Genomic DNA, 144,179 nt, shown 5'->3' with positions numbered 1-144,179 from the left:
CTCGAAATCAGCTACAGGAAGAAAAATTCTGGAAAACGTCCAAAAACATGGAGGTTATAGAACACCCTTCTAAAGAACGAATGGGGCAATCAGGCAATTAGAGAAGAAATTTTAAAATATATGGAAACAAATGAAAATGAAATACAAAAATTCAAACTCTATGGGATGCGGCAAAGGCAGTCCTAAGAGGGAACTACATTGCACTCCAGGCCTATTTCAAGAAATTAGAAAAAGCACAAGAACAAAATCTAACAGCGTACCTAAAGGAACTAGAGGGAGAGCAGCAGGAGCACCCCAAACCCAGCAGGAGAAGAGAAATAATAAAAATCAGGGCAGAAATAAACAATATAGAATAAAAAAAAAAAACGGTTGAACAGATCAATGAAACCAAGAGTTAGGTTTTGGAAAAAATAAACAAAATTGACAAACCTCTAGCCACACTTCTCAAAAAGAAAAGGCAGAGCACCCATGTAGACAAAATCATGAATGAAAACGGACTGATTACAACTAACCCCTCAGAAAGACAAGCAATTATCAGGGATACTATGAAAAATTATATGCCAACAAACTTAGAAGAAATGGACAAATTCCTAAACACACACTCACTACCAAAATTCACACGGGAAGAGACAGAAAATCTGAACAGACCCATAACTAGTGAAGAAATCGAATCAGTGATCAAAAATCTCCCAACAAATAAGAGCCCTGGGCCAGATGGCTTTCTTGGGGATTCTACCAGACATTTAAAGCAGAGTTAATATCCATTCTTCTCAAGCTATTCCAAAAAATAAAAATTGAAGAAAACTTCTGGACTCATTCTATGAAGCCAGCATCACTCTGATTCCTAAGCCAGACAGAGACCCAGCAAAAATAGAGAACTACAGGCCAATATCCTTGATGAATATGGATGTAAAAATCCTCAACAAGATACTTGCAAATTGAATCCAACAGCAGATAAAAAGAATCATCCACCATGATCAATTGGGATTCATCCCTAGGTTACAGGGCTGGCTCAATATTCACACATTAATTAATGTGATACATCACACCAACAAAAGAAAAGATAAAAACCACATGATCCTGTCGATAGATGCAGAAAAAGCATTTGACAAAATACAGCATCCCTTCTTAATAAAGACTGTCGAGAAAGTCGGGATAGAAGGAACTTACTTAAACGTCATAAAAGCCATCTATGAATAGCCCTCAGCTAACATCATCCTCAAGGGGAAAAACTGAGAGCTTTCCCCCTGAGATCAGGCATACGACATGTCCACTCTCACCACTGTTGTTTAACGTAGTGCTGGAAGTCCTGGCATCAGCAATCAGACAACAAAAGGAAATAAAGGGATCAGATTTGGCAAAGAAGAAGTCAAACTTTCACTTTTCACAGACGACATGATACTCTACATAGAAAACCCGACAGACTCCACCAGAGGCCTACTAGAACTGATCCAAGAATTCAGCCAAGTTGCAGTCTACAAAATCAACGTACAGAAATTGGTTGCATTCTTATACACCAACAATGAAGCAACAGAAAGAGAAATCAAGAAACTGATCCCATTCACAATTGCACAAAAAAACATAAAATATGTAGGAATAAACCAAAGACATAGGAGATCTGTATGATGAAAACTCTAAGAAACTTATGAAGGAAATAGAAGAAAACACAAAGAAAGGGAAAAACATTCCATGCTCATGGGTCGGAAGAANGGCAGAAGATATGAACAGACACTTCTCCAAAGAGGACATCCAGATGGCCAACAGACACATGAAATGATGCTCAGTGTCCCTCATCATCAGGGAAATACAAATCAAAACCACACTGAGATACCACCTCACGCCTGTCAGAGTGGCTAAAATGAGCAAATTAGGAGACTCTAGATGCTGGTGAATATGAGGAGTAATGGGCACCCTCCTACACTTTTGGTGGGAACGTAAACTGGTGNATTAGGCTTAACGGAGGACCATGGGGTAGAAGAAGGGGAAAAATAGTTGTGGAGAGGGAGGGAAGCAAACCATTGTCTTGAATGCTGAGAACAAACTGAGGGTTGCTGGGGGTGGGGGAGAGAGGAAGGGTGGTGATGGGCATGAAGGAGAGCACTTGTTGGGATGAGCACTGGGTGTTGTATGGAAACCAACTTGACAATAAACTATTTAAGAAAAAAATACTGACTGAAAGAATTCTTTTGAGAACAGACTTAATGAATACATAAGAGTGATTTACCTTAGTGTATTTACAAGTAAATGGGTGTGAGTAAATGACTACTTTAGAAGTATTTGGATTCCTTATAATGATTGTTTCGAGTAATTTAAATGTTCTCTTTTGTAATCTTGAGTCTTGAATACACCAGTAGTTTTCTTAATTTCATGCCGAATTAAGCCTCCACCATCTTTGTCAGTAGTCTCACAGAATACAAAGTGTTGCTCTGAATTAATGAGGTTTTAAGGTCTATTGGTATATAATTGAGCCTCATTTTTTAAATTAAATTAAATTAAATTAAATTAAAATATTTTTTCAGGAATAGAATTTGTGATTCATCGCTTATATATAACACCCAGTGCTCATCCCAACAAGTGTCCTCCTTATTCTTGCCCGTCGCCCATTTAGCCCATCCCCCACCTAACACCCTGCCATCAACTCTCAGTTTGTTCTCTGTATTTAAGAGTCTTTTGGGGCGCCCGGGTGGCTCAGTCAGTTAAGCGTCTGACTTTGGCTCAGGTCATGATCTCACAGCTTGTGGGTTCAAGCCCCACATCAGGCTCTTCACTGACAGCGTAGAGCCTGCTTGGGATTCTCTCTCTCTCTCTCTCTCTCTCTCTCCCTACCCCACTTGATTACACACACATACACTCTCTCTCTCTCTCTCTCGCTCTCAAAAATATATGAATAAATTTTTTTAAAAGTTCTAAGGGTCTCTTATGGAATCTCCTGGGTGGTTCAGTCAGTTACACATCCAACTTCAGCTCAGGTCATGATCTCACGGTTGGTAGGTTCGAGCCCTGTGTTGGGCTCTGGGCTGACAGCTCAGAGCCTGGAGCCTGCCTCACATTCTGTGTCTCTTTCTCTCTCTGTCCCTCCTCCACTTATGCTTTGTGTGTGTGTCTCTCTCTCACTCAAAAATAAACATTAAAAAAATTATTTTAAAAAGTCTCTTATGGTTTGTCTCCCTCTCTGTTTTTATATTATTTTTGCTTCCCTTCCCCTACATTCATCTGTTTTATATCTTAAATTCCATGTGTGAGTGAAATCATATGATATTTGTCTTTCTTTGATTTATTTCACTTAGCATAATACACTCTTGTTCCATCCACATTGTTGCAAATGGCCAGATTGCATGCCTTCTGATCACCAAGTAATATTCCACTGTCTATATATATATATGTCAGACATATACTTTGTATATATATACACACCATATATATATAGACCTATATATGTCAATATATATATATTGACATATATATATATGTCTATATATATATCTGAAATATATAGGTCTATATATATATATATATATATACCATATCTTCTTTATCCATTAATCAGTTGATGGATGAATGTTTGGGCTCTTTCCATACTTTGCCTATTGTCAATAGTACTGCCGTAAACATTGGGGTGCATGTGTCCCCTTCAAGTTAGTACTCCTGTATCCTTTGGATAAATACCTAGTAGTGGAATCGCTGGGTCATAAGGTATTTCTATTTTTAATTTTTTGAGAAACCTCCATACTGCTTTCCAGAGTGTGATTTAGCCTCATTTTGTCTAAAACAAGGAACTAACTAAACTAAGTATATGACCAATTGTTAACTCCTAATGAGGTTGTCAATTTGTGCATGATGAAATTAAGAATAAGGAAAGTAGGGATTTAACATGACAGAGATGAAAGGGATGGGGTTCTTTTATTCCTTTCCTTTCCGAACTTCTATTATAGATTATTTTTCTGTTGATTTGAAAGTTGTACATTCTATATGCCTAACTTACTAAGACCTATACTTAACATTTGTATTTCTTTTCTTTGATTAAGACAAGGACTCTAGAACACTCTCAGCTCCCTCTTTTTTTTTTTTTTTTTTTTNATTCTCTGATCCAAATCCCACACACATGATTTGTTGCTGTTACTCGGAATTTTCACTCTGGATTGTCACACATGTGTGCACGTATACACGTGCATAGACACACAACTTCTTATAGATTATTTGGTAAAGTATTTATTCACTCATTATTCCCATATATCTCATGAAGACTGGTTAGATTCATTTTTTCTTAGAATATTTCCTCCAATAGTCTTTTCAAAGCTGGCCTTTGAAAACAGTCTGAGACTTGAATGCCTGACACTGTCATTCTTGCTCCATCATATGTAGATAACAGTTTTGTTGAATATAAAATTTTACTTTCTCAGTTCTCTTACTCAACACCTTGGAATAGTAATTCATTTTCTTTTCGAATCCAATGTTATTGTGAAGAAGTCTGATGTCGATTAATCCTGTCCTTTTGAAGGTATACTATTCTCTCTTTGTGGAAGCATTTATAATTTGCTTCTTTGACCTTAAATTTTATCATAATGGGTATACGTGTGGATTTTTTTCTCATCCATTTTGTTCAGCTCTCTATGAGCTCCTTCATTCAGTGACATTTCATCTTCCTTTCATTCTGGAATAGTCTCATTAGTGTAACTTCATCCACTACAGCTTGTTCAGTGTACTTCAGTGTTACAATGTTCCTTATAAAACTCTTCATCACATTGACACTCTTCATTAGCAATGTGACCTAAGGCCAAGTCCCTGTATTGTACCCTTGGTGGTGAGTATAAGGAGTTGGCGTGCGGCAGAGGCCAGAGAGTCTTCTTCTGTCTTGGTTATAAATTCCTAGTGCTTACAGAGCAAAGGAGGAAGGAGGGATAACTCCAGAACCAGCTTTGTTGCCAGCTACTCTGCACCACAGCCGGTACCACCCTGATTGATAGAGTCCTCCCACTAGGTGCCCTGGCTGGTGCTGCTGTTTTTCTACAACACAACGTCAGAGTAGAAGGTTCTATTCCTCCTAGTAGAATTTGAATGAATGAAATGATATAATACTAACTCTTCCCAAGTTTTTCCAATGTTTTCTCCGGAACATAGGCAATATTAGGTTGCCATTCTATTATTAATTTTGGAAATGTTAGACCCAGGTTCTGGAATGGCTACATTTGAGGAAAGTGGTTTTGTTTTTCCCTTTTATTAAAAACTTCAGAGAATAAGTTTCAGAGAATGTCTTTAATAAAGCTTTGCAGACATTTTATCATCTAGTCAGAAATACACGATGAAGCTGAATCATTTAAAAGAAGGAAAATTTACCAATTACAGCTAACATTTATTGAGCACTTGCTTTTTTTTGGCACTGTGCTCAGGACTTTAAATGTGTTATCTTACTTATCCTTCACTGCAATTTGATGAAAAAACATTATTTTTATCTCTATTTTACAGGGAAGAACACCAAAGCTTATAAAGTTTAGTTATTTTTTTAAATTAACTTCAGTGTTCCTGATATGTATAGATAAGAATTTAGCAGCCATTTTGTCTTCAAGCATTGCCCAATGATAATAATTATGGAATCTCTGGAACTAGTTCTTGGTAACATATTCTAGTACTCACAGAGCCAAAAGAAAAGACAATAACCTGGGTAAGCTGATAGACTCAGTGTTATAGGAATATGGAAATAAAAACAAAGAGCTGAATTTTTCACACTCTTTTGGAAATATTGGATAAATGATGTCTTGAAGCATGAGGTGGATTACTTCCAAAATTCTTATTAAGGTCATTAACATGCATCATCATTGACTTCTGAGAGCCACAGTTCAAAACAAAAGACATAACTTTTTATTCAAATAACCAGCATTTTCTCTAGTGTGATTATCACAGTTATTAATTAGCATAATACTAGAGGACATATAATGCCAAGAACTTAGAAGTTTACTTCGTTCATAAAATGATGTGTGTGTCCTCATAAAGATATAGATCATGAAAGCAATATGGTAAGCACTTAACTGCTTTGTGTTTCGAAGTGGATTTATTGTCTCTGAGGCTAGCATAACTGAAGGACTGAGTAGGGCCAGGGAGCTCATGCCATCCTTCTAGCAAACCTGGAGAGGACTCCAGAGGCAGAACAGCCACCACGCTGAGAAACTTGTCCCTGCAAAGCTGCTGCTCACTGTGTTGCAGTAGAGAAGTATACTTAGGACTTTCACAACAGAAGAACAAGGTTTACCTTCCAAGTGTTTCTTTTTTTTTTTTAATTTTTTTTAATGTTTTATTTATTGGGAGAGAGAGAGAGAGAGACAGCGTGAGCAGGGGAGGGTCAGAGAGAGAGGGAGTCACAGACTGAAACAGGCTCCAGGCTCTGAGCTGGCAGTCAGCACAGAGCCCGACGCGGGGCTCGAACCCACGAACCGCGAGATCATGACCTAAGCGAAAGTCGGACGCTTAACCAACTAAGCCACCCAGGCGCCCCTGCCTTCCAAGTGTTTCTTAAGACTGTCCACAGTAAAGAAATATTTTTTCTGGTAGCTAAAGGAAAAAATTGTTCACTCTGTAGACTTTGATGGCCCATCTCCATGTTTGTTTGTCAGAGTACCAGACCCTGAACAATCAAAGCAGAGGCATAATGTACATCATCCCTGTCTCTGGCTGGTTCAAGATATAATCATAAAACTATCATGACAGTGGTTCCTAAATTTGATTGTGTTTAAGAATTGTTTTGGGGGGTTATAAATGCAGGTTTTCGAGATCTCTGTAGAGATGTTTAAATCAGCGAATTTAGCAATTGAAATTAGGTCAGCTGCATACAATAGAACATTCTAAACTAAATCCAGCTGCCTGAAAAAATTAACAGCATATTTTCTCTGGAGGAACACGTTACATATCTGATATGATGTCACCACAGGGACTCAAAGTTCTTTCTTCTTGCTTCACCAGTTTAGGTGCCTAGCTTCCATCCACAGAGCCGCCTCATGACCCAGACGGGATCCTGCACTCTAACCATTGTGTTCACTTCCAGGCTGGCAGCAAGAGAAACGGGGAAAGAAAAAGAGCACTCCTTCCCTTTCAAGGTGCCTTCCTGGTATTCCTGCACAACACATCTGTCTTCATTAGATTAGTCAGAACATTGTCACATGGAAAAGGCAGCCAAGCAATGTAGTATTTTAATAGGTGTCTTGCTAGCCCCAACTGAGTAAGGGTTATGTTACTAAAAAGGAAAGAAACAATGCTGTTGTGATCGCCAACGAGTAATCCCTGCTCTAACTATATGCGGAATGTTGTCCAGGAATCTGCAATTTTAACAGGTTTCCCCGAGTGATCCTGATGCAAGTGGCCCAGGGAGTATGCAATAGGGAACTGCACTATAGGAAACCGGAATAAGGGAAAGAGTAGAATTGGATCATACTAAGGTTTAAAAAAAGAAGAAGCAGTCCATTTAATGGAGGCAATCAGGTCTAATGAAATGTACACCTTGAAAAGAGAACTGGCATTTATTAAGAATGTTGGAGAATGGAGTGTGACTGTTAACAAAAAAAATTTTAGGAGGCTAAGTATTGTCATATTATAATATATGGATTATTATTTCCAAGTATTTAGAGCAACATGCTGAATATACATACACACACCCCAGAGACTTATCATAATTGAATCCTTCTCTCAGGTGGCATCTTGAAGGCTATAAAATCCCAGAGTTGGGGCGCCTGGGTGGCTCAGTCGGTTAAGCATTGGACTTCGGTTCAGGTCATGATCTCACAGTTCATAGGTTTGAGCTCCGCATCAGGCTCTGTGCTGACAGCTAATTCAGAGCCTGGAGTCTGTCTTTGGACTCTGTATCTCCCTCTCTCTGACCCTGCCCTGCTCACTGGTCAAAAATAAATAAAAAAACATTTAAAAATGTTTTAATAAATAAATAAATAAAATCCCAGAGTTATTAGTCTGATTGCTAATTACAACTGAATAGTTATGTTCACTTTCATAAGTTCTAATTTTAGAATAAGAGGTATTCATTTACGATACAAGCTGTGGTTCACAGTCATGGCCTCTGTGTTAAGGCTACACTTTCATTTTCCCTCCCTCCTTCCCTCCCTTCCCTGGCTGCTTCCAAACTTTTTGTATTACCCAGATTCTACATAAAAAGCTTTTCACTGGCAGTAGCCCTTTCTTTTCATAAAGTCTTTGCTCTAAAAGGGCCAGCACATCCAGTTGCCTGAAGTCAGGCCAGCCTGGCCACTGCTGGGATTTCCAAAAGGTCATTGGAACAGGCAGACCCACTGAACCTTGGGCTTGAAGCTCTGTCAGCATAGAAACCTCATGCAGCACCCCAGAACCCCACTGGCCGGGCTTTGGAGAGCCAAACAGCTGTTCTGCTTCTCAGAGACAAGTAGCTGTGCAGGAGCTGAGGCAAGAGAATCCTTTTGTTAAACATTAACAGAAAGAGTCGGTGTGTAGGTCCCAGAAGGAACTGTAAGCCTAGAAATACTGCTTAGAGTGTGGAAGAGGCAATACTAACTATAGCCTCTTGGTTTCCATTTATTAAGCACATCTCTGTGCCAAGCCCACTGAAAGGCTCAACATACATTAACCTTCACAATAATCTTGAGACGTAAGAAGTTTCATCTGCCATTTATACTTGAGAAACTTAAGAATGAGAATGAGTCTCCAAAGACTCTCAACTGGTCAGGAGCAAGACTCAAAGCCTGACCTTTCCATTTACCACAGAGGCTCCCTGATAAAGACTGAGCAGAATTGGGGGTGGGGGGGGTGGGGGAAGTGACGTTATGGTGGGGAACCACGAATAAATGTGATAATGTTCATGAAACAACAGAAAAATTAAAGGATTAAACAAAACCAGCGTTTCCGATATAAATACATTTTGTTCCTATTAAATCTAGAAATACAATTATTTTGACAATCTCACATAAATTAGAGGGTGGACAAACAGGAAAGCTTGCAAAACAAAACAGGTCGTTTCACAAATAATAAGAGTATTTATGGGAATGTGTCCATAACCGATGTGCAAGCCCACGCACAGCACGAACAGGTGTGCCTGCTGTGGCAGCGAGGCAGGCAACAGACCCGTACTCTGGGAACACCTCAGACTGGTGCGTGGCCAAAATTGTGTGTGTGTGTGTGTGTGTGTGTGTGTGTGTGTGTGTTTTAATACAGTAGTTAGCTGTCTGGGCAACAGAAGAAAATTAGCAAGATGGAGAAAAGAAAGACCGTTTGTACCTTAAACCCAGAACCAACTCCTAAGAATGAAGATTTTAAACAACGACAGGATGGTTGCCTGGGTGGCTCAGTCGGTTAAGCATCTGACTTCAGCTCAGGTCATGATCTCACAGTTCATGACTTTGAGCCCCGTGTCAGGCTCTGAGCTGTCAGCACCTGGAGCCTGTCTTTGGATTCTGTGTCTCCCTCTCTCTCTGCCCCTCCCCTGTTCACTCTGTCTCTCTCTCTCTCAAAAATAAACAAGCATTAAACAAAAATTTAAACTATGACATGGGATGGACTGTAGAGATAAGCAAAGGATTAAACGAGAAATTTGCAATGCTTACCGCTCCATGCCATGCCATGTTTATGCCCACAAGACACAGCCTGAATATCACCATTAACACTGTCAGGCACAAGATTATGAGAGGCATCACCGAGCTACCCTTGGCCTTCTAGTAGTAAAGAAGACCCTGAGCCTTGTTCCCATCCATAGCACATAAAAGCACCTTGCACTCAAGAACTCAACATACACATTCAAAAGAATGTTTGAACGGAAATCTGCTGGGGATCTAAAAACGTGAGGGGGCTGACTGTCCACAGGGGAAAAAAACACCCTGGGAGACAGTGCAATTGGACTCATTTTTTACGATTTGTTAAACATTATACCAGACACTTAGAAATACTTTAAAAGAGCTGATAGTTTAATTCAAGAGCTGGATAGACCAGCTATCAAGAAGGCAAAGTCACTGATTTCAAACCTGCAGTATGTGGTGTCTTGGGACATCTTAGCCTCTTGAGGTTGGCCATAGCCCACATTTTAGAATCAAAAATAAAGGGGCCACCTGGGTGGCTCAGTCGGTTAAGCATCAGACTTTGGCTCAGGTCATGATCTTGGGGTCTGTGAGTTCGAGCCTGGAACCTGCTTCGGATTCTGGGTCTCCCTCTCTCTCTGCCCCTCTCATGCTCATACTCTGTTTCTGCCTTTCAATAATAAATAAACATTAAAAAAAAGAATCACAAATGAAGGCAGCTGCTGGGCCTGCATCCCCCAGTTCAGCCCCCTTCCAGGTGTAGTTTCTCTCTTTATTCTCTCACACAGCTGCAGATATTTGGTCTGGGACTTAACAGGTACCCAGCGGGACCACATGAAGCTGGGAGGCCTGTACTTATGCAACTAGGCCGGTTGTGTGGCCTTCTGACTGGTGCCTTCCTGAGCCATTGCCCCACTTGTCTCCCACTTTTGCCTCCTGACACATGTCCAGCTCCTAGCCTAATTTCCTCTGTAGAGCCTCACCCTTCAGACCTGTCACTCCTGTCTTGCTTTCTCAATGGCGCCATCAGCAGGGATACTAGGCCCTAGTTCACAAGAACAGAGGCCAGAGGAAAAATGTTGAGAAGTATAGGAGGATATGCAATCCTGCCTGTTCTCGGAAGATGGCCAAGAGAGATTTCTGCTGAGTCGACAATATTACATATACCACACATATAGCTAATGCCTTTCAATCTGGAACCCAGGTCTGCCATTGTGATACTACCACTCACGATAAACCTGGAAGTTTTATTAGAGAAGTACTTTCACTGTTCCCCATTGGTGGAAACCCAGCATGGTTCATTTGCCTCCCCTGTTTCTTAGCTTTTCAGTATTTACCAGTGGAGTTCCAGGGCTATACTTTGGAATGTGAGTTGCATTATCCAAATAATAAGTCCCAAATAACAAGATGTGCAGTTTAGGGAACTGTGTGTGCATCTGTTTGTTTACCAACAAACGGATGGGTGAGGGGCACACCTGTTATTATTATCATAGGCTTTTGTTTTATCTTAGTGTCTTGGCATTGCTTCACAAACAGAATCTGTCTTATAAACAGCTCACTGTGGAATACAGAGTGTTCACTGTGTTATCAGCTTATAAATTCCATATTGTCCACATCAGAGGACTCCTGAGCATAAACAGTATCTGATGTCACTGAGTATTTTACACACCTTAACAGAACTAAAACCACTCATCAGCTGTGTAGGATGAACTTTCTTATTCCAGGGACAGGGACCTTACCTTTCTTGTGAGTATTTAAGATCGTACGAACTGTCACATCAAACGAGGCAAGTAAATGTGTCCCCTTCTCATGATAAGACCACCAGCTAGATGTAGCAATATGATCTTGGAAGGAAATTGATCACCTCATTTACTTGGTTGCCCACAATTAGGGCAACGTGATATAATACAGAATTTAGAGTAAAAATATCAAGGCTTGAGTCCTGATACTACACTGCTGACTTTAAGATCATGTTACATTACATTACATCTGCTTACTGTCAATTTCCTTGACTATAAAATGAGAATAACACCTTCGGAGTTAAAAATTAAGTCGTTTAATATTTATATGCCCAGTTTCTTCCTTATGGGGTAATAACTTTTTTTTTAATATTTTAAAGATTACTTATTTTGAGAGAGAGAGAGAACATGGAAGGGGCACAGAGAAAGGGAGAAGGAGAGAATCCCAAGCAGGCTCCGCTCCATCAATGTGCTGGGCTGGAACGCATGAGAACCATAAGATCGTGACCTGAGCTGAAGTCGGACACTTCACTAACTGAGTTACCCAGGTACTCATAAGGAGTAATGATTGTTAAATAAGCAAATGTATGTGAAAAGCACTTTATAAAATAATGAGAAAATGTTAGATATTCTCTTTAAAAAGTTTTGTTTAATGTTTATTTGTTTCTGAGAGACAGAGACAGACAGAGTGCAAGTGGGGGAAGGACAGAGAGAGAGGGAGATGCAAAATCCAAAGGCTCCAGGCTCTGAGCTGTCCACACAGAGCCAGATGCGGGGCTCAAACTCACAAACCGTGAGATCATGACCTGAGCCCAAGTCAGAAGCTTAACCAACTGAACCACCCAGGCAACTTAAATGTTAGATATTTTCGAAAGCTACTTTCAACTCAGATAGTTCTAACTCTGTGGTCATAGCATGTCTTCTCGTTGAGAGTGAAAAGTTATCTTTCACCTCTGTAGCTCCTTTACCACAGTCAGTGACTCCTATGTAGTGGACACTCAGGATAAGTGAGCTAGATGAGACGAATGCGGCAGAATCTGAATTCTGCGCTGTGGGAACGAGTTGGCCACTTTGCTCAGCCAAAAAGCGGTCAGTATCCTAAGCCTGTAAGTACAAATGTGGAGTGGTTGCTGAGTGAGCCCCACAGATACTGGGTACCTAAGAGAGACCTACCTGACTGCCACCACGTCTCCCTCATACCAGGAAAAGTTTGTAGTCAGGAGCACATCCTGACATGCCGACTCAGGAGCACGTTGTGAATGATGTTCAGTATTAGTCACTGTACCCACAAGTCAACTGCCACTTGGAGGCAGTTTGACTTATAAATCAGCTTGGCACAGACTGATTTTCCGTCCCATAGTTTCTATATTACTTCAATAAATCTTAAAACTTTCATATTCTCCTAAGCCAGGCTCTTAGTCACTTAACCCCTGTTGGGACTTCTAGCCTTGCATTTTCTGAGAGTAAAGGGAAAGCAGTGAAAATTGATTAAAAATTTTAGAAAAAGCTGTGACAGTACCAACATTTTCAGTGACATGGGCAACCATGAGGGGCAGTGCAGTTGGCATTAGCTGTTTGAGAGAATATTTCTGCCCTCTTGAGCTTGCTGTGGGATGAGAAAGCCAGGTTCCCCTCAGCCTCAAGGTGGCTAAAAATATAATCTCTGATGTATGCCCTGATGTGAAAAGTATTCTATTCTATTCTCACTTGAGGTAGTTTGATGGCATTTTCTAAAAGCAAATGAGGCTGAGTTGTGTTCAGATAGCTGTTCAACTCAGTGTGGCATATTTTGAAACATCAGGACTGTCTGATTCCTGCATACTATGAAATCAGCGCTAAGTAAACAACACAGGAGTTAAAACAATAGCAAACTTTCATGTTCTCTTCTCTTGGTGAGTGTCCATTCTGCATGTTGCATCAGTTCATCTTGCGCTGAAAATTCCCTATAAACAGGCGAAGCCACCAGCAGCTGTAGCACCTGAGTCTGGACACAGTGGACCTAGCTGCCTTTTTCATGGGGAAAAAGAGAGATGAAGTTCCAAGAATGAAAATGGGCTCATCTTTGCCTAAGTAAAAAAATAAAAATAAAATAATAATAAAAGATAAAAAGGAAACCAGCAAATTTACAAATTATATTTAATTATACTATTTATTTTATTTTATTTGAGAGAGAGAGAGAGAGAGCACTCAAGTAGGGGAGAGGCAATGATAGAAGGAGACAGAGAATCTCAAGTAGGCTCCTCCCTGTCAGTTCAGAGCCTGACTCAGAGATCGATCTCCTGAACCATGACCAGAGCCGAAATCAAGAGCTGGATGTTTCACTGACTGAGCCACCCAAGATTCCCTATTTAATTATACTTAATTGTATTGCAAGGGGGTAAACTTCCAAGTGCTCACGCGAAGTCTTAATCATAACTCTTTCAGGTAATGCTCTCATACCCACTCAAACCACATGGTCTTCTCACCTACTGACTTAAACTTTTATTTCCGTCTTGTTAAAAGAAGGCAAGGACCTTTGTTCATCCATCCCATCCCTTCCCGCTTTCTAGTACAAACCAAGTACCAGAGGCCTGGCAGGAAAATCAAGGAAAGGGCCATACTCAGAGAATCACTGCTCTAAATGAAAGTCTTCTTGGGGCGCCTGGGTGGCTCTGTTGGTTAAGGGTCCAACTTTGGCTCAGGTCATGATCTCACAGTCTGTGGGTTCCAGCCCTGCGACAGGCTCTGTGCTGACAGCTCAGAGCCTGGAGCTTGCTTTGGTTTCTGCATCTCCCTCTCTCTCTGCTCCTCCCCCATTCATGCTCTTTCTCACTCTGTCTCTCAAAAATAAATAAACATTAAAAAAAAAAAAGGAAAACCAGTCTTCTTGTTGGCTTCTCCACCTATTGCTGAAGCGTGCAGAGAATAAATGCCAAGCACATATTTTCTCAAAAACTCGTTTGAGAAAAGATATCTGTAGCACTTGGTTTCAGAGTGGTCCGGAGGATGAGCACCAGCAAAGCGGAGAGATCTGAACTGCGGAAGGAGGGGTACCATTCCTCACAGCAGCGGCAGAGAGAGGCACAGAAGGAGTGAGCTGCTCGCCTCCTGAGGAACTAGTCCCTCAGACTGTTGTGGCGCTCTAAAGCCATTTCCTTTATTCTCTTTATTTTTACATTTTTCTCCCATCTTGTCTTATGTCTTAAATTCCTTCATAGCTTTCAAGACCACTGTCACATATGGTATGATCACTTGAAGTCCTCCTTATCCAAGAAAATGAAAGGAATTGGCTACTGTTAAATTCTCTAGAAGTTATGTGTCTGTGACTCGCCAGAAATGAAGTGGAGAGACATGTGGGTGCAGCGGTGGAGGGTGGAGCTGAGTTAGGGAGTCCCGAAGAGGAAGTAAATCTTGATGTAGCTCAAGCATGTAGGGATTGCTACATTTTGGTTTCCACCCAGCAGTGAGGCACCTGGTCAGGTCAGACGTCTGGACCGACACGGAGCTTAAAGCCCTGGTTCTTCGGGTTGAGCAGATGCTTAGGAGATGGCTGTAGGGTGAGCCAGGTCTAGCAGACAAGAGCGGTTTATCTGATGAATTTTAGAGTTTCAGCTTATTGTTTGACTCAGTATAAACAAGAAGATTTACTTAGGAATACTAACACATTCTTCCTCAAAGAATGGGTGATTCAGCAAGTAGCAGATAAATGATCTCAAAATTCTACAAGCACTGAGGTCAATACAGAACTATTGGATAAGAAGCCATTATTCTGCGTGATGTCCATTGAACATGTTAGCCACTTGGATTTGTTTAACCTTCCATTACGATTTGTATGACCATTTTAATTGTAGAGTATCTGAAGTATGAGGCTCTGATGCCCCCTAAAATCCCAATAGCATTTGAATCTGAGTCTTGCACTGTGTCTTGATCTCTCCATCATTCTGTGAAAGGGAAGTAATGGTGACAGACTCCCCTCAACAGATTGTTTGAACTAGAGCCCAAGACTCTAGAGTGGTTTTTGTTTCTATTCCCTCCCACTTCTCCTGACCCTATCAGAATTTCCATCTGAACATGGGTTATTTTCAAAGAAGACAATAGAAATGGGAATGCTCGTTGATTTGACTTAACCCTCTGATAGTAATTACTGCTCTGAAAGAAAAGCACAGCTCTGATATTATCACAAAAAGAGCATTTGTCCCTTAGAAAGTAATTATGAAAAATTAACTTGACTTACATTTTTCAAATCAGGCATAAAGCATTTCATAGTGTATTCACAGTATGTTCCCTTCCAACGAATGCTCAAGGGAAACCAGAGATGTCATATATTATACTGCTTTCTGAGTCNGAGACCACTACAAAAGTAAGCCCACACTCATTTTCCACTTACATTCCAACCCACAATCTGCCTTTTACCCTGACCTCTTGACATCCCCAGACCTGACATTAATGAGATGCTTATTCATCAAGGCCACTTGGTCTCCTTTTTTGTCAAATCTACTGGGAACAGCATTCAGTCTCCATCTCTCTTCTATACCTCGATGCTCTTCAGACTCGGCTTCTAAAACTCACTCCTTCCCGGCTTCTTTCTAACCTTTGTGCTTTTATTCCTCAGTCCTCCAGTCCTCTTCAGCAGCTCTTCTTGATCTTTCTTNGTCTTATGATCCTACCACTTTTTAAAGTTCTTTATAGACTCCCTCAGGATGGTCTAATTCATATCCTTGGCTTCAACCACCACTGTTATGACTCCTAAATATATCCCCATCCCTGAGCTCTGTCTAGAGCCTGAGATGCCAATTTCCAATTATCTACTCTATGTTATAGCTAGCTATGGCTACCCAAGGCTACTTGAGACCCAAGGCTGCTCAAGCTTATATATTCCAAACCAAGCTTTTCTTGCTTCTCCCAAGACCAATTCCTCCACAGTAGCCAGCATGTCACATACAACCAGTTACACCGATCCCAGTGTCCAATCTTAGCATGTTACATTCCAGATTCATTTCTTGCCTTTCCTGGAAGGCTCTTCTGCCATTTGGTTTCTGGCTTAGTTGGGCAATGTGAGGTCCTCATGGGAGATTGGAGGGAGCGAGGAAAAGGAGAAACTAGGGCATTACACCATACACGTACACATCCTGCCAGAGAATACTCAGAATGGTTTCTGTTTTCTTTGCTGGACCTATATGAACCCCCCTCCTTCTACCTCTCAAATCAATGTGTTCACTCTTGTCCATCCTCATTGCCATTGAATTAGTGCTAGTCTTCATCTCTCACCTACATTTTGGTGATAGAAGTTGTCCTTTAAGTGACATCTCCTCATCTAATCCATTCTCTATGTTGTTGTAGAATGAGCTAAGATGATAAGGAGATGTTACTCTCTCTTTTATTTATTTTTTTTTTAAATTTTTTAACGTTTATTTATTTTTGAGAGAGAGAGAGAGAGAGAGACAGAGACAGAGACAGAGTCAGAGTGTGAGTCGAGGAGGATCAGAGAAAGAGGAAGGCCCAGAATCTGAAGCAGGCTCCCGGCTCTGAGCTGTTAGCACCAAGTCTGACACAGGGCTCAAACTCACAAACTGTGAGATCATAACCTGAGCCGAAGTTGGATGCCCAACTGATTGAGCCACCCAGGCACTCCTGCTTCTCTCTCCTTTAAACTAAAACTGATAGCTATCTTCAAAGGAAAATCAGTTACAAGTAGCTCCAGTAGAATAGATCACCATACCTTGGACCGTGTCCTTGTGCAACTTGGCAACAACTGATTGGCCCAAAGATGTCACCTGATCTGAAAGTACCAGATTTACAGAGTATGAGAAGGACCAATGGCCACAAGGTCTTCTAGCTAGAGAACTGTGTTCATGACCACCAATATTGCACCATGACTGATCAGCTTAATTTGATCCTTTGGAAATTTTAGTTTTTAAATGTTTATTTATTTTCGAGAGAGAGAGCTTGAGGGGGCAGGTACAGAGAGAGAGGAAGACAGAGAATCCGAAGCAGGCTCCATGCTGATAGCAATGAACCTGATGTAGGGCTCAGACTCATGAAGCGTGAGATCATGACCTGAGCCAAAGTCAGATATTCAACAGGATGAGCCACCCAGGTGCCCCAGATCCTTTGAAAATTGTAAATGAGAAACCGAAGGCCAGCAGAGTGGAGAAGTAGAAGAAACATAAAACAAAGGTGTAAGGGGCGGGCGCCTGGGTGGCTTAGTCGGTTAAGCGTCCGGCTTTCGCTTAGGTCATGATCTCGCGGTTCGTGGGTTCGAGCCCCGCGTCGGGCTCTGTGCTGACTGCCAGCTCGGAGCCTGGAGCCTGTTTCGGAGTCTGTGACTCCCTCTCTCTCTGACCCTCCCCTGCTCACGCTGTCTCTCTCTCTCTAGAAATAAATAAAACATTTAAAAAAAAAAGGTATAAGGAAAACCATGGGGCAGAAGAAGCAATGATACACTGAAGGTTAGAAACAGTAGTCGGGCAGCAAAGTGAGTAGCAGTTAGAAGCTTAGCATAATGAAATGTCCGGAGTAGGATCTAGACTCAAGAGGAGGATGGCACTAGGGTAGTTGTTGGGACACCGGAGAAGTTGGGAGCTGCATGGTGAGCTGCGATTCATGGAGTTCCCACTTCTCCATGTACTCTTAAATAAACCTCCATCCATAAAACTCATGTTTCTTTTCCAAACAAGACAATCTCACCCCTTTTCCTCATGTGTTTCACAAAATGGCATGCTCACAAGTCTCACGTGAGGTCCTTGGAAAGTTTAGGAATACTTCCTTTCCACTACAAACTTTTATAAAGTCCTCCATGATCTTGCCTCTCGTCTCTAACATCACCTGAGTCAAGAGCTGTCTTCCTCAAAGAAACGCTGGAATAGTATGGCGCCTTTCTCTTAAAGCAACATCAACACAGGTCATTGTTCTTAGTGACTGGCAGCAATCCCAACTGTAATGTGGATTCTTAGGACTCTGTGCCTGTGTATTTACTGCTCCCGGTGCCTGTAATGGCCTGGAAAAGGGATGTCCCTTTCACTTCAAATGTTTATACACTTTACAACTCAATTAAGGTATCACTGAAAACTTCTTTCACATCTCTCTCCTTTACTGGCCCCCAGCAGGCTGTTACAGGTTTTGTCCCTGCCCTTCTGACACTTGTACAAGCTTATCATTGTTTTGAAATCTATTTACTTGCCATTCTTTCTCATGAGACTGAGCAACTGCAGTACTAAAATTCTAACTAGTTCATTCATCTGTGGCCCTGCTTGGAATACACAAAAGGTCTGCAAGAAATTAATACATTCATTGGAGGAAAGCTTGTCCAATTTATGGGAGACCTTAGGAAGCCAATGTCATATAGAGGAAAGAAAGCTGGAGTCAAATTTTAGGTCTGTCTCTGATTATTTGTGTAATTACAAAGTACCTCAACCTCTGTGCCTGATTTTCCACGTCTAAAATGTTAGTTGATTATGGGTTTAGCCCAGTAACCTCTGTGGTTCTTTGCAAAGCTGTGAATACATCTCAGGATTGGCCCTGAGATTCGCTCCTACTCATACTTCATCCACACTCAGCCCATAGCCAGAGTAAAACGGCAGTGCCCTGGAAGTGTAAACACCTGCTGATGGAGTTCATGCTCATGGCTCTATGTGTTGTTGCTGCTTGGTTTTGTGGAATGGAGAATTTTTATTTAATATTATGCAGAACCTTTTTCTACATAATCAAGGTAGGCTTCAAGATGTAGATTACATAGATCATATCAGTCTGAAGGCAGATCCATATAGTCTTAATTTCAAATATGTAATCTAGCTCTGCTTCGTAAAGGAAGCTTTGAGAGACAACACTTTTCAGGCTGCCGTGCTTAGGAAAATATTTATGGATATCAAATTCAAAGACAAGAGAGGACAGTATGTGTGTAAAATTGATTTTATTTCATACACAGATGTACCAGATATAAAACTAGTTGAGCGAATAGATCTAGGTTAGATAAAATTCTTTAAACAGATCATACGAAACACAATATTAGCAATCATTTGTTTTTTTAATTTTTTACATGTTTTATTTATTTTTGAGAGAGAGAGAGAGACAGTGTGAGCAGGGGAGGGTCAGAGAGAGTGGGAGACACAATCTGAAACAGGCTCCAGGCTCTGAGCTAACTGTCAGCACAGAGCCTGATGCAGGGCTTGAACCCACGAACGATGAGATCATGACCTGAGCTCAAGTTGGATGCTTAACCAACTGAGCCACCCAGGCGCCTCAGCAATGATCATTTCTTATATGCTTCTCATCTATAAAAGACCTTGCCATTGACATACCTGTGATATTACTGGAAAACATTTTTTAATGATTCTTTATCAATGTTGAGGGAGAGAGAGAGAGGCAGAGAGAGCAGGAGAGAGAGAATCCCAAGGAGGCTCCGTACTTAGCAGAGTCCGACTCAGAGCTTGACCCCATAACTCTGGGACCATGACCTGAGCTAAAATCAAGAGTCGGAAGCCTAACCAACTGAGTCACTCAGGTGCCCCTTGAAAAATAGGTTTTTTAAAAATATTTGACAGTCATACTATGAAAATGGAAAAGACATGTATCTCCATTCTGAAAAAAAAAAAATTAAACAACAAATCTATACTTATTTGCTTGTCCTTGCCAAGAAATAAAACTAGCAGAACAAAGATCTGGAATATTCAATATGCATACAGTCACCACATTGTTGTATTTCAGGAATCAATTTTTTTGGCAGGAAAGGATGCATGTCTCCTCCCTGACACTCTACCAACAGTTACTCATGAGTCCAATGTAAAGATGTGGCTAGTGTGCAGACACTTCCTTAACATGTTTGCTCCCCACCCCCACAATTACAGTTTGAGAGATTAAGGACCATACTAGTCTCCTAATAGAGCCCCTTGTCCTGTCTTGGCCCATGCCCCATCCTTCCTTGATACTTTTGAAAGTTAACCTTTCTGAACTCAAACCTCCATTGCCTGTTCATAAAGTCAAAACTTTTTGGTCTACACAGGACTAGCACCACCTGATCATTGCTCTGATTTTCCAGCACCCCTCCTCAGCACCCGTGCTCCACTCTAGCCTCTGATCCACTTGCGTCTGCCTGAATGCCCCATGCAGTTTCATGCTTTAGTCAACGACCACTTATGTGCTAGGCATGTCGTGAACAGTGTTCCTGCATTTGCCTACACTGTTCAGAATGTGTACAATACCCTGCCCAGATCTGTCCCCCTGGAAAACATCCCATTTTTCCAAGTCTCAGTACACAGTCCCTATAATTTTGGCCTTATCAGTTAAAACCGACCATGTCTCTTTCTGTGCCTTCAATCAGCTCTAGTGCAGTCTTAATGCTCTTATGTCATAAGGTCATAAACTTTGAGGTCCATGTCTCAGTCTTCTCTTCATCCCTAATACCCGCATAGGACCCAACACTTGCATTATTTCATTTTAGACCAAGTTAGTTCTTTGGCCTCCATCTACACATGGCAAAAAATAAGGGACAAAAAGCTGTATTAGACACTATGTATCATTCCACATGTTAGAAGGGAAATTTACAAGCCCAAGGACTTACATAGTCATAAGCATGCATCTTAACTAATGAAGCCCAGAGACATTCAGTGGAGATACAGGAATGGCTTAGTTTCTTCCACAGCCACAATCAGGGATATTATAGTTCTTCTGTCTTGTGAAGGAACTAATCAAATGGAGCACAACAAAACAAAATTTTCCTTTGTCCTAAGCTCAACAAATTCTAGAGTTACGGAATACTAAATAAATAAAATCTTCCTTCCAGTACCCTCTTCCAGTAAGTAGTAGAACACATCTGTGATAAAATCACCTCCTGTTACTTCTCGGCCTAATGCTAGTATTGCCTACTTCAGAAAGAGGTCTATGAGCTTCAGGAAGATTTCATTGTTTCTTCCTGTTTTACCATAGCACTGTATACTCTAATATAGGTAGTTTAAAAATAATAGTATTAATTCTAGACCATGAAATTACAACAGGTCAGTGCCTGGCATGTAATGAACACTCAGATGAATGAGGAACTGGATCTTACTTTAAGGATACGAAGTAAGACTAATTATGTTAATTCCAACCTTAAGTACTTCCCTTAGCATTTAATAAGGGATCATTATCTTTGAACACAGATTTAACATCAGACAGTGGCTTTCGCTACCTGAAATACTGAAACTGGCACCAAAAAAGAGGCAGTTATTTAGAAGGACGTTGTATTTTTAAAAGATCAATTTATTTAAACACTTGCTCTGAGGGTAATAACAGTAAGTGAAAAACCACTAATACAATGGAGTTCTCATAGTGTATACATACTTAAAATAATTTTAAGTGGTTGGAATAGTTCCGGAGAAACTTTATTCTGTGGTGTTACCATTTCATGTTTTAACTATTTAAACTACTTAATTTAAATGATTAAACAAAGTTTAATTATTATTAAACTCCAACAGAATGTGAAATCTGCTCTTAAATGTGTTCTGATTGGATCACTGAGTGACTGATCCTCCCCTCCCCCAACCACTCACTATGTACCTCATTATTTTGTAATTCTTAAAAGGTTAAAAAACATTATTAATACCTGAAACACAAGTCTAGCTTGTGGCTTAGTAATTCTGCAAAAGTACTTGAATGCTTGCTTTAACAGGACTATACCTCAACTCTGATACTAAAACAGCCTCAGTGTATTGTAGCCAATTTTATACTCAAAACTAAAACACTCAAAAACTACCTTTCGTAGTTACTTCTTTGTGGTATCCTTCTAAGAAGGATGTAAACTATACTTTGCAATGAAATGAAGAAACCTGTTAGAAGACAAATCTGAGGGCTTTTAAAAATTATACAGTACGTTAGTAAGTGCTTAAAAAGGTAAACCGTCAAATGACATATTTGCAAGTTATACCAGAGGCATGAGGAAACAGACTGGAGTTACTTTTACACTCACTTCAGCAGATTCTTTCTGGTAATTACACTGGTGGAGAATAAACTTATTTTGTCTCTCATCAGTCTGTGTATATGTGGACATCTGCATATTTAATTGGCACATAAACACTACAGATACCCAAATTACTTCAATCCTATATCTGCTTACTTCTTAGAGTGGTTTAACGTAACCCCAGTGACACATAAAAGGAAAATAAAAAAATAAATGCCAGGCTTCCTAGTGAGTAAAGCCAAATCAAATTGTTCAGTTGATGCTATGGTAGCTTTCTCTGCAGGAAAATACAAATTTCTATAGTTCTAGTCCATTACTTTATCATTAAACTCTAACTTTGCCAGCATGGTTTCAAGTAATGAAACTATTCTTGACTTACTTGGAAGTACATACATTAAAAAAAAAAAGAGTATCAATTTTTTTCCCAATCATCAAACATGTTTTCAACCAAATGAGGAAAATTCTCAGTTTAATATAGTTTTTTCAATGAAACAGAATACATTTACAATAAAGTTAGTGATCTCAATCAAGAAGTCTTGTAACCTTCAAATTCAGGCCTACCAGAGAAGAGCAAGGATTACAGGAGGAAAAAAAAAACAAAAACCACAAATAATCTCCTATGGCCATCATCTTAGGATCACCTTAGGGGCTGGTTTCCTTATAATGATGAATTCCATTATAAGTGATCATGTTTCCAAGATCTGCCCAGTGCTTTAAAATGTAACTGCCTGAGAAGACTGAGAAAGCCTTTGTTCTTGGGCTTACACGGTAAGCACTTTGCGTGATTCTTAATCACATTTTTATCCAGAACACAGTGTTACAGGTCACATTTTTCTCAATGGTGCTTATACTGATTTGTGCTCTATAAATATAAACATATTTACACACAGAATACACACACTGACACGGGGATGTGAAGTTAGCCAGCCATCCATAAGAAGAATGGAATAAAAATTGCAGGAAGGGTAGTATATGATGCCAATCCCAGACAGACTATAGACGCCAATCCCAAGATTGCGGAAGCAAGAACACTTCTCTGATCACGAATGACTGTCTTCACATTCTCACAGAACTGAAAGATAAAATTTAACAATATTAGAAAAGGTGGTTAAGTCTAAGAAGAATCACATATACCAAATAGGAAAGCATAATTTTCTCACCTATTTTCTGTCTAACAAAAGAACTTCCGAAAGAATTTAAGATGTGAATAGTTGAGTTTCTGGATTTCACATCCCATAGTAGCTGAAATGATACTTCAGACAACTGAGTTCATAATGGCAGTTGCCTTTGTAAATACAGCATTTTTATAGAAAACTACAAAGTAGGGGCGCCTGGGTGGCTTAGTCGGTAAAGCGTCCGACTTTCGCTTAGGTCATGATCTCGCGGTTCGTGGGTTCAAGCCCCGCGTCGGGCTCTGTGCTGACTGCCAGCTCAGAGCCTGGAGCCTGTTTCAGTCTGTGACTCCCTCTCTCTGACCCTCCCCTGTTCACGCTGTCTCTCTCTCTCTCCTAGAAAAAAAAAAAAAAAAAAGAAAACTACAAAGTATGTAATCACATAAAAGTTATTCAGGATTAAAGGTTAAAATTTTATATTGCTTGTCAATAACAATAACATATTCTAAAATTATATAAGCAAAGGAATCTCTAATCTTGAATAACAATAGCCTATTATTGGTGAATTCCTATAACTCATCATTTGAAAATTTGATGATATCAACATAACTTTCTTTATAGGACTCAAAATCTAAAGGCATAGAAAGTCTAATTTTTTTGTCAGATCCTGTTACCTGAAAAAATTCAGTCACTTGTGGACATAAAATTGGTGGCTGGAGATAAAAATAAATATGATCCATAGCCCTGAAGAAGGCATTCTTCTAATATATAAATATAAAAACTAATTTTACTCAGAAGTGATGGTTTATGTTTCAGTCCTGGCTCACCTCTTATTAGCTTGAGGAAATCTCATGTAAATCATTGAACTTGTCCAGACTACCCTCTTCTCCTCCATGGGAATACTGAGGTTGTTGTGAGGATCAAAGGAGATCTTTAATGCAAAAGTACTCTGTATTCTTCTACATGCTGCATAAATGTGTGGCATTACAATGATTACTACTTACTGCTACATGTGTTGACAATTCTCTCTACTTCATCACTGTCAGGGCAAAATTTAGCAATGAATTATTCAATTTTTATATATGACTTTTGTTACTCATACTAGTTTTAAGCTCCTTTTCTAGACATGACATTGTATATGCTTTGAGGGTCTCCTACAGTGGCCTATTCAGTCCTGGATATGGAGGTTTTAAATTCTTTTTTTGTTTTGTTTTGTTTTTTTAAGAGAGGGGGGAGGGGCAGCACAGAAGGAGAAAGCTAATCTTAAGCAGGGTCTATGATCAGCACCAAGCCAGACCTGGAGCTCAATCCCATGACCCTGTGATCATGACTTGAACCAAAATCAAGAGTCAGAGGCTCAACCTGCTCAACCAACTGAGCCACCACCCAGACACCCAATGTCTTTTTATTTTAATGCTAGGTTTCTAAATTCTCTCTTTTTAAAAAAAAAATTTTAGTGTTTATTTATTTTTAAAGGACAGATGGAGCGTGAAGGGCAGACAGAGAGGGAGACACAGAATCCAAAGCAGGCCCTAGGCTCTGAGCTGTCAGCACAAAGCCGGATGTGAGGCTCGAACCTACAAACCGTGAAATCATGACGTAAGCCAAAGGTGGACGTTTAACCGACTGAGCCACTCAGGGGCATGTAGGTTTCTCAATTTTTAATGGACAGAGTATACACACCCAATATATTTTAACACGCTGTCTTGACTATCAGGTTGTCTCTATCCATACTTTTATACAACTGCTAGACAAATACAGAACTTCCTGTCAATGTTGTCAATATTGATTTCCTTACATGTCAAACAGATGCTTTGTCTTCTCTTATGAACAAAATATTGAGACCAAATACACAATCACAAAGTGAGGATTGAATGAAATGAAGTTTTCAGGACAATGAGAAAAGAGCTTGACAAATGAGGGGAGGATATACTTTTGGGTGAAAGACTACGCTGCCTTCAGTTAAGCTCCTTTCTATCTTTTTCCCCCAATAATTTTTAATGACGGAAAACAGAGAATCATTGTGGACTCCTTTCCGCAAAAGCAGATTTTCTCAAGGAGCATCTTATTTCTAATGACCTGGTCTTGTTCACTTGACCATGAGCCTAGGAGGCATCCATCTCTGGTGGTGCTCAGCAGGAAGGAATGTCCTGCATTGCTAGAAGGTGTTAAGAAGCTGGTAGCGGCACTTTTTGAGCAGTGAATCCCCCGAAATTAAAAGGGGCATTTGCATTCATTTTTTGGCAATGAAAAGCAGTACCAGCAACATTAAAAAAAAGGTTGAAAAAGTATAAGGCATAGAAATAGTATTTAAAGGGCTTTATAGTATACAAAACACTGAAATTGTTAACAGTAATATAAAACTCCCTTTAGTTTTAGGATTTCTAAACTTGTCAAAAAGAACTTCACTACAAAAAAGTAAAATATTTTCTTCCAATTTATTTTCAAATTAGTTGCAGTGCTTTTCATGAGGAAAAGTGCTATTCAGAGTGTTTATAAACTCAAATTCAAGAGACAACTTGCAACTCTCAGTGGTAGACTTATAATAGTGTATATAGATGAATAACTCAAAAAGAAGACCCAAAATCAAGTAATTCCTTACATTTTTGAAAAGTAGAAATTAGCCCTCCTTCAGTAGTAATGACCTTCTTCTGTCAAGCAAGGCATGTTCAAAAAACAGTTCTTAGAATTGCAAAATTTGGGATGGGGATTTTATTTCCCAGGAAATCTACTCTGGCCAAATTGTTTGTTACGCCATTCAAAGTGAAGACAAAAACTCAGTTTCACAAGAGGTGCTATGCGGCAACAGTAATTAAGACACTTCTCCACTTCTGTAAAACCTTACACAGTTTCCAAAGATGAAAAACTACTTCAACTAGTTATTTATGCAGATTAAATATTTTACTACCTTAAAAAGGAACTTGTACTGTTTTTTTGTAGAAATATACAATACCGTGCTATATGTGTTCCATGAAAGGGTAACTCCTAATTACTAGATAGAAGTAATGTTTTTCTTTAGAGAAATAACTTGCTTGGTTCCTAAGTAAATCTGATGTGTTTCCTTTTGTACACTTTTGGAGCCAGTGTTTGTAAATGTTCATTTCTAATCAGGCCTGGACTGGAGTTGTGATTCTTAAATCATTGCACAGTGCTCTATCTACATTTTTATCTTACTTAAAAAACAATTCCTAGATTGAGTCTGTGGCAGCTCTATAATCTACTAGGGGGTTCATATTCCGGTGTATAAAAAACATGATACTTTAATGCTCTGCCACAGAGGAGAGAAAGGTTTTCCCATAGAGGTCAAAAAATTAATCAAGATGTGGAGCAGAACAAAACTGGTTGCATGGACTCATTCTTTTGGTCTGAAAAATATCAAGGCATGAAGACTAAAACATGAAGCTCATTCAGTGATAACCCAGGTTTCCATTAAGAGTGAACATGAACAATAACCTCTTTAACAACGACAGTGAGGGCTGAGAAATCGTCTAATTGTGAACAAAGTTACAAGCTTAAAATGTTAACTATCTTTAAGTTAAGAGGTTTCAAAACGAAATTCAAAAAAATCCATTACCCTCANCCTGTGACTGATTTAATCATCTTAAGTGCTAATACTGTTCTTTAAAAAAAAAGTTACAACAGTTAATGAATCTTCCTGAAAACCAATTGTTTTGCTCTCTGGGGAACCCATAAACAATCTAACCCACCTTCGGAGCTAATCCTTAAAGGATGCTTGACAATGAGGAAGTCTACAGGGGGATTAAAGCCTTCAAGGAAAGAATTCAGAATACCAAGCAAACGACTTCTCTGAAGCCAGACCCAGGAGTAAGGGATCTACCAGGGAGGTCTTCTTACTGGGAATTTTGATAGTTTATATAAAGCAAAGGGAATTCACTCCCTGCAGCTTACAGATGGAGAAAGCTCCACAGCTTCCTTAATTTTAAAGGCACAACAATTTGTACACGGGGTTACAGATTAATTGCAAACTCTGAATGCCTTTTGCAAGCACACAGCAACAGTTTTTCTGTTGACCCTCACCCCTACTGTCCCTTCTTCTGTCATTTCGACTTACACTGGGTGGACACCCTGGTGACCTCTGCAGCAATAACTGGGTAGATGTCTTGGAATCGCTGGCAGTGGTACTGTACTGCCACACTTTTTAACCGGGCTTTTCCAGGTTATCTTGCAAGGGACAGCACTATTTATTTATTTGGCCTCCCGGAGGGACACCAGAGAGGTCGTTACTCATTCTAGAACTCAATCCCTGATCTCAGGGTATAGACAAAAGTTAGGGTTGGGAAAGGGAGCTCACACTGAGCCCACGGGCGAGTCACACGTGTACCTTGTCAGCCTGGGGGCTGATTGGGGCGCCATATCTACAGTACGTCACGAAGTGCTCACAGTTGTTCCACAGGAGGCTGTAGGAAGTCAAACCCAGAAGCTTCTCCGCCCTTTGTGCCACCTCTTCGTTGAGCAGCGCCTTCCTCTTGAGGGACTCGTCCAGGTGATTGACCAGGATGTTGGCTCCGTAGGCGAAGTCCTCCACTGTGTCCACGCGGACGCTGGCCACCCTGCCGATGACGCCCAGGATGAGACGCTTGTTGGAGACCACCTTCTGCGTGAGTCGCTTGTCGTCGGTCAGGGCCAACAGGATGTCGGGCATCATGTGGGCGACACGGTTGTCGCCCAGGTAGATGCCATAGTGGGTCAGGTGGGTCCGGGGCACCTCCAGCACGTCTCCGCGCAGAAAATCGTTGATCTCATAGAAACTGTTCCTCGCCTTGTTTTCGCTCGGGGCGCCCGAACTGAAGAGCTTGAAGCTGGAGATGAGGAGCAGTTTCTCCAGCAAGAGGGACAGCACCTCCAGCATTGGGTTCTTCATCCTGCAGNGGGCTAGGCGGGCTCGCGGGACAGGGGCGCTGATGCTCACCTGCAGGTCAGCGGCCCAGGGCCACAGAGGTCTGCAGCCGCCGTGGAGGGAGAGGGAGCAAAAAAGAAAGGGGAAAGAGCCTGGAAATTGGCTTGGCCGCCCTCGCACTGGGGACTGAGGGGAATGAGGACCCGACGGCGGCTAACCGCGGGGACTGTGGCACCGGCGCGGCGAGCCGCAAGCTACGAGACGCACCTGGGGGGTCCGCGGCAGAGCACGCGGAAGTGCGCGGAGCTCTAGCCTAGAGCCGCCTCTGAGGCCTTTTATTCCAGGCAAGGGGGCGGGGCCGAACGCCGTCACAGACCCGGCAAGAGCGCTGATTGGCCGCCGCTGCAAGCGCCGCTTGCCTCCAGGGGCGCGCGGGACTCCGGGTTCTTTGGAACGCGTCTGGGGGCCCCCCAGGGGCAGGGTTCTTCTTCGAGAGCCCCTTCCAGAGGCAGGTTCCCTCTGGCACTCTCGACTTCTGAGCGACCGTTTGATGTGGTGACCGAGGCGTGGCCGCACAAAAGTTCCTGCACCTGTCTGGACTGGGGTGCGTTCTGGGCACTTCGGGAACGTTTTCGGTGGAAAAGTCCCCTCCCGCGGGATTTCTGAGCCCAACCACCTGCCTCTAAAGGATTGGATACCCAGAGACGTTGGCTTACTAAAACTCTGCGAAGAGTGCGCGCCACCAACGCCTGCGGAGTCTTTCCTTAATTCCCTAGGGCCGTACTCCCACGCACTGCGGATCGTTCTGCCCTTTAAATGCTTTTTGCGCCAGGCCTTTTGGCTCTCAGCTGGCGCGCGGGTCGGCTAGCGACCCCGCGCGCGCACACGGTCCGGGGAGCCGGCGAAGAGAACACAGAGAGCCTCTGCGTTCGGAGTCACCAGTGACCGTTGGGCACACGACTCCGAACGGTAAGCTGAAAAACGGCGAAGCCCGCAACGACCGCCTGGAAAGACGGAATGGAGTCAAATTTATTTCTCCGGCTTCAGGCTCAGATGGACCTAGCTTGGGTTCGCCCCCCAGACGGTTGCCGCTTTCTTTCAAGGCGCAACCGCCGGGAGTTGGCTGAGGAAGGACGTGGCCCTGGGTTCCTTGCCAGAGCGCCTACAGCGTCACCCTGGCGAGACGGCGAGGGTGACCCCGGGGGCAGCGGGGTGAGGCAGCTGCCCCCTCGCGGTCCGCGCCAGGTCTGGGCACGCGGTGTCCCGACCCTGCGCGGAGTTCCGTGCTAAAGCATCATGTAAATGCTTCAATTCCGCAGACAAAGGCCACTATAGAGAGCCTCGTTTGGCTCAACAAAGCTGCCCAATTCGGGGCTAATAGGTTTCTTCGGGTAGCAGATTCTCCGCTTGCCTGGGGGAGGAGGCTAGGCTGTGGATGATGGATGAGGGGCCATTCATCTTACCTGGAAGATGAAGGGGACCATGGAGACCCGGCGGGGAGGAGGCTGGGCCCAGCCTTTGCTCCCACCGCAGGTCTGCCATCAGCGCTCTGCCGCAGTCGTCCCGTTTGCCGGGGGTGACTTTTGTTCATTTCACAAACGATTCCGAATCACATTTTAGTCCCAGCAAAGAGAAGAAAACTCCCATTTCCCAAAAACGAGTCGAAAGCAGAAGATGGGGTAGGGGAGAAAGGGAGTGAATTGGAAATTTTAAATAATTTATTTCCCCAGTCTGCCCCCAAAACTTAAAGCGCGGAGCTACCGGGTTGCTGAAATTAATCAGACACTTGGGCGTTTGTTACCTTCCAGCCGCACACCAGCTCCGTGGCTGGATTTAAAATCCTGGCAGTCTGGAAATTTTTAAAAAATCTGATCCAGACCTCTGCGCACAAGTTAAACTGCAGGTCGGACATCGGACTCGAAGGCTCGCTAGTCTCGTCTTGTTCTAAGAAAGCGTAGATGCCTGAACCTCCAGAGTCGGCAGCCAAACGGCTGGGGGAGATCAAAGGGGACTCAGTAATTAGCGATTTCCGTCTCTGGTGGTCACTAATATGGTTTTTTAACGCCTACGACCGTCTCCATCTGGGGAATTTGCGGAGACAGAAGTATGGAAGACTGCGTGACGGCTCCACAGAAAATTCTTTTAAGGCAAAAAAAAATAAAATAAAATAAAATAAAAAACCATTAAGGAGAAATCACCCCTAGACCGTCAATTGCTTCATCCCCACAGGAAGTTTTTTGAAAGATTTGCGTGTTTCCCTTGCCCCGCCTGCGGGAATTCGGCCCTGGGTAATCCAGAGGAGACTGTAGAACATTTTCCTTTGTCTTGCTTCTGAAGTCTTCTCAGACCTCTTAAACTGGGAGTGGTTAGAGACCATTAGGCTGCGTCTCAACTGTCCTCATTTGAGCTCTTGTTGGCCCAAGGGATTTGTCCTCCCCATGGTGACCTCACCTTACAAAAAGCAACTCTCACCCTTCTCAGAGTTGTATATATTTTTGTGGCTGAGTGGTCAGTTTTTGATTGTTTCGTAGAAGCACGCTTCATAAATATATGGTTTTACACTAATAGGTACACTCCCAGGAATACTCTCCTGCTTGTATCATTTTTTTTTAGCTAAACTATGGGGGGAACACTACTGTTAGAAGGAAAGGCCCAAGAGAAATCTAACATTAGAAAGTTCTCCCACCTCAACTAGAAACAGTTCATTTAGAGCGAGGAACAGCTCCATGGGTTGCTGGAAAGACCTCTAGGTTTCCAGATTGTAGCAAAGTCCGCTACATTCAACAAGTCTCCATGAAATACCTTAAATGCATTCAAATGTGTCACCAGCTCTAGCCTAGGAATTCTGAAAGAGCTGAGGCTTTCCTGGTCAACAGACTTCACTGAAAGGCCAACGGACTCTCACCTCAGACACTGCTTCCCCAGCCTCCCCCAGAAGGGACAGAGACATCATCCCCACCCACAGGTCTCAGGCCTGGGTCCATTTTGAAATCCCAGCTGCACAGACCAAGACTCTGCTGGTTTTCCGTGCCAAGGAGGCTGACATTGGGCCTCACAGAGCCCACCTAACTTCTGGGCTTCATCTTAGAGCCCTTGATCTCATCGTGTGCCCCAGTAGAAAGAGGTCCCACTCTCAGAGACAAGGTGCAGAGTCCAGCAGAAATCTGGAAGGCTGACACACTGCTTGTCCCTGGAGCCTCTTCGTTCCTCAGAGAAGTCCTTAGAGGATCTGATCACAAAATTGTGTGCTTCCTATGTGCATGGACCTGAACTAAGCATTTTCGCACTTAATCCTCATTACCTTCTGAGGTATCATCTCCATTTTACACAGGAAGAAATTAAGGCTTATAATTTTGCCTCCTTCACTGTGTTGATGTGGATCAGGACTCAACTACAGGTTTCTTTGTCCCCAGGTCCATCACCACTGGTAAAGGACTGACCTTCCATCAGTCCATCCACCTGTCATCCATTCATTTATGAAATGCCTGCTATATGCTGTGCTCAGCCCTGGAAGTTCAATGAAATATGTAACCCTAAACTTAGATCCCACACCTTTTCTTTTGAATTTGAACTTCATTTCCCTGCTTCTCTAGTGCCATCGGGTCTAATTTTTAGCATCAGCTACTTTACTGCAAGAGTGAGAAAGATCTCATTAAGGTTCTGGGTACTCATATTCCCTCACCAGGAGGGCCCCAGCACTTGAGTGGCCATGTAGTCCCACACCTTCCTTAGACTCGGGTGTTTGGTGTCTTGCCCAAGGGCACAGAGTCAGAAGCAAAACCTAGGTCATCCCAGACTTGTTACTTCTTACACCTTCTTTCCCCTGGCCCCTAAGCCCAATAAATTTGGTTTTCTAAACCTTTGTGTTTTTATTTTATTGTGTTTTATTTTATTTTTTCATGTTTATTTTTGAGAGAGAAACAAGAGACACTGTGAGCAGAGGAGGGGCAGAGAGAGAGAGAGAGAGAGACAGACAGACAGACAGAATCCAAAGCAGGCTCCAGGCTCTGAACTGTCAGCACAGAGCCCGACATGGGTTGGAACTCACCGACCACAAGATCATGACCTTAGCGGAAGTTGGACGCCACCCAGGCGCCCCTAAACTTCATGTTTTAAAATTATTGTCCTCCTTTATGATTATTTTGTTGTCGTTCTTACATTTTTAAGGTTATTAAATTTGGGGGCACATAAATAATGATAATTTTAACATTTGTTTTCTCTGCCTTCAGGTCGTTTACATATACTCTGGGCTCATGGACACAGAGGCCGTCCCTGGCTAACTCTAAGGGAGTGGGGAAAATAAAGGCTTTGTACACACACCCCCTGAAGTAGAGGGAAACTACAGACTCCTTTTCATGGAGGCTCCAGACTCAGGGGTACCTAAGGTGTTAGGAATCAATTACCTCCTGGGAGGAAGACTTCCCCAGCTTCCTTCCTGGCTGGCTAGCACCTTATTATGAGGGCCTCAATCTGGCCTATTGTCTTTATAAAGATTAAAGATTAAGTTCCAGCCAGACTGGATTTAGGGATTTTGTTTGTTTGTTTTTATTGTGCTAACCATAAAATAACAATGAGCAAAAACAAAGAATGTGCATTTAATATTCCAAAGAATCAGGACCAAAGTAAATCCAGGCTTCATAGAAATTAACAAGTTGAGGCAGCTGGGACATAGAGCAAGGAGGCAAAAATCCTGAGTTCAAGGTGTCACGGTGCCATTCACAGCTAAATGAACTCAGATGAGTCACTTGGCAGTGCTGAGCCTCAATTTCATCTTTCAAAAATGGGAATAATATTTCAAAAGGATGTTTGGAGGATTAAACACAATCAAGGGCACTGAATGTACTATATCATTGTATGAAGATTCATAACACGAGCATCTATAATATCATGGGTGTTGTTCTTCAGAGAAACAAAGACAGAGGTGCTTTTCCCTTCTGTTTTGATAGCGCTGTCCTCCCAGAATGTAGTGTAGACAAAGGACATGCTTTTACTCACAGACGTCTCGTAATGACTCGGCCCAGAGCCACAATGGGGAGCAGAAAGCAGGAACGTTTAGTGTTTGGGCATCAAGTGCAACCACAGAGGCACAGTCAGTAGGCAGTGGGCATAGAGGGAATCACACTTGGGAGATTCTTGGAAGCTTCGGCAGGGCTCTCCTCCTCCAGCTGCTCACCACCAACAAAGTCGTTTATAATTCGTAAAAACAAAGGTAAAGACTAGTCTTTTATCTTAAGATGCCTCCCAGAACATACAAACCCCCCAAATGTTCTTGTTTGAAATGATAAAATGACATACCAAGGAACAACTAAAAATTTAGAGATGCTCCCACGACAGGTAAGGCATATTGCATTTTAAAATACAAATAATAATTGACAAGTCATGTTACTTCTTAACATCTTCATCTTATTTCCTTTCTCTTCTAACTTATCATTTTGAGTCAATGGTAACTGCACATTTGGTAACCCAGGTTTGTTAACAAAAGCAAATATAACAATAGCCTTTGGCTACATATTTGAAAGGCAAATACACCACCACTATATTCATATACACCATAGAGGGAGAAATGAGGCATTGCTATGCCCCTAGGCAGGATAGCATTGGCAATCACAGGTTATGCTAAGTACTAGTATCAGCGATCAATGCCATGCTATTCATTATATTTCAAAAACCTTTTGTAAATGCATAGACATGCTAAGGATATAATGACAGGTGACTGAATGCAGAACTTTCTTAATATCAGGCTTAGCTTCAGCTACTCCTGTCTGATGGTGTGTGAGATCTCAGAGACTCCTGGGGCCTAGAAGGCCTCATCTGTAAAATGTCGTGAGCTGGATTAGAATGACATGCTTTCTAAGCCCTCCAGGTGTGAATGGTTCTGAGGCCTATGAAAATCAAATTACTCAGGCCCTTCAGAGAGTCTTAACAGTCATTCTTGGTGAATTTTCACAGTAAGCAATTACCAGAAAAAGAAGATAAATCATTGTCTGGTACTTAGAAAATCTTAATAAGATTCACTATTTAGCTGTTGAAACAATGCAATGCCTCATTGAATTTTAAAAAAAAAAAGTGAGAAAGAAATCACTCCTACTTGAGTGAAGCAACAATTATACAAGAAGAATAGGAGAAATGGGGCAAAAGTTTGGTAGCAGTTAGTACTGGCAATCTGTGGCTCCTTTGTTTACATAGGTTCAATAGTACAGATACTTTAAATGGTAGAAACACATTGTTTCAATATTTTGTAGCAATATATATTATTGATATGTTTTTGAAAAGAATCACATCTCTTTAATGTGATTAAATAGCTCAAGCAACCCTAAAAAAAAGGGAAATTTGATTTTAAATGGTTTCAAATTTCTTAACTGGGAAGAAGTCCAAGTGGACGGCTCTCTCTTTCAGCACCGGACTGACTGTGTTCTCTGTAGGTACAAACCTTTATGTTTGAATTAAGTTCCCTTATTTTTATCCTGGTTGCCCTCCACCAGGACTTCCCATTAAGTTGGAATACTTGCATTTTATTTACACCCATACTTTACATGGACAGCACGTGAGTGGGGTCGGGGGTGGGGGCGCTCCTGGCTGGCTCAGTCATTAGAGCATGCGACTCTTGATCTTGGGCTCCTAAGTTCAGGCCCCATATTAGGTGGAGAGAAAACTTAAAACAACAAACATGTGAGTGGAACTGAAGTTGAATCACACAGAATTAATTTTAAAATTTCAATAACTTTTTAAAAAGTTTATTTATTTTGGGAGAGAGAGAAAGCATGAGAGTGGGAGGGGCAGAGAGAGAGAGAGGGAGAGACCCAAGTAGGCTTTATGCAGGGCTCGACCCTTCTGAACTACAAGATCATGACATGAACTGAAATCAAGAATTGGATGATCTAGGGAGCCACCCAGGCACCCCTATAACTTTTTCTTTAAAGACAAGTTAAAAATCTGTGTAACTGGTGTTCCTAAGTGGCTCAGTCAATTGAGAGTCTAGCTTTTGGTTTTGGCTCAGGTCACAGTATAATGTTTTACATTGATGGATTCATTGGTGGTACTCATGGCAACTTGATATTTAGTAGTATGGCCAAGTTCTCAATTATCTGTAATATCATTGAAACTTGAGCTGATCCTGTTTTGTTGGCCATGGAAAATGCTAGAATGTTCCATGATGGAAAAAGGATGGGTAGTGTCACCAGTCAATGCTATCTGCGTATAGTTACTGGAAATTTCGGCCATTTCAAATTGATAAGTTTCTAGGACTGCCAATGTATGGCATGAGTATAAAACTAATTTTTATTAGTCTCATGGTTCATGAGACTGAGCCCTGCTTCAGGCTCTGCGCTGAGGTGCACAGCATGCTTGAGATCCTCTCTCTTTCTCTCTCTGCCCCTCCCATGTGCTCTCTCTCTCTCTCTCACTCTCCAAATAAATAAACTTAAAAAAAATCTAATTGTTTTCATCCACATAGAAGTTTAAAATCAGAAATCACTGTAATTTTAATGTTCAAGGAGTTTAATTTTCAAAAGAATAAACGGAGACTTTGCTCTTTGGTCATAACTCTTTCATGTTCTAACACTTATATATATTATTCTTGCTCTTTTCCTTTCATTCTTTGATCTCTCCTATTTAATTCTGGAAGGTGTTGAGTCTTGAAGGGAGGGTTCTAGTATTTTTCTGTGGTATCTGCACTGGCCCTAATCTTTGTGGATCAGATGGCATCAGAAAATCAGAGTCCTCAAGGCGTTCTGGAAGCTGGGAATGTAGGCTTGAGGTCGGCACAAGGGTGGCCTGTGAGCTCTTGGATCTTGTCTCTTCCCCTAGTGACCTACCTCCCACAGAAGAGGAAGTAACTAAACCAGTCATGCTGTAAACCTCGGGGTGCCAGGCCAGACTCAGCCAGCCCTCCCAATAGGGGAGCCAGTGGAGGGTAACATTGGTGCAGGACCAAAGGTTTAACCAGACTTAGACACCCTCGACATCATGTCCAATATCATATATTCAGTCCTATATTCAGTCCAATATCACCCAAAATATTGTCACAACCTATATTACATTGGTTCAACTCTTCATGGCCTGTCCCTTCATCTACAGAAAGGGTGACAGTATCCATTACCTTCCCTGCTAATGACCCTCATTGTCTCTTCACCTCCTGAACTTTCTGGAATTCAATTCAGCAATAACTAGAGGTAGTCATCCTGTACACCTCACTGTCAAGTCAAATATAAGATGACAGTCTAAACTCTTTTTTGTTTCCTTAAGTTATGGATCACCCAGCCTTTGTGTTTACTTTTAATGAAAGGGACGAAATATTTCTTATACAGCACCCACCCCCCAATCCAAATTTTGTTTCATTTGGTTTTAGTTTTTCACAGTCAACCACAGTCTGGAAGCAGGTGATCCTCCTGACATATCCTCAGATGGTTAATAGTAGCCTAACACTACGTCACGATGTCTACATCTTCCACCTCACTTCATCTCATCATGTAGGCATGTGGGCATTTTATCATCTCACACCATCACAAGACGAAGGATGAGTACAGTACAATAAGGTATTCTGAGAGAGATCACATTCCTATAACTTTTATTATAGTATATTGTTATAATTGTTCTACCACTAGTAATTATTGTTAACCTCTTACTGTGCCTAATTTATAAATGAAACATTATCATAGATATATATGTAAAGGGAAAAAAACATAGTATATATAGGGCTTGGTAGTATCTGTGTTTTCACAGATCTGTGAACCTGGGGACTTAGAACTATCCCCTGAAGATAAGGGAGACTACTGAATATCCTTTATAGCTGTCCCATTTGGTTTTCAAATAACAATTTCTGCTTTTTTAAAAAAAATGAGGCTTAATTATAATTTAACCAAATATTTTGCTGTATAGATTAAGTGGAAGAAATCGTGAAGATTTTTCTCTACGTATTTAATTCTTCAATGTAGAAGAATATCAATTTCTTCTTTTTTCAGAATGCCGAATTCAAGAATAAATAAGAAAGAATAATTATCGTTATTATAAAAAAAACTTTATTGCCAAGATTATTGCCCAAAAATGTGACTTAAAACAACTCAGTTTAGCAATATTATCTAGAAATCCATCCTCCTTGATTAAAAACTTAAGCATTCATAAATGTTCTGAGTTCACAGTGGGCACTCAGCAAAACTCCCACTTAAACTTTATCTAATAATTATATTTATGAAGTTACACGTATTTGAATTAATTAAGAATCTTAAATCCATTTGCTAATATTTCAAAATTAGTTCTGTGTTTAAGATTGTATTACTTTGGGCAATGAGTCATCTTTCTGAATGAACTTCAAAGTCCCCATTTACAGCTTCAGCGCCTCCTATCATGAGCTTCCAACTGAATAGGTTTGAGGTGGAGGCAGGAATCTTCATTCTAACAAACACTCCAGGTGATTTTCAGACAAGTGGCCCTCACATCTTGAGAACCACCTTTACTGAAGCTGGTTTCCTTCTTTACAATTCTGTCAAACCTCTCACTCTCTCTCTCTCAAAAACGAAAAACTGTAAAGAAAGAGGTGCCTGGGCAGCTCAGTCAGCTAGCTGAGTGTCTGACTCTTGATTTTGGCTCAGGTCATGATCCCAGGGTCGTGAGACCAAGCCCCAAGTTGGGCTCCACACTGTGCATGGAGCCTGCTTGAAATTCTCTCTCTCTCTCTCTCTCTCTCTCTCTCTGTCTCTGTCTCATTCCCTCTGCCACTCTCCCCCACATGTACACTTTTTCTAATTAAAAGCAAAACAAAACAAAGCAAAAAAGAAATAAAAAACAGTTCTGCCAAATCTCAGGTTTTTGACAAAAGGTAATGGGGCTGAGTAAGGCTGATATAATGGAGTCCTCACAGTAAGGCAACTCATACATATATATGTATATATATATATGAGAACCTATGAGAAAGTCCCACTAAGCAAGATATTGTAACAATACTTTTACTAAAAATTACAGAGACACCACTAGTTGTCAATTATTAAGAAGATCTAAATACAGCAATGTTTCAAAGTAATGGGCAAATTTTAAGGCTAAGTGATACATTGGACTGAGCTTAAGTTACTGACTTTAGCTCCTTTTTTGGGTGACCCAGGCATATTTCAACACAGTTCCACGGTATGTGGATGGCTTCAGCTTGTTCTCGACAATGATAATAAAATAATACCTCTCTTTACCTCAAATAATGGCTCTCCTTAATCTATGGAATACCAAATACTCTAGCTTCAAGATTAAGTCATATGTGAATTGTTTTCTTAAATCTTGAGATAAAGTATTCTAAGCAACACTCATAATGACGATAGCTGTTTTTCACAAAGTTATCCAAAAAGACTTCACTCCTATTTTCTTCCTCATTCTGCACCGAAAGCCCTGTGGTATTAGTGTAAATGTTATGTTTTACAGAATGTGTTGATACAGACTAATGTCAACAACACATGGAAGAAGGACACAAAAGCGAACACATGCAGTGTTTAGATGCTCACCCGTGGATCACATCTCAATGAGATGTGCTTCTGCCACCAAGAGAATTTCTCAAATTGAAGCTTACTGCATATGTTCCTAGCAATTCATATCTATAGAATTAAGAAAAGATGAGTTATAATACATTTTACCAAATATAAGGACTGCTACTAAAGGAAGTAGCTACCCCCCAAGGAAACCTAATGTCAGTCTTCTAATAGTCATAAAAAATTAAGAAAGGAGATTTAGATGTAAAGATGTATATAATAGATATTTTACCCAGGAATGCAGTTACTAAAACACCAAGGCTGAATTCACCCTTACCCAAGATAACGTTTACTTGGAAAAGAAAGGCAGTGGTAAAAATGGGAAGAGGAAGGCGTTTTTTCCTCTAACTTTTGATATAATTACAAATAGTTGCAAAGTTTATATAAAGAATTCCCATGTATTCTTCATCCGGATTTTCCAAATGTGACTTTATGCTTTCTCTCTCTACACACACACACACACACACACACACGCACACACACACACACAAAGTATACATACACATACATACACTTTTTTCTGAACTATTTGTAGATATGATGCCCCTTTACCCTGAAATTCTTCAATGTGCTTCCTAAAAGTAAGGAGTCTTAAATATCACAGTATCACGATCAACATCAGAAAATTAATGCTGCTACAATCATCTAAACTACAGATTTATTTAGGATTTGCCAATTATCCCAGTAATGTCTGCTATAGTAAAAGAAAATTCCAATTCAGGCACTGCAGTCCGCTGTTATGTTTGGCTCATCTCCATTCTGGAACGATTTCTCAATCTCTTTCATGGCATTGACATTTTTGAGGAATGCAGGCCTGCTCCTTTGTAGCATATCCAGCAGTTTGTGTTGGATATTCCTCTTGATGAGGTTCAGGGTGTGGATTTTGGGCAGGAATGCCACAAGAGTGATGTTGTTTTCCTTTTCATATCAGTAGGCACAGGATGTCAATTTGGTTGATTCTGGTTGAATGGGTTACTAGTGAGAAAAAGAAAAGCAGTCCCTGACTTCTGGCATCTGAGAACGCCACCAGCGGGGCCTTGGTGTTGCTAGGAGACTCACTGGCACTCAGAGCTGGGCTTCGCGGCTCTTGTGTTCAACAGAAACTGTTTCCCAGAAGATCAGTATTAGTCAAGGCCACTCTGGGACCTTGTGACAAGACCCCTCCATTATCATGTCTGAACACAGACAAAACAATGAACACTGTCATCATTGCACCAATGGCCAAACCTCCCTCCAGCCTCGGTAATATGTATCCTGTGGCTGCTTTGCCAATTATGGCTCTAGCTTCAGTCTAGTCATCCTTTAAAATAAGATTTCCTGAAAAATCCAATGATAGATTACCCACACTTCCTGACAGCTTCCAATCCAGAACCGTTTTCTTTAACCTTCTCCAGAGTTACCTAACACCCCCCAAATCCTGTAAGTCCTTCTTAACTCCCTTTCATTGAACCAACCTATGGTTTCCCATGGTGTGCATTCTTCCTTACTGCAACAATTGATGATCCCAGCTTGTTCAACTACAGGTGTGTTCCTGGTGGTCTTAGCCTGATGCGTAGATGCTTAGAACTGACGCTAGTAATGCTAACTTGGCTCAGTTGAGACTACTTACATGTCCTGGTAATGTCTAACTTTCTACCATAGTTTTAGTATCAGCTTCAGTTTCTACCATCAGTTTTATCACTGATGATTCTTGCCTGAATCAGTTATTACTAAGATGCTTGCCTATGATGTTGTGACCTCTAATAAGAAATATATTTGGTCTTCCTCCCATTTCTGACACAAAACTCCTAAACCCTTGGGAATTTCTTAATCTATGAGAGCAATATCGGTATCTTTTGTTATGTTAACGAGGTGACTTTTGCCATGACCCTAGATCACCTAAGGACAGGGGTTGTCACCGAGAAACAAACCACATAATTAGAGGGTTGGAATTTTCAGTCCCATCCCACTGACCTCTGCTGAGGAAGGAGAGTTTAAGATTAAATCAGTTACCAAAGGCCAATGATTTGATCAACCATGCTTATGCCCTGAAGCCTCCATAAGGACAAGGTTCGTAGAGCTTCTAAGTTGGTGAGGGTAGAGATGCAGGGAGACTGCCATGCCTGGAAGGAGCGGAGAAGCTCCATGCCCTTTCCCATATCCCTGTCCTATGCCTCTCTTCTACCTGGCTGTTCATGAGTTGTAGCCTTTCATAATAAATAAGCGAATAAATAGGTGAATAAATGAGGTTTCCTGAGTTCTGTGAGCCGCTTAGCAAATCCATCAAACCCAAGGAAGGAATAATGGGAACTTCTGATTTATAACCAGTCAGTCGGAAGTATAGGTAACAGCCTGTGCTTTGGACTGGCATCTGAAGTGGGGATGGAGGGGACAAGTGCTGTAGAACTGAGCCCATGACCTGCAAGATCTGTTGCTATCTCGAGGTAGATGGTGTCAGAATTGAATGGAATTGTAGGCCATCCCTATGGAGTTGGTGGCCAGAGAACTGCTGGTGTTATGGGAAAACTGCATCTCTGTCCTGTCCCCTTGAAATTGGGCCCAGGAATCCAAAATACTGCCAAATGGTAATTTTTTCAATTTTCATCATTTTTTCTACAGTAAGAAGTTAGATTTCTATCATAAGGAAAAGTTTTCCATTCTCTCCTAATTATTGACATTATTTTGGACTTCATTGTATTCCTATTTTATTCATTCAATTACAATCCTTTAATATTTATTTTGACGATAAAATTATTACAAGTTTGTCTTGTGGAAGCTCCTTCAGACTGGCCCAAGTTTTTTGTTTTTGTTTTTTTTTTATTCGTCTCCATCATTCTTTGAGCATTTCTCTCCTCTTTGCCGCCACAAGATGTTCTAAGCCCATCTTCTTTCCTATCCCAATCCTCAATCAACCATTTATCCACAAAGCCCCTGTTCCTTCTAGTGTAAAATGGCATTTAGAAATAAAAATCTGGATACTTGGTATATTCATTACTACTGCTTCTAGGCCCACTCAGCTGACAGAAATAAAGAGTGGGACGTACACACATACGCATATACATGCCCACATACATTATAATCTATATTTATTCCCATGTCTATCTTTATATACTAAAGATACTAAGTTTCTCCTGATACCCCCTATCTAGCCCCATGGGGGTCTTTGAAGAATTGGAAGGCATTTTACACACACACACACACACACACACACACACACACACACACACCCCTACACATCATGGATGAAAGGTAAAAAGCATGTCCTCTATAACAGAAGAGCATTGTAGAGCATTTTACAGGATAGGTATAGTATGGTCCTTATGCACAAGCATGTCCAGTGCTGTATAGGAGCAATCCCTCTTCCTGACACTCTGATGAGAGTCTAGCCATCGTTTCTTCCAGCATCCTTAAAGTTACTTGTCTGTCTTCCCAAGTGTCAGCAATGATAATGATGTCCTTCATATCAGCAATGGGCTTCCACTAGTCCACAGCTGATTTCCCCCACTGTTTCACTGACAATTAGTTGAAGAAGCCTTCTGCCGTGGTGAAATCTAGATTTTAAAGGACAGAAGCTTCCTTCCAGTTTCTCTGCTACAGCATTAGCACTGGCACTAGCATACTGCTATTGCCTTAAAATTCAAAACTGCTTGCCATGGTGCAAAATTGTTGGAAGAAAGCAGGAAATCGACACATAGCATATATTGTGTTAAACATAAGGATGTCGGGGCACCTGGGTGGCTTAGTCGGTTAAGCGTCCGACTTTCGCTTAGGTCATGATCTCGCGGTTCGTAGGTTCGAGCCCCGCGTCGGGCTCTGTGCTGACTGCCAGCTCAGAGCCTGGAGCCTGTTTCAGAGTCTGTGACTCCCTCTCTCTCTGACCCTCCCCTGCTCATGCTCTCTCTCTCTCTCTCTCTCCTAGAAATAAATAAAACATTAAAAAAATTTCCTTTAAAAAAAAAAAACACATAAGGATGTCATCAGGACATACTTTCCTCCCCAGATTTTTTGCCTTCAAGCAATCTTAGCCTTTGAGCATGGACCAAACCATATACCACAAAGTATACGCTGAAGTCAGAACATCTCAACAGACCGTGAGTGTTTACAGGGAAGATTTACTAATGACCACAAGACAGATACAAAAATTGTATCTTCTGTCCATTGCTCATTGGGGTTAGAGCATGGAAAAAATATAGATATGTATACAAACACATATATAGCATGTACCAATGGATTGTTTTATATATGTTATATATAAAATATTGTATAAACATTATATATATAGTATAAACATTATATATATTATACATATGTATATACATATATACATATATATAATGTTTATGTATACATGCATGGAAGCCATTCAGAGAAGATCAACACTGTAACACTGTCCAGCACAGTGTGAAGCAGGGTATTGTGACCAAGATATGTATCTGTGATAGGAGAAGCAGAAATGGGGAAATTAAATGAAGAGGGAAAGGTAGCTGAACTGCTTGGATGTAGCGTAGATACTGTCATCTAGCAACAAAATATTTTCCTTATGATATTTTAAGCATTTGGCTTTTCCACTGTGTAATTTCAGCTACCAATTTTACATGATATTAAATATATTCATTATTACTCAAAAGCCACGTTTAAGAGCAATTTCTAAATGTGTGATTTTAAGCAAAGATTAATTTTATATAAGGAAAACTTGCCCTAAGTTACTATTTTCCTTGTAAGTTAATGACTGATAATATAAATTTGACCCATTTTTCCTTATACATATAACCAGGTAGAATGTGGGCTTAATGAAGAAATTGAACATTATATAAGAACAGTTATTAATCATACTTTTATAATTACTGTGATTACACTCAAAAAGAAAAGTCTGCTTACAAATTTCAGGAGGATTCAGAATTCTCCCCAGACTTTTTAAATAATCTATTACCTGATTTATTGGACAAACATTTCTGCCCTGCAGGATGTATACCAGTCTTCCATAATAATCCTGGACCGACAAGAAGATAATATGAGGTCTTTTAAGAGCTCAAAGAAGGATGAAATGTTGGTCAAGATTGATTCATATTTTTTAAAGTTGAATCACTTTAAATGTATGAGTATTAGATCAAGGTGAAACCTCAAACCCAAATGTACCACACACACCATTATACCTTAGAAGCAACAATGTCCAACTCTGCCAAAAGAAATAATGCAAGAGAGGGATTTCTTGTTGCAGAGAGGGAGACTATGAAAAGGATCAACAATGTATTTACAAAAATAGATAGCCAAACTTCAGATCATGAAGAGTCAAGATGCTAACCTTAATGTTTAAAAAACTATAAAAATGTTCTACCAGAGACTTGAAAAATATAAGTTCCATCATCCTATTCAAACTAGCATCAAAGTAAGCTCATGATATTCACACTATTGAAATTTGGATCACTTTATTTATGTTTTTTTAATGTTTATTTAATTTATTTTGAGAGACAGGGAGAGAGCAGAGAAAAGGCAGAAGAGAATCCCAGGCAGGCTCCACACTGTCAATGCAGAGCCTGATGTGGGGCTCCATCTCATGAACCATGAGATCACGATCTGAGCCACAGTCAAGAGTTGGACACTTAACTAACCAGCCACACAGGCACTCCTAAAATTTAAAAATATCACTTTAAAAATATCAATGCTAGATCAAAATGAAGCTTCAAACCCACACTTAACAAACATCCCATTACACCTTGGAAGCAATAATGTCCAACTCTGCCAAAAGAAATAATGCAAGGGAGAGTGTCACTTGTTGTTGCAGAGATGAAGACTGTGATGACCACTGCTTTAAGAGGTAAGGTAATATAGTGCAGCCATTGAAAGCACAGACTTGGGAGCTAGACTGCCTGGCTGAATCACGGCTGGACTACTGTGAGCTTAGGTAAATTATTTCTTTATTGTGTGCTGTACCTCAAGCCCAGTATCATTAGGTTGTCAGGAGGAATAAGTAAATTAATAAATGCTAAAAGACCCTGAGTAGGTCAGTTAGACTTTTACGAAATAATTAATACCCACTGAATGAGCTGATGTAGTGAGATCCTTCTACATGCAGGACATTGTGCTTGGGCTTAGATGGTACCTACTAGAAGGATCTTTAATATGGCTGATGTGAAATTACCTAGTAAGCTTTACCACTGATTCAATGACCATTCTATTTGCCACCTAGCTTATGTCCTGTGTCCACCTGCACTTATTTAATCAACAGTAAGTTGCAAACACATACTTATGCTATATTAAGTGCTGGTAATATGAAAAGGTGTGAGACCTCATCTCTTCCTTGGAGGGCTGTCAATGGTAGTTGAAGATAGGACATGTACAGCCAATGATTACAAAAAGGTGGCATATATCAAGTGATGGCATAGACAGAAAATATATTTGTATGGGTATGGATATGCAAGGGAATAATTATTATCAGGGTCATCCTTTGTTCAGTTAAGTGTAATTGAGTCAACCATTTTCCCTTGAATTACTGTTTCAATTTTGCTTTGCTACCCAAAGCTTGATGTTTATTTGGTCCACTCCAATTCTAAAAGTTCTATTTCACTGTGATTTTTGTTTATTGTGTTGTCATATTATTGTTTTGTTTTATACTCAAGAGTTTCAGGGACGTCTGAGTGGCTCAGCTGGTTAAGCATCCGACTTCCGCTCAGGTCATGATCTCGTGGTTTGAGGGTTCGAGCCCGGCATCGGTCTCTGTGCTGACAGCTTGGAGCCTGGAGCCTGCTTCTAATTCTGTATCTCCCTCTATGTCTTTCCCTCTCCTGTCTGTGCTCTGTCTCTCTCTCAGAAATAAATGAACATTAAAAAAAAGTTTATGTTCCTTAAGAGTTTCAAAGCAACTTGAGTGCTTAAAACCATAGATTAAATTTTTTGTATCCCTAGTTCACTTTGCACAGTACATGTTGGTGCCATCTATACACAGGTGCCCTACACACGCCTACATACATGTGTATTAACAAATAAAATACATGGAAACCAGAAGTTAATCCACATACTAAAGTCTAAATTAGAAACGGCTCTTTTCAAGTGAAACACTGTATAGATGATTAAGTTTGTTTTGCCTGTCTGCAACTGGAGGATGATGCAGACAGCTGGTAGGAGAAATGGAAGAGAGCAATTAACAGTGATGACAGATTTACAGCATACATTTTGCAAAAAGCTGAAAAGATTTGTGTTCCTTAGCCATAAGAAAATAACGTCATGACTGAAAGTCATTCCACAGGGATTGTCTGAAAATCATTTCCAAAGGAAGAAGAATACAGGTAACTGGCCTTGAAGTGAGCCTGAATCATCTAAGTTCATGATCAGAAAAATGCAAAGAACTGCGCGGTAGTGCTACTCAACCAGTGACCTGTGGACAGGCAGCACTGGCATAGTCAGCCAGAACTGCTGATGTCCAATTTCCACTGCAGAAAGGGGTGTGCTTAGCAATCTGTTTTAATAAGCCCTCTGGGTGACTGGTGTAAGCTCACATTTCTTAAACACCGCTCTAAAAATCTTTGCTGGGAAGAACTTCTGTGAAATACTCCTCAGAGACGATGGGCTTTTATTTCTCACAAGACTGCTAATCTGAATGACAATGTAACTGACTGAGTGATTATCTCCAGATCTGAACAGGCACTGATCACTGAAATTGCCTACAAGCCCATTAGACTTCTGCCCCCAACAGGGATGGGAACAGTGGGTGGTGCAGGCTTGTGAGTTCTGAGCACTCCCTCTGCATACCTTGAGAGCTCAGGGCTCAGCAAAGACTGCCAGCTAAGGATTTTTAGGATAGGTGAAAAGTGCTGGAAAAAGGGGATAGAAGGAGATGGGGGAAAAATGGCAGAAGATAATGCAGTGACACAAATACGGGAAGAGGGCAGGAAAAGAAAAAGAGTGAAAAGGAAGTATGTACATGAGAATATGAGAAGAGAAGAGATACTATCTAATGCCAGAGTTGAGTTCAGTAAGAATCAAGAGAATAAAAGGAAAAGTCTGGACAAGGGAGGGTTAGAGAAAATCAGTGTGAAAAGAGCAGCAGTGCTTGGCAAACAGTGAGCACTATAAAAAGGCCACTTAGTACTAGGACTGCAGGGTAGAAAAACAGAGTGGAAGAGCAAGAGGTAGGAAAGCATATTAGCCTGCCTGCCTGAGTGGCTCCGTCCTTAAGCATTCGACTTTGGCTCAGGTCATGATCTCGGTTTGTGGGCCGGAGCCTCGCATCAGGTTCTGTGCTGACAGCTCAGAGCCTGGAGCCTGCTAAGAGTTCTGTGTCTCGCTCTTTCTTTCCCTCCCTCACTCATGTTTTGTTTCTCTTAAAAGTAAACTTTAAAAAAAAAATCTTGAAAAAAAAAAAAACCACATTAGCTAACCATGTTCCAGGGGTAATATAGAAGCAGCTCTTTCTAAAATAAGGTGATGAACCAAATGACCTCTATAGTCCTTTACAATTAATGGTTATTACGTGGCTGCTATGTTATATGGCCTGTGTGCACACAATTAACTAGAAAATACTTATGGTATTTATTTATTTTTTGGCAAATTGAACAGGTACTTTTATTGGCATATCTAGGCCATTTGTTGCAAAAAGTCATCTTTACATTACATGAAGAATGATTTTTAAAAAATTTACAGAGTAGTATTGCTACTGAGAAATTCTTTTAAGTTTTTGTTTTAAAATGTAACATACTTTAAATTTGACAAAAGCTCATAAAAATAGAAAAATCCTCTGTTTTGGCTGACCTAGCATATCTAAACACAATGGGGTGCCTTCTTAATTACTTCCTTTAATATGCTGAGCTTAGTTTCAGAATTCATTAGGGATCAGACTTCTAGAATTTCCTGTTTGTTTTGGCTAAATTATTATTGGTGGAGTATAGAGAAAAATAGAACACATCAATTGATTATAGATCGTCCTTGGAAAGTATGAAATGAAAATACAAGAAAGAAAATGCATCTGCCCAGAATCTAGCTATAGAAACTACAGATGACCAGAGTATATCTCAGAATATACTAGTGAAACTCAACCCTCTCATTGGCCAGTTTTAGTAACAACTGGCAGCATATGGGTTTGTTCAAAGCAACTAGAAACATATTTACTCTCCTTTTTAGTGTGGCTACCAGATGGCCGAAAGGAAAGGATATGATTTTTATCCAATTCTATATACCCAGAAAATAAAAATCTTAAATTTAATGTATTACAGCTTTCATGATTTCCTTGTGATTGAGCACACCTAGGACATGATGTTACACAAAGAAAACCCCAACCCTTTAGGAAACAATTTAGGCATGAAGTCATTCAAAGATATTCAAAGACATGCTTTGTGTGGTGTTCCCTGGTACCGATAGGAAACACGAGTTTATGAGGCAGAATAACGAAACATGCTCTTTGTTCTCAGAAAAGTTGCAACACCCTGTGTGTGTGTGTGTGTGTGTGTGTGTGTGTGTATGTGTGTGTGTGTGACTATATTACTGACCAGGAGGTAAGCCATGTGGTGGCCATATGCTTCTCTGGTTAACAGAATCAGATATTGCTTTCCTAGGTCTACACATTTCCTAGGATTTGGTTCTTCAAGTACAGATTCCATTATCCAAATATTGGCAATGTCATACTATTTTAAAATATTGTATTCTGGAGTCATGTTTAGTACATGTGCTGCTGAAGCTGGCACAACTGGAGTAACTTTAAATTCAATGACCCATGCTATTGGTGCTAGTTAGTCCAATTGATTAGAGAAATTTTTTAATGAGAACTAAATTGGAATTACACAAGGTAATTAGTATTTTAGTCCCTAGTGCAAATGGCTTTGATCTCAGGACATCCTACAAATAACAAAGGGGGTAGGGTACCAGGGTAAGTAAGGATGATTTCTATCAGCATCTTTAGAGATCAATGAATATATTACATCTCCTTAAATATCTCCTTAAATATTTAAAGTGTGGGTGGATTTAGGTGGTCCAGGCTTCAAAATAACCATCTCCTGGGGAAAGCCATATGTGACCATAAATCTATAACTGTGCCTGACTTACACACACACAAGATGCAACTTGATTTAATGCCGAATATTTAAGAAACTATTACATTTTTAAGAAATGTACTTTATTACTTTATTCAAATACTGAATATTCACTGAAATGCACTGAAAAGCAATAGAATAGATAAGGCTTGCTTCTGACTAAATATCTCTGTTATGATGCAAATTAATTTCTTTGGGAGCAAAAGTTTTGGTTTTTTTTAATACAAAACAGAAAACATTCAGAAATATGAAAAATGTAACTTATTCTGAAATACTTATATTTAATTACATAACTATTCAAAAGTGACATTCACAATGTATGTGAAAAAACAGCTGACTAAATCTTTCCACTTACATGAAACTAACTTAAAAAGTAAACCTGTAGGGGCACCTGGGTGGCTCAGTCAGTTAAACATCTGACTCTTGATTTCAGCTCAGGTCATGATCTCACAGTTTGTGAGATCTACCCCTACACTGGGTAATACCCCCTCTCTCTGCCCCTCTCCCACTTGCCTCTGTAACTCTCTCTCAAAATAAATAACCATTTAAAAATAAAAAAGGAAACCTTTAGAAACTAAGACATCTTAACATAATCCTTATAATTCTCATAAATTACATAAAAATTTCTAACTTTTCCTCCAGTAGCTTTTACTTTCCATTCTCAAAATTTCATCCTAATACCAATTAAAAAATGGACCCCAAATGATATAACTTAATAATTTAAAGTATTTTAAATGCCACGCCCCCAAATTCTCAAAACAAGAAGCTTTTAATGATTGCTTTCACTAAAGATATTTTCTTATTGAAAGGATATTCTGGAAAAAAAAAAGATGTTGTTTACCACTAAATACTAACTTACAAATTTATACTAAAAATCTTTTAAAAAGTGATCTAAGGGTCACAAATATTTATTGAGCATTTACTGTGCGCTTGGTGCCCAGAACAACAACAAAAAATGTAAGGACAGGATAGAGACAGAACAAAACATACTCCCTATCCTTCAAGGAGTTGATGGTGCCAGAAAGTGGATACAACAAAATTAATACAAGATAGAGAGACACACAGGCCAAAGCAAAGCAGAAGGGGATGAAAAAAGTAAAGGAGATTCTTTCTGCTTGGGAGAATTAAGGATAGTTCATAGGGGAAGAATTATTTGAGCTAAGATTTATAAGGGTAGATATGAGTATTTTGGTTCTGAAAAGATGGATGGGAAGAAGAGTGGGTTGATAGAAAGAAATCGTGAGATCCAAAACATGGAGTTGGGAAAGCATAGGCTACACTTTGGGGATGGTAAAGTCCAAGCTTTACCACTTGGTTCTCAGACTTATCTGTTCCTATTTCCTACTTGCAAATTCTCTCTGTTCCCTGAACTTGGAATGCCCTTCCTCTCCTTTGCTATACTATAGTCTATTAAGTGTGCAGTAGTGTTATGTCTAAAGAAACCAATACCTTAATTTAAAAATACTTTAGTGCTAAAAAATGCTAACCATCATCTGAGCTTTCAATGAGTCATAATCATTTTGCTGGTGGTCTTGCCTTGATGTTGATGGCTACTGACTGATAAAGGTGGTGGCCCTTGAAGGTCAAGGGTGGCTGTAGCCATTTCTTAAATTAAGATAACAATGAAGTTTGCCACACGCTTGGCTCTTCCTTTCACAGACAATTTCTCTGTAGCTTGGGATGATGTTTGATAGCATTTTACCCACAGGAGAACTTTCAAAATTAGAGTCAGTCCTCTCAAATCATGCTGCTGCTTTATTAACTAAGTTTATGTAATAGCCTAAATCCTTTGCTGTCATTTCAACAGTCTTCAAGGCATCTTCACCAGGAGTAGATTCCATGTCAAAAAAAACAAAATAATTTTATTTGCTCATCTATAAGAAGCAATTCATCTGTGAAAGTTTTACTATGAGATCACAGTTCAGTCACATCCTCTGGCTCCACTTCTAATTCCAATTCGCTCCCTATTCCCACCACATCTGCAGTTACTTCCTCCAATGCAGTCTTGAACTTCTCAAAGTCATCCATGAGAATTGGAATCAACTTCTTCCAAACTCCTGTTAATATTGATATTTTGACTTCTTCCCATGAATCACAAATGTACTTAATGGCATCTAGAATGGTGACTCTTTTCCAGAAGGTTTTAGTTTATTTGGCTTAGATTCATCAGAGGAATCACTACCCATGACAGCTATAGCCTTATGAAATGTATTTCTTCAATAATAAGACTTGAAAGTCTAATACTCCTTGATCCATGGGCTGCAGAGTGGATGCTGTGTTAGCAGGCATGAAAACAACATTAATCTCATTGTCCATCTTCATCAGAGCTCTTGGGTGATCAGATGCATTGTTAATGAGCAGTCATATTTTGAAAGGATTTTGTTTCTGAATGGTAGCTCTTAACAGTGGGCTTAAAATATTCAGTAAACCATGTTTTAAACAGCTGTGTTGTCATCCAGGCTTTGTTGTTTCATTGTAGAGCAGATTTAGTGTAATTTATAGGGAACTTCAACTTAAACTCACCAGCTGCATTAGCCCCTAACAAGAGATTCAGCCTATCCTTTGAAGCTTTGAAGCCAGGCACCAACTTCTCCTTTCTAGTTATGAAAGTCCTAGACAGCATATTCTTCCAGTATAAGGCTCTTTAATCTACTTTGAAAATCTGTTGTTTTAGTGTAGCCACCTTCATGAATTCTCTTAGCTGGATCTTCAGGATAAGTTGCTGCAGCTTCTACATCAGCACTTGCTTCACCTTGCACTTGATATTATGAAGATAGCTTCTTTCCTTAAGCCTCACGAACCGGTCTCTGCTAACTTCCAACATTTCTTCTGTAGCTTTCTCATCTCACTCAGCCTTCATAGAACTGGAGAGAGTCAGGGCCTTCCTCTGGATTAGGCTTTGGCTTAAGGGAATGTTGTGGCTGGTTTGATCTTCTATCCAGACCACTCACACTTTCTCCATATCAGCATTAGGACTGTTTCACTTTCTTATCATCCGTGTGTTCACTGGAGTAGCACTTTTAATTTCCTTCAAGAACTCCTCCTCTGCATTCACAACTTGGCTAACTATTTGGCACAGGAGGCTTAACTTTCAGTCTGTCTTGGCTTTCTACATGCCTTCCTCACTGAGCTTAATAATTTCTAATTTTTGACTTAAAGTGAGAGATGTACAACTCTTCATTTCACTTGAACACTTAGAGGCTATTGTAGGATTATTAATTGGCCCAATTTCAACATTGCTGTGTCCCAGGGAAGAGAGAGGCCCAAGGAGAAGAAGAAAGGGTAATGGCTGGTTGATAGAGCAGTCAGAACACACACAACATTTATTGATTAAGCTTGTTGTCTTATATGAGCACAGTTTGTGGTGCCCAAAACAATTACAATAGTAATATCAGAGGTTACTGATCACAGATCTCCCTAACAAGCATAATAATAGTGAAAAAGTTTGAAATATGGAAATAATTACCAAAATATGACACAGAAACACAAATTGAGCAAATCCTGTTGGAAAAATGGCACCAATAGACTTGCTCCATGCTGGGTTGTCACAAATTTTCAATTTGTAAAGAAACACAATATCTGCAACATGCAATAAGGTACAACACAGTAAAACAGGGTATTCCTATAAAAGGATATTTAAAATCTTTGAGGGACACTTACGAGACATGGTGATTCATTGGATTTAGTGACTGTGGAAGGATCAGAGAATATTGAGGTTTGCCACTTGGGTGAATAGGAAAATGCTGGTATCATTGACATTGATAGGAAAGAAAATAGAAGGTGCTAGTTTTGGAAGAAGGGAAGATAGATTCACTCAAGATATTTGCAAGGTACCTACTATGTGCTGAGTATTGGGCCAGGCACTGGACCACAGATTTGAAAGACACATCTCTTTTCTAAGGAACCTCAAGTCTTCACTCACTCATCAATTTCTTTACTATCCAATAAACAGGTTTTTTTTTTTTTTTTGAGGGAGGGGGTGGAGAGCGGATCAGAGGAGGCAACGGAGAGAATCTTAAGCAGTCTCCATGCTCAGCACAGAGCCCGACACTGGGCTCGATCTCATGAGCAACCATGAGATCATGACCATGAGATCAAGACATGAGCCAAAATCAAGAGTCAGATGTTTAACTGGCTGAGTCACCCAGGTACCTCTCAATTCATGTTTTTAAAGCACTATGCTAGGGCAAAAATTAAGTAAGAAGCCATCCTTGTCTTCAAGGAGTTCCCAGGTTGGTAGTGAAGACAGTCACCTATAAAAGTGATCACCAAGCTTCAAGTGCTAAGAAAGAAATACACCAGAATGTGTTAGATTTTGTTATTATTTTAAATTTAGAGGGTGGCAGGGGACCTGCCAGGTGGAATTATCTGTCAGGTAACTTTTGTCTGGAATGAGGAGTAGGGTTATGGCTAGGTGTGCTTGTAGATTTGAGGATCATTCACATAGTTGAGAAGAAGACTATGGACAGTGAGTGGAGGGGTGGCCAAAACTTACCTACATTCAGTGTATGGGAAAGTGAAGAGGAAAGGGAGCTCCCCAAATGGGACAAAGTCTTGGACATAAACAAATAGGGAAAATAGGAGAATACTAAAAGGGAGTGCAGGAAAATGATGAACCTCATATGGTGTGGCTGGCCCTAGTCTTCTTGGTAACAATCATGAGGCAAACTGAAGTGTGAGGAAGAATGATCTTTAATACGTGATTTATCAAGGATCCAATTTTGCAAAGAAATCCAAGGAATCTGAAGAGCCAGTGATCTGGCAACTGGCCACTGAGGTAACCTTCATGAGAGCTGAACTGGGGGAGTGGAAATCATATTTTGAGGGTTTTAGGAACCAGTAGATGGTGAAGGAATAGAACCAGTGAGTGTAAAAGGGTTTATAGACCCTGGGCCCTTCATGGAAGAAATGAAGTGGAATGTTAATGTGAAGGAGTAATTACCAGGTTTAAGAGGTTTTTTGTTTTTGTATTTGTTTTGCTTTTATTTGACATTTGGGATAGAAAAACTCAAGTAGTTTTCTAAGGGGAAGAAAGGGCCTGCAAGGCATTAAAGATGCAAGGGACAAGAGTTGGGGATGGGGTGGGGTGGAGTGGGATGGGAAGGGACCAAAACCTTGGGTGAAGCCGTTGTTATCCTTGGAAAGGAGATGAAAGACTCGTTTTTCTGAGAGGCCAGGAAAGAGAACAGGGTGCGCACAGAGAGAAAATAGTAAGGGAAAGACAAGGAATTTGAGAAAGTCTTTGTTGAATGAAGAGTGAGGAAACAAGAATATGAAGTGAGGGAGGTAGCTGAGTGGCTTTGAGAAAAACAGAGAAGTGATTTGGGACAATTACTAGTGGCGATGCAACTAGGAATCAACTAGAGATCACCACAAGTATTGTCAATCATGAGTGTACTTGGGAATTCTGTGCAGGGCAATTCTTGGTTGTGTAGGACTGTCATGTACATGGTAGGAGGTTCAGCATCCCCGTCACTGGCTCCTATCCCTTCAATGTCAGAATTGCCCCCCTGTCGTTGTGATCACCAAAAAACAGACTTATGAGTTTCTAACTGCCCTGAGTGGAGAATCACTTAGCTGACATTTGACAGCCTGACACTACAGCTGAATCAAATCACACGAGTATATAGCCTTCCCCAGTACCATTTAGGAACCTGAGCTCAGGGTTCAATACTTTTGAAAGGTTTGACAAGGAGACAGTAAAAGAAATGTTCCTAGATTATTTTACCCCTTTGATTGAGAATATTTATATCATCCCCAACCTAACCTCTGTAGAGTTAGTTCCAGTAACAGCAATTGCTAATCACACATAGCATTTTAAAGCCAAATACAGTTGTACAGGAGACTAATTATTGTGATTCAGAGACGTTTTTATAAGCGATGTCTGTCTAAACCCTGATCCGAAGCCTGGTTTTATAAGCCTGGCCCTTGGCCCAGAATGTAGGGGTGGGAGGAACCAGAATAAAAGTCCTATGAAGGAGGCTAAAAGGAAATCAGAGGACTTGGCTTCTAAGAGAACTCCTGCCAAGGTCTCTTAGAAGAGCACTGTTATCCCACACAAACATGGCTCAGGTCTTGGGAGTTTGAAAATACAGCTGCTGATTTGCCCCAATAGTCAGAAATACTGACATAGTAGCAAAGCTATCTATGGAAGACTTGTACCTGTCCAGGCAGAGAAAAGGCAAGTGAAATTACCAAAATATTTTACAGAACTGATACTTAGTCCTGTCTCAGAGCTAGGCCTCAGCTTGTCTGGCTGTTCCTTAAAAAATTCTCCGTACCCTGATCATGACCTCAGGCTTCCCTGGGGAAGGCTAGGCCAATGGGTTTCAACGTGTTAATAGCTTTGCCCTACTGTAACCCCAGTCTCCTGGGTCATGGCCCTCAATTAAGCCTTGCCTGAGTGATTCTTCAGGTGGCAATCCCAGCCCAATTCAAACACTCCCACTCAAAACACTGATGGTGAGCTGTCTGCTTTTCTCCCTGCCTGTCTTCCCCAAACTCTTGCATAAACCTTCCAACTGCAAAGCCCTGCCTTCTAAACTTGTTTATCAAAGTGTGGTGGCCCTGATAACTTTAAAAGCTAATGATCTGACATATCCCAACATGTAAAATAGGCTAAACATTTGATAAAGCCCACGTAGAGTGTGAAGGAATAACAAGTGGCTTTATTTGGGGGTGAAGGACTGCCAAAAGTAATGTATAGCCTCACTGTTGCTTTTAGTCAGGCAGAAAACACCAATGAACCAAAATAAAGAATGTGCTTAAGAAGGAAAATTTTCCAAAATCAAAGACTACAGAAAACATTATTTATACAGTAGTGGGAGCATCTATTATACAACCTTTAACTTTAATTGTTCTGATTGTTGACTTGGGATGGTAAATAAATTATTTATTGCAATCCTCTGGTCTTAGACTGTTAAGGTACGTGAATTTCTAAAAATTAGCTATCAGAAAATGAAAAGAAGTTAAATACTAATAAAACGGTAAACTGATTAAAAAATTGTATAGGGACACCTGGGTAGCTCAATTGGTTAAGCATCCAACTTCAGCACAGGTCACTATCTCAGGGTTTGTGAGTTTGAACCCCATGTCAGGTTCTGTGCTGACAGCTCAAACCTGGAGCCTCCTTCGGTTTCTATGTCTGCCTCTCTCTCTGTCCCTCCCCTACTCTCACTCTCTCTCTTTCAAAGATAAATAAACATTAAAAAATTTTTTTAATTATATAGTTTTTCATTAAAAATGTTAATCATCCTTAAAGAAAACATAACAATCATCTCAAACAATCATATGTAATTTAGAGTTTTAAAACGTACATACTGTGCCATATTTTGAATATATTTCTTATACTCTTTTAAAACTCCTTAATTTTAAGAAAATTAGACTATTTGTAGTTCATTTCGGGTGAACAACCAAAGACACTTGCATTTCATTAATAAACTTTAGCTGGCATATGATTCACTTGAGATTCTGACACTGAGACAATATCTGAAAGCCCAATATACGATTTATATCAAGTTTTTCCCTAACTCATGTCACACACCTCTTCCATCTCCCAGATTTAGTGTTTGGACCATCCAGTTTAACGTGTATCAAAGGGTGTCATATTGACCTGTTAATCTGTCAAGTGTACAAAGAATGTCAATTTAGTAAGACTGTTCATTTTGAAGGATAACAATCATGTATTCTGATTTTCGTATATCCTATAATGTAGGCAAAAGATAAAGTCCTAGAACTAAAATAAAAGCTATTGCCGATTCAAAATTAATATCCTTAACTACTTATGAGTCTCAAATATAAACATGGCAATCCAATCACTTAAGTTGAACCGCACCTTATTACTAAATTCTCTTTCAGTTGTTCCTTGTGCAGATTATGTTGGAAGTCATCTGTGGCTTGAATAGTTAGAAATATTTTTAAGTATGGGTAGGAGAGAGGGTACCATGCTATGATGCCTGTTTGTATATATCACATTAATAAGCACATATGCTAAAGATTGATCAAGATGACTAGTTAATTTGAAGTATCTTAATCTGATTGTGTGAGGAGATTATGTAGTGGGTGGGGATGGATGTGGGGGTAGAGGATGTGGGGGATACAGTGGACAAATTGTTGCCATTGAAGTGAATCACTTGGTGGTGAATATCATTCTCTTTTATTTCCAAGTGTCCAGTGTTTCTCTAATTTAGGGTTGTCATACTTAGGTATGTCAAATTCAGACCATCCCTAATATTGCATAGGACATATTTATACTATAAATTATTCACTGTTTATCTGAAATTCAAGCATTCCTTATTTTATCTGGCAACTCTACCTATCTCAAGGAGTCTTATAAAATCCTAAGAAAATGTATTTCATTCCTCTAATTTTTGAAACTAGGCACATGGCATATATCTGCAATTTGCCAAGAGATGACAGAAGATCGATATAAAATCAAAGGAAGGATATTGGGATATTGTTTATTTAAAAGGCTACATTTCAGAGGTCAAGGACCTTGGCTAACATGCTTGCTGTTCTATTCCTGCCCACAACTAATGTTCTAGGGAATGGAAGCTGCTAAATATTTTTTGAGTAAAAGATGGCAGATGTAAATGTTTCAGTTTATTTTGAGAATGCAAACTCTTCTCTTTTATCATGAGGAATAAAAAGCTGGTTAATCCATTCCTTTTAGTCACCTCAGCTCAAATAGCTCAAATACATACAACAGGTAATGGTGAAGGTGAAGTATATAAACTGGCTGTAGCCATAACCCAGATAGCCTGGCAAGTATATAGACAAAGTGCCAATGGAATCATTGTTTATAAGATTTCAGATACAGGTACCTTTAACAGGAATGTGTACACTTGCATTAGGAAACCACTCGACAATAGAGATTTAGGTTCACTTTGATTTTTACATATGATTTTTATGAAGAAAAAATGATTTTGTAGTCTACATAAAAGGCACTTATTAAAAAATATTCTAATTATTCTTGGTATTTCAATAAAGAGATGAGTCAAAGGCATTCCATGAGGCTAAAAGGAAGAAGAACCAGGAAACTCATTCTAAGGAGAAGGAAAGGAAACAGCAATTTCTAAAGAGGAAAAGAGAAACGAGTTTTAGGAGATGATGAAATATTCTTTAAAAATACATGGGGCACCTGGGTGGCTCAGTTGTTAAGTGTCCAACTCATGATTTTGGCTCATGTCATGATCTCATGGTAATAGGATCAAGTCCCACATGAACCCCCGCGTTGGGCTCTGTGCTGGGCATAAAGTCTGCTGCTTAAGAGTCTCTTCCTCTGCCCCTTCCTCTGTTCCTCCTCCCAGTCTCTCTCTCTTTCTCTCTCAAAGAATAAAAAATTAAATTAAATGAAACTAAAGTAGAAATATGGTGATATAACGAAGTATTATACTAGTTAGGTACATTAGGGAAAAGAAGATTGAAAGGGGGCTCTTGGCAAAGGCCAATTCGTAGCATATGTGTATCAAAATACTATAAAATAGGAGTGGATTTTCTGGCCCCAAGAATGTTTAAAATATGATTATTTTTGGCAAAAATTAATTACTATGCGTGGAGAGCCACAGCTTATTTGAAGCACAGAATTTAATCAATTATGTCAATAAGTAAAAGCTAATATAACTTAACCAACACAGTAAACAAAAACCTTATTTGTTTAAATCCAAATGAAAACACACTAAATGACTGAAATCAAGTTTAGAGATATAAAAAATGTTTTTTAAAGCTAAAACACCTGTTTTGCAGAGTTACCTTTGTCCCACTTGTTACAATAGGCCAGACCTTCTAAGTGATATGTCTGTGAGACACTTGGTAGATCTACCAATGGAAGAAAATTGAACATATATGTAAAATAAATAAAAGATGGTAATATGGAATGTGGTTGTTCTGACATGGAAGTTATATAGAATAGCTTTGTTGATCAAAATTAGATAATCCCCTTTTGGAGGTATTTTAGCACTCTAGGTTGAATACACTGTACGTTTCTTTAGACTTCTAAGAACCCTTAACATTTATGAGGCATAAATATATATACTTGCTATAAAACTTCCAATTTTGTGGAGTACCTGAGTGGCTCAGTTGGTTGAGTGTCCGATTCTTGATCTCAGCTCAGGTCATGATCTCATGGGTTTATGGGATCATGCCCTGTGTCGGTCTCTGCACTGACAGTGCAGAGCCTGCTTGGCTCAGGTCATGATCTCATGTCTGTCTCTGCCTCTCTCCTGCTCAGGGACTCTCTCTCTTTTCTCTCTCAAAATACATAAATAATTTTCAAAGGAAATTCCACTTCTCATGTAAAAACCTATAATAAAAATGAATGAGATTTAGTGACAATATTCATTAAATTGTTAAGAAAATTTCAATTGACTAAATTTGAAGATCTAGTTGGCTTTATTCAATGATTCATAAATTAGGTAGCAACCCATCTGCAGTAAGAAAGGAGCTCTGAGGGTCTGTACAAAATGGAGGATTTTATAAGCAGAAAGAGGGCAAGACAAGGTAGCTAAAAGAATGGATTATTTCAGGTAAGGTTACCTTCCTGTAGGGGAACGCAGGGGCCTTATCAAGGAGATTACCCTCACTAGTAATGATCAGAAACTTCCAGATTGACTGTTTAAAATTCTACTCTTGGGAAAGGCTGAAAGTGCAATTAGATTAAATATTAAGTCTTGGTTGAGCTTAGCAAAAGTGACTCCATTTTGGGCCAATTGTTTCCTTCCCTTTCCTTCCCTCTCCTCCCCATCCTTGCCCTTACCCTTCCCATCCTTTCCCTTTCCTTGTTTCTTTCTGCACCAACATTTTTATAGAAAAAGAAAGAATGTTGGCCCTGGGCAGGGAGGAATCTCTGTGAGGCTCACTCTGGGTTTCTGTACTCCTTCCAGTCTCCACGCTCTGCTGGTGGACTTCTACCTGTGTCCCTACTGCTTTGGTCCCAACCCAATTGCCTTGGAATGATGTTTTTTCATCAGGAGACAAATTTGTGGGGACAAATGCAAAATGCACACTGACTTAAAATGAATTTGAGTCCCTTAAGTGTTAGCTTCAAGGGAGCCTTTGCATCTCCCACTCTTCAGAGCCCTGCCAGAGACTGACACTGAGCCTGAGGTTGCTGTGTGGTCCCCTTCCATAGTCTTAGTGTTTCTCCTCTGTGTGGTCATGTGTATCCATGCTACCATGTAGTTTTTGTGTTTGTGGGGTTTTTGTTTTTGTTTTCTTCATTTTGTTTTATTTTTTGTTTCAAGTTTTAATTTAAATTCTAGTTAGTTAAATATAGTGTAACATTGGTTACAGGACTAGAACTGAATGATTCATCACTTGCATATAACATCCAGTGCTCATCACAACAGATGCCCTCCTTAATACCCACTGCCCATTTAGCCCATCTCCTGCCCACCTCCCCTCCAGCAAGCCTAAGTTTTTATTCTCTATAGTTAAGAGTCTCTTATGGTTTGCCTCTCCCTTTCTCTTATTTTCTTTTTCCCTTATGTTCATCTGTTTTGTTTCTTAAATTCTATCACATGGTATTTCTCTGACTGACTGATTTTGCTTAGCGTGATACACTCTAGTTCCATTCATGTCCTTGCAAATGGCAAGATTTCATTCTTTTGATGGCTGAGTAATATTCCACTGTGTGTGTGTGTGTGTGTGTGTGTGTATGACATCTTCCTTTTCCATTCATCAGTTGATGGACATTTGAGCTCATTCCATAATTTGGCTATTATTGGTAATGCTGCTATAAACACTGAGGTGCATGTGCCCCTTCAAATCAGTAATTTTGTATCCTTCAGATAAATACCTAGTAATGCAACTGCTGGTGTGAGATAGTTCTATTTTTAACTTTTGAGGAACCTCCACCCTGTTTTCCAGAGTGGCTGCACCAGTTTGCATTCCCACCAACAGTGTAAGAGGGCTCTCCTTTCTTTACATCCTCACCGACATCTGTTGTTTCCTGCATTCAATTTAGCCATTTTGGCAGGTGTAAGGTGGTAACTCATCATAGTTTTGATATATATTCCCATGATGGTGAGTGATGTTGAGTATCTTTTCATGTGTCTGTTAGCAATTTGGATGTCTTCTTTGGAAAAATGTCTGCTCATGTTCTGCCCATTTATTAAATGGATTATTTGTTTTTTGGGTGTTGAGTTTGGTAAGTTCTTTATAGATTTTGGATATTAACCCTTTATTAGATATGTCATTTACAAATATCTCTGATTCTGTAAGTCACCTTTTAGTTTTGTTGATTGTTTCCTTTGCTGTGCTGAAACTTTTAATTTTGATTAAATCCCAATAGTTCATTTTTGCTTATTTCCCTTGCCTCCAGAGACGTATCTAGTAAGAAGTCGCTGAGGCCATGGTCAAAGAGGTTGCTGTGTGGTCTCCTCTAGGATTTTGATAGTTCCTTGTCTCATATTTAGGTCTTTCATCCATTTGGAATTCATTTTTGTGTGTGATGTAAGAGAATGGTCCAGTTTCATAATTTTGCATGCTGCTGTCCAGTTTTCCCAACACCAATTGTTGAAGAGACCGTCCTTTTTTCCATTGGATATTCTTTCCTGCTTTGTCGAAGATAAGCTGACCATATAGTTGTGGGTCCATTTCTAGCTTTTCTATTTTGTTCCATTGATCTACGTGTCTGTTTTTGTGCCAGTACCATACTGTCTTGATGATTACAACTTTATAATACAGCTTAAAGTCTGGAATTGTGATGCCTCCAGCTTTGTTTTTCTTTTTCAAGATTACTTTGGCTAGTTAGGGTCTTTTGTGGTTTCATACAAATGTTAAGATGTTCTAGCTCTGTGAAGAATGCTGGTGTTATTTTGACAGGGATTCCATTAAGTGTGTAGATTGCTTTGGGATGTATAGGCATTTTAGCAATATATTTTCTTCCAATCCATGAGCATGAAATATTTTTCCATTTCTTTGTGTTATCTTCAATTTCTTTTATAAGTATTCTGTAGTTCTTAGAGTACAGGTCTTTTAGCTCTTTAGTTAAGTTTATTCCTTGATATCTCAGTTTTTGGTGCAATTCTAAGTGGGATCAATTCCTTGATTTCTCTTTCTGTTGCTTCATTATTGGTGTATAGAAATGTAATAGATTTTTGTACATTGATTTTGTGTCTTGCAATGTTGCTGAGTTTGTGTGTCAGTGTTAGCAATTTTTTGGTGAAATCTTTCTGGTTTTCTACAGAGTATCATGTTGTCTACAAAAAGTGAAAGTTGGACTTCTTCCTTGCTGATGTGGATGCCTTCTATTTCTTTTTGTTATCTGATTGCTGAGGCTAGGACTTCTAGTACTATGTTAAATAAAAATGGTGACAGTGGACATCCCTGACTTGTTAATTACTGTAGAGGAAAAGCTCTCAGTTTTTTCCCATTGAGAATGATATTAACTGTGGGTCTTTCATATATGACCATTAAGATGTTAAGGTATGTTCCATCTATCCCTAATTTGTTGAGAGTTTTAATCAAGAACGGATGCTATATTTGTCAAATTTTTTTTTTTTGATCTATTGACAGGATCATATGGTTCTTATCTTTTCTTTTATTAATGTGGTGTATCACACTGATTGGTTTGCAAATATTAAACCAGCCCTGCAGCCCAGGAATAAATCCCACTTGATAATGGTGAATGATTATTTTAATATATTGTTGAATTAGACTTGCTGGTATCTTGTTGAGAATTTTTGCATCCATGTTCATCAAGGATATTGGCCTGTAATTCTCCCTTTTAGTAGGATCTTTGTCTGGTTTTAGAATCAAGGTAATGCTGGCCTTAGAATGAGTTTGGAAGTTTTCTTTCCATTTCAGTTTTTTTGGGAATAGTTTGAAAAAATAGGCATTAACCCTCTTTCTCTCTTTCTTCCTTCCTCCCTTCCTTCCTTGTAGGCTTCACGCCCAGCACAGAGTCCAGTGTGGGACTTGAATTCATGACCCTAAGATCAAGAAGACATGGGCTGAGATCCAAACGGGATGCTTAATTGACTAAGCCACCCACGTGCCCTGGTATTGGTATTAACTTTTCTTTAAATGTTTCATAGAATTCTCCTGGGAAGCCACCTGGCCCAGGAATTTGGTTTCTTGGGAGGTTTTTGATTACTGACTCAGTTTCTTTGCTGGTTATGAATCTGTTCATATTTTCTATTTCTTCCTGTTTCAGTTTTGGTAGTTTATATGTTTCTAAGAATTTATCCATTTCTCCCAGATTGCCCAATTTGTTGGCATATAAGTTTTCATAATATTCTCTTATAGTTGTTTGTATTTCTGTGGTGTTGGTTGTGATCTTGCCTCTTTCATTTGTGATTTTATTTATTTGGGCCCTTTCTCTTTTTAAACAAAAATTTTTTCAATATTTATTTACTTTTGAGAGAGAGAGAGAGAGAAAGAGAGAGAGAGAGAGAGAGAGAGAGAGAGAGAGAGACAGAGCGAGCGCACAAGTGGGGGAGAAGCAGAAAGTGGGAGACACAGAATCCAAAGCAGGCTTCAGGCTCTGAGCTGTCAGCATACAGCCTGATGTGGGGCTTGAACTCAAAAACCATGAGATCATGACCTGAGCCGAAGTCGGCCGCCTAACTGACTGAGCCACCCAGGCGTCCCTCTTTTCTTTTTGATAAGGCTGCCTAGGGGTTTTCAATTTTATCACTTATTCCAAAGAACCAGCTCCCAGTTTCATTGATCTGTTCCACTGGAGTTTTTTGTTCTATGTCATTTATTTCTGCTCTAATCTTTATTATTTTCCTTATTCTCCTGGCTTTGGCTTTATTTGTTGTTTCTTCTCTAGCACCTTTAGGTGTAAGGTTAGGTTGTCCATTTGAGACTTTTCTTGCGTCTTTAGGTAGGTCTGTATTGCTATATACTTCCCTCTTATGACTGCTTTTGCTACATCCCAAAGGTTTTGGACTGGGCCTATTGTTTCTTTTTACCAAGATATTCACACCATTCTAAATGACTGTACCTGCATAATTTGTTAGAAAGTGAGATCTACAGGCTCAGTTAGCAAGTGCAAAGCAGAATATTTCAGAGTGTTTCTTGTGTTGTGGGACTCTAAATCCACATCTTATTTGCATGTGAAACCAAAATTTTATAGATACTCACTGAGGTTGAACAGCATTCAATTTAATACAGGGAATCATGCAATAAATACAGTTCACCAAGATAAAGGTAAAGAATAAGCAAATCCAGTAAGACCACCTTAAAATGAGTTAGTAAAAAAAAAATTCTCAGAAAATGAGGGAAAAATTCTTCAATGTTGAATTATCCTTAAAGCAAATTTTGTAAACATACAAAACTTAAAATTTGGTCAAGATGCACATAGGTGGTTAGAAGGTAAACCCTCTGAATATGCAGGGTGTCCTTTGCACATTTATTTTAGTTTCCTGAAACTAAATCTCTAAAAGGTGGGAAGAGCTTTCCAAATCTGTCCCTCTCTTTCTGATTCAAGTGTTCCACTCATGACTATTTTCCATGACAATGACTGTCTTTTGTGTGCTGTTCCTACCTTCATTAGAGTGTTAGATCTCCTCCCCTCCCCAGGATAAGATCATTTTTCTGAATGGCTATCTCTCTAGCCATCCACTTGAGCAGAGATATCCATAATTTATGCAATAATGACATTTGCATTTGCTTGGATCCTCTCATCAAGAAAGAGAGACCAAGTTGAATTGTGGGCTCATCATTTTCTCCATGAATCTCAGTTTACAGTAGTTCCCCCTTTATCTCTGGTTTCACTTTCCATGGTTTCAGTTACCTGTGGTCAAGCCCACCATCCAGCACTATGTGATCCTCCTTCTAACTTATCTTCAGAAAGTCAATAGTACCTCATGCTACTTCACAACATCTATATCATTCACTTCTTTCCATCTCATCACAGAGCCATTTTATCATCTCACATCATCACAAGAAGGGTGAGTACAGTACAGTACGATTTTTTAGAGAGACAACATTCACGTAACTTTTATTAGGATATAGTGTTATAATTGTTCTATTTTATTATTATTGCTGTTAATCTCTTACTGTGCCTAATTTACAGGTTAAACTTTATAATAGGTATGTATGTATAGGAAAAAATATAGTACATCTAAGTGTTCAGTACTATTTGCAGATTCAGCCATCCACTGGGGGTTTGGAACATGTTGCCCACAGATAAGATGAGGAACTATTATAGTCAATATTTTCCATGAACTAAACCCCCAGCTCTTCCCTGTGTGTGTCACATCCAGGTCTTTCCATGCACCTGCCTCAAATAAACCACGTTAGTATTTCCTGCCAAAATATCCTACATACTGGCCTTATCATCTTTATAGATACCAAAAAGAAAGAATAAGTAATGAAAAACAGAAAGAACAACTTTGGCAGAAAAAATCAGATAGATAAAATGAACGTACCTTTAGATAATCACGTATCTTGGGTAAATTTGGTGAAGCCAATGCGTCCAGTGTAAAAGTGAGATCTTCATGAAAGGTTTCAACGTGCTCTTCATTAATGTGTACAGCAACCTGAAAAAATCATTTTTAAACCAGGAAATGAGAAAAAAAAGATTTTATGAAAAAGAAAGTCTGTACTTAGAATTTAACTTAACTGCAATATTAACTGGTCTGTTCTTTACTCCCACCTTAGGAGCTGTTTTTGAAGCTTTTATGGAACTACATGGAGCATATGTTTTGTCATCTCTTAGTGTAAAAAAACAACAACAAAAACCATATAACTCTCTTCTAACTTCTCTTTGGCTTCTGGACAAGCAGTTCTCTGTCAGCAGTTCTGGCTTCTGCTTGCTGTTGGTGAGGAGTGAGTAGCAATGAACTCCATCTGGTAGTTTGGGTAGACTAAGTAGAAGAAGCATAAACAAGTATGGCCTTGTAACTGACATTAAATCAAAGACTCTTTGTTTCTTCTGGATTAATGACTGATGGCTGCCTCATCAGTGTAGTCTCCCTGGAAAAGCATTTCCAGCTTCCTCACCCTGTCTCTGAGAACTGAATCAGGTGTGAGGCACACCTTTTCTCCAGCGCCAGAACCTCACAAAGGAGCTTTCTGTGTCAAAAGCAATGTCAGCTTCATTTTTTTTTTTTTTTTAAATCAGGGTGTGGTGAATCTGGCTCACACACCAATGTAAAGTCAACTCACACTGTGACAGGAAATCTAGAATAGCAGGTTCCAAATTCATTTATATGACTGTATTAGTTTACATGATTATATGAGGGTGGAGCCACGTCTTTTTCTTCTTTGTGTCCTAATGCGTAGCAAAGTCAGTGCCTGTAACATACAAACTCTCACTAAATGTATTAAACTTAAGAGTTTTTACCTATTGGTTATTTTCCAAAGCTGCCCTTGCAATTACTCTTGTTTCTGTTCATGACCAATGCAAGTGCTGTGAGAACTGGAACCAAGAGTAGGTAGGCAACAAATATCAACTGGAATGGGATTCTGCATATACTCCAGGATAAGAATTATTTTATCTTCAAGCTGTTCCATCTAACAAAATGCCATCCTCACTCTCCTCCCATCCTGTCCGGCCTGCTTAGAATTGCTGATTAGTTTCTCTTGATCAAGGTTACTAAGGCAAAAATAACTGATCACACTGTGCCACTGTTATTTTAACATACAGAGGGTTCACAGCTTGTCCATGCTTCCTGCTATTGCAAGTTCTTAGCAAAACCGAGATCTTTGGCAATAACAGTTTTCACTCACTTTATAAGGTGCTCTGGCAAAAATAGATGAAGCCATACTGAATGTTATTACTAGGTACTTACCCACAGGTTCTCATTCGGATATGTTCTATCCAAATGTTAAGAAATACACCAAACCAGAGGCATTTGAATATTTATTCTGATAAACTTTCAAATATTTCCAGCTGGGGACCTTCACTAGCTATGACTCAGCTTATCCATTGCCTTATTTTTTATGGTTTCACAGTGGCCTCTGACTGGCAGATTAGTCATCTTGTCTTTTTATTAATGAGTGAAAAGGAGGATTTTAAAAATCGAAGGTTAAATCTGAATTGTAAATCCCTTTTAAAAACTAGTTTTAGGGGTGCCTGGCTGGCTCACTCGGTTAAGCATCCGACTTCTGCTCAGGTCATGATCTCATGGTTGGTGAGTTCAAGCCCTGCATTGGGCTCTGTGCTGACAGCTCAGAGCCTGAGGCCTATTTCAGATTCTATGTGTCCTTCTCTCTCTGCCCCTCCCTCACTCACGCTGTCTCTCTGTCTCAAAAATAAATAAACATTAAAAAATATTTTTTAAGTAAATAAAAAAGTAGATAAAAATTAGTTTTATACTCATGCCATACATTGGCAGTCCTAGAAACTTATCAATTTGAAATGGCCGAAATTTCCAGTAACTATACGCAGATAGCATTGACTGGTGACACTACCCATCCTTTTTCCATCATGGAACATTCTAGCATTTTCCATGGCCAACAAAACAGGATCAGCTCAAGTTTCAATGATATTACAGATAATTGAGAACTTGGCCATACTACTAAATATCAAGTTGCCATGAGTACCACCAATGAATCCATCAATGTAAAACATTATACTGTGTTATTGTATTGTTTTAAAACTCTAAGCAATTGTCTTTTCACAACAGAGGACAATTTAGGAAGGTTGTGGTCCAGGTGGATTATAAGAGCAAGTCCAGAAACTACTCTACAGAATATATTTATACTATGGCTTTTGATAAAGATGAAGCGACTGTAACAAGTGATTCTTATTTTTGGGAAGAGTAAGAGTTTCAAAGCTTCCCCTTAGAGTTAAAGAAGAAAGGAAAAACGAAAAAGAAATTATTTAGACAGATAGAGGCTTCCAAATTTCTGGAAAGAAAGAACAAATTTTCTGATACAAGAAAGTCAATGAATTCCCTCCAAGGTAAGAAGGAATAGATACCTAAACATAACATGGTGAAATTGGAGATATCAAAGACAAAAAGAAGTTAGAGAAGAGAAGAGTCATTATCATCAAAGGACAGCTCAACTAACAGCTAATTTTTCAGACTTTATTTTTTAGGGCAGTTTTAGGTTCACAGTAAAATTGAGCAAAAAATACAGTGTCTATATATCATTTACTCCTTCACAGCCTTTCCACTATCAATATCCCGTCCTAGAGTGGTACATTTTTAAAAATTAACAAACTTACACTGGTTCATTATCACCAAAATTCATAGTTTACAATAAGGTTCACTCTTGGTGTGCATTTTATGGCTTTGGACAAATGTATAACGACATGTATCTACCATTATAGTATTACACAGAATACTAAAATTCCTCTGTGCTGCACCTATTCATCCCTCCCCCACCCCCACCATTCAGCCTTGGCAACCACTGATCTTTTTACTGTCTCCATAGTTTTTGCCTTTGCCACCTGTCATATGCTTGGAATCATATGCTTTCAGATCGTCTACAGATTGGACTATGCATTTAAGGTTCTTCCATGTATTTTTATGGCTTGATAGTTCTTTTTTTAGCACTGAATACTATGTCACTGTTTGATGTACCAGAGTGTACCTATCTATTCACTTATTGACAGATATCTTGGTTGCTCCCAAGTTTCGGCAGCTATGAATAAAACTGCCATAAATATCTGTGTGCTGATATTATGTGGATATAAGTTTTCAGCTCATTTGGGTAAATATCAATAAGTACAATTGTTGAATCATATGGTAAGAGTATGTTTAGTTTGTAAGTAACTGCCAAACTGTCTTCCAAAGTGGCTGTACCATTTTGCATTCCCACCAGCAAGGAATGAGAGTTCCTGTTGTGGACATCCTCATCAACAGGTAGCCTTATCAGTGCTCTGGTATCTCACTGCTTTAATTTGCATTTCCCTAATGACATATGACATTGGGCATCTTTTCATATGCTCATTGCCAGTTGTTTATCTTCTTTGGTGTGGTGTTTTTTTTTTAAGGTTTTTTGGTCATATTTTAATTGGGTTGTTTGGTTTATTATTGTTGACTTTTAATAGTTCATTGTATATTTTGGATAAAAATCTTTTATCAGACACGTTTTTTGCAAATATTTTCTCTCTTAATGAAAAAAAGCATCAACAGATATAAAAGTAAAATTTCTGCATAATGATAAAAGGTTAAATTCATAAGGTTGGAAATGTGCATTTAAAAACATAACTTTAAAATATAGAGAAAAAACTGAAATAACTATAACAAGAAATTGAAATCTACTATTATGGTATGATATTGTAATATAGTCTCTTGGCAAACAATATCTCAAAAAAGTTAAAAAGGAAAACAAAACAAAAAAAATCAGTTGGAACACAGAAGATCCTAGGCAATATATCAGCAAGCTTGAACGTGTGTGTGTGTGTATGTGTGTGTGTGTATACACACTTGCCAATTAGAAAACACACACACACATATCTGCACTTGCCAATTAGTGAATACACCTTTTTTTCGAGCATACAAGAAATATCTAGGAGACTAACCACATACTAAGCTATAAAGTAAATCGCAACAAATTAAAAAAAGTATCATTTATTATTCTTTTATCATAATATAATTAGATTAGAAACCAATAACAAAATAAGTAGAAACCACAACAGTTTGGGAATTTTAAAATATACTAAAAATCCAAGTAACTCATAAGTAAAAAGGGAACATAAAAGAATAAAAAAAGTGAGACTTAGAACACACAAAATGATAGTATTCCAGCACTTAGAGAAGTATTTATAGCCCTAATTCCTTATATGAGAAAAGAAAAAAGATAAAAAATTAATGAGCCTAGCACTCGGCTAGGCTAAGTGCCTTTTCCTAAGAAATTAGGAAAAGATCAGCAAAACAGACTCAAGGAAAGCAGAAGTAATAAAGGCAAGAGCAGAAATAAATGAAATAAAAAGTAAATATACAATAGAATAAATTAAAAACCCAGGTATTGGTCTTTGAGTGAATAATTAAAATGAAAAACAAAAACAAAAACAAAAAAAAACTCTAGCAAGTTTAGATCATGAGAAAAATCCAGAAAGGACAAACAAAATCACAACAAGGGGGAATTACTTTAGATGCAGAAGAAATTAAAATATAGAATGATTATGTAATTATTCACTCATGGTAGTAAATTTGAAAAAATACAACAAAGACCTAGAAAAACATGACTAGAAAAACTAATTCAAGAAAAGAATTTAGGTTGCCTGGGTGGTTCAGTTGGCTAAGCATCCAGTTTCAACCCATGATATCATGGTTTGTGAGTTCGAGCCCCATGTCAGGCTCTGTGCTGACAGCTCAGAGACTGGAGCCTGCTTCAGATCCTGTCTCCCTCTCTCTGCCCTCTCTTGCTCATGCTCTGCCTCTCTCTCAAAAATAAATACACATTAAAAACCTCTTTCTTTCAAGAAATAAAAAGAATTTAGGGGGGGTCTTGGGTGGCTCCGTCGGTTAGGCATCCAACTCTTGATTTCAGCTCAGGTTATGATCCCAGGGTCGTGGGATCAAGCTCCACATCCGGCTCTGTGCTGGTGGCACAGAACCAGCTTGGGATTCTCTCTCTCCATCTCTCTCTGCTCCTCCCCCACTCATTCTCTAAACAAACAAACATTTAAAAAAAAGGAAAAATTAAAACCTGAATAATAGTCCACATAGAAAGCACCAAGTACAAATTTTGTAAGGCAAGTTCTATAAGAAAAAATTTTTTAATCTTCCTCCAGATGATAGAAAAAAGAGAACACTCCACAATTAACTTTAGTAAGCTAAAATAATTTGATACCAAAACCAAGGAAAATTTTAGTTAAATCTCCCTTATGAACAGATACAAAACTCATAAAGAAAATATCCACAAACTAAATTGAGCAATGTATATCATGATCAAGTTGGATTTATTTCAAGAACACAAGATTGATTTAACGTGATTACTCGAATTATTACTCTAATTGATCTTAATAGACTATGAAGAAAGAAAACAGAATTATGTCAACATGTTAAGACAATTATGGAGAAAATTATAAAATGTTATTGGAAATGCAAAATTCAGATAGGAGTAAGGACATAAATATGAAAGCAAAATATTTAAAAATTCTAGGAGGAAATATTGGAGAACAAATGACCCCACAGAGATAGAATTTCTTCAAAACTTCTAGGGCATTAAAACATTCTAGAGCAAATCATAAAGAAAAAATTTGATGAAATGAACTACATTAAAATGAATAATTCTGTTCATTAAGAAATCCCATAAAGCCATAACCTGGGAAGAAATTATATGTGATGTATATACCTAGCAAAGCATTAGTTTCCAGAGTATATGGAATTCCAAAGGGAAGTTAGAGAACTCAAATCATTCAGGAAAAGACAACCCAATAGAAACAAAATGGGTAAAAGACACAAATGGATATTTCCCAGAAAGGCAACAGGACTGGCAATAAACATGGGAAATGCAAATTAAAGCTACAAGAAATGCTACTTTGTAACCAATCACACTGGCTATAACTAGAAAAGTTAGATAGGCTCCAGTGTTGCAGAAACTCTCAAATATTCATATCCTGTAGGTATGAGTGTAAATTAGTACTACAGAAAACAAGTTGGCATTATCCAGTAAATACAGATGCACATACCCAATGCCTCAACAATTCTACCTCTAGGTAAATACCTAGAGAAACCTTTGCACATAAGTACCAGGAGATACAAGAATGTTCAAAAGAGGATTCTATAGTGATGGAAACTGAATGAATTACTGCTACATGCCTCAACACTGATAAATATCTGAAGGTCATTTTGAGTGGAAAAATAACAAGTTACAGAAGAAAACAAACAGCTTGATTGTGCGTGTATATAAAGTGCAAAATTATGTAAAACTAAGCAGTAGATTGGTAAAACTATAGACAAGCATGAGAAACAATAAACATAAAATTCAAGTCTGTTTCTAAAGACCTGGTAAGAAAGAAGGCAACCTAACGCTACCTGATTGAGACTCCCTACTTCTGACAAATCCACTTGTAATTTGGATTAAAGTGTCCATGATCACACTCACGATTAGCATAACCTTCTTGCAGTATGCTTCAGTATATGCATTTCTAAATAAGACCCGAATCACATCTTGAAAGAACCTATTTTATGTGTACCAGAGTTCTTAAATGTCATTGTGAGATGCAGACTTCCAATTATGAGTCAATGGTACAGTTCATAATTGCATCATAAATTTCATTTTGTATAAATCCATATTTTCCTCATGTCTACACTTCTTAGAGCCAGACTTTTCATGAAGAGCAGCAGCTCTGTGAAACAAGGAAGATGCCTTCTCAGTGCTTTATACGATTAGAGAATAAAGTGCTTAAGTAGAGGCTGCTTGTTCCTGAACTTTCCACTTAACAACAGGGGCTGGCTGGGTTTGTTCAACAGAATCAGCAGGACAATAACATTGTATAAAAAAGCACTTTATGGAACTTTATGGAAAGATTCTTTGGGCCTTAATTCTAGGAAAATAAATAGAACTTCATACAAGCCAAGCAAAAACAGTCTTCTTTGGATTATACTGCCTTTTAACTCTTGGTTTTTATGATAATGCCTGGTAGGTAACAAAAATTAAAAAAGAAAAATTGGAGAATTTCTTTGAAAAAGTAGCATGAACTTCAAATAAACTGGGTTGCTATAAAGCTTAGCAATGCCAGAGAAAAAAATAGAATCATGTATTTTTTAAGATTGCATGTTTTTTTCCTTCATTGCCATTCTTAGAATGCATCTTAGTTCCCTGACAGATGCAAAATTCATTCCTATATGCAACTGAGTACTTACAGTTAACATTAATGTAGCTATGTATTTTATTTTATTTTTTTTAATTATTTTTTTAAAATGTTTTATTTATTTATAGGAGAGAGAGAGACAGCATGAGCAGGGGAGGGTCAGAGAGCGAGGGAGTCACAGACTCTGAAACAGGCTCCAGGCTCTGATCTGGCAGTCAGCACAGAGCCTGACGCGGGGCTCGAACCCACGAACCGCGAGATCATGACCTAAGCGAAAGTCGGACGCTTAACCGACTAAGCCACCCAGGCGCCCCTGTAGCTATGTATTTTAAAAGTCTATTGCACCCACTTCTAAAAATGTCTGAAGGAGTTTACATATTAACCCATAGTTCAAAGGCATACTATTATGTTTAAATGCAAAATAAGATAGACTCTGGAAAACATACAGGAGTTGATGCTATCAAGTACCAGTCATGTTCTGCCCTTTTTGAATGGCTCCCTACCACAAACAAATACTACCTTCTTCCTCCACTCTTAAGTAGAGGCTGTTTGTTCCTGAACTTTCCACTTAACAACAGGGGCTGGCTGGGTTTGTTCAACAGAATCAGCAGGACAATAACATTGTTAAGAGTGTGGACCTTGAAGCCAAACCACCTGGATGGAGGCATGGCTATGTACCTTGAGCAAGATATTAAATGTCACAGAGCCTCAGTTTCCTCATTTGTAAAATGGGGGCTAATAATAGTACCTACCTCATAGGTGAGAATTAAGTGAGCATAGGATCTGTAAAGGACTTAGAACAGAACGTGGCACACGGTAAGTGCTAACTAACAATTAGCATTTGCCTATTCAATATTCTGCCAAGCTCCTGTCAAAATTCTTCTTCCTCTGACACTTGTGCCTCTCAAATTTTCTATCCTCCATCACTTCCTGTTTCTCTCATAAATCTCTGATTAGTATCAGGGATTTTATGATTTTTCTCTCTACCCCAAACCTGTGATAATCCTGCTGCTTCAGTGTTCCGGTGGGTGGCCCTTCCAACACGCAGTGCCTTGGCTTCTTCAACTCCAATGCCCTACATCTCCACACAGATGTCAACAACCTATCCCTTTTCCTTATTATTACCTGCAGCTACTCCACCTGTAAGATCTTAAACCATACCATTCAACTTTCTTACCACAAACTCCCGTTATCCTCACTGCTCCAATAACACCTGCTTAGCCGTCAGGTTTGTGACTGAACTCTTATCCCACTCGCTCCAAGTGCCATGCTTTTTTTCTGGTTTTGCTGCCATTGCCATCTTGCTTTGGTTCAGCACTTTAACCTCTTAAATAACATCTTCAGCTTCTCATCCCTCTTTTTCTTTCTTTTCCTTCTGCAAAACTTACCCAAATGTGGATCAGTTCAGCATTCTTTGCTTCTAAAACCACACTAAGTAAGTCATTCAACCATATGTACAGGAGCCATTACTCATGGTCTCCATCCTCAGCCCGGCTCGCCATCCCCCTCGCTAGTCTTGCATTTCTTTGCAAACCTCCTGCTGCCCTGCTCTTCTCTCATATCAAGTTCCCAAGTTCCACCTAAACCACTTCCTAAATATCTCTTGAATCTAAAAGCCCTGCTTGATTCTTCTCTCATCATCTATACCAATCTCTTTTACCATCTCCACAATATTCTCCTCGCAGCTACCAAAGTAGTCTTCCTAAAAATTCAAGTACATCATGTTCCCTACATGCTTCATACCCTTCACTAACTCCCTACTGCTTCCTGATGTAGGACTTACCTACATACCTTGACCATAGCTTGACCCCAAGGCCCTCTGTGATGAGGCCTTTGTTTACCTCTCTGCACTTCTTTCCCGATTCTTCCAACCTGCACCTTACATACTCAGTTACTTGTTCCTTGAATGTGCCATATTCTCTCAGACCCCGTGCATCTCATATGCTACCTCCTTTACAAGGAATGTCTTTTTTCTTTTTTTTCTACCTGGGTAACTCCTATTGGTCTGTTAGGGTTCATTTCAGGCGTTCCTTCTTGTCGGCTCTGGTGTAGAGACTTCCTTGACTCTTCCTCTTCCTGGGCAGGTTGGGTGGATGTCTCTCTTTGTTCTTCTATGTGTGTTATCTCTATTCAAGTACTTGTCATGTTCCTGGCACCAGTAAATAGTTTGTGGATGAGTGAATAAGCAAAGACATCCTATTTCCATAAAATAATGATAAAAACTACAATGGCATTTCATTTTATACGTCCTTTGGAATAGAGGTTTTTAAAACTGTAGTGGAGTCAGTATTACAGAGTGACTGACACTCCAGCTAGCTGGTTGTCACTGCAAACTCTCAAGTAACTGGCTCACCCAAACCAAGAATGTGATCAATTGCTACCACTGACTGGAAGCCTAACAGTGTATTAGACACCTAAGACTGTCATTTAGCTCTTCTGGAGGCAAGATGGCTTTAACATCTCTACATATCATATCTCCATATGTTAACACTTAATAGTCAGAGAAAGGGCTTTCTCTCTTTTTTTTCTTTGTTAAAAAAGCAACAAAAATCCTTTTCCAGAACCGTTTCCCCTGTCCCTACCATCAGAGTACAGTAAAACCTTGGGTTGTGAAAATAATTCATTCCAGAAACATGCTTGTCATCCAAAGCACTTGTATACCAAAGAGTATTTCCCCATAAGAAATAATGGAAACTTGGGTGATTCGTCCCACAACCCAAAAATATTCATTTAAAATAATTACATGGGGCACCTGGGTGACTCAGTTGGTTAAGCAGCCGACTTCAGTTGAGGTCATGATCTCATGACTCGAAGGCTCGTGAGTTCAAACCTTGTGTCAGGCTCTGTGCTGACAGCCCAGAGCCTGGAGACTGTTTCCTATTGTGTCTCCCTCTCTCTCTACCCCTCCCCTGCTTGCTCTCTGTCTCTCTCTCAAAAATAAATAAATATTTTAAAATTTTTATTAGTTATAATACTGTAATATAATACAAATAGTAAAGAAAATACAAAATATAAAAAAATAAACAAACTAACCTGCACTTACCTTTAAAAACCTTCATGGCTGGTATGAGAGAGACCAGAGAGAGGAAGGTTATCGTGTAGGGTGACTTTCACTATCACTAACAGAATCACTGCTATATGTTGGCTCAGTAGAATCGCTTTCTTTTCATGCAACTTTGACAAGGAACCTATCCAATGATATTTCCTTTTGCGTCCTTTTGAGGATTTCATGGAAATGTGACATTGCATTGTTGTTAAACAGATTAATTACTCATACTGCTACAGCCTTACTTGGGTGGTGCTTTTCCACAAAAGTTTGCACTGTTTCCTATGTTTTACACATCTCTCTAATCTCATTTGCAGTGAGGGATTCCTCCACCTTTTTCTCCTCCTCTTCTGCAGAGGAGATACAGACATAGACTTCTTATAAAATCCTGCCATTTCGGCCACTCACACACCTCATTCTTAATTCTCAATGACTTCCTTCTTGACTTCCACCATAATCATCTCCTTCTTACTGCCTTTCTTGTCAACCTTTTTCTGCATGGGGCCATTGTATACGCTTGCACAGATGTTGACTACAGTACAGTATTAATAAACTCTTGTCATATACTGTATTTAATGTAACTGGCAATTTGGCAGCAGAGGAAAGGTTCTATACCTGCAGGCAGCCTGAGCTAGAATTAAGCAAAGCATTCCTGAGCTTACTTTTGTATGGAAAAGCAAAGGACTGTCCATAGGTGCTTTGAAGTGACAAAAAATACACTAGTGCCAGTTGTGGGCACCTTCCAATGTTCTGAAAAATCACTGGTTGCTGCCAAACACCGTGGCATGAGACAGAGCATCCACGCATGGGAAGCGATCACCCACAATCCTACAGCAAGAGAGAGAGTGAGAGAGAAGAGCCATTGGCTCAGTTGTGATCATGTCACATTCGGCATCATGTACTACTCATATTGGAAGACATTGCTTATTTATCAAGTTAAAATGTATTAGAAATGTTTGCTCGTCTTGCAGAACACTCGCACAACAAGTTACTCACATTCCAAAGTTTTACTGTAGTTCCTACCAATATCACTGGCAAAAGCCAGATCAAATACCAAACCCCTAAACTGGTCAACGGCATGGGGAATGGAGGCATTATTTTGGCTTAGACCAATCAGGATATAACAGAGTCGCCTGAAGGGAAAGGGCACTAAAAAAAAATTTGAGTTCTAATTAAGGATGAGAAGAGAAATGGCTGTTGAGTAGGCAACTGACAGTCTTTGCTAAAACAAGTGTCTTCACCAAACAAATTTGGATTTAGCATTAGGCATGTTATAGTTTAATTCCCATCTTTGCCATTTTCTTGTGTGACCTTGGGCAACCTTTATTCCTCTTTAAGACTCAGTTTCCTCATCTACATAGCATTATTGTGAAGATTAAATGAGAGCACATATATAATGTGAACATTCATTCACCCATTTAAAAAAATTTTTTTGAACATCTACAATGTGCCAGGTACTATGCCCAGGATATAATAGTGAATAAGATAGATAGGATCTCTCCTTTCATGTAGTTTGTCAGCAATAAATGTTAGTTTCTAAATTTCCTAATTTTTCTAAGAAATTAAGAAAGACTTTGATTACTTTGATAATCACTTAAAATTTTTAATGTTTATTTATTTTTGAGAGAGAGAGAGAGAGAGAGACAGAGCACAAGTGGGAGAGGGACAGAGAAGGAAGGAGACACAGAATTTGAAGTAGGCTCCAGGCTCTGAGCTGTCAGCCCAGAGCCTGCTGCAGGGCTCAGACCCACAAACCAGGTTGGTTGTTATTCCCAGTGTTAGTAGTAGCGTTGAGTTAAAGTGAAATCACATTGCCAATCATGAGATCATGACTTGAGCCGAAGTCATACACTGAACCAACTGAGCCACCCAGGGGCCCTACCTGGACAATCACTTTTTAAAGAAACTCAGTGTTTTCAGGAGTATGTATGACTTCTGAAGTTTTATATTTAATGTATGAAGGTTTAGAAACATTTAGTTTTTACTTTTGGTTTATTCTGTTTAATTAAATTTATCAGAGAAATTTATATCTTTACCAGTATATTGTCATTATGAATGCTATCCTGATTCCTAGACTACAGATGATTGGTAAAGTGCAATATTTTTAGAAGTGAACAACCAAGACAATATCCAATATAATCTTACAGCCCTGAGGAAAAAAATCCAGATGCAATGGCATGCAGTCTGAGTAATGATATACTTGGTCTAGAGTTAACAGATCCAACTCATGACGAGGGTTAACGGTCACTTAATAGGAACAATCAGGTCATTAGGGTGACCCATTCCCCATTCACACCCATTAACTATTATAAACAATAGAGTTGAAGAGGCTTGTAAAGACTAACCTCTCACAAAAACAAACATATACATGTGAAAGTATAATTAAGATACTGTTGTAGCAGATTAAGGAGTCTCTCTTAATGTTGTTTTGAGATACAGTAAGAAAACTGGTTTTAAAACAGGAGATCTAGAGGTATAACACAAAAGAAGGGACAATAAACATTAAGCGTACAAATCTGGAGGGCCAGAAAAGAGGGACCTCTGCTCACCTATCACGCCTCTATCTAGTTTTCTTATTGACCATATATACTGAGCTGTTTCCTCTTTGCATTTTTCTTTGATCCTACCAAGGAACTGAGTTTTTTTTTTTAATCAAAAAGTGTCTTTATATACATGAAAAAACAAGCATTACTGAGTCATTAAAAGTTGAATTGTTTTTCCAGTACTACCTATGGATTTTCACCAGTGCATGTCTTTATCCAATCTCTCTTAAGACCAAATGAGTATCTAAAAGTAGTCTAGGTGGAGCTAGGGCACAATTACTAGATATGGACAAAGGTGAATGGGCTTTGATGTGATCCAATATTTAACTTTAATCACAAATATGAGGGTCAGAAGGAAATCTATTTATCCAATGTGGACAGACAACAATGTCCCCACAAAAGTTATCAAGAGGAACATAGACACAGGGAAGGCACTGAAAGTTTGCGGACAGAATTAACTAAGAGTTGAAACTAAAGACAAAGTATGTTATTAAATTTTATGGCATGTGAGATTAAGTTTATGGGACCAAACATATTAGAATCCTTAGACATTTCTATAGTGAAATGTAATATTTATAGAGAAAAGGAACAGACAGGTATAGCTCTGATGATTTATCAACATCCATGTAATCACCACCAATGTCAAGAAGTGGATTTTGCTTGCACCCGAGAAGACTCCCTCCCACCTCTCCCAATAACTAATGTCCCCAGCAAAGGTAATTACTATGCCAGCTTTGATGAAAATCATTTCCTTACTTTTATGTTTTTTTCTTTTAGAGAGCAACAAGTGGGGAAGAGGGGCAGAAAGAGAGAGGGAAGATCTCAAGCAGACTCCCTGCTCAGTGTGGAGCCTGTCACAGGGCTTAATACCACCGCCCTGGGGTCATGACCTAAGCCAAAATCAAGGGTCGGGTACTCAACCTACTGAGCCACCAAAGCACCCCTTCCTTGCTTTTCTTTATAGTTCTTCCACCTAAGCACGCATCCCCAAACGCTAGTTTATTTTTACCTGCTTTTTGCACTTCATATATAAATGGAATTTATACATATTCACTTGTTCTTTACCTATTTAATTCAACATTATGTTTGTGAGATTCACAGATCTTGTTGAATGTTAGCTATAATTTGTTCAGCTACATAAAGCAAATACTATACAGTAAATTTTAATTTAATTTAATTCCACTGAAATAATATACTACAACTCATTTACCAGCGCTATTCTTAGATGTTTTAGAAAGCCAAAGAAGTTTTAATCTCTTTTTCTAACTACATAGACTCTCATTACAGTGAAGATATGGACTATTGTTTTCATTTATTAAATTGATTAATTTAAGGGAGAGAAACAAAAAATTTCTTAAGTTCGTTGTGCTTCAGAAAAGGGGTAATTGGAGAGAGTTGATCCTGATTGGGCTGGTGGAAGGTGGAAGGAGAATCAAGGAGGTTACTTTCCCCATTTTTTGCAATGGAGAAACACATGAGGCCATGCTCCAAACCACATAGCTTTGTCCTCTGTCACTGAAAAAGGAGCAAGAAAATCATGGCTACATGGGCGGAGAGTGTGTGCTTGGTATGAAAGAGAGAAAGAGCATGTACATGTATACATGCACAAAACGATTTCAATTCTAGTTGTTATTCCATTAATTCTTGATACTGGTATTGATATATTTGCTGTGTGGTGGTCACGAAAGCAAAGATGTTCTGTTAATCACAGACTTTGTTAAAAAAAAGGGCTGCTACCTTGCATTGGACTGGGTTATTGTTCAGCAAATACTCAGCCCCTCCACCTCTCTCTTATAATGAAGTATATTTTCCTATCTTTGGGCTTGGCCATATGACATGCCTTGGCTGCTGGGAAATCAACAAGTGTAATATAAATAGCAGCACTAAATATGCTTGAGTGGTGGACTCATGCTCTTGTGCTCCAGTGATCTGCCAAAAAAGCAAGCCCTGGTTGGCCTCTATCCTAGGCTCCAGAATCGAAACATGTGGAGCAGACCTGAACCCATACCATAGCCAACCAACTTGCAACTTGGAGCAGAGTTGCCCACCCGAGATGAGGCTACGTCAGCCCAGCTGAAGGCGACCAGTGCAAGCATAAATGTCTGTTACTGTGAGCCACTGGGTGTGGAGTATTTTGCTATTATACTGGCAAAAACTGTTTTATAGCTATAGTCAGAGTTTTAAAGTTCAGGCCATTATCATTCCTTAACAGTAATGGACTTGGTTCTATTTACCTCATTCTACATTTGCTCCATAAAACCAGGGATTCAGATTTCAATACTTTTTTAAAAGTTTATTTATTTATTTTGAGGGGAGGGGGCAGAGAAAGGAGAGAGAGAATCCCAAGCAAGTTCTGCACTGTCAGCATGAAGCCTGATGAGGGACTTGAACCTACAAACCATGAGATCATGACCTGAGCTAAAGTCAGAAGACTCGGATACCTAACTGACTAAGCCACCCAGGTGCCCCATTATCTTGGTTTTGTTTTGTTTTTTTTAGCTCAACTACTTACTGTCCAGAGGACTATTACCAGATCCTTCTGGAATTTGAAGAAGGGGTTGGTAGGAGATGGAAATAGATATTCTTGGGGTCTGTGGAAAGGATCTAGGATCAGTTAGGAACTTTTTGAGTCCTGGCTATACCACTTGGGAAAATGACAGAAGAGACTACAACTGCATTTACGTAGCAGGTATGCTGTTCTGGGCTTATTCAGAGAGGTGGGAGATGCCTTACTCAGGTGTGAGGTATACAGAGGGTTAAAGCATAGGTAAGTTACAGTTTTTAATAGCTAACTCTTAAGGTCCACAAAGCTATACTCTAGGACAAGTATAAGTTTAAAGGTTAAATACTTCATATACGTGGAGAAATGGTAAATTTCATTATCCTCATGGTGAGACTGTAAATTGATCTAAACACTTTGGAGAACTTGGCAGTAATTGGAAATTACTTTGGAGAACAAGTATGTATTAAATAATGTTGAAGATGCTCACATCTTAACATCCGGTAATTTGGTACTGGATGAATCTGGTGATGGATGAGACCGATGGGTCTCAACAGGGCTGGTGTCACACCTGAAGGGGCATTTTTGTTTATAATAGTGATGGGAGGTTTACTATAACATGTAGGGGGTGGGGACCAGGTATCCTGTATATCCTGTAACCCAAAGGATAGTTCCATTAAAACAAAACAAAACAAAACTGTCCTGGATCCTCTATGACTTTCGAAGGCCTAGTAGAGCATTCACGTAGATGAAGAGTCTACGTGTTACCTAAGAGGATAACAACTTTGCTTCAGATATAAATACCAAGTACTTTTTGGTAAGATTTTAATATATATATACTTTCCAGGGATGTAGCCAGTAGAAAAGTGAGGATTGTATTTTGTCTTGTTCAGAACCTTGTTGTTCACATCACCAATAGCAACACCACTTTTGAGTTTTGGGTTTCTAATATCACAAGTCTCTATGAGTCTGCATTTGTAGGTAACTTCATTTTGTCTCCTAATATACTATAGTGTATTTGTAGCCACTGACATATTGAATACCAATTATTTTATTAAGGTTTGTTTTCTTATATGTCTACTTTATATCACAGTAAAAGCATTAAATTTGATTGTTTTAAATGTGTACATGAGTTCATTGTCTATGAATTTCATTTCAAGATCGTTAATGGAGTGATAAAAAATATATTTGTTATAAGAAGAGCACATTGGTTCTGACAGTATTGAGAATTACTGCCCTAGATAATTGCACATGCACCCAAGGAGATGAAGAAATGTAGTATAAAACTGTTCTCCAACAGAGTAGTCACTAACCACATTAATTAAAATTAAATTAAATTAAAAATTGAGTCCTTTGGTCATATTGACACTTGAAGTTCAGTACCACATGTAGCTCATGGCTACAGTATTGTAGAGCATAGATATGAGATATTTCCATCAGCACACAAATTTCTATTGGATAGAATTGGTTTAGAATATTAGGGTGACAATGTTTATAATATCAAAAACTTGAAAGCTAACCTATATTTTCATTAAAAGGGGAATGGAAAAGTAAGTGGAATGCTATATAGCGGTAAAAATGAATGCTTGCATGTATCAACACAGATGAATTCCACAAATAACATCGAGAAAAGCAAAAGACCTGCATTTGAACCTCTTACTTGATACGTCTCTGAAGGCAAGGGAAATAAAAGCAAAATATGAACTATTGGGACCTCATCAAGATAAAATGCTTCTGCACGGCAAAGGAAACAATCAACAAAACTAAAAGCAACCAACATAATGGGAGAAGATACTTGCAAATGACATATTGGATAAAGGGTCAGTATCCAAAATCTATAAAGATTTCCAAACTCAACACCCAAAAAACAAATAATCCAGTGAAGAAACGGGCAGAAGAATGAATAGACACTTTTCCAAAGAAGACATCCAGATGGCTAACAGACACATGAGAAGATGCTCAACATCACTCAACATCAGGGAAATACAAATCAAGACCACATTGAGATAACACCTCACACCTGTCAGAGTGGCTAAAATTAACAATTCAGGAAACAACAGATGTTGGCAAGGATGTGGAGAAATGGGAACCCTCTTGCACTGTTGGTGGGAATGCAAACTGGTACAGCCACTCTGGAAAACAGTGTGGAGGCTCCTCAAAAAATTAAAAATTGAACTACTCTACAACCGAGCAATAGCACTACTAAGAATTTATCCAAAGGATTCAAGAGTGCTGATTCGTAGGGGCACATGTACCCAATGTTTACGGCAGTGCTATCAACAATAGCCAAATTATGGAAAGAGACCAAATATCCATCAACTGATGAATGGATAAAGAAGATGTGGTATATATATGTGTGTGTGTGTATATATATATATATATATATACATATNTACTTTGGAGAACAAGTATGTATTAAATAATGTTGAAGATGCTCACATCTTAACATCCGGTAATTTGGTACTGGATGAATCTGGTGATGGATGAGACCGATGGGTCTCAACAGGGCTGGTGTCACACCTGAAGGGGCATTTTTGTTTATAATAGTGATGGGAGGTTTACTATAACATGTAGGGGGTGGGGACCAGGTATCCTGTATATCCTGTAACCCAAAGGATAGTTCCATTAAAACAAAACAAAACAAAACTGTCCTGGATCCTCTATGACTTTCGAAGGCCTAGTAGAGCATTCACGTAGATGAAGAGTCTACGTGTTACCTAAGAGGATAACAACTTTGCTTCAGATATAAATACCAAGTACTTTTTGGTAAGATTTTAATATATATATACTTTCCAGGGATGTAGCCAGTAGAAAAGTGAGGATTGTATTTTGTCTTGTTCAGAACCTTGTTGTTCACATCACCAATAGCAACACCACTTTTGAGTTTTGGGTTTCTAATATCACAAGTCTCTATGAGTCTGCATTTGTAGGTAACTTCATTTTGTCTCCTAATATACTATAGTGTATTTGTAGCCACTGACATATTGAATACCAATTATTTTATTAAGGTTTGTTTTCTTATATGTCTACTTTATATCACAGTAAAAGCATTAAATTTGATTGTTTTAAATGTGTACATGAGTTCATTGTCTATGAATTTCATTTCAAGATCGTTAATGGAGTGATAAAAAATATATTTGTTATAAGAAGAGCACATTGGTTCTGACAGTATTGAGAATTACTGCCCTAGATAATTGCACATGCACCCAAGGAGATGAAGAAATGTAGTATAAAACTGTTCTCCAACAGAGTAGTCACTAACCACATTAATTAAAATTAAATTAAATTAAAAATTGAGTCCTTTGGTCATATTGACACTTGAAGTTCAGTACCACATGTAGCTCATGGCTACAGTATTGTAGAGCATAGATATGAGATATTTCCATCAGCACACAAATTTCTATTGGATAGAATTGGTTTAGAATATTAGGGTGACAATGTTTATAATATCAAAAACTTGAAAGCTAACCTATATTTTCATTAAAAGGGGAATGGAAAAGTAAGTGGAATGCTATATAGCGGTAAAAATGAATGCTTGCATGTATCAACACAGATGAATTCCACAAATAACATCGAGAAAAGCAAAAGACCTGCATTTGAACCTCTTACTTGATACGTCTCTGAAGGCAAGGGAAATAAAAGCAAAATATGAACTATTGGGACCTCATCAAGATAAAATGCTTCTGCACGGCAAAGGAAACAATCAACAAAACTAAAAGCAACCAACATAATGGGAGAAGATACTTGCAAATGACATATTGGATAAAGGGTCAGTATCCAAAATCTATAAAGATTTCCAAACTCAACACCCAAAAAACAAATAATCCAGTGAAGAAACGGGCAGAAGAATGAATAGACACTTTTCCAAAGAAGACATCCAGATGGCTAACAGACACATGAGAAGATGCTCAACATCACTCAACATCAGGGAAATACAAATCAAGACCACATTGAGATAACACCTCACACCTGTCAGAGTGGCTAAAATTAACAATTCAGGAAACAACAGATGTTGGCAAGGATGTGGAGAAATGGGAACCCTCTTGCACTGTTGGTGGGAATGCAAACTGGTACAGCCACTCTGGAAAACAGTGTGGAGGCTCCTCAAAAAATTAAAAATTGAACTACTCTACAACCGAGCAATAGCACTACTAAGAATTTATCCAAAGGATTCAAGAGTGCTGATTCGTAGGGGCACATGTACCCAATGTTTACGGCAGTGCTATCAACAATAGCCAAATTATGGAAAGAGACCAAATATCCATCAACTGATGAATGGATAGAGAAGATGTGGTATATATATGTGTGTGTGTGTATATATATATATATATATATATACATATATATATAATGGGATACTACTTAGTAATGAAAAAGAATGAAATCTTACCATTTGCAATAAAGTGGATGGAACTAATGGGTATTATGCTAAATGTAATAAATCAGAGAGAGAAAGACAGACATCATATGTTTTCACTCACATGTGGAATTTGAGAAACTTAACAGAAGACCATGGGGGAAACGAAGGGAAAAAAAGAGTTTCAAACAGAGAGGGAGGCAAATCATAAGAGACTCTTAAATACAGAGAACAAACTGAGGATTGATGGGGGCTGGGGGAGCAGAGAGGTGGGAAAAATGGGCGATAGGCATTGAGGAGGGCACTTGTTGGGATGAGCACTGGGTGCTGTATATAAGCGATGAATCACAGAAATCTACTCCTGAAGCCAAGAGCACACTGTATACGCTGTATGTTAGTTAACTTGACAATAAATTATATCTATATATATAATTTTTATATACATATATAAAAAATTGTATAAATAATTTATATATAAATAAACTATAAAATATATATATAAAAGACCTGCATTTGATGCCATTTGAACGTAATAATACTACGTGTGATTTAGGGATCCATATGTAGCAAAAATATTTTTTAAATGCATGGGAATGATTAACACCAAATTCAGGATAGCGGTTATCTCTGGCATCAAGGAAGAGATGCAATTGGAGAGGCGTAAAATAGGGGCTTACCTGCACTTAAAATGTTTTATTTCTTCAGATATAAGGTGGGCATACAAGGATTCATTATTATTTATATTTTTTAATACAGAGAATATACATTATTCTGTGTCAATTTTGTAGATATTAAATATTGCAAAATAAAGTTTTAAATGGAAGGAGTTTCACAAGCTTCTGATAGCAAGGAGTAATGTTTTGTTCATCTCTCTAAGCATAGTGCCAAAGTGTCAAAGTGCAAAGATACTCAATTAATGTTGGTTGAGTAGTTAATCAAGCATTCCAAAATTCATACGATAGTATAGTTTTAACTCTAACACATAAACAGAACACTTCAGTCCCATTAGATCAGGGTATCCAGTAACACAAACCTTTTTTTAATCATGTGTTCATTTTACAAATATCTGTTGGGACGTACTATATGTCAAGCACTCCTCCAGTGGTAAGAGTACAACAGGGAACATGTAAAACAAAATTTCTTTCCTTCGAGGGACTTACATTCGAGGATGTGTTTTGGGGAAGGGGGCAGGGGGAAAACCCAGAGGAGTATTAATAATAAAAAAAATAAATAAGTAAAATAGAAAGTAGGTCAGATGGGATAAAGCCCTCAAGAAAAATGAAGTTGGGAGCAGAAGGGTTAGATGATTTTAGGCAGTATTAAACAGGGTAGTCAGGCTCTTTTTGAGTGAGTGACCTTTGAGCTAAGATTTGGAGCGAGGGAGAGAGCAAGCCCGTGAGCAGTTGAGTCAGAGGGAGGAGAGAGCACAAGAACCTTGAGGCAGCCTGGAGCAGAGGCCAGGGCAGCTGGCCAGATTGATTGCCTGGAAGGGGGGATGAGGAGGGAGATCAAAGAGTGGGCAGAGCCTGTGAGACTATTTTCAGGACTTTGGCTTTTACCTTATGTGAGATGAAGGACTTGGAACAAAGGACGAAAATCATCTGGCTTGCATACTTAAAGGATCACTCTATTTGGGTAATAGATAATAGTGGTAAGTAGAAACAGGGAGACCAGTTAAGACATTATTGCATTAATTGAGGCCAGAGATGACAGTGGCTGGAACCAGAGTGGCAACAGTGGAGATGAGAGTGGTCAGACTTTTGACAAAGTTTGAAGACATGAGCACAGAGCCATTTCTGATGGATTGTGTATGAGAAAGGGGGCAGTCAAGGATACAACAATTTTTGGCTTGAAGTTGCCACTGACTAAGAAGACAGGGAACTGGCTGGCTGGGGGTGGGAAGGGGTTCAGTATGGGACCTGTCAAGCTGAAGATGTTTTCTAGGCATCCAGATGGAGCTGTTAAGTAAACAGTTGGTAGAGCAGCCTGAGGGTCAAGAGAGACACAGAAGTTGGGGTGCCTGGGTGGCTTAGTCGGTTGAGCGTCCGACTTTCGCTTGGGTCATGATCTCACGGTTCGTGAGTTCGAGCCCCGCATCGGGCTCTGTGCTGACTGCCAGCTCAGAGCCTGGAGCCTGCTTCAGTCTGTAACTCCATCTCTCTCTGACCCTCCTCTGCTCACGCTGTCTCTCTCTCTCTCTCCTAGATATAAATAAAACATTAAAAAAAAAATTAAAAAAAAAAAAAGAGAGACACAGAAGCTGGGGTAATACATTTGAGAGCCATTAGCACATAGGTGGTATTGAAAGGTTAAAGACAGGATGAGATCATCAGGGCAAGAAGAATAGCTAGAAGGGAAACCTGAGTGGCTCAGTTGGTTAAATGTCCAACTCTTAATTTTGGCTCAGGTCAGGATTTGTTTGTGATAAGGCAATGTAGTGTTTAGGAGTCAGGAAGGAAGAGTGAGTCAACAGTGGTCTCAGCCAACGAGGTAAGAGACATCCATGGAAAGATAATGCCTTGGAAGCCAGGTTAAGGAAGTAATTAAGAGAAGAAGGGTGACTAACAGCATCAAATTATACTCGGGGCCCACATAAGATGAGGACAATAAAAGAGCTTTGTATAAAACAAAGTAAGGGTTATGGGAGACCTTGGCAAGGCCAGTTGTGGAGGAGTGCGGGGGGCTGAAACCCTTCTTGCAGAGGGCTCAGGAGAGTGGAGAGAAACGAATAAACAGGAAAGCCAACTCTTCAAGGCTCTTTTTCTGCCTTATCTGACTTTTAAACAGAAAGGGAAGCCGTGCATTCCTAATTAAACTGACACAATTGCATACTGGAATCCAGTAATCTAAACATATATCTTATCTCGAAAAAATAAAGCTCAAAGCTGCTAGAAAATTCCACTCATGTATGAGAATTTCCTTCATTTTCTACAAACAGAAGGAACTACCAGGAGAAACTGAACTAGGGATTCTGGTAGGGGAGGGACAATCCTAAATGAAGTGGTCACCTTCCTCTAATTTTGTTATGTGAAGCCAAATTAGTCCCCTTTACTTATTAATAGATCAAATTTCCCCCAATGTAAATTAGTGGTTGGAAACTATTAGCTCAACCTTAAAAGCCATTTATCTCATAAGAACTTTGACCCCAAAGACCAATTCACCTGTCTGATTCATCCAGGATCAGCTCAAGTGATTCTCAGATAAGGCCAGCCTACAGTTCAAGAATCATGGAGGGATAGGGGCGCCTGGCTGGCCCAGTAGGTTAAGCGTCCGACCTAGGCTCAGGTCATGATCTCACGGTTTGTGGGTTCAAGCCCCACGTCGGGCTCTGTACTGGCAGCTAGCCTGGAGCCTGTCTTCGAATTCTGTATCTCCCTCTCTCTCTCTGACCCTCCCCTGCTCAAGTTATCTCTATCTCTCTCTCAAAAACAAATAAAACATTAAAAATATAAAAAGAATCACAGAGGGATCTCATGGACCTTGTTAATAAACAAGATGTGTCAGGGCAATAGGCCTGTGATCCCTAGACCTGCTCTGCTCTCACTTCTACCCAGAAAACGAGGCCAAGGGGAACAATATGTAAAAGACTGGCTTTAGCATATCATCAGTAAACTTACACTTTTGGATGACCTTCAACTCACTGCCATCAGATCAGGTGCCTAAGAGAAAAGAAATAATTAAAACAATTTCCTTCTTATAAGGGTTTGATATAGTATGACCCCAATGTGGTTCATTATAACAAAGAATTAACTTGTAATATAGGATGCTATTAGCTTTTCAGAAAATCCAGGTTAAAACAGTATCCAGAATTCATAAGTAGTAATCAGTAAATGGAAGAATAATCTGACAATCAAAAATGTCTATGGAATAGGATGTATTATTATTACAACAGATAAAGCTGAGAGAGATAAGAAGGCAAATAATTTTAATCACATTTATTGAATCAAGTAATACTTATTTAGCATATTCTTCTAATTTATATACTCTGTTTATAGAATTAACAATTATAATAGCTAATAGAAACCTTAAAATTGCAGAAAATCCATTTTTGGTTATGTTTTTTGTTGTTGTTGGGGACATCTTTCCCTTGCTCCCCAAATCAAAATGTAACCAGAATTTTTTTTCCTCTCTTAAACAGAACCGTTGAACTTCAGCTATAAAGTAGAAAAAGGAACTAACTTTTCTTTCTCTCTGTTCATATACACCATCTAGTAGATTTGTTATTTAAACAAAAACAGGAATGAGAAAAAAAAGTTATATGATCTAATAAATTATAGACACTGCATAAAAATAATGCCTTATAAAAACATGGCAAGTAGAGTATTATCATAAAACAATTAGGGTTTGGCCCATAAGCATATCCTATATGGACAATAAGTACATTTATTTTAATGTTATCTGGATCTCTGGCTTTTGACACGATTGTAAAAGTTAAAGAAGGAATCAAGAAACAATGCTGTGAGAAATAATCAAAAAGTTAAGTTACTCTGAAGAAAACAGTTAACTAAACTTTCATTTTTAACATAAAATTCTTTTATCCAAGCATGTGATATTTAGATGTATTTCACATTATATAGAGTATACCAGAATTCAATGTTTATGTGCATTTCACTTTGTACTATATACTCATAGCATCCTAATAAATAGTAGGGCCCTAGAAATCAACTAGTCTAGTTTCCTAACTTTACAGATGAGAGGATTGAAGCCCAGAGAAGAGAACTGATTTGTTGAATGCCACAGTTATGCAACGGTAAGATCAAAATTCAGATCTCTTGAATCTCAACAAAATGTTTTCTTTGACTGCTCCCATCTAATAAAATAAAAAGTGGCACACAGACCAGACACTACCTGAAATCCACACAGATTAGTATGTGATAAAGGAACCTAATATAGATTGGAGCATTTTTCTCTGTGGGTCACTGATGAAAAAAGAGAAATAGGCATTTCAGGCAGCAGGAGAGATATAAACAAAGGTGCATATACTGTCTAATTTGTGAGTTAAAAAAGGACAGGATATGACATGTTAGAGCAACTGAAAGCAGGCTGGAGTGTGGGGAGCAAGAAAAGAAGTCCGCAGAGGCTCTCTGGAGACAAGACAGAAGCTGGCCCCAGTGGAGACATGTAATCCTGGACTGGGTCTTATCCTAAATGGAAAGGAATTCACAAGAGAGGTCATATGCCCATATTTTGACTCTTTAAAGATAAGTCTTTAACTGAAATGTTTTTCCCTCTTGACTGTGTAAACTATATATATATATATACACACACATATATATATATTATCAAGTTCAGTAAAAGGGTATACAATTAAAAATCATCTTTTTCCCACTCCCATCCTATTACCACCCAGTTCTCAGTTTGGTCCCAGTTTCCAGTTTGGTCCGAGACCAAACACAATTACCTATCCCCGCAACCCCATTTATTTATTTTTTTAACAAAAATAGTTATATGCACATTCTTCTGCATTTTAATTATTTCCTTAATTACCTTGGGGCACTTATCACATCAGCTCAATTAGAACTAACCAAAAGCTATATATGTCGTATTCTATCATATGGACCTACCATTCTTTATTTTATATCAGTTCTCCATTGATGGGCATTTAAGACACACACACACACACACACACACACACACACGTTTGCCACAATGAATATGCACAGACATATGTCATTTTGCCTTCTGTAAGACACCTGAAGGATAAATTCCCAGAAGTAAACAGGCAGGTCATAAAGGTTCTATATGACTCTAATTTTGATAGGTATTGCCAAATTGCATCCCAAAGAGAGTGAATTAATTTATACTCCCACAGGCAATGTTCAGGTGTCTATTATCCTATATTCCCTGCTACCACAATGTATTATTAAAAGTTTTGAAATTTGCCAATCTGATAAATTTGTAGTTTGCATTGGTCTTGTGATGAGAAGAGATCATTTACCGTGCACATGGAGAATGACTGGAAGAGGGCAAGAGTGAGAGCTGCTGCAGTTAGCCCTGAGAGGTGGCTGGGGCCTAGCGGGGTGGGGAGGTGGCAGTGAAGACGGCCAGAAGGGGCAGAGGCACAGCATACTACGCAGGCAGAGCCCACAGGATCTGGCCATGGACCGGACATGGAGGAGAGAGAAGCATCAGGGGCGACTGGTTTTTCAATGACATAGGAGGAGGGATTTGGGAAGTGACAGGAGACTGAGGGAAGCGCAGGAACTCATTTTAAGAATGAACCCGAGGGGTGCCTGGGTGGCTCAGTCGGTTAAGCATCCGACTTCAGCTCAGGTCATGATCTCACGGTTTGTGGGTGCGAGCCCCACGTCCGGCTCTGTGCTGACAGCTCAGGGTCTGGAGCCTGTTTCGGATTCTGTGTCTCCCTCTCTCTCTGACCCTCCACTGCTCACGCTCTCTCTCTCTCTGAGAAATAAATAAAACATTTAAAAAAAAAAAGAAAGAAAGGAATGAACCCGAGTTGCCTGTGAGGCTGTGCCAGCAGAGTGCCTGGAGGCATTTGGCTGTTATCTGGAAGCTTGGAGGGCTGGTGTAGGCTGGAGAAGACAGTCTTGACGGGTATTAGGCCTTCCCTCCATGAAGTGGAGGAAGGGTTTAGATCATTCACACTGAATCTCAATGTGACACTGCTTGATGAAATATACAATCTATAATGTGAGTTCCTTAACATCTGTTTCAAGTACTTCCACAAAAGGAGGTGGGGCTAAGAACAGGAAGGATTCCTTTGAGAAAAGGAATATACATTATTTGGAAAGCTCTTACTAAAAATAAGCCATGTCTGGGGCGCCTGGGTGGCTTAGTCGGTTAAGCGTCCGACTTTCGCTTAGGTCATGATTTCGCGGTTCGAGGGTTCGAGCCCCGTGTCGGGCTCTGTGCTGACTGCCAGCTCAGAGTCTGGAGCCTGTTTCAGAGTCTGTCACTCCCTCTCTCTCTGACCCTCCCCTGCTCACGCTGTCTCTCTCTATCCTAGAAATAAACTAAAAATATTTAAAAAAAAAAAAAAAAGAAAGAAAAGAGATGACCTCATAGGCATGAGGCTGTGACTGAAGCACTGTTTATGGAACCAAAGGACTGGAAACAACTTAAATGTCCATCATCGGAGACTGTCACACCCAAAAGACAGAATATAACGTGGCTGTTAAAAGGCACTGAGGAAGTTAGGAGGAATGAAACTCTGATCTATTAGGTAAAAAAGCAAGGTTTAGAATAAACTGACCTGTGTGAAAAATGGAGGCGCTGTAAGTAATACTATTGTTGCCATTTGTAAAAAAGGAGTTATATATAAATGTTTGTGCATAGAGCATAGAAGAATTTACAAGAAAGCTTTGGCCTTCTGATGGGGACCTGGGGTCTGGGAACTGAAGTAGGAAGCTGACTTAATTTTCAATCAATTTTCTGTTGCATTGTTTGAATTCTGTACCGTGTGCATGCACTATCTTTTTAAAGTTTATTTATTTTTGAGGGAAAGAGAGAAACAGAGGGCAAGCAGGGGAGGGGCAGAGAGAGAGAAGGAGACACAGAATTCAGAGCAGGCTTCAGGCTCTGAGCTGTCAGCACAGAACTTAACATGGGGCTGGAACCCACGAACTGTGAGATCATGACCTGAGCTGAAGTTGGCCGCTTAACCGACTGAGCCACCCAGACACCCTTTAAAAATTAAAAAGTAAACACGGAAATGAAATTATTCATCTGAACCTATGGCAACCATGCCTTCTGCCTCTTCTTTCCCTCCCCCACCTGCTGGAGATCTGCATAGACGCTTCTCTGTGCCTCGGACCTGCTTCCCCACCCTGATTACATGGTCCTGGTCAGCCTCCACTGTCATGAATTAATTATTCACTAATTGATGCTAACGTCTTTTAGAAATGTTACAAACCTCATGGGAAAGCTTCTGCTTGAACTCTGCACTACTGATAATCTTAATCTATTCTGTCCACTAACAAACTATATCATTCTGACTTTTGTTTATCATTCTTGCTTCCTATTCTTTCCTGTCATCCCAAATTTTTCTTGCCTACGGAAAACTGCACAGAATACAAGTCGCTATAATATAAGGTTTAGGATAAACAGTAGCTTGGATAAGATTTTTAAAAATAAAGTTGATACCATTTGAAGGAGTACAGGGTTGCCAGTAGATATGCCTTTTGGAATGCTGTGAGAATGTGGGAATGGTCTGTCAGTGACATCTTTTCATCCCTGCCAGCTCCCTTTGTCCTAACAGGTTCCATTGTAGAAGAGGAAGTGGCAGAAACAAATCTTAGTGGTGAATTTTCCACAACCTACTACTATTGGCATCTCATCACATAAGGTTAATCTGGAGCAGTATCTGTCCTATTACCAAACTACAGGAATATGAACCCTAGGTGTGTACGAGCTAGTAATTTATACTCAAAGTATTAATCTCCAGCCTTGGTTCTGTTGAGTCCAATGACACATTTTTAATTATTCTATTTCCTTTAAATCTAGAAGTTTATAAAACTTTCTTTGGTGGGGAATGTATATGATATTTCTCTCTTACCAACAGGGGAGAATGTAGCAAACTGTTAAGCCAAGGACCTTTCTTAAAGGGGTTTCCAACACACTTATGAGATCAGTCATAATATTTATATATACTCAAGCACTTTGAAATCTCAAGCTGTTTTAACCAGCTGTCATTTTGGTGTCAAACTCCGGTCATTTTAATGTGAAACAAAGGTCAACAGTAGGTTTGTCTTATTCTTTTCCTATTAGTGAAACACTTTATAGTTATTGACCTCTGTTAAAGCCCCCAACAGCAAGTCCTTATTGCTGATTCCCATTATCTGGGTCACATGGGATTTTATGATTGTTCACAAATGAAATATATATAAATGAAGAAGCGTGGAAGTGTCAAATTAATATTTAAAGTAGTATCAACAACCAAAAATACAATCAGTATGGCCTATACAAGTTTGGCATTGATTATTAGGAAACACTTATCTCTAAGACTGACATCCAGTATGTACATAATACAAACTCAATTCTCGTACCTAAAATAAGATGGCAAAGGTGATTCTTTCATTGCTCATTCCAGAAATTACACTGTAAAGTTCACTCCAAATTTTGCTAAATTGTTGGCCTTTGAAAAAGAGATCATTTATTTCTTTTTTTTTTAATTTTTAAAAATGTTTTATTTATTTCTGAGAAAGAGAGAGAGAGAGAGAGAGCATGAGCAGGGGAGGGTCAGAGAGAGAGGGAGATACAGAATCTGAAACAGGCTCCAGGTTCTGAGCTGGCTGTCAGCACAGAGCCCGACGCGGGGCTCGAACCCATGAACTGCGAGATCATGACCTGAGCTGAAGCCGGATGCTTAACCGACTGAGCCACCCAGGCGCCCCTAGATCATTTATTTCTAAAACTTATTCTCTCAGTTTATTGTGTAACCCAAAAACAATATATGTATTTTTGGCCATTATTTATTTCCAGTTTTTTTCTAGACTTTTTACTCTCACCTAATAAAATTTTTGCTAATCTGCATCAGGATAATGCATTGTATGGAATTACTTTACTACAAGAGTTAACCAACATATTGAAGAGTAAGTGCTTAGAATTATACAATCAACTCATAACAAGTAAGGAAAAGGATTTGAAGGTATCCATTGGGTTCCCTGTAAGTAAAGTTTAGCCCTTTGGAGAGACACAGTCTTGTAATTTTTGTTTTTGTTGTCATTTTCACCTAGTTCATTCATCCACTTATTGCACTTAAATGTACTGTGCCAGTAATACATGAGCTAGGCTACTCTTAGTGCCTGCAAGTGGGTTTGAATGGTAACAATAACCTGACCTCTGAGAGCTTAATTTTACAAGAGAGAGTTAGACAGTACAGACATGATAAATACATAGTATAACTGCAGGTAGTGGTAAATTTTTTTTAGATGTTTTTATTTATTTCTATGAGAGAGAGAGAGAGAGAGTGAGAGAGAGAGAGTGTGAGCAGGGGAGGGTCAGAGAGAGAGGGAGTCACAGACTCTGAAACAGGCTCCAGGCTCTTAGCTGGCAGTCAGCACAGAGCCCGATGCGGGGCTCGAACCCACGAACCGCGAGATCATGACCTAAGCGAAAGTCGGACGCTTAACCGACTAAGCCACCCAGGCGCCCCAGGTAGTGGTAAATTTTAATGCTAAAAAGAAGTAGAGTAACAGACTAGAGAACGACTAGGGGAGGCGTTATTTCATTTGTGGTGATAAAGACAGACCTTTCTGGGGAGATCCCACCCAAGCTCATACCTAATTTATCAGAAGAGGTCAGGATAGAGCTTTCCAGGGAAGATGTCAAGATAGAGTAGCATAAACGAGAGGCCTGGGCTTGTCATGCTCAAGGAGCAGGAAAAAAGCAATGAATGAGGGGTGAGAGGGAGGAGGTGAGGTCAGTGGGATGGGCAGATCCCACAGGTGAGGCTTTGTGGCCATAGAAGGAGCTTCTATTCTGGTCTAATGGCAGTGGGAAACTACCATGGGAAGATCACACTGGTTGCTATGTAGAGACAAGATGCAGAGAGTATTGCAAAGAACAGTGACTCTGGGAAGTTAGAAGACTTTTGCAACAATCTAGGGCAGAGAGGACAGTGATTTCGATTGGAGTTTAGCACAAGGTATGGTAAGAAGTGGTCAATTCTTGGGGCGCCTGGGTGGCTCAGTTGGTTAAGAGTTGACTTTGGCTTGGGTCATAATTTTGTGGTTCTTGAGTTTGAGCTTTGTGTTACTGAGCCTGGAGCCTGCATAGTATTCTATGTCTCCCTCTCTCTCTGCCCGTCCCCTACTCATGCTCTGTCTGTCTCTCTCTCAAAAATAAATAAACATTAAAAAAAAATTAAAAAGAAGTGGTCAGCCCTGGAGGTAGCACTGATAGGGCTCTTTTGGAAACTTAAAGAGGATTAGTATTTTCTATATGCTGACTTTCATTAAGAAGAAAACAAGTAGTGGCTAACAAAAAAACACCACTTACTTTTTCCTAAGTGCCACTTACTTTTTCCTAAATGTGAATAAACTGATTTCTCTAAAAGCACATTACTCATTGGCAAGATTTAATCACAGAATATTAGAATTGGAAAAGGTCACAGAGTAACATAATCCAATTATCTTGTTTTTGCTTTGGCTTGAATAGGCTAGAATCGGGGAAAGCACAGAATGTTGGCAATACCAACAGCGGCCATTAATGCTTCCTGCTGTATTTTCAAGAAAAATACTAATATACCAAAATAAAAAATCATTTTTTAGGTTGACAAAAAAAATTCATAATGGACAGGATTCCATTATAAAACATTTTCCCCTTGAGACATAACTTTATGAGCAGCCTCGACTTCTAAACTAGGAATGGGCTGACAATAGCAATGTCTTTCCTTCAATTTTGAATTGAATTTGGAGTCAATGAAATTGTCTCTAGATCAGATGTGGTTTATGAAAGAGAGGAGTCAGGGCTGATTCTATGGTTTTTGGCCTCAGCAACTAGAAAAATGGATTTGCCCAACTGAGGGGAGAAGACTCTTAAGAGACACAGGTTTGGAGAATGTGTGAGATTCAGGAAACTGGTTTTTAAGAAGGCAGGTCTGAGGCACTAATGAGGCATCTATGATAAAATGTTGGGTAGGCAGGTGAACACAGGTATTTACTAGCTGAAAAGGGAGGTTGTGGTTGGAAATATAAATATAATTTTCAATAGTATTTAAAACTGAGATTAAAGATAATTTTGAGGATGGGCTCTTAAAAGTTTTTGTGCCATAAATCCCTCTGAAAGTCTATTAAAACCCTCAGGCTCCTTCCCTGAATGATATTTTTTAAATGCATAAAATATCTTTTAAATATTTTTTGGTATATAAACGGTATAAAGAAAACCAATTATAATGAAACATAGCATCAAAATATTTGAAAAGTTATACTATGGTAACATTATCTTTTATTAATATACTGTATAATAAGAACTAACAATAAACAAACTACAGTAACTTTAAAGAAGTCATGTGGATTAATATTTCAAGATATCTGTAATAACTGTAAGGAGATGAAAACATCTGTGATTTTTAATTAGAGACAAAGTTGCAGATATGGCTAATATTATTATCAGTTTGGTTGTTTACGTTCATAATTGCAGGAAATGAAAAGTTTCATTTAGAGGCTAGTGAAAATAAGAAATGTCTGCAAGGTCACAGACAGCAGGTCTGTGGACTTCAGGTTAAGCATCTCTGACATAGGGGTGAGTGAAGCTAGAGAAGACAGGCTAACTTGGGACTCTCCACCATGAAGGGGCCGGAAGAAAAGAAGGACTAGCAAAGAAAATGGGGAGAAAAGAAGACAAGGTGGACAAAGGACTGAGTGATCAACTATAAGAAGGGCTGAGGACGGGGGCACCTGGGTGGCTCAGTCGGTTAAGCATCTGACTCTTGATCTCGTCTCAGGGCATGGCCTCACAGCCCCACACACAGCTCTGCCCTGACAGTGCCAAGTTTGCTCGGGATTCTCTCTCTCCCTCTCTCTCTTCCCTCCCCTGCTTGCACTCACTCTCTCTCTCTCTCACAATAAATTAACTCACTGAAGAAAAAGAAGTGCTGCTGATGGGTGAATAAGATGAAAGATGAGTCTGCACGACCTTGAGAAGAGCGGTTTCTGTTTGGAGTGGGGACAAGAGCGGACAACGGTGAACTTGAGAGTGAATGAGACCAGGTGGAAGTTCAACACCTGCACTAAAGTTTTGCCATGACATGAAGTTTTAAAATATGAACTAGTAGGGGCGCCTGGGTGGCTTAGTCGGTTAAGCGTCCGACTTTCGCTTAGGTCATGATCTCGCGGTTCGTGGGTTCGAGCCCCGCGTCGGGCTCTGTGCTGACTGCCAGCTCAGAGCCTGGAGCCTGTTTCAGAGTCTGTCACTCCCTCTCTCTCTGACCCTCCCCTGCTCACGCTGTCTCTCTCTCTCCTAGAAATAAATAAAACATTAAAAAAAAATAAAAAAAAAAATAAAATAAAATGTGAACTAGTAAGTAAAGGAAGGGGTCGAGGAAGTACTCTTGTTGTTGCTGTGCTTATGATGGGACATATTAAACATACTAATAGGCTGTGAAAGAGATCTAGGAGACAGGGGGAATTGATAATGCAAGAGAAAAGGGGACAATTCCCAGCCTGATGTCCTTGAACAGGTGAGAGGGATGGAATCTAGTGTCCAGGGGAAAGGGCTGTCTTCGCACAGAGCCTGAATAGTTTATGCTTAACTTAAAAAAAAAAAAAAAAGTGGGAAAACAATTCACGATATGGGTTCCTGATCACGTTAAGTTTGAGGATATGATGGTGGGAGAACACGGACAGTTTTCTGTTGCTTCCATTTCCTCAGTGAAGTACCAAGCAGAGCCAGTAGCTGAGAGCGAGCGAAGAGGGGTACAGAGAGAAGGTAAGAAACAATGATGTAATCCTGCAGGCGAGTGAACAGATCAGAGAAACAGTCAGAACTGTTAGTCTCATGGGGTGGTGGTCATGAATGAAAAGGAAGCCTCTTGGGGCACCTGGGTGGCTCAGTGTGTTAGCATCAGACTTTGGCTCAGGTTATGATCTGACAGCTCATGAGTTCAAGCCCCATATGGGGCTCTCTGCTGTCAGCACAGTACCTGCTTCAGATCCTCTGTCTCCCTCTCTGCCCCTCCCCCACTCTCTCTTTCTGTCAAAAATAAACATTTAAAAAATAATAAAAGAAAAGAAAGCCTTTCAGGATGGCTATGTTTTCCTTCAGCCAGGTTTGGCTGCTCAGATGCAGGCATATTTGACAACTGAAGTTTCATCAGAGTTAATAACAGTACACTCATCACAAAAAGGCCCTGAGTCAAAGATGTGGAGACATATGTGCCAAACACTGAAAACTCACCGGTACACTCACCATACCATATACACTTGCGTGATGGTGAAAATGCCTGGAAAATTACTCAAGTTGCGATCACCCCATTTTTATTAACAGATTAAATCAGTATGAAAAAGGAGACATATAAGTCAAGGAACTGTTCCTGTTTAAATATCCTTAATCCTATTCCTGCATTTGGCAAACAGCTTCAATGTTCGTGCTCCCTTTCATTATCAATTCTTTATTTACATGTCTGTTTCCATGTTGTTTTAGAATTTCAGTTCCTTGATAAGGAAGAAATATGTTTGTATTATATTTAGGCACACCCCATGTTTCCTAGAGTGTTCTTCATCTCAGGGACATTAGTCACTAGTATTTCCAATTTTACAAAAGGTAAATTGGATTTCTGTATGAAACACCTTCCTCTCAGTCACTGAATTAGATTTTATTAATTAACATTCCTAATATACCCATAACATAGCTACTTCATCCATCTGGGCAAATATTAAGTCACATTTACCATTTGAACAATGAAAGTAACAGTTTACAATATATATTCAAATATAGGCTTTAATGGGTATGTTGAAAGTAACAGTTTACAATATATATTCAAATATAGGCTTTAATGGGTATGTTGAAGAAATAATGCAGATACTTTATCACACAATACCCATCTATAGTCAAAAAATAAAGGATGGAGAGGTTGGTCATTAACTGGGAAGTGGGAGGGTAGGGAGGGTACCGCTAAAGGAAATCAGAAAAACAAAAAGCCAATACAAATGTAAGTTTTACATATATACACATTTACAAGTATGTATAGTATACAAGACACTATACCTTGTTGTGTGCATCTTAAATGAAACTCTAGAAAGGTTGGAAAAGCCCTGACAAATAGCAACAAAATTTCAGCATTAAGCCTACTGCTAAAGGGCAATTCAAAATCTATTAAAGTAATTTAAAAATATAGTTTTCAAATATTCTCCTTCAGACTGGGTTGAAAGACATTTTTGGGGACAAGTGGGAAACGAAAACATACTGAATACTAGTTGATGATATTAACAATTCTCTAAGAGGCAAAAAATTATGCTGTTGTGGTTACGTAGGAGAATGTCCCAATTACCAGGAGATGCATGCTGAAGTATTTAGAGCTGAAGTGTCTTATTGTCTACAACTCAAAGTTTCAAAGGGGCTCAGGAAAAAAAAAAAGTGTGTGTGTTTGTGTAGAGAGAAAGAGACAGAGAGACAGAAAAAAAGAAAAAGACAGAAAATGTGGGAAAATGTTAATTAGTGAGTGTCCGTGAATGGCATAAGGATGTTCATTTTACTACTCTTTCAATTTTTCTATAGATCTGCAAAATTTCAAAATAAAAAGTTGTGGAAAAATATTCCACAGAAATATATGAGACATACCTAAAACATGTTAAATGATGGCTTTTACAGAATGAATAACAAATTTTTAAAAAGAAAACATTATGAATTTTATATAAACAACTCAGAGCACCTGGGTGGCTCAGTTGGTCAAGCATCTGACTTCAGCTCAGGTCATGAAGTCAGATGCTCATGTTTCATGAGTTTGAGCCCCACATCGGGCTCTGTGCTGACAGCTCAGTGCCTGCTTGGATTCTCTATCTCCCTCTCTCTTTGTCTCCCTGCCCCCCCAAATAAACATTTAAAAAACCCCTCAAAGTAAAAATGATTAAATGATACAATCACTTTCTATGCATCAAAAGTGTACTAAACCGTGACACATAACATTTCCATTGTCCTGTGGTCACACACTGAATAGTCCTTGAGCAGCCACACCTTCCTCTAGTCATATGTCCCATGAACCCACGGTCTCTAATCTGAATCAAACCTCAGTGTTGCTTGGAAAACCGTCACTGACTTTCATCAGTCCCCAGTTTCCCCAGTTCTCCAAAAGGGGCATTTCCGATTTTTACCACCTTCACCTGTTCTGTCACGCATAGCAGATGGGCTTATTTCCAACTTCAAAGGAAACAGAAATTCAGATGGAAGCCCTTTAGCTGCATGGTACCAAACTTAACAAACTCTGCACTTGCTCTGTGTTAGATGCTGCCATTTGGCTGATCTAACTGCCACTCCCAATTCCCCGTGTCCCTTAACTTCTTCAACCAGGAAGATAAGAAAGCTTTCTCAGCCTCCCCCACAATGCTGGCCAATGAGACATAAGCAGAAGTCTCCCAGAAACTTCTGGCAACACTTCCTGATTAAAGGACCAGGTACAGCCAATATCACCTCTGCCCCCTCTTGTCCTGCCTTGATCACAGCCTAAGAGGAAAAGGCCAAGACGAATAAGGTGACGTCAAGCCGTCAGTGCTGACACCATTGACACAGAAACCATGCCCATGTGCGCGTCTCAAATTGATTCTCACGTGAGAAAACATAAACCTCTGCTTCAATGAAGCACTACTAGCAGCTGGGGTTCTGTTACCTGAATGGAAAGCATTCCTAAGTGACAATGGACCCGTTCTGCCTCTTTTAAAGAGAGACCCCTTATTCAGTATTGTGCATCCCATCGTCTCTTCCACCTTCCCAGAGATCTCTGTCTATTGACTGCACCCCCACTGCAGTATCTTCAACCATTCTCTCTCCACTAATTGTTCCAAATCATCAGTGTTTAACACATTCAAGCCTCTCCATATTAGAGTGTCCCCCAGCCTCCCATCTTCATCTAGCAACTGCCTTATCTTTACCCTCCCTTTCACTAACATTCTTCTTTAAAAAGCTGTCTACACTCGCTATCTCCCACTTCCTTCTTTCCTACTCACCCCTCAACTCGGGACATCTGGATTCATCCCCAGCTGCTTGACTGTAAGTGTTTGTGCCAAGGTCACCAACAGCACCCTCAGTGCAAAATCCAATGGGAATTTTTCAGTTTTTATCTTATTTGACCTCCATGTAGCATTTGACACCATGACCATTCAAGCCTTTTGGAAATACTTTCTTTCCTTGAATTGTTAAAAGCATTCCGTCCTGGTTTTTATTGCCTCTTCTGGCAGATCCCTGTAAGCCTATTTTAAAAGATACTCATTTGNCACAGACCCCCCCCCCAAAACCTGCTTCTTGCCCCATGGTCCTCCTCTATGACTGGCACCACCATCTACCCAGGATCCAAGCCAGAATGATCCTTCACGTTCTTCTTTCCCTTGTTTCTCAAATCCAGTTAAACAGTAAGTCCTGGGAATTCAGCCCAACCAAAGTCCATGATCCACCCATTCTGTTTAGTCTTGCTAATCTTACCCCATGTTAGGCCTCTCCTGGCATCAGTTTCCTAACCCCTCTCCCTACGCTGACCCCATGTCTGTGCTGCAGCTGAATGGAACTTCTTTTAGTTTTTCCAGAACTCCCAACCTCTCTTTCACCTCAGGGCTTTCACACGTGCTATTTCCTCAGACTAGAATATTTTTCACAAGGCTAAGTATCATTCCTAGGAATCTTTTGATTCTCAGTTTAAGTTGCCACTGCTCTGATCTGCTTAGACTGGGGTGGGGGCTCCTGCTGTATGTTTCCACAACATCCTATACTCCTCACTATCATTGTTTTTGTGTTTTCTTTTTTTATAAATGTTTTATTTATTTTTGAGAGACAGAGAGAAACGGAGCGCAAGCAAGGGAAGGGGAGAGAGAGAGGGACACAGTATCCAAAGCAAGTTCCAGGCTCTGAGCTGTCAGCACAGAGCCCGATGCGGGGCTTGAACGCACAAACTGTTGAGATCATGTCCTGAGCTGAAGTCGGACACTTAACCGACTGAGCCACCCAGGTGCCTCTGTTTTTGTTTTTTTTAAGCTTATTTATTTATTTTGAGAGAGAGAGCTCACATGAGCCTGAGAAGAGCAGAGAGAGAGAGAGAGACAGCAACAGAGAGAGAGAGAGAGAGAGAGAATCCCAAGTAGGCTCTGCACTGTCAGCACCGAGTCCAATTCAGGCCTCGAACTCACAAACCCTGAGATTGAGACCTGAGCCAAAACCAAGAGTTGGATGCTTGACTGAATGAGCCACCCAGGTGCCTCAACCTCTCACTGTCATTGTTGTTTTTTTCTGCTCCATGAGGACACAAACTTCTCAATTAGATTGTAATGCCAAGATTTTGATTTTGATTTACACCAAGACAACATTTCTTTTATAGCATTGGTATTCATCAAAAATTGTGGGTTAAATCCCTGGAATGTTAAAGATTGCCATTTAGTTTTAAGGGTCATCTACCTTATAATGCAAGGAGTGATCCTATGTCATCATGAAGTATACACATTGGTTACTGCCTATTACAATAAAAATTTCAAGAAAGAAATAAACAGCATATATAAACCACTGCCTAAATCTATACAAATTGCCCATAATGAAAAGGGTACAAAATGCATTCAAAAATGCTTTCATATGACATTAAAGTATACAATCTAATTAAATGAAATCTAATCAATTCAATTAATCATCAGAGAAGCAGAGGCCAACCAGACTAAAAATTTTAAAGTAAGACCCTTATGCAACAGTGTTACAAGTAAACTCAGAATTAACAATGTGACATTATTGAAACATCCGGATTATTGCCAGGATTTACTGCAATTACTTTTATCTACTTAATATGCATGTGCTTCAGATTATAAAACCAAGTTCATTTGTTTGATGAACCAAAACACAGACTGACTGCAACTTTTCACACTTTTTCAACAATCTAATTGTCAACATTCTATAATTTAATATGCAAAATACAGTACAGATAAATTTTAGAGAGAGCTAACTATTCCTTGAATCTAAGAAGAAAATAGACTTTTTTTTCTTTTCTACAAGCAAGCTATGTTCAGAAAATACAAGACCAAAGAACCATACTATCACCTTTATTGCTAAAGGCAAAATACATTTCGGTACAATAATGTGACTTTTCAAAAGAAAAGGCTGTCTATGTACCAACATAGGCAACATCCAAGAAAAAAAGATAAAGGCCAAAAGTTGAAGAAAAAAACATCCATTTTCTCTTTTACCTATGATGTTTTGATCATTAGGATCATTTGATCTTAAAATACAAATATCAGTTGTATTCGGCTTGGGAATATGATTTGGGTCAAATGGCTGGCAAAACTGTTCTCCATGTGAACTTCAACTTCTATATTCATCTGTTTGAGGATTCAGATCTTTCCCTAAAACCATGATCTTGTTTGTTTACAGTTAGGACTCCATGTGCCTGTATTGCTGTTATCCCTACCATTAAATTTTAAGCTCCTTGAACACAGGAGCTGAGTCATATGTGGTATTAGTATGGGGCTTAACAGCCCCATACAACATGCAGATTCACAAAATAACTGAAGTTTATTTCACTTGAAGTATCTGAAATGAAAACAAATGAAGAAATCCCATGTCACATATTGTGGCACACTAGCTCTTAGAATCTGTCCTGGTCACATTGGGTGCCAGACTGCCTCAGGTCAAATTCTCTGGTGGCCATACCTGTGTGACATGTCTTCTCTGGTTAAAGACTCCACTCCTCTGGCCACAGGAGTCGGCACAAAAACTAAGCCTGGCTAATTAAAAAGGCCTTCTGGACCTAAAATCTGATTCTGGGAGAAGAGTTCTTTTCCTTTATGACTTCAGAATAGTTTGGATACAAGCCTTAGCCACTTCTCCAGCTTCCCAAAGAAACTGGTCTTCAGAAAACAACACACAGACACAGAGAGGGGGGCAAGCAAGAGGTCCAATGAGACAGACAGCCCTAAAGCTAACTACACCCTTACCCTTCCCACAATTAGGTTACAAGAGCCAATACCATGGACTCACCTTCACTAGTGCATGTCAGAGTTCAGTCACTAGAAGCCAGAGTCCTAACTAGTGCAGGGACAGATTTGTATTACCGTAAGGATTCTTGGATTTCATGGCGTCCAAAATCCCCACATTAAGTATTAGGAAGATGGATTAGTAGAGAGGTTAAATACCTTGCCTGAATTCTCACAATGAATTTGTAAAGAAGCAGGAAACTGGCAGCCTGCAGGTTGGCTCCCTCTCCCTCATTCCGACACCAACATTCCCTAGTCTCTTTGCACTTGAGTGCAGGCAGGTGGCCTAAGTTCCTGGCAAGCTGAGGCATCTAGCCAGGACTTGGATGAGAAATGAGCAACGAGAGGCGGCCACTGCATGCCAGGAGCATGTCTCTTATGGAGAGCACAGTGGTGTGGCCAAGCGGTTCCTCTGACACAATTAAGTAGACTCTGCCACATAGTACTCTACCTGCCTGGCGCACTACAGGCTCCTAGTACCACTGTTTTTCTTCTTTCTTTTTAACTTAAGTATTGCTCATATAACATATTAAATTAGTTTCAAGTGTCCAGCATAGTGATTCAACAATCATATACATTATGAAATGCTCACCATGATAAGTATATTACAATGTTATTGACTATATTCCTTTCCTATGCTGTAGTTTTCATTCATGTAACTTACTTGTTTTATAACTGTAAATGTGTATCTCTTCATCCCCTCACCCATTATCATCCCTCACCCCTTCCCCTTTGGCAACAACCACCAGTTTGTTCTCTATATTTATAAGTCTGTTTCTCTCTTTTGTTGTTTCTTCATTTGTTTGTTTGTTTTGCTCCCAGATATAAGTGAAATCATATGGTATTAGTTTCTGTCTGGCTTATTTCACTTAGCATTATACCCTCTAGGCCCACCCATGTGTCATGAATGGCAAGATTTCATTCTTTTTTATGGCTGAGTATTATTCCATTGTGGGTATACCACATCTTTTCTATCCATTCATGAATCATTTGAAACGACTGCTTTTTTGCTTGATTATTTTATTTTGTTTGTTAGTTTTTGACTGAAAACCAAAACTGGTTCTATGGCTCTCCCAAGATTCTGAGAGCTACTAGTATCCTTCAATAAATCTCTTTCTGCTTAAACTAGCTAGAATTCTGTTTGAGACCAAGAACCTTGACCTAAGTAGAATTTGGTACCTTGAAATGGGGTGCTGCAGTCTCAAATGTGGCACTGGGGTGCTGAAGGTAGGCTTTGAGCAGTGAAGGCACAGATACTGAAAACAGAAAACTGGAAACTCTTAATCAGCATGACATAAAATTTCGTTGACCTGTCCCATGTTGTACCTTGGAAAAATAGATGATAGCGTGCATTACTTTCCATTAAAAGAGGAAAACAAATGGATGTAGAATGAGGACATTTAAAAGGGGTCACCAAAATTCTTAAACTCCTTCCCAAAGTTCATACCACTTTGAAATGGTTTTCAGCTGCCTCCAAAACTATAAGGACAGTGACTTAAACATGGTGGTGGTGGTGGTGGGGGGGGTATTTTCCTAACACTTGAAGATTAATGGATGCTGAAGGGAGAGTCAGTCTATGTAGTTTACACATTCAAAATCGCAATGCCAAATGATCAACAAAAAAGTAAAATGATGAGCTATATGCTAAGAAGAGACAGGAGTAGGTCACATACTATAGAAATAGGTCATAGAGATCACTTTGCATTTTGCTCATGTACATTGCTTTGCAGTTTAAAATTTCTCTCTCATGTATTTTCTCTTTCTCTCGATCCCCTTTCCTTCCCCTCCCTTTCCCCCCCGTCTGTCTTTTATAACCCAAAGCCCTATGGGTTATCTGGGCAGGCAGTATTCATTATTCTCAGAGAAGATGAGAGCCTGGCTTTGAAAAGTTTTGTAATTTCTTCAACATTAAAAATCAAGCAGCAGACTCTGTATTAGTTGGAAGTGAGGCAGATCCAGGTTTCATGAAGCCTGAAACTATTACAATTTGCAGAAACTTTAAGAAAAATAATTAAAATACAAAATCAGATAGGAAATGAGAAAAAAGATCACAACCAATTATAATTTTTTTATAAGTTGACAAATACCATTATCACAGAATCTAGCAAAGCAGTATTAACATTTTAATGAATTAACTGCCTGACATCTTCTTCCATATCTTTCCCTACAACTCTAGGCTGCATAGTCTGATAGTGTCTTCAAATGCAAATACTTTTTTTAAATACACTTTTTTATAAAAACAGTAAGAGGATTTACAGTCATTTCTTTGGCATAACAGGTTGAAATGTATTTTTTATCATGGGTAGTTTTGAAAAAGTATTTAGCTCCACTGCTAATTTATCATGTGTAAGTTTAGGTTTGAGACGAAGTTTCTTTCATACGTGAACTATAAGATTTCAGGACATTTCAAATTTCTTGTGCAAGTTGATCTTAAATACTTTATGACAACCTTCAATAAGCTTATTACTGATGATTCATTGTAGTGAGCTGAGTTTCATGCTGTTTTGTGGATGTCAATATCTGGTCAAATCACTAAGTCTTTGTCTAAGGTGTTCATATAAGTTATTACTCTTAATTAGGTTCAATTTATCCTTTTCTATTTGAAATATATCTCAGTGAATGACTTTGTGATGAGGTCTGAAAATGTGTTACAATATACTTCTCGATAGAGAAATATCTATTGATATTTTCATATACAAATATATGAAAAATAATTTTATTTTGGAGTGTTATTATAACTAAATATGCTTCCTTGTTGATTATATTCCTGACAGGAGAGAACTTCTAGTTTTGATTCGGTGACAAGGAGAACCAGAACACTTGCTTACATGGCTAAATGGATGTTATGTTTAATAAGCTTTTACATGCCTAATGATTGGAAGAATTTTCCACATATGGATTGGTTCTGACTGCACATCTTTCAAACTGTTTCTCCAGCACTACCCACATATTTCTTGTGCTAGGGACTAAAGATCATTCACACAGCAGCCAAACATCTAGCCCTACTTTCAATATCCTTAAATTATCTGAGGTAGAGATATTCCTCCACCAAACCACCAAGAAGGCTAACAATACCACACACAGAACAGCCTGGGAGGCACATAAGTATACCTGGAAAAGTCTAGCAAAAGGGCAGTTAAGGTGGAAAGAGTAAAAGTCTTGCAGATAAAATATCTTATTATCAAATTTACAAACACATCTCACTATGTGAGCACAATAGTAGTCCTTTGGAAGGGGCCCAGATAAGTAAAGGGCCTTGAAGGTTAAGCTTTAATTAGCCTTATGGTGAATATGCCGTTTTATATTTCATAACCATTTATGGAATGCCATTTCCATGACAGGTTTCTTGTTTTAATTTTTTCCAGCTTTATTGAAATAGAACTGACGTATAACATTGTATAAATTTAAGGTGGATAATATGATGATTGGATATATGTATATATTGTGAAGTGTTTACCACAATAACGTTAGTTAGCACATCTTTCATTTCACATAATTACCATTTCGTTGTGGTGGTGGTGGTGAAAATATTAAGCCTCTCTCCTCATAGCCACTTTGGAGTCTACAATACAGGATTGTTAACTATAGTCACCATGTTGTACATTAGCTCCTGGAACTTATTCATACCATAACTGAAAGTTTGAGCCCTTTGACCAACATCGCCCCACTTCCCCCACACCTCAGCCCCTGAAAATTATCATTTCAATCTGTTTCTAAAGCGTTTTTAGATTTCATATATAAGTAAAATCATTTAGTATTTGTCATTCTCAATCTGAATTACTTCACTAATAATGCCCTCAAGGTCCATTCATGATGTCGTAAAGGACAGGATTTGTTTCTTTTTTTTTGGCTGAATAATACGCCTTTGTGTACATATATCACTTTTTCTTTATTCATCTATTGATGGACACTTAGATGGTTCCCATGTTATGGCTATTGTAAATAATGCTGCAATGAACACGGGGGTGCATATATCTCTTTGAGATAGGGATTTCATTTTAGAATATATACCTAGAAGTGGGATTGCTGGATCATATGGTAGTTCTAGTTTTAATTTGTTGAAGAACCTCCATACTGTTTTCTAGAGTGGATGCAACAATATACATTCCCACCAAGAGTGCGCAAGGATTTCTTTTTCTCTGTATCATTTGTTATCTTTTTGTATCATTGGGTATCTTTTTGATAATAATACCCATTCTAACAGGTGTGGGATAATACCTCATTGTGTTTTTAATTTGTATTTTTCTGATGTTAGTGATATTAAGCCCCTTTTCCTATATTTATTGGCCATTTATATGTCATCTTTGGAAAAATGTCTGTTCAAGTCATCTGCCCATTTTTTAATTGAACTGTTTTTTTTATTGAGTTGTACAAGTTCCTTATATATTTTGAATATTATCCTCTTATCAGATATATGGCTCGCAAATACCTTCCCCCATTCCATAGATTGACTTCCCATGTTGTTGATCATTTCTTTTCCTGGGCAGAAGCATTTAATCTTAATGAAGTCCCACTTACTGATTTTTGCTTTTTAATTTTAAAATGTAAGTCTTGCATAGTCAAAATTCATTCCCCCCTCCGTATTTTTAAACATTGGTAGAGAAAAAGAAGTGGAAATAGAACCGAACTTTTCCCCATGACACTAACATTTCTAGAAAATTTTACTTCTCTTCTTGAGAGCCAAAGGGGGTCCTTATTTTCTCTCATTTTACCCACTTCGCCTCTCCAAACCCCAATTTCTTCATATGTGAAATGCAGGAATTCAAAGCCTTTCAAATGTAATGTTCCAATGAATGAATGAGCTCATTGGATTAGCAAAACTGAAGCCTTGAGAGTGGTTCTGTGGTCACAGCAGGTCTATTTCGTTTGTGAGTAGAGAGCAAAAGGGAGGGAGGAAAGAAATCCTGTGTGCCTGGAGGAGACACGGCACAGGACACCCTGAGACCTGTTCAGAAGGTACTAAGATAAAAGAGACCGTTCTGGGGAAATGAGATCCTGATGTGGGGGAAATGCAACACAGACTGCTTTGTTTGGGACTATAACCTAAATCCATCATTTGCATATACATAATGGACAGACATGTATGGCTACACTTAATGTCAAGATGTTTTAAAGATTTTGATAACCTTGAAATGAGTATTATGAGAAAGGGTATATATACAACAAATGTTTAAAGGTATTCAAATGCTCAAAGGCAAAAGGGCTATGAATATGCTTGACCCTCGGCATACACTGCCGAATCCAGAAGGGTCAACTAATGATTACAATTGATGCGTGATAAGAAAGTAAAGGGTTCTTATAGCTATAACTGTAAAAATATGCATATTCACCCATTCCAGACCCTGTTTGTGCAATTTCTCTTGAAACAATGTCTAATGCCTTCCTCTGTTTTTGATGTCCTGAAAGTCAGAGGACTACTCCTTGGGGACCCTATTAACAAAGAGTAGAAATTACCAGATGCCCTACCGCAAAATATGACACAAGCCTATATTTGCATACCATGAAAGAAGATCTATTTCTGGGCCATGTAATTATCTCTGATTTGCCTGATCACTATAAAGAGTTTATTATTATAGGTTTTCCCAATTAAGCCATGCTCGTCCACAAAAATAAACACTTTATTAAATGATAACACTCTTAGTCCTCTATAAATTATTAATAATTAATTTTATCTTAGGAATATAACTTAACACATGGTAATGATAGCTTGAAAAATTGCTAAAATTGTATTTGTAAAATGCCTTTGCTTTTTTTTCCATTTTCCCTGTCTTTTATTTAATTGATGCCTATTACTTTCTTCATAGGACAGATGATTTTAAATGATATGTGTATCATTGCGACAGCTCAATTTCTCTTCAAGAATTTCTACATCATACATGATCTATAGCCATTGGACAGTTTATTATAGAATGAGTCAGTTATCCTAGTTTGAAACAGAGTTATAATACATAATTACATAAATAAACAATGTCTTACTTGAGACTTTTAAGGATTTAGCAATCACCTTCTCTGAAAGGTGTGGTCGTTTGGAAGGTCACTAGAAAGGAGTAGAAGTCTGAGGTCTAGTTCTGCATGTTATTCTAAAGACCTGCTCATCCTTCATTAAGTCCGTTCATTTCCCCATAACTTAATTTGCCTTTTTAGTCAAATGAAGATCATATCAGCTTCCTAACTACTTCACTGAGCTACTATGATGAAACAAGATGGCATCAGATGTGAAACATTTCTTCAAGGACAAATATGAGACATAATTATTTTAATGACCAATAATTAAAGTAAAATTCTACTTTTCCCATTATGTTCACTATCAATTTCTCAGTCTAAAACCAACTTAATGAATCTGTTTGACAATTTAATTATGTGACTAAATTGAGCTTCATGGATACATCCTGAAAAATACACACATGTGCTTTTTTCAAGCAACCTTTAATACAAAGCACCTTCCCAACAAAAGATTAAAAGTTGGCTTTCATATGGTAGCTACGCTTGTGGTGAGCATAGCATCGTGTATAGAGAAGCTGAATCACTATGTTGCACACTGGAAACTAATATAACATTGTGTGTCTCCATACTCAAAAAAAGAGTAATAAAAACCAATAAATTAATTTAAAAAAATTTTAAGTTGGCTTTCGCAATAACCTTTCATTTTAAGTTCTACATTCATGAATTCTAATCAGTGAATTAAATATGGCAGTTAAACCACCTAGCCAGTCACAGAGCACATATTTCTAGATAGAGTGAAATGACTACACTCTGACACCTGCTTCCTGTTTCTGGGCTTTATCAAGAATCTGCAGTTTCTCATATAATTCTAAATAGTCCCTAAGTTTAAATCCTGACCTTACCACATGCTAGTCTACAAAATAAGACACAGCAGTTCCTGGCATTTGGGGGGTGGAGGTGGAGGGCTTTATAAAATGAAATGAATAACAGACTGCAAAAATTATGAAACCAAGAATTCTCCAAAACTTTTGTCAAAATAAAATATTTGGCCAATATCTTCTTGAGCTTTCTATTTTGTATAAAAGAGAAAATTCCTAAACAGAAAAGAGGGTCAATAAAGATTGTAACACAGACAACTGAGCCATCCTATTTTAACATATCTGGGATTATAAGGAACAATATTATTTTTCTTTTTAAAAATTTAATAAATTATCTTTTTATGTTATCCAAGCCTTAATAATTCAGTTACAGAGGTTTTAGATCTTTTTCATTGATTCTACACGAAAATGAAACTCTTGAGGGTTAAAAGTGCAGAAGCTAGAACTGGACGGCAATGAGTTCAAAATCTGGCCTTGCCCCTCATTGGCTGTTTGACCTCAGACAAATTATTCAACCTCTCTGAGTCTCAGTTTCCTCATTTATAAAATAGAAATACCAACAGATCTACCTAAAATGTTATTGTGAGGGCTAAATGAAAATACAAGTAGGGGCACCTGGGTGGCTCAGTGGGTTAAGCATCAGACTCTTGATTTCGGGGCAGGTCATGACTTCATGGTCATGAGATCGAGCCCCGTGCTCAGTGTGGAGCCTGCTTGAGATGCTCTTTCCCTCTCTCTCTGCTCCTCCCTCGCTCATGCTCACTCGATCTCTCTCTCTCAAAATAAATAAATACACTTAGAAAAGAATAAAAAAATACAAGTAGAGCACTTGGAATAGTGTCTGGCACACACTACCCTCTCAATTAGTGTTATTACAACACCGTAATTGTTGTTTCTTATATACTTTCCCGTGTTTTATTAACACTTACTAAGTGACAGTAGTCACTACACACCAAAATATCTACAAATAATCCAAAATAATAATATGGTCAAACCTTTGTGAATAAGACTGTCAGAGTTAAAAAGACCTAAAAAATCATTCAAAAGGGTTAAACTTCTAAATAGAAAGTTTATATAAGACATACCTATAATAATGTTGCTTGGAATAAATATATGGATAGGGAAAGAAAGTTCCTAGGCAAGGTCAAGCTAATTATCCATAATTCAATGAGACATTGATTATACTTCATTTTGTTTAATTTGGCCATTTACATTTAAAAAAATAATCTTGGTGCCTGGGTGGCTCAGTAGGTTAAGCATCTAACTTTGGCTCAGGTCATGATCTCATGGTTTGTAGGTTCGAGCCCTGCATCTGGTGAGCTTGAACCCTGCCTCTCTCTTTGTCTCTCTGTCTCTCTCTCTTTCCCTTCCTCTTTCTCTCTGCCTCTCCCTCACTTATACTCCCCCCCTCAAAAAAAAAATCTCAAAGTGCCTTGAATTAGATTAATGAAACTGATTTTTAATGGGTGGTCACAAAAGATTTTGACATACTTTATATGCTGAATTTTTTCAGTGTAAGCAAAAAACAATTCTGAATCTTTGATTCCTTTTCTAGGGAATAGCTAGAATTTTTCCAGCAAGAATGGAAGAAATATTATTTGTTTTTACTGAACAAAGAACAGAAATATACTAAAGAACAGAATATACTAACTAGCTAGACGTTAAAAATTTAAATATTCATAGCTACCTAAAAAACTTTTTAAGAAAACCATGTATGTGGTACCCAAGAGCCTAACCATGACCATTAGTGGTGGGTATAACGAGAAAGGAAAGGAATAAAGTTTTGCCATAGGCACATAGAAAATTCAAATTGAATTAACAAGCTTGTTATAGAATGATCAATTAAAAAATATACACTATAAAACAGAAGTAACCCAAAACTCACAGCCCATTAAAAGTTAGCTAGGTTGGTCTTTATAATAAATGCTTTCATACGTAAGTGATTAAGAATATTCCAAACCAATTCTTTTATACTGGAAAAAGGAATCTTGCATTTTACTTTACTCCATTTAAATTTGTTTTAGCTTATGTTCCATATGTTCCTTCAGAACCTAAAATTTGAAGATGAACCTCACTATAATTTTCCACACTGGTGTCTTCAAACATGAGTTCTGCAGCAAAGGATATGATAAAAATAAGTGAGCGAGATTAAGAGGTTCAAACTTCCAGCTGTAAATAAATAAGTCATGGAGATGAAAAGTACATCATAAGGAACAGAAGCAATGATATTGTAATAATGCTGTGCTATGACTACACTTACGGTGGTGAACACTGAGTAACGTATAGAATTGTTGGATCACTGTGATATACACCTAAAACTAATATAATATTGTCAACTATACTTCAGTCATTATAAATAAATAAATATATAAATAAATAAAGTGAAAACAAATATTACCTGATTCCAGCCAAATACTGTTTCCTGTGGAACGGTCTGGGCCTGCTGCTAGCTCACTGGCTCCACAATTAAAAATAGAGAGGTTGGCAAGTGCTCAAGGATCAAATGAGACTTTTTTTCTCTCTTAAAATCAGAATCATTAAAAGATAAGGAAAAAAAAAAAGGAAAAGAAAAAATATTCATGAATTTACAGTGGATCAATTCCAACATTTGCCTAGCTTTCATTCTTGATCAAGGTTGGATGTCAGCAATCACAGGTAAATGACTAGGGCAATCTCTCGGGCATTTAAGGCTATCAAATCACTCCTGAATAAAGCTTTTAGCTTCAAACCACAACATTTGATATGTTAATAGCCTCAGTGTCTTTATTTTCTAATGTGTGCAAGTACATTTTTTAAAAGTTTATTTATTTACTTTGAGAGAAAGAGAGAGCACACACATGAGCTCAAGCAGGGGAGGGACAGAGAAGGAGAGACAGAATCCCAAGTGCAGAGCCTGATGCTGGGCAAAAACGCATGAACCCATGAGATTATGACGTAAGCTGAGATCAAGAGTCAGACACTTAACCGACTGTGCCACTCAGGCACCCCGTGTGTACAAGTACTTTTGACATTTCTTAGAGATTAGAGTTTTAGGGCTTGGTTGTTTCTGAAAGTTTTGTTATTAATTTGGTGTACTGAACATATGATCAAAGAATGTGGTCTAAAAAATTTCTACTTTCTGAAAGAGATTAAGGTAGCTTTAAGGATGCTTGAAAACATGCTACATACTTGTCTTGTGTGGGGGAGAATGTTCTATCTGTAGCTATTCAACTTTTGTATTATCCTAATATTCTGTGTTCTTTTTAATCATTTATTTAATAATAAATAATAAATAGAAATAAATAATCATTATTGTTTAACTCAATGAATATGAAGATCTGTTAAAATCTTCCACAGCAATTATATTTCTCTTTCTTTCTCTTTAAGTGTCTAATAGGTCTCACTTAAATGTCTTAATGCTATGTTATTTAGCACATGAAAGTGCATGACCACATCATGTTTATTATGAATGATACATTTTATGCCATTTGAATCCTACCTTATGGAAATGTCAATATCATTTCCCTCTATTTTTTCCCTTCTCATTGTCTCCTACTTTCTCCTGTCCTTCTTTTTCTTATTCCTTTTTACTCTGATTCTTCCAACTTTCTTGCATTGTTTGGTTTCAATGTGCATCACAGCACTTAGTTGAAATTTGATTTTAATCTATTCTAAGAGACTTTATCTCTTAATTGAGCAGTTTACAGCATTTACATTTATTTGCCCAACTATGATTTTGACTTAACTTTTAAAATCGTGTTTTACACTTCGTGTTTTAATGTTTGCTTCATTTTCTGATTTTTCAAAGAGTCATTTATTCATTCAACAATATTTACTGAATAATATGTGCCAGATACTGTGACATATAACTGTGTTTTCATGCCTTTTATCTTACTTAGGTGCCTAAGAAGGCACTCATCATTCAGGTTGCCTTGTTCAAATATCACTTAATAAAACCTTTCTTGGGGCACCTGAGTGGCTCAGTCAGTTAAGCGTCCAGCTCTTGGCTCTTGACTTCAGTCAGGTCAAAATCTCACAGTTCCTGAGGTCAAGGCCTGTGTTGTGCTCTGCGCGTGCAGTGAGGAGCCTGCCTGGGATTCTCTCTCTCTCTGCCTCTCCTCGACTCGTGTGCTGTGTCTCTCTCTCAAAATAAATAAATAAACTTAAATAAAATAATTTTTTTATGTTTTATTTATTTTTGAGAGAGAGGGAGACAGCATGGGCAGGAGAGGGTCAGAAGAGAGGGAGACACAGAATACAAAGACAGGCGCCAGGCCCTGAGCTAGCTATCAGCACAGAGCCTGACGCGGGGCTCGAACCCCCAAACTGTGAGATCATGACCTAAGCCACCCAGGTGCCCCAAGAAAGCAGTATTTAAGTACACTATGATGGGGTGCCTGAGTGGCTCAGTCAGTTAAGTGTCAGACTTCAGATCAGGTCATGATCTCATGGTTCGTGGGTTCCAGCCCTCCATGGGGCTCTGTGCTGTCAGCTCAGAGCCTGGAACCTGCTTCAGATTCTTTGTCTCTCTGTCTTCCTCTGCCGCTCCTCTGCTCTCACTCTGTCTCTCAAAAATAAATAAAAACATTTAAAAAGTTAAAAATAAATAAATAAATACACTATGATACATGCACATAATGGAATGCTATGGAGCACTTTTGAAATAATGTAAGAAAGTAAATAATAAGAAAAAGGTGAAAAGTAAAATTATTTAATCATGATGAAATGCTCCTAATGTTATATTTAAAAAAGAGGCAAAAATGGTATACAATATAATCTAAATATATATTTAAATTTGCATGTGACTGCCATCTTTCTTTTTGTTACTTTGAATTACATTTCTGTCACTTGCAATAAAAATGCTAACCAGTACACATGTAGATTACTAATAAAAAACTAATGTTTTATTTAATATTAATTAATGTTTATTTAATATTAATATTTTAATGTTTATGTTAAACAGTTTGCTTTTTTAAGCTGACACTTTGTATTTTTCTTATTTTATTTATTAATAATAAATTATGTATAAGTAATAATTTATTATTTATAATTTATTTGTATTTTTCTTCATTTTTCTTTTTTTTTTTTTTTAAAGTAGGCTTCACACCCAGCATGGAGCCCGATGCAGGGCTTCAACTCACAACCCTGAGACCAAGACCTGAGCCAGACACTTAACTGACTGGGCTATCCAGGTGCCCCCAAAACTGACACTTATTTTTTGAGGTTTTAGAGATTTTAGAGGTTGTATCACTTTATAGCTTTCAGAGTCTATTTTAAAGCAAGAAGATAAAAAAGCATGTATGCCTAAATTTTATGTTTTCTGTCATATCATAGTTTTAGACATACTATATCAAAAAAAGGAACAGTATTTTTAACATATAGATATATATTCTCTGTATTGATAATTCAATACCTACTCCACAATCCCTCTCTATCATGTGGGACTAGTATTGGACAGATAATGACTACCTCAAATCTAAGGAGCTGCAATATTATAAATATAAGTTTTAGAATTTACGTAGACCTATCAGTCTTAGCCAATATCAAGAAATCAAAGACAGTCATGGGCTTATCTCCCTACCATGTTTTCTGCCTACTTTCTACAGGAAATCATAACTTTATCCCTAACTAAGCCACCCTATCATACAGAGGGAAATGTATGTGCTTTCCACTTGACTTCTAAACAAATAAAGTAACACAAGAGAAAAGACCTTATACAGTTGACCCTGGAACAACACAGAGGTTAGGAGCACTGATTCCCTGCACAATCAAAAATCCACATATAACTTTTGACTCCCCCCAAATAAGCTATTTATAGCCTCTTGAAGCCTTACTAATAAAATACTCAGTCAATGAACACATATTTTGTATATGTGTTATGTTACATGGTGTATTCTTACAATAAAGTAAGCTAAATAAAATATTAGGAATGTGATAAGGAATAGAAAGTAGATAGTACTGCATTCACTGAAAAAAAAATCCATGTGTAAGTGGACAAGCGATGTTCAAACCCGTGTTGTTGAAGGATCAGCTGTAAAAGGAAGAAGGAAGAGACCTTTTACCCCTTGAATCTACACCGCTCCACCTTCAATACCTAAACACTGAAGAGAAAAGCAGGATCACTTATTTTAATATGAAAACTGTTCGTTACTTTTAATAAAAAGAGCTGTTTTTAAAAAATAAGCTGAAAAGTTAAAGAAAGGAAAGTAGTAGAAATTCCCTTAAAATGAGTAACAACTTATTTTAACTTGCTATCCATTAATTTTTTTTTTAAATGTTTATTTACTTTTGAGAGAGAGAGAGAGACAGAATGTGAGCAGGTTGAAGGGCACAGAGAGAGGGAAACACAGAATCCGAAGCAGGCTCCAGGCTCTGAGCTGTCAGCACAGATCCCAATGCAGAGCTCGAAATCAAAAGTTGTGAGATCATGGGGCACCTGGGTGGCTTAGTCGGTTAAGCGTCCGACTTTCGCTTAGGTCATGATCTCGCGGTTCGTGGGTTCGAGCCCCGCGTCGGGCTCTGTGCTGACTGCCAGCTCGGAGCCTGGAGCCTGTTTCAGAGTCTGTCACTCCCTCTCTCTCTGACCCTCCCCTGCTCACGCTGTCTTTCTCTCTCTCCTTGAAATAAATAAAAAACCTTAAAAAAAAAAAAAAAAAAAAGTTGTGAGATCATGCCCTGAGTCAGATGTTTAACCAACTGAGATACCCAGGTGCCCCTAACTTGCTATCCATTTAAACTATGTCACTGACAAGATCACAACAGGTCCTTCAAGCTTCTACATGCATCCTTGTGAAATGGAAAGATCTTTATTTGCTTCACCAATGATATTGTTGTTACTAAGTGAAGTCTCAGGAAAGATGGACTAATTACAGAGTAATAGAGTTCACATTCTGATCTTATAAATGAAATTGTGTGCTACTTTATACGTATCTATGTCCATTAAGTATAATCTCTCTCTGAACTAAACTACATCTAAAACACTATTCAGGATGAATAAATTATGGTCTGAGAATGTAGTGGGCGTTAATAAGAATTGATCTAAGCAAGGAGATGCATATCAGTGGATAAAAAATATAAATGTCTGCATTATTTGGTAAATGTAATAGATGTATAGTTTCTTTTGCAAACAAAAGGAAACTTTCAGGAGAAGCAAATATCTCGGTTACTATCATTATATCACTGAGAGCAACCTGAAAGTTTTATACCTAACTTATTTAGCAATATTATGCAACGAATACAAAGAAACTCTTTAAATTCTCAAAACAAAGATTATAGAACTGTTAACAGCAGTATCACACTTTTATTTTCAGCATTCATTTGACCAAACAAAATATTTTGTTCTTGGGAGCACAAACTTGTAGCAAGAGTAAGGACTTGAAAGTCTGGGAGACCTGGATTTAATTTCCCAGTTTAGCTGTGTCTTCTCAGGCAAGTTACACAATCTCTCTGTCTCCCTTTCCTCCTATGCAAAATGAGTAAGATAACTACTTGGGGAAGAGAGTTGCTAAGATGAAATACCTCTAAGGAGCCTATCTCATACCCCAGCGGTAGTAAACAATAGCTGGTGCTCCATTAATTTTCCTCTTCCTTTCCCAAATAACCGTTCAAAAACCATGCGTAGTTTGATCTGAATTTCTAGCTACAAACCATTCAAAGTGAAAGACATTATAGTTGACGCATATTCTAAAATCTGAAATAGGTGCTTAAAAGCCCTCTTATCTAAATAAATGATTTGAAGCAGTGTTATTTCAAAAACTTCAATAAAGTTCTCTTACAATTTGTTATATTTTATGACCCTATTAGCTTCATCTTTAAACACATATACAAGTGCTGGTTTAAAATCAAGATGCTGGTCAAACAGAAATGTAACCGAATCTCTTAATTCATGCATATAATCTAACTAAACAGAATGCAGTATAATAAAGTCAGCAAAGCAAACACTGGAAAGAGATAGTCGGCCTTGTTGTCGGTTAAACATGTCCAAGCACTGCATCTAAAAATATTTGAAAAATCTGCCTATTTTCCATCTGTTATATTTCTCAGAGGATAACTGAAAGTTCATGTGAAAGTTCATTGCAAGTTCAACTATGTCATAACAGGTCATTTGCAGGGTAAAGGTTCACTGGGAGTTTACTATTATTTTTTTAAAGACTGAAGTGGAAAAAGAATTTGTATACTAATTGAAGCTATTTTATATTGCATTATGACCACTGCATTTTTAAGTATCATGAATAAAAATTATAAATTTTAAAAGGCCAAGTGCAATGCTTAATGGCAACAGCAACCATTATAAGGAAGGTGCCTAAGATAATATATCCTTGGAACTATTCTTAGAGAAGAAGCTATAGATCAATTTTGGTTGTTCTAGGTATTATTTAAGGTACAATAGTTGCTATATTTTATATTGTATTGAATATTTTCTTTAAACAATATATTTAAAAACAATATAGAGACAGACAAAAGAGAGAAATATCAAAATAGTAAATAAATATAATCTTACTATTTAGCTGAATAGGGATGATTTTTAATTTGTAATTGCTTTTTGGGCTGTTTACAGCCAAAGCAGGAAGCCAAGAGAAATGTGTTTCATTTGGAACAAAATGACTAAAGCACTGAAAAAAATCTAAATCAAATAGACATTAGTCAATATTATCTGAATTGCTGAAGCAAAGATTGACTTGGTTTTTGGTAAAATTTTCATATTTAAAAAAATACTTAGCATATATTTGTCGGAGTTACAATGAATATATATATATATGTTCAAATATACATATAATTTAGGACATGCCTTCTGGGTTCACCAATTAAAAAACGTTTCTTTCTCTAAAGTACTGGTACACGTTAGACTTCAGCAAAGGATTCTAAATATATTGAGTAAAGGTACATGCCATGCTTTCTCAATTTCTCCTGCCAAATATATGTCCTCAGCTTCACAATATAACTTTCAGGCCATAATGTGCTTCTTCAAATGAAAAGCATATTTGTTTCTCTCCAGCATGTCCATATTTTCTTCATGACGTATCACCAATTGGTAATGGACCATAGATAGTGTTTAATCATAGCATTAAAATATAGTGTTATTAATTTCATTAACATATGTATATAGTTATTTTTTAGCTGTTAAAGAAGGAAAGATAATTTTCTGAGTAAGATGGAAATATGAGGAAATGGTTGAGAAATGACTGTAATAGGGGCCAGGGCAGGTCACTGTCTTCCCTGACTATTTTCTTTTACTGCCTGACACCCTCTAATTACAGCTTCCCATCTTACAAGCTATTTTCTTCCTTCCACTATCTCTGGATTTGATGGGTAAGAATTTGAACTGCACTCTCTCCAGGGGCCTCAACTTTCCCCTTGCCCTTGCCTTCCCTAGATGCCCTGATGCTCCCAGAGCTGTTCTCTTCACTCTCGAGGCCACCTCATCCATTCCCGTGACTTCAACTATCACTTCTCTTGGACTGTCAAGAAAACCTTTATGTCTTCTCCTCGCATACCCTCAGCTAATTGTTCAATTGCTAATATGTTCCATACATACCAAAAACAAAGTGAAATGCTACTTCTTCCTGTTACTACCATTATTAGTATTATTACTACCACTCCATCACTGATACTGCTGCCTCACTACTATTAACACTACCATTATTACTGTTTCTCCTGGATACTATTTACTTATGGTAAATAAGTGTCAAATACTGGATTCAGCCCTTACCAACAGCAACTTATTTATAGTAAACTCTCCAACAACCCTATGGGTAGGTATTATTATCCTTGTTTTATACTCATGAAACTCAACAAGACTCAGGGCTACATCACCATAACTGAGAGGTGCAACACATGTTCAGATAAAATCAAATCATTCTTCTATTCATGTGTTAATCAAATTTATCTTTTATTAGTCTCCAAATATTCGAAGAACAGCAAAGCGTAAGACAATAAGATAATGAACATTTTATTGAAAAATTACTATTTATTTTTGGTATTCTTTTAAGTGCTTTATTCACTCATCTTCCATAATAACCCAATGAGAGGAGATATTACCATTTTTCTTACCCTGCAGATGAGTGACATTGAGGAACATAAAGGTTGAGTAACTTGTCCCATCTCACAGAGCTAATTAGTGGTAGGACCAGGATTCTAGGAAATATTTCCAAAGTTTATGCTTTCTCATTGCTATTCTGGGCCAAAGGTTGCATCTGATAGGTCTGTAGGAATGCAAAGATCCATGCCCTCAGAGAGTTTATAATTTGGTTGAAAGGATAAAACCAAGATGATAAAACCTAAGCAGTCAGATTTCTGGTACTTGAACTATCTGTTTTACGGTTGCAAAGCTATTACAATGGAAACAAGAGTCATGAAAATCAGCTAACGGTCTTTAGAAGCTATACAGCCTTCATAATCCACATAAGATTCTACAGTAGCCTTCAGAAGCCAGATAAGAAAACTGGCAAATTTGGATGGATACAAAAGGAAGAAAATGAAAGATATTATGGAGTGAAAACTGACCTTACTGACTGATGATAGATGAGATAAGGGAGAACATGGAAGAAAACAAAGATCACCTGAGTCTAGGTCAGTGAGAGACTGACTCACGTCACCATCAGAAATGTGTTAAGTCTCAAATAGAGGCTGATGAATTTGAGGTAAGAATAAAATTAGAAAGAAAAAAAAAACTATCAGGGAAGTCATCTGCCCCCAAGTACAGGCAAACACTGCAAAAGCAAATAATCATTCTGAGAGATAAAATACAGACAAATTTGAGCATACGGCTAAGGACACATTTCCCACTGGTGCTATGACCCTCATGTATTTATTGCTTCCTACTAGTCTGGTACCATATGACAGCCGAAGACGAGGAGAAGAGTGATACCATCTGCGTGGTTCTGGACAAGGATCAGAGAAAGAATGGGAGACAAGACCGAAAAGACCACTGTCATCTATAGATCCCTAATGTGTACTAGAGGCAAAGGCCTATGTATTATTAAGTCTCATATCAGTAAGCTAGCTCATGTTGTAGAAGCTTCTTAGAGTTGGGACCTAGAACCTTCTCACAGCAGAGCCCTGGATGGAATAGGGTCCTCATATTTCAAGGTTCCAGTGTATATTTAGATATATATTTATACAAGGTCCCAGCAATACATATTTAGTGTATTTAGTTCTTAGAGAGAGAGACTCTACTTCTACTTTAGGTACTATATTATTTTCCTAGGGGTGTCATAACAAAGTACCAAAATCTGGGTGTCTTAAAGCAACAGAAATTTACTATCTCAGTTCCGGACACTAATAGTTTGAAATCAGGGTGTAGACAAGTAGGGCCATGTTCTCTCTGACAGCTCTAGAGCGAAACCTTTTCTTTCCTTTCTGAGCTTCTGGTGGTTTGCCAACAATCTTTGGTGTTTCTTGGTTTATAGATGCATCACTCCAGTCCTGCCTTCACATGCTGTTCTCTCTGTGTGTCTTCACATTGTCTTTCCTCTGTTGCGTGTCTTTTTCCTTGTCCAAATTTCTACTTTTTTTTAAATCAGAGCACCAATATTGGATTGAGGCCTATTATAATTATCTCATTTTGACTTGACTATCTCTGTAAAAGACCCTCTCTGCAAATAAGGTAACATTCTAAGATCCTGGGGGTTAGAATTTAAACATGTCTTTGGGAGACACAATTCAACTCATTAACAAATACAAAGGTCAGCTTAATAATAAACTAGAGACCATAATAATAGTAATATAAAATATTGTATATTATCTTAGGGAACTATGACTTTTAAGGTGCCAAAAAGAATTCTCCTGAAACTTAGTTTTGGATCCTAATAAGATTATGATGGCTAGGAAATAAAGTTTGTGTATTACAATATGAAAACAATATATAATGCATATAAAAAAACAATACAAATTTAAAAAAATGAAATACAGTTTAATAAACACATAATAAAATTTCTAAAATGTAGATGCTATATAAACTTTATATATGTATATATTGCTTCCTACCCGTCTGGCATCAAATCCCAATTTATGAATTTTCCACCTATATTCTGAGCATCACATTCAGTGAGGTGGTCTGCAAGGCTGCAAAACAAAAGAAAATGACATTAATATGGTAAGCAAAATTTTCAACACCCACCCAAATATAAAATCAAACTATATTTTTCATAAGTATTGTCATAAAAGTGGGAAAAAAACTTGGTGACTTTACATGGGTGCCATTTTGGTTTTGTTTGCTTTAATCTAATGATGCAGAGAGGCCAGTTTGGGATAATAGAAAAAATATTGGTCTACGAATTATGGGAACCTAGACCAAATGACAGACTTTGAACAAAATGAGGCTAATGCATGAACCAGTGTGGTTATAATTATTGAAATGTGTGAAAGCACCGTGAAAATTGCAAAGTGATTCAAAATGTAGATTCTTATCAGACTTTAAGTGTGACATGAAGTTATCATTATGTTATTTATAGAATAGGAGAGAAAATTTGTAAAATATTAATATTTGATATGTTAATGGACTAAAACTTATCAATAAATCTATTGTTAAAATTCACTCTCTTGGGGTGCCTGGGTGACTCAGTTGGTTAAGCATCCGGCTTTGGCTCAGGTCATGATCTTGTGGTTTGTGAATTTGAGCCCCGAGTCAGGCTCTGTGCTGACAGCTCGGAGCCTGCAGCCTGCTTTGGAGTCTGTGTCTCCATCTCTCCTCCTTCCCCCACTCACGTTCTGTCTATCTCTCTCAAAAATAAATAAACATTAAAAAAAAAGAAAAAAAGAAAAACCTCACTCTCCCCAAACCTGGAAGGTCTGAAGGTCTTTACAAAGGGAAGAGCTTTAATCAGCTTGGGATAATAAAGCACTCTTGAGTTTTAGTTGTTTGGCCTGTGTGAATCCAGCTTGTGTGAATTCTTACTCTGTAACTTTGGGCAAGTTATACAATCCTACTGTATTATCAATTTCCTTATCTTTCAAATGGGGACAATAACATCTGCCTAATAAATGAATTGTGAGTATAAAAAATAATTTTGTGAAGTGCCTATCACATAGTAGGCACTCAAGAAATGATTGTAACTTTGTTTCATAAAATTTCCTGAATCCTTGTTTGAGACATATTTTTTAGCCTTATAACTCTGCAATATTAAAGAAATGCAATGATGTTCAGCTTAAAATGTGTTGAAGATGACCTACCACATATATTTTCATTTCTAAAAATCTTAAGAAATTTTACTATAATGTAATTAAGGGAATAAAATTACAACTAGCATTATTACTAGACTTACTTTCCAGGTGTTAATAAATCAAAGCCATTGCTTTTCTAACCAAACTATAAGAAAAAAACCCACAGAAATTAATTATTTAATTTATAATGTATCCACTTACAGGTAGAATCTTTATATAGTATGTGTTTGAGATAAAGTAATTAATTACCTACTTAAAGTACAATTTTAAATGGATTTAAATATAAAATTATACAAAGAAACTAACAAAAACCTCTCATAAAAACTTGAAGTAGATGTTTTGCTCTGGACAAGATGGAGTAACCTGGACCAAATTTGTACTACTGCCTGAAACAACCAAAAAAAAAAAAAAATCAGAAAAAATATATGAGATAATAGTGTTCAAGACAGTGGACATCAGGCAACAGAGAGCAGTGATCCCTAAGATATATAAAGCAAATGCAACAAGCCTATGAATGAGTTTCCAGGCTATACGCTGGGAGGGGAAAGACCAGGGGACCCAGCAGACACCCTGAGTTGAGAAGCTGAGTCTAGGGAGACAAAGCTGACCAGAGATCACAGGGCAGGTGCACTCTTCCTTGTGCTCTCTCTCTATCTCTCAAAAATAAATAAACATTTAAAAAAAGAAAAAAGAAAAACCTGAATCTCAAACATGGCAGAGAAGTGAGAAGGGGAAACAAAGAGTTAGATGAGACAAATAGGTAACAAAAAACAAGATGATGAATTTAAGCCTAACTATGTCAGTAGTCACATTAAAGTAAATGGTCTAAATACCCCCAATTAAAAGGCAGAGATTGTCAGATTATATTTAAAAAGCAAGACTCAAAAGAAAAGGTAGCAATGGCTACCTTAGCATCAGACAGGGTAAATTTCAGAGCAAAAAAATACCACCAGGAATAAAAAGGTCATTTCTTAATGATACCGAAGTCATTTCACCAGAAGGACATAATAATTAATTATGTAAATGTAACTGTCATTAACAGAAGCTCACTGGAGCACTAATTAAGAAGGAAGGGAGGTAACCCCCCCTGGGTGCATTCAGAATGACTGAGATAGGAAGAAACAGGAGTAAATGGCAGAGGATACTTTATAAAAGTTCCTGTCCCTAAAATTTTTCTGGTGCAGGAGAGTGAAAAACGGACTATTGAGGATCGCTCCTTTAAAATACAAAAGCTAAAATTTCAGTTAGATGCAAGATCAGAAAATAAACCCAACTCTGTAAATTGCATTTCACTCTCTTATTGCACATACAATAAGACACAAACACATACACGCATTTAGAAAATTAGTTTACATTAAAAATGCAAAACAAGATTTTTAAGAACCCAAATATTATATATGTTTTTAATATTTATAAACATTTATACATATGTATGTGTGTATATGTGTATTACACTATGTTCCATAATTTGATTTTTGGTTTTTTAAAAAGGAAATCACCTGGGGACTGCCTGGGTGACTCAACTGGTTAAGCATCAGACTTTGGCTCAGGTCATGATCTCACAGTTTGTGGGGTCGGGCCCCACATCAGTCTGTGGGCTGACAGCTCAGAGCCTGGAGCCTGCTTCAGATTCTGAGTCTCCCTTTCTCTCTGCCCCTCCCCTACTCACGCGGTGTCTCTCTCTCTCTCAAAAATAAACCAACATTAAAAACAAACAAACAAACAAACAAGGGAAATCACCTGTCAGGCTCTGTGGTTATGAAAGTATGTATAATATTTAGGTTCTTAAATAAAAATCCTATCTTGTGTTTTTAATGTAAACTAATTTTTAAAACATCAAATTAAACTTAAATATTTTTCTAGTTATACTTCACTAAAAACATAGATCAACAGAGAAAAAACTTCTAATTAACATATCATAATTTAATAGAAATGTATTAGTGCCACCCTGTGGTAAACTTCACACCTTATACAATTTTATACAGGCTCCATTTCTTGGCTTTAGCTGTTTTCATTTAAAAAAAAATCAGTTTTTAACCTGCAAATATTCTTCTGAATCCCTTATCATAAATGTACTTCTCTGAAAAGAATTTTGATAACTTTTGTATTTAGGATCCTGAATAACTGCGCATGGCAATGCTCCCTAAATATTTACTCTGATGAGATGAATGTGCTTATGATTCATTAATACTTAAAACTATAAGAATTTATCTTAAGTTACCAAGAAAATGAACAAAGGTTTCTCTATAAGGATATCTGCTACAGCAGCAGTAAAAATATTGTAAGCAACATATATGTCTAATCGTAAGTTGGTTAGATCATTTGTACAATACATATACAGTATCATATGTTGCAGATCAAATGATATTGCGAAAAACATTTAATAACATCCTTGTCCAAAGTATATTATTTTAAAAATCAGATATTCATAGTATAATCTCAGTCTTGTTTGAGATAGATATGTTAAAGTTTTTATATTTATAATGCATATTGTTGTGGTTACCACAAGAGGCATAATGGACGCCCCAACCCCGCCATCTGAATGTGGTTCAGATGGAGAGATTTTGATGCCACACACACATACCAAGAGCATATGAAAAGGTTTGTTACGCACATAATGAGGAAGAGCACGGAAGGTTCTCAAGCAGGTCCAAAAATGGCTTGAGAGAGTGGGGAAAGGAGGCTGGCTTGGATTTTATTGCAATTTAAGGCACAGAGCTGGGGTGAGGGTTTCCACAGGTGGGCTGGATGTTGTGTGTTTTGAACTTCTTGCTGGAGCTAAAGGAGGAAGCAATAGGTGTTTCTTATCCGCCTGCCCCAATGCAGGGGAGAATGGTCTCTTCAGAATTTATACTGATCATGTCGTTTCCTTTCTCTTGCCTTTCTTAGGGCTTTTTAATTTGTGGTCAAGGTAAAGTATAAAATCCTAACCATGACCTTCAGAGTCCTCATCCCTCTGGCTCCTGCTTACTTCTCCAAGGCTCACCCTTCGCCATGTTTCCAGCTCTTTCTCTCCGTCCCACCATTTGGGACTTCTCAGCTCTTGCATTCCTTCAGCATATGCCTTCAGGCCCTGGAATGTGCAGGGTAGTTTCTTCTACTTGGAACCTTTGCTTTTTTCCAGACCACAAATTATATTCACTTTGAAGGTCTCAACTTAAAGGTCGCTTCCGCTGGAGGACTTTCGTTGTCCCCTTCAGAACAAGTGAAGGTGCCCAGCTATAAATCCTAGGCTCCCTGAACATTCCCTTTCATAAAATTCATCATATCTCAAGTAACAATTCACATGTTTGTTGGGGCCTTTCAGGCACTGTACCAAGTATTTCTCCTGCATTCTCTTATTTAATTCTCATAATAACCTATGTGGATACAAAGATGAAAAAGCAGACTCTCACAAGATCATGTAACTTCCCAAATCACACAATTAGTAAGAGATAATGATAAATACTGCCAGCCTCTTGAGTACCCATAGGATAAAATTTGCTTAAAATACTTGCAAAACCAAGATTACAAAGGATACTACTTTATGAGTGGAGGAAGGAAAGATGATAATATAGGTCAATTTCAATAAGAGCTAGAAACATATTTGAAAAGGAAGAGAAGGTGGAGTATACTAGGGGAAGAACTAAGCCCCAAAGGGTATGTGGATTTGAGGATCAATATGAGAGAATCTGGCTTTAGAAGCAGCCTCTCATGGCAGAGTGCAGACTTGAAACTACAGAACACGACTTCATAAGGGCAAAGCTGTGCACTGGGTTTGGTCTGAATGGGTGAATAGGAGGGGGATCCAAGAAGCCTTCAATATGGACCTTCCTTATATGTCTGTATCACACAAGTATCTTCATTCTCCCTCCAAATGTAGAGAGACTTCACTACCTTGAGAAGCCTGATTTGACTTTAGAATATATTACTACGGAGAACCTCAGGTTCCTAAGAAATTAGAGTTACACAAAAAGTTGGGAATTTGACCACCCAATTTTAGGTGGTTAATCCAATCCAATTTTAGAACAAATGACTATCTAGAAGAATTAATATGGGCAAACTAGTCCCCAAACATGCAGAAGGGTCCTCAAACTGCAAAGGCTTTTCTAATCAACTTAAAATTCTAAAGGATTCCAAAGTATTGAATATAAACCCTGAGGGTTATTACAGAAGTTATACCAACCATAATCAGTTTATAAATCAGTTTCATATTGTCATTTCGAAATAATTTACTTAACGACAACAAAATATCCCACCTTTTTTTTTTTAATGGAACATCACAGTTCTATGGAATGAAATTTAAAAGTCATTGTAGGGGGGCACCTGGATGGTTCTTCAGTTGGTTAGGTGTCCAACTCTTGATTTCATTTCAGGTCATGGTCTCATGGTTTGTGAGATCGAGCTCCAAGTTGGGCTCTGCACTGACAGCGTGGAGCCTGCTTGGGATTCTCTCTCTCTGCCCCTCCTCACCCCTCTCAAAATAAGTAAATAAACATTAAAAAAATTCATTGTGTGCCTTTTGGTACACTAGACCTTATTAAACCTCAAACAGGAAAAGCAATTTATTTATTTCAAGCTGCTTTTAATATTTTAAAGTTAACAAACTGGCACATTCTATAATGGCCACTCTCCTAAATACATCCTTTACTTTTTTTCCTAAATGGCCAAAGAAAATTAACTGTGTATTAGTAAGTAAAACAAAGGTCATAAACACAACACTCCATCAGAATATCAGCACCACGGTCCAGGACCCTGCTTATTAGTCTGCTTTTAGGGAAACAGGACATGGTTATTTTAATCCAGGTCAGATTAAAGCTTTTGATTAAAACAAACAAACAAAACAAAACAACTGCCAATGTATCATTTTGTTCGATGATTCAAATATGTCTCAAGTAATTCCAGGCATAAAATAATAAAAACACTCTCCTAAATACATCCTTTACCTTTTTTTTAACTTATCTTTTCCTATAGGTCTGTTCATCCAGTATTGTATCATTATGTTTACTCTATAATGCTGGTGTATCTGGACACAAATCTCTAGAATGGCATTCATTTATAAACCTCATGGATACTATCACAAATCTCTGGCATCCAGTTTTATTACTGAGAGGTTTGCTATCAGTCTAATTGTTGACCTTTGTGTGTTGTCTTTTCCCCTATGTGCTCTTACGATCTTAGTTTTGGGTTTTTAGAGAGTTGCACTGTGATATATCTGGTATGGATTTCTCTTTGTTTAATCTGTTTGGGAGTGATTCTCCTTGATTCTGTGGATATATATGCTTCTCAACCCTGAAAAATGCTCTTTGGACATTCTTCTCCCCATTCTTTATGTTCCCGTCTTCTACAGCTCTTACCTGGATAGAAGGTAAAACCTTATAACTCTTTTCACATATCTCTAACTTCTCTCTCATTTTCGATCTCTTTTCCTTGGGCTGCATTTTGGATGATTTTCCAAGATCCATTTTCTTTCTTTTTTTTTTTTTTAAATGTATTTATTTTTGAGAGACAGAGCATGAATGGGGGTGAGGGGTGCAGAGAGAGGGAGACACAGAATCCAAAGCACGCTCCAGGTTCCGAGCTGTCAGCACAAGAGCCCGATGCAGGGCTCGAACTCACAAACCGTGAGATCATGACCTGAGCTGATGTCGGATGCTTAACCGACTGAGTCACTCAGGTGCCCCCCCAGATCCATTTTCTAGTTCTTCAGTCTTCCATTAATTGTATCTAGCCTACTGTTTAACTGATCCACTGAGTTTTTATTTCAGTGATTATACATTTAATTAATAGAAGTTCATTTGGTTTTTATTCAAATCCACCTAGACCTTCTCTGAATCTTTCTTGTTCCTTGCTCAGGTATTTATTTCATCTTTATTTCTTTAAACATTTTTAACACGCTTATTCCATTCTGCACAGAATCATTCCAATTTATGAATTCTTTAGACATAATTACATATGTTTTGAAATTTTGGACTCCTTTTAAGTTTGACAAGGCTTAATCTGTGGAGCAGCCTCCTTTAAGGAGACATCTAGAATTTGGATTTTTCTTCCTGCCAGATGCTTTGGTGATATTAGCAACCATGAACTCCTCTACATAAATTACCAAATAGATTACTCGGACTATAATTTTCCCCAACCATGAAAGCAGTATGCATTTGAACACCAACTTGTGTGAAGGCAGGTCTATCATCACAGGGTCTCAGGGGAGATGCTCTTCCCCAACAATGAACCCTAGGCTGAGACACAAAGGTTTCCTTATGATTTCTTCCTTCCTCCCTTCCTTAAAAAAAATTAAACTGTTTATGAGAACTAACATGTCCACTTATTTCAAGTGCCATTTTATTGATTAGCTCATCACTACTGCTTTGAAGGAGCTCCTATCTGTAAAATGAAGTTCACTGTTACTCTCACAAGCACCTGCTAGTCTGCTCTTGGCTCAATCCTATTCCTGCCTTACTTCATTTTTACAGCCTCTCTTGACATCATATTTCCATCCCCCCACCATCTTTCATTAGGCTCAACATGTGCTGCACAACTACAGTGATGCTGTGACCAGAAGCCAGGGACACAGGTGGACGGAGTGTGTTTGGTTATGTCATCTAGCTGTGAACCAAGTGACCCAGGAATGAATTAGGTGCTGCATGAATTCAGAGGTGGTGCAAGAGGAAGAATTTCCACTAGACTTTGTAACATCTGTGGTTAAGCAGAGAGAGAGAGATACGTAGGGCATATGTGTTAGGTTACACTGAATGGCACTGAAAAATGACTGGAGGCTTTCTACAAGCCAAGTGTTTGTTACTCCAAAAGCTACGTTTGGTTTCTCAGCCTAAATCACTCCAGTTAGTTATTTTGATCAGGATCTGTTTATTGTGAGCCTTCTGTGGATAGGCCCTGTGACCGGCACAAGGCATTCAGAAGCAAGAAGAAGGATCTCCGCCTCACAAGGAACTCATGGTGCCGGGAGAGGCAGACAGAAGATCACAGTACATTTCCCTTCTAGCTACATGATCAGTTCCTCCAGGGCTGGAGCAGATGTTTACTTACCTGTGTGTCCCCAGCCCATGGCACATACCTTTACCTTGTCACACTCAAGAAAGCAACTGAAATATGAAGTACATGGAGGTCCCACCCTTCGAATCTTTTACAACCAACACTCTTTAACCATCAAAGGTTAAAGTTGAATTCCTTTTTCTGTTCTGCTATTGGTTTAGATATACCAAGGGGTCACTACTGTAGGTAGCTATGGTTGTCAGAGAATTTCTGCTTCCTTTACTCTAAACCTAGGAAGTTAAAACTATGGTGGTTCTTGAGAAAGTCCTTTTGATACTCTTAAGAGTTTCTGCTATTACTGGGCACCTTGGGAGAAAGGCTTTACCAATGCTTTAAAGCCACAAGTGTCCAACTACATGCCAAAGGAAGGTAGGATGGAAGGGAGAGGGGAAGGAGGGACAAATAAAGAACATAAAAGAAGAGACCTACCAAAGATACATGTAATATATAAGAACAGATTACATATTATGAGAAGTATATTTAAAAAAATGTTTTAATGTTCAATATTTTTGAGAGAGAGAGAGACAGAGAGTAAGCAGGGGAGGGGCAGAGAGAGAGGGAGACAGAATCTGAAGCAGGCTCCAGGTTCAGAGATGTCAGCACAGAGCCCAACGCAGGGCTTGAACTTGCAGACCATGAGATCACGACCTGAGCTGAAGTTGGCCACCTTAACCAACTGAGCCACCCAGATGCTTCCTTTTTAAAAAAAATTTTTTTAAATGTTTATTATTTTTGAGAGAGAAACAGAGAGCGAGCAAGGAATATGACAAGCATATTTTATATTGTGGTTCAGTTACTATTACAACAGGGAACAGGTGGGGTTTAGGCTATAAAGGTCAAACTTTGATATTACCTGGCAGGGACCTGCTTCTCAAGGTATTACTGTTTCCATTTTTGTTTTCTATAAACAAACAAATTAAAATCTCCTTAGGGATATTTTCCTTTCCATAAGAGAAAAACAGGTCTATAGTGGAATTCTTCTGGATAAGATTTGGTATATTTGTCACCACACTGGGATCCTGTATGCTAAAGTCTGCCACATGCTAATGTTACATCACATTTAAAATATATCAACAAATTTGGGGCACCTGCGTGGCTAAGTCAGTTAGTCGTCTGACTCTTGGTTTCGGCTCAGGTCATGATCTCATGGTTCGTGAATTCGAGCCCCACATCAAGCTCCATGTTGAAAGTACAGAGCCTGGCTGGGATTCTCTCTCTCCTTCTCTCTCTGACCCTCCTCTGGTCACACACACACAGTCTCTCAAAATAAATAAATAAACTTCAAAAAAAATTAAACATATATATCAAAGAATAGTAATGGCAGCAAATTCATTCATGGCAGTTACTTTTTTAGTAGTATGTTTATAAACTATTGAAGTAGTATTGAAGATCTATTGATTCACTGAAGGCACTGTTTAAAATGACTTTGGACCCTTCATTGGACATGGAGGTTTACACTGAAACTGCTTCTCACAAACAGGAGGTTATTTAGTACAAGGCGGTACCTACCTTTCTATTCTTACCAACATTCTGGTTCCAGTTGATGGGCTTTGCTGCAGGTAATACATTCTGTGTCACAACAGGAAGGGAAATGAAATAAACAAGTCCTCTTATTAACCCTTCAGTTTGAAAAGCCACACGTTTCAGGCAAACATCACGTTTTTTACTGGCGCCATTTCCTCCATACCATCTGGGTTTGGCTCCCTATGGAATGTGAAAGATGTAAATCCCACTTGTGAAATACAAACATATTTGCAGGTCCCTGGATACTTGTAATAACAGTACTAGCTGTCAGGGACACACACACAAAATCAGTTGACTATTTGAGTGTGAACAGAACAGATCTGCTAATTATTAGATTTATCTTCCTGGAGTCATTGGTATTTCCCACGTGGGCCTGTTAAACGTACTGTCTGCACGGGTTCAGAGTTATGATCTGTGACCACTACTGTGGACTATAACTTTGAGGACTGTCTTATTTCTATGAAGGTGTATTTTTTATTTTTTAAATTTTTATTATTTTGTGGGGGCAGTGGAAGAGGGAGAGAGAGAATCTTAAGCAGGCTTCATGCCCAGCATGAAGCCCCATGTGGGACTCAATCTGTCGACCAGGAGATCATGACGTGAGCCAAAATCAAGAGGCAGTCACTTAACTGATGAGCCACCCAGGTGCCCCTAGATTGTGTATTTTTATTCGTCTGTATCCTTCTTGTAAAGAAGGGGCTCTTATTTTTGTACTCCTGCACAAAGGTTAAGTTACTCGTTTGGGGTCATTCACCTTGTTAGTGACACATGCAGAATGAAGACCCTGTCTTTCCACTCTTTGTCTGCTGTCATCTGTGGTGTCACACTCTGTATGGATTTGTGTTTTGTGGTTAGTGACAAGGGTCATCAGACAGTATCTGCAAAGCCTTGAGCGATCTACTAAACCACTTCTATTAACTGGCCAAAGAATGATTATTAGGTGATGTAATTAAAACTTATGCCCCTTGTCCTCTTTCCAACCAAGCACAACACTTTTTTTTTTTTTTTTTCCTGTTTTCACTCTCCTCTACCTACTCAGGTCCATCTGAACTCACCCCCGCTCCCCTCCCCAACTCTACTAACACACGCTTCAAAGTCCCCCTCCCTGGGTTCCGGTGACAGCACTATCTAGGTTCTTCCCTGACCTCTTCAACAGCTCACCCTTTCCCCTCCCCCCATCTGCTGCCCCCACCACCTCTCCTCCTTCCTCTTTCCTAACTTACCCTGATTCTTCTTCATATCCATTCCCACCCCTCTTAGAGAAATCCTTCCCAGTCCTAGCTTCAACTGTTACTTCTACTGAAGGAAACTAACTCCTTCCCCTAAACCTTTCTATTTCTGCACTCTCATCTAAGAAGCACTAATGTCTTGAACCTTGTTTGCCCTACGATGTTTAGCTCTATGCCTGCAAGACAGTATCAACTTTTGTGAATTGGATGGCATTTCATGATTCCAAAGTGAAAAATAATACACAAGTAACCAATTTATCACCAATACCTGGGGTTCATAAGAAGTTTTGGTAAGTCTTGACACCTTGCTTTCTTTATAGCTTCACTCTTTCTCTGGGTAACTAATTTTTTTAAAAGAGGATATAGCTCCTCCTAGTGGATAATAATCACATTTTAAAATACAGACCCTCCTAACTCTTCAAGTATTCTGGAATGTATCAACAATAAAACTAAAGTGTATGTAATAACTACATGCAGACTATTAATTATTCAAAGCTCCTCAGCTTAAGTATCTTGAACAATAACAAATTCTAAGGGATTTATCCTTTTTAATTGGAGACACATTTTCAATACTTAAAAAAGAGATATTCAGTAATGTTGTTTCAAGTTACCTAGCATCCAACTGCAAAAGGCTTTCTTGGTTAGCCCAATAAATCACAGCACTATGAAAAGGAGGCCAGAGTCTTGGATTTGGTTCAAGTATGGTCAGCGACTTTCATGGTTCCACAGCCACAAATTTTATCCTGACTCCAAGAAAATGTTGTAATAAGATTTGCCCTGTACCACAGAAGACTCTGGGTGAGGAGAGCAAAGAGCCAGTGCAATTTTAACTCCTTGACTGGAAATCAACCCAGATATGCTGGTGGGTTAACAGAGGCTATATTTTAAAATAGCCTTTCATCTAACGACAACTACCTTCTTTCTTCAGAACCACATCCAGGTGGCTTGTAAGGCTCTATCAAATGTTGAGTTATGTAACTGTTTGCTTTGTAGCGACTACATCAGTCAGGTAGTAAATAAAGATATATAGATATAGGAATATATTGATAAATCTATATACCTTCTCAAACTTAAATTTTGATATGCTGCTGAATACAGGAAATTAAGGCGATTTTTTTTAATCAGCCAAATAGGAAATTAAGGCGATTTAATGATATTTTTCAAATTACCTTTTTAGTGAATGTCCTTCATATATGAAGCCTTGGCATCTGTATGAAATTGGGAACACAGCTCAAGTTCTAAAATATAAAACAAATATGTTATCCACTATAAAATGCATCGAGTTAACTCAAAGATAACAGTTCAGACTAATCAGTCTTTTGATTACTTACAAGGTTATCTTAATATTAATAGCAATATTTATGTTTTTTTGAAAAGAACTAATCCCGTGTGAATTTGAAAATATAATCAATCAGTGGAAAGGTCTAGCATTATGTTCCAAAAAAACTTTACTTTCATTATCCCCAAAGTGATAAAGATCAAACAAACTAATCACTTCTCTTTCTGATCTCTTAGCAGTTTTTGGTCCAAAATTGTAATAAAACCTCTGATTCCCAAACTATCCATGCCCTGAGCATTCGTCACTGAAATTTTACACTAATTCTCAGGATAACCCAATGGTGTTTCCTAAATTGAGAGATATGGAAATAAATGCAGGAAACCAAAAGCGCAGATTGGGTTAAGAGTTATCACAGGTGATGAAGTTATTCCAAACTACCTCATTTGCCATCAAACTATAGTTTAAAGTACAAATTAAATCATCAGTTTTGTTCTGTGGCTTTATTTTTTAAATCAATTCTACCAAATAAAAGCAGCTATTTACATAAACTATCACAAAGTTGATGACATAGCTACAGCAAGACTTTTGCTATTCTCCAACAAGCTGAATAATTTAAATGGTTTTCTTGTCTAAATAGAATTTCTGCTGGGGTATTCCCTGCTTTTGGCCAATTTCCAGGCCTTAAATATTAAAATAAGAAAATCAAGGGGTACCTGGGTGGTTCAGTTGGTTAAGCATCCAACTTCGGCTCAGGTCATGATCTCACAATTTGTGAGTTCAAGCTCCACATCAGGCTCTCTGTTGTCAGCACAAAGCCCACTTTGGATCCTGTGTCCCACTTCCCCCTCCCCCTCTCCCACTGGTTCCCTTTCTCTCTCTCCCTCTCTCTCCCCCTCAAAATAAATAAATAAACTTTTTAAAAAAGGGGGGGCATTTCAAAAAAATAAATAAATAAAAATAAGAACATCAAATCCAGTGGTTCTAATTAATATTTCACATTTACCACATACTGTATATGATAGCATTGTGAGTAAAGCATTCCTTAAGTATAATTTACTTGTGTGAGTATATATATATGTCTGTATATATATATATAATTTTCATAAATATAACTTCCTACATAAGATTTTGTTGCTTGGATCTCTTATCATTTATTTAACCATTTCTTTATTGTTGGGCATTTAAGCCTTTGGTTTTTTGTGTATTTTTTTTTATTTTTTTAATGTTTTATTTATTTCTAGGAGAGAGAGAGAAACAGCGTGAGCAGGGGAAGGTCAGAGAGAGAGGGAGTCACAGACTGAAACAGGCTCCAGGCTCTGAGCTGGCTGTCAGCACAGAGCCCGACGCGGGCCTCGAAACCACGAACCGCGAGATCATGACCTAAGCGAAAGTTGGACGCTTAACCGACTAAGCCACCCAGGCGCCCCTTTTGTGTAAGTTTTAAATGAGGCTACATTATCTATCTTTGTGAACAAAGCTCTTCCACAGCTGTATTTCTTAAGATATTTCTGACTCAGGTGACAGTTAATAAGAAAACGACTTAAATTTTTTTCTAATAATGAGAAGACCTAACCCTGTAAAGTCTTAAAAATAAGTCACTTATAGAAACATTGTCTTGTGTAATTATCCTGTAAAGTATGGTTACAGGCTTATTAAACTGACTACAGATGATTTTACTTTTACAGTGGTCAGCAAGCATATAGTTATTTCTGAGAGAAAACAGAAAACCAAATAATCCAGCTTCTTTCCATATAGCAGCTGAACAACTAGAAGTAAAGCACAAAGTATAATTTACTTTTTAAAATTTAACAATAATGTAAATAAAATTGAAAAGTGTATGGGTAAAATCTTATTTCTTTTATATTATCCAAATACAGAATCTGTGAAAACCCATGGAAACCCTTTACATCTTAATGAGTTTATTTTTTTAAGTTTATTTATTTTGGGAGAGACAGAGTGAGTGCAAGTGGGAGAAGGGCAGAAAGAGAGACAGAGAGAGAGGGAGAATCCCAAGCAGGCTCTGTGCTGTCAGCAGAGCCCAATGTGGGGCTGGAACTTACAAAACTGTGAGATCTTGACCTGAGCTGAAATCAAGAGTCAACTCCTTTAATGAGGGGTGTGTGTGTGTGTGTGTGTGTGTGTGTGTGTGTGTGTTTACTTTGTTTTTGTCATTGTACTTTACATTCAAGCACTGTCATATTGGAGTGATAATCTACATACTTAACCATGCTAACTGAAGGAAAAGTAAATTATTACAGGGTAACAGAAAACACAAGAAAACAGAAAAGTATCGACAGCAGTAGCAGAAGATTTTCCCACTTCCCAGTGCTCTCCATCAGGTGTCAAATCCTCTGCTGTTCTAAGCTCATAATCAGTTTAGGTGAAAATCAACGCCGCCCCTCACAGCTTTCAGTATGATGTAAATATGAGATGTCAAAGAGAAAGTTGCTCTTACCAAGCCTATCGTTTTCCTCCTTCCTTCATTCTAAAATAATATACGTCCTTATTAAAAATCTCTTCAAAGGCAAATTCCCGAAGTACAAAACAAGAGACATAAAAATCTAAAGAAAAATACAACCTGAAAATATTTTGTCCTCCTAAGCAGTGGTATGTTTAAAGGTAGGGGCTCTGTCTTAATGTGATGTTGCTAGTCTCCAGCACTGTGCTTAATGAGCACTTAGCAAAAGCTGACTGAATTCATGTTTGAACGAGTAAGAAAGTACATTCCGAAACAGCTCTTGTTCTAAAGGTTTCTTCACATCACATCTCTCATTTTTCAAACCCAAGGATTATGTAAATCTCTAATTTCTTATTAACTGCCATAGAATCCTTTATTCTGTCATGTTGAAATTCCTAAGATTGTAGGAAATTTGTAAAGGCTTGTAAGGTTTTTCACAGATGGAAACCTGTTCCACTAGATCAGAGAACTTGGCACACCAAAACCTTGTGTAAAGACGTAAAATAAATAGAGTAATTAAGAATTCATTCTTAATTAAGAATAAGAAATAAGAAGAATAAGAAATAATTCTTAGTCATTTATACTTTTTTCCCCTGTATAATGCAAGAGAGATGGATGGTATTTACAATTATGAAAGAGTAGACAGATGTGATGTGATATACATAAGGAAAACTCACTAAAATAAAAGAGAAATTGATGAAAGATAAACAGTCTTATAATTAATTCTATGTGATTTCTCCAGGACACTTGAGCTCAGAAAAGTCACCAGCAACTGCTTTGAGATGAAGAGCTGTACCACCCATTGAAACATTGTGCGTCCCGCCTACAACTGAGCCATTCTATAGATCGCACACAGAACAGAATCTTTTCATCAGAGATTTCAGAGAAGGAAGAAAATCTCACCCTGTGATTTCATGTCAAGATGTTTAGTAAAAGTGTGAAATCCAAACAGGGTACAAGTGGTTGTATTTTTGATCGTGGGAATATTGCAGTAAGAGAGATAAGGAAGACAAGAACAAATGGATACCACAAAAATCAGACAAAGCCTGTTTTGTGGCAGATGGATGGATAACTCAAATGAGCACCGTAGGCTTCGGAGACAATGTAAAATCCAAGACGGAGATGAACCCTGCATTGCAAATCAGTGTCATGTACTTTTAAATGTTTCTTCATTCAGATTCTTAAATCATATCTGCCAGGGTTTCAATAGTCCAGGAACAAAGAGAGTGGTTTGTGAAATCTGCTTTCTTGAGAAAAGTCATCTGAACAAGTATGAGACACAGTGGAAAATTTCCAGAAGGAGCAGAACTGGCTGTCAGTCTGCTTTCCTTGCAGTGATGGGAAACTGCAAGCAGCCCAAAGCCCAGAGAGAAGGTAAAAGGATGCCGAAGCAGCAGGGGCCTCGCTGGATGACACTCTCCCAAGGGCTGCAAGATGTCCTCACTGAAGTCACCCTCTGTGGGGGGTCAGAGTTTGATGTAATTTTGCCTTCTCAAACTGTGAGCCTGAGGTCTACTGAACAATTAAGTGAATTAACTTAATTGTACACTGCTAATCAGGACTTTAAAAAAGAAGTAAAGGGGTGCCTGGGTGGTTCAGTCGGTTAATCATCCAACTTCAGATCAGGTCATGATCTCACAGTTCGTGGGTTCGAGCCCCGCGTCAGGCTCTGTGGTGACAGCTAGCTCAGAGCCTGGAGCCTGTTTCAGATTCTGTGTCTCCCTCTCTCTCTGACCCTCCCCTGCTCATGCTGTCTCTATCTCTCTCTCAAAAATAAATAAAAATATTTTTTAAAAAGTAGAGATAAGGAGATAGAAATAATAATCTTAAATTGTTTTTCTATGGTTTATATTTACAAAAAAAGAAAAAAGGAAAAAAAGGAAAGTTCTCATTCCTTGTTGAGATCCTTGGGTTTTTTAAACTAAGGTAAATAACATTTTAGATTTGGTGTAAGTCTGGAGATAAATATAGACTAATAGAAATTATTTTGGGTTAGGAAATAGATAGTATTCTGTTTTGTATTCTCAAGGCCCAGCACAGCGCTCAAGAAATATTTATTGATGAGTCAATGTCAAACTAAAATAGCTCAAATTATGGTGATGTTCCAGAATTCCTGATAAATAAATATGAGATTAATAAATATTCCTGAGGAATAAACCAAAGTACAATTTATAAATAACTGATATGTTGTGCCAGGCAAAGATGAGTAAAACCTGGTCCAGTTCTATGACGGCTTACAAGGCCTTTATACTTCATTGGAAAGTAAAGACATCTCTTGGCCACAGCCAACTTCAATGAAGAAATCCCTTCTTCAAATGTAATGTCAAGCACACTGCACCTCTAAGACAACTCTACCTTTGTTGAGACCTCACACATTGGGATCATGTCCTCATGACCACGTGGTCCACCTTGCTCATCCACTCANGTGGACCTAGGAAAAGCTCAACAGATCACCTGGATTCTTAAAGTCATTCTGAGCTTGAAGATTACTGAGAAGAGGGTTGCAAACAAGAAAGGGTACATCACAACTAAAGCAGGACTGCTTAGGAACTCTCTGGAAAGCTCTGAAGGTGCCTCCCTTTATCTAGCAGCCTCGTAGTCTATAATTCTTAAATCTCAATGGCAAGAATACAGAACTGGGCCTGGGTCTCAGGATCCCCCCCACCTCACAACCTTCTGTGCCCCAGATGCCTCAGAGCTAACCCAGTCTCAAGAATATGGCCTACACCTTTGGATTTTCAAGGAAGAAGTAACTCAAGATGAAAAAAATAATTAGTATGCTACCTGTCTGACTTCTTGCTATCTTCTAAGTGCAGTAGGAACTGACTGACTTCTTGTCCTACATGGTTTGTATTCTACACACCTTGTAAAACTGGCCTGTGCTAAAACAGGAGAGACTGAGTTATATTACACTATAACACAAGGACATGTCATATTCCCCTTCAAATCTCTATGTTTGTTATTGTGTGCTGAACTAAAATAAATTGAACTAGGAGCACCTGGGTGGTTTAGTTGGTTAAGCGTCCAACTTTGGCTCTGGTCTTGATCTCACAGTTCACGAGTTCAAGCCCTGCATTGGGATCTGTGCCAACAGCTAAGAGCCTGGAGCCTGCTTTGGATTCTGTGTCTTCCTCTCACCCTGCCCTTCCCCTATTTGCGTCCTCTCTCTCTCTCTCTCTCTCTCACACACACACACACACAAATAAATAAACATTAAAAAAATTATTTTAGGGGCACCTGGGTGGATAAGTCAGTTAAGCATCTGACTTCAGCTCAGGTCGCGATCTCACCGATTGTGGGTTTGGGCCCTGCATTGGGCTCTGTGCTGACAGCTCAGAGCCTGGAGCCTGCTTCGGATTCTGTGTGTGTCTCTCTCTCTGCTCCTCCCCTGCTAACGCTCTATCGGTCTCTCAAAAATGAATAAATGTCAAAAAAAGTTTTTTAATAAAAAAATTATTTTAGGGGCACCTGGGTGGCTCAGTTGGTTGGGCACCCAACTTCAGCTCAGGTCATGATCTAGCGGCTTGTGAGGTGGAGCCCTGCATCAGGCTCTGTGCTGACAGCTCAGAGCCTGGAGCCTGCCTCGGATTCTGTGTCTCCCTCGCTTTCTGCCCCTCCCCCGTTCTCTCTCTCTTTCAAAAATAAATATGATGTTAAAACAAAGAAAACATTTAATAAAATAAATAGCACTCATAGGGCAGGACCATGCTGAAGAAATGGCAATCTGATGGCTGCTCACCAGATCATTACTTGGATTACCTGTGAGTTAGTTAAGTGGCTTAATTTGTGCACAGGGTTTTGTAAGAGACTGAGATGACAAGAATATATATTTCCTTTTTAGGCATAGCAGTGTCAAAGGATAAGGGAAAGGTGTGCAGGAACAAGTCCATGTTGGAGGCATACATGTGGAGTCTATCAAGGTATTGATGTTAAATATCATAGAAGAGAGTGCCTAAAAGGTAAGTGGGTCCAAGAAGAGACCCGGAACACTGCAAACCCTCGCTTTAAGAGATGAAGAGGAGCCAGTCAAGGAGACTGAGAAGATGTGGGCAGGGGGGAAGGAGGAAAACTTTAAGAGACTTCAAGAAAAAAGCATGTTAAGGAGAGAGTGATCAGTTTGGTCCAATACTGCTGATAGGTCAAGGAAGATGAGGACCAAGATGGACCACCAAATTTAGCACTGATCGGCCAAGAGATGGAGGTTATTAGTTCTGGCTTTCCTGAAGTGAGATAAACAAGATTCCAAGAGATGAAATAAGTTGAACAGTCAAGGTCACAGAGCCAATTAGCAGCAGAACTGGGCCCAGAGCCAAGTACTGAAAGTAGGCCTTCAGAAGTGACCATGTTTCTTGAATCCCAGATCAGGTTCTTCCTCAATAACACATTATGATGTCATCATTCCCTTGGTAACTCTGATTCCTGAGGGGCATTCTTAAAGAACATTAAGGCTGGAAACAAAAAGAAATAAACATCAGTAGTAGAATTGGGGGCACAATGACAGACAAGGGTTTGGTATTTCATGGCAGAGACAAGGGCCCTCAAATCAAATGATACAGACACCGCAACCAGGATATACCCAAGTGTCAAAATACATTTTTTACATCTCCTCAAAATGTTCATTGTATTTCACTAGATGATTCATATGAAAATAAACAGATACATAAATACCCCTGGGCCCCATTACCATATGTTAATATATGTCTATAGTCAGGACTTGAGTAATGGGAATCTGATTCCCCACCCTCTTCTCATCACTTTATTTCCCTCCTTATGAAAGGATTCAAAAAGGGGGAGAGGGAGGACATAGTTTTACTTTAGATTTTAATAAATCAAATCTTAGAGGGGGCCAAAAGCACAAGAAAGCCCTAAAGCATTCAGGTACAAAGATCAGTTTTAACTGTCCCCACTCCTAACCTCAAATTCACAGCTGCCAAAGTCTTCTGAACGATTTTTGTGGAAGATTTTCAAAGGGAAGAAGAGCAGGGGATGGACCACAAGCAGACGTCCGGGCTCCGAATGGACAAGCTATTAGAGACTAGGAACGGGTCAGGAGGGAGGGACCTGCACAGGGCAAGGGCAAGGGAGGCAGGCAGGCACTTTCCAAGGGAGGGGTTGAGCAAAAGCTGGTGCCAGGCCCGCACTTTCTCTGGAGAGGGGAAAGGGTAATGCGAAGCTAGGACACGTGGCGGAGAAAAAGCAGAGTTGGCGGCTCTAAACTTTCAGAGTCCAAGTGTCAACTCTCCTATGCTGGCCCCTACACCTAGGGTCTCCCTCCAGGGCTGCAGCCAACTCCTCACGCCTCCCTTCCCGCCTTTTCTTCCGAGAACGCAGGGCAGAAAGGAGCGTGCTGTGGCCAGGGGGCCCGGGCTTGGTGGGAGTGAGCGCGGGGCGCAGGCTGCCTCTAGGTTACCTGATGCCGCAGTGTCTCCCCAGAAATCCGAGGCGCAGCCCTCCAATCCCGGCCCACCGCCCGTGCCGGCTTCACCCGGCCGAGGTGCCCAGGGGCCGGGTCCCTTGGTCCGAGAGGGAGAGTCGCCCCCAGCAGGCGCAGCGTCAGGGACCGGGTCAGGCTCCGCAGCAGGAAGCCCAGAGTCCTAGCGCCCCGGCCGTTGGCTCTGCTGGGTGACGGCGCCTTGCGCGCCCTCTGCTGGCCAGGCCCCACCTGTGCGCCCAGCAGGAAGGTTCGAATTCCCCACTGCCCGCCTGACGTCCTGTGCTGGGGCGGTTTCAACAACCATGACCCCAAAACACGGTTTAGGGGTGCTGGCTCGGCTCCTTTCCTCTGTTTTTGGAGTTTATACCAACGATTTAAAGATCCTGGGGCACTTGGATGGCTTAGTCAGTTAAGTGTTCTCGTCTTTTGCTGCTCAGGTCAGGATCTAAAGGTTCCTGGGATTAAGCCCTGTTTTGGGCTCTGCTCTGACAGGGAGGAGCCTGCCTGGGATTCTCTGTTCCACCCCCCCTCCCTCTCAGCCGCTCGCCCGCTCACAAACACACACAGACACACACACAGACACACACAGACACACACACACACACACACACCTTTTTGAGAAGGAAAAAAATCCAACAAGATAAAGATATGGCAGCCCCCAACTTCTCTTCCAAGGAGCTGGAGAATTGTATCCAGGCCAGCTTTGTTTTTCCAGCCAAGTCCATGAAGAACCTGGTTTCCCTGTAGCTATAAATACTATCTGAGCAAAGCTGCTGGGAACACAGGATCACTGCAAACATCATTACACAGGCATAAGAGGGATGCAAAAGAAGTCTACAGAGGGTGTTTACAAGCTAGTTAATTTCTGAGTCATTTAG

The 144,179-nt window shown here is 38.9% G+C and overlaps 1 protein-coding gene and 1 long non-coding RNA gene across 6 annotated transcripts; both read right to left on the bottom strand.

The window, feature by feature from the left end:
- Positions 1–23,098: 23,098 nt before the first annotated feature.
- Positions 23,099–28,178, bottom strand: LRAT (lecithin retinol acyltransferase). The gene is made up of 2 exons (XM_077770934.1): positions 27,639–28,178; positions 23,099–23,256 (listed from the first exon to the last, which is right to left on the bottom strand). Exons 1-2 carry the CDS (start codon positions 28,176–28,178, stop codon positions 23,104–23,106), a joined length of 693 nt encoding a protein of 230 aa, XP_077627060.1. The 3' UTR covers positions 23,099–23,103.
- A 4,557-nt stretch (positions 28,179–32,735) lies between these two features.
- Positions 32,736–143,436, bottom strand: LOC144237261 (uncharacterized). 5 transcript variants are annotated; one of them, XR_013336803.1, is made up of 10 exons: positions 143,278–143,436; positions 135,300–135,368; positions 132,887–133,081; positions 123,173–123,250; positions 113,607–113,729; positions 105,567–105,713; positions 88,389–88,430; positions 65,037–65,147; positions 58,722–58,957; positions 57,636–57,730 (listed from the first exon to the last, which is right to left on the bottom strand). It is a non-coding gene; the product is annotated as an uncharacterized LOC144237261 (long non-coding RNA). The 5 variants fall into 5 exon arrangements; XR_013336802.1 differs by lacking the exon at positions 57,636–57,730 and adding an exon at positions 58,363–58,473; XR_013336805.1 differs by lacking the exons at positions 57,636–57,730; positions 58,722–58,957 and adding an exon at positions 32,736–33,319.
- Between the last annotated feature and the right edge of the window lie 743 nt (positions 143,437–144,179).

Source organism: Crocuta crocuta, unplaced genomic scaffold, assembly GCF_008692635.1.
Source record: "Crocuta crocuta isolate KB4526 unplaced genomic scaffold, BGI_CrCroc_1.0 scaffold166, whole genome shotgun sequence".
In the NCBI taxonomy this organism is placed as follows: Eukaryota; Metazoa; Chordata; class Mammalia; order Carnivora; family Hyaenidae; genus Crocuta; species Crocuta crocuta.
This window is presented reverse-complemented; position numbering and strand designations above follow the sequence as displayed.

What these genes read in the sequence shown, in the direction of transcription:
- LRAT (XM_077770934.1), bottom strand. Translation starts at nt 28,178, where the DNA reads ATGAAGAACCCAATGCTGGAGGTGCTGTCCCTCTTGCTGGAGAAACTG. An exon ending in TCAGCCCCCAGGCTGACAAG is followed by an intron (nt 23,257 to 27,638) that starts GTACACGTGTGA and finishes TTTATCTTTCAG; the next exon opens with TTCTGTGAGAATGTGAAGAC.